The 143,874-nt window shown below is 33.5% G+C and overlaps 16 protein-coding genes and 4 pseudogenes across 18 annotated transcripts; 14 read left to right on the top strand and 6 right to left on the bottom strand.

The window, feature by feature from the left end:
* Positions 1-11,866: 11,866 nt before the first annotated feature.
* On the top strand, positions 11,867-14,629 carry LOC145560292 (putative indole-3-acetic acid-amido synthetase GH3.1). Its single transcript, XM_081621549.1, has 3 exons — positions 11,867-12,330; positions 12,666-12,767; positions 12,945-14,629. The coding sequence occupies exons 1-3, from the start codon at positions 11,903-11,905 to the stop codon at positions 14,302-14,304; spliced, it is 1,890 nt and encodes a 629-aa protein (XP_081477675.1). The 5' UTR covers positions 11,867-11,902; the 3' UTR covers positions 14,305-14,629.
* A 4,632-nt stretch (positions 14,630-19,261) lies between these two features.
* Positions 19,262-24,541, top strand: LOC145558910 (uncharacterized). The gene is made up of 6 exons (XM_081620277.1): positions 19,262-19,587; positions 21,114-21,319; positions 22,375-22,666; positions 22,956-23,063; positions 23,618-23,862; positions 24,076-24,541. Exons 1-6 carry the CDS (start codon positions 19,357-19,359, stop codon positions 24,182-24,184), a joined length of 1,191 nt encoding a protein of 396 aa, XP_081476403.1. The 5' UTR covers positions 19,262-19,356; the 3' UTR covers positions 24,185-24,541.
* Positions 24,542-32,848: 8,307 nt separating this feature from the next.
* LOC145560290 (thioredoxin domain-containing protein 9 homolog) lies at positions 32,849-36,381 on the top strand. The gene is made up of 4 exons (XM_081621548.1): positions 32,849-33,007; positions 33,090-33,365; positions 35,550-35,708; positions 35,779-36,381. Exons 1-4 carry the CDS (start codon positions 32,984-32,986, stop codon positions 35,956-35,958), a joined length of 639 nt encoding a protein of 212 aa, XP_081477674.1. The 5' UTR covers positions 32,849-32,983; the 3' UTR covers positions 35,959-36,381.
* A 1,034-nt stretch (positions 36,382-37,415) lies between these two features.
* LOC145560289 (putative disease resistance protein At1g50180) lies at positions 37,416-43,040 on the top strand. 2 transcript variants are annotated; one of them, XM_081621546.1, is made up of 4 exons: positions 37,416-37,548; positions 38,943-39,980; positions 40,792-42,636; positions 42,758-43,040. In XM_081621546.1, the coding sequence occupies exons 2-4, from the start codon at positions 38,948-38,950 to the stop codon at positions 42,787-42,789; spliced, it is 2,910 nt and encodes a 969-aa protein (XP_081477672.1). In that variant the 5' UTR covers positions 37,416-37,548; positions 38,943-38,947; the 3' UTR covers positions 42,790-43,040. The 2 variants fall into 2 exon arrangements, with proteins under 2 accessions (XP_081477672.1, XP_081477673.1); XM_081621547.1 differs by having other exon boundaries at positions 37,433-37,548; positions 38,947-39,980.
* Positions 43,041-53,671: 10,631 nt separating this feature from the next.
* Positions 53,672-57,756, top strand: LOC145558031 (putative disease resistance protein At1g50180). The gene is made up of 4 exons (XM_081619185.1): positions 53,672-54,700; positions 55,487-56,213; positions 56,286-57,295; positions 57,417-57,756. Exons 1-3 carry the CDS (start codon positions 53,743-53,745, stop codon positions 57,265-57,267), a joined length of 2,667 nt encoding a protein of 888 aa, XP_081475311.1. The 5' UTR covers positions 53,672-53,742; the 3' UTR covers positions 57,268-57,295; positions 57,417-57,756.
* A 2,079-nt stretch (positions 57,757-59,835) lies between these two features.
* On the top strand, positions 59,836-73,251 carry LOC145558909 (pentatricopeptide repeat-containing protein MRL1, chloroplastic-like). Of its 2 annotated transcripts, XM_081620276.1 has the most exons (20): positions 59,836-60,156; positions 61,337-61,979; positions 62,049-62,552; positions 62,683-62,911; positions 63,171-63,234; positions 63,372-63,516; positions 63,610-63,725; positions 64,000-64,128; positions 64,240-64,413; positions 64,530-64,694; positions 65,293-65,433; positions 66,370-66,469; positions 67,189-67,297; positions 67,500-67,591; positions 68,391-68,481; positions 69,527-69,758; positions 70,323-70,415; positions 71,215-71,263; positions 72,258-72,351; positions 72,837-73,251. In XM_081620276.1, exons 1-20 carry the CDS (start codon positions 59,836-59,838, stop codon positions 73,093-73,095), a joined length of 3,750 nt encoding a protein of 1,249 aa, XP_081476402.1. In that variant the 3' UTR covers positions 73,096-73,251. The 2 variants fall into 2 exon arrangements, with proteins under 2 accessions (XP_081476402.1, XP_081476400.1); XM_081620274.1 differs by having other exon boundaries at positions 61,337-62,552.
* Positions 73,252-73,276: 25 nt separating this feature from the next.
* On the bottom strand, positions 73,277-74,450 carry LOC145558030 (putative glucan endo-1,3-beta-glucosidase BG4 pseudogene; annotated as a pseudogene).
* A 2,957-nt stretch (positions 74,451-77,407) lies between these two features.
* On the bottom strand, positions 77,408-77,683 carry LOC145558029 (auxin-responsive protein SAUR21-like). Its single transcript, XM_081619182.1, has one exon. It carries the CDS (start codon positions 77,681-77,683, stop codon positions 77,408-77,410), a length of 276 nt encoding a protein of 91 aa, XP_081475308.1.
* A 1,475-nt stretch (positions 77,684-79,158) lies between these two features.
* LOC145558028 (auxin-induced protein 15A-like) lies at positions 79,159-79,428 on the bottom strand. The gene has a single exon (XM_081619181.1). The coding sequence runs from the start codon at positions 79,426-79,428 to the stop codon at positions 79,159-79,161; it is 270 nt and encodes an 89-aa protein (XP_081475307.1).
* A 6,334-nt stretch (positions 79,429-85,762) lies between these two features.
* On the bottom strand, positions 85,763-86,038 carry LOC145558026 (auxin-responsive protein SAUR21 pseudogene; annotated as a pseudogene).
* Positions 86,039-87,503: 1,465 nt separating this feature from the next.
* LOC145558025 (auxin-responsive protein SAUR21 pseudogene) lies at positions 87,504-87,779 on the bottom strand (annotated as a pseudogene).
* A 6,741-nt stretch (positions 87,780-94,520) lies between these two features.
* On the bottom strand, positions 94,521-97,906 carry LOC145558024 (putative disease resistance protein At1g50180). Its single transcript, XM_081619180.1, has 2 exons — positions 96,850-97,906; positions 94,521-96,362 (listed from the first exon to the last, which is right to left on the bottom strand). The coding sequence occupies exons 1-2, from the start codon at positions 97,904-97,906 to the stop codon at positions 94,780-94,782; spliced, it is 2,640 nt and encodes an 879-aa protein (XP_081475306.1). The 3' UTR covers positions 94,521-94,779.
* A 9,129-nt stretch (positions 97,907-107,035) lies between these two features.
* Positions 107,036-110,123, top strand: LOC145560288 (putative acetyltransferase At3g50280). Its single transcript, XM_081621545.1, has 2 exons — positions 107,036-107,669; positions 109,231-110,123. The coding sequence occupies exons 1-2, from the start codon at positions 107,048-107,050 to the stop codon at positions 110,031-110,033; spliced, it is 1,425 nt and encodes a 474-aa protein (XP_081477671.1). The 5' UTR covers positions 107,036-107,047; the 3' UTR covers positions 110,034-110,123.
* A 301-nt stretch (positions 110,124-110,424) lies between these two features.
* Positions 110,425-111,042, top strand: LOC145558023 (putative acetyltransferase At3g50280). The gene has a single exon (XM_081619179.1). It carries the CDS (start codon positions 110,425-110,427, stop codon positions 111,040-111,042), a length of 618 nt encoding a protein of 205 aa, XP_081475305.1.
* Positions 111,043-115,477: 4,435 nt separating this feature from the next.
* On the top strand, positions 115,478-118,165 carry LOC145558022 (putative acetyltransferase At3g50280). Its single transcript, XM_081619178.1, has 2 exons — positions 115,478-116,117; positions 117,363-118,165. Exons 1-2 carry the CDS (start codon positions 115,478-115,480, stop codon positions 118,163-118,165), a joined length of 1,443 nt encoding a protein of 480 aa, XP_081475304.1.
* Positions 118,166-118,525: 360 nt separating this feature from the next.
* Positions 118,526-121,054, top strand: LOC145560287 (putative acetyltransferase At3g50280). The gene is made up of 2 exons (XM_081621544.1): positions 118,526-119,182; positions 120,050-121,054. The coding sequence occupies exons 1-2, from the start codon at positions 118,543-118,545 to the stop codon at positions 120,841-120,843; spliced, it is 1,434 nt and encodes a 477-aa protein (XP_081477670.1). The 5' UTR covers positions 118,526-118,542; the 3' UTR covers positions 120,844-121,054.
* Positions 121,055-121,565: 511 nt separating this feature from the next.
* On the top strand, positions 121,566-123,360 carry LOC145560286 (uncharacterized). Its single transcript, XM_081621543.1, has one exon. It carries the CDS (start codon positions 121,619-121,621, stop codon positions 123,020-123,022), a length of 1,404 nt encoding a protein of 467 aa, XP_081477669.1. The 5' UTR covers positions 121,566-121,618; the 3' UTR covers positions 123,023-123,360.
* A 3,716-nt stretch (positions 123,361-127,076) lies between these two features.
* Positions 127,077-128,744, top strand: LOC145560285 (uncharacterized). Its single transcript, XM_081621542.1, has one exon. It carries the CDS (start codon positions 127,128-127,130, stop codon positions 128,517-128,519), a length of 1,392 nt encoding a protein of 463 aa, XP_081477668.1. The 5' UTR covers positions 127,077-127,127; the 3' UTR covers positions 128,520-128,744.
* A 10,088-nt stretch (positions 128,745-138,832) lies between these two features.
* On the top strand, positions 138,833-140,599 carry LOC145560284 (uncharacterized; annotated as a pseudogene).
* Positions 140,600-142,120: 1,521 nt separating this feature from the next.
* On the top strand, positions 142,121-143,620 carry LOC145560283 (putative acetyltransferase At3g50280). Its single transcript, XM_081621540.1, has one exon. It carries the CDS (start codon positions 142,145-142,147, stop codon positions 143,570-143,572), a length of 1,428 nt encoding a protein of 475 aa, XP_081477666.1. The 5' UTR covers positions 142,121-142,144; the 3' UTR covers positions 143,573-143,620.
* Positions 143,621-143,874: the final 254 nt, after the last annotated feature.

The raw sequence follows: 143,874 nt of genomic DNA, 5'->3' as shown, positions 1-143,874 counted from the left end.
ATCACTTTTAAAAATTAGATATTTAATTCTATACTTATAGTTAATCTTAAGAGATTGCGTACGTATAGATCAAAATCGCAATGAGATAATAAATGATCAAAGCTTATGATTTCACAACAAATTATGGATGTCTTTGATTTCGAAATGAGAGAGTACTAATGTACTAGTATTGACTTCAAGAAGAAAATCATAAAAATACAATAATTTGTTTATATAATTGCGTTGGTTATTTCCTCATTGTTTCCCCCTCATTGCAATACACGTTTGCTCCACTTGTGGGATTATGTTTTTTATATTTTTATAATTATTTTCATTTTAAGTGGGGATGTTGTTTTTTACCGACGAAAACCGCCAATTTTTCCATAATAATTATAATGTTTGTCTTATTTTTATCAAACATGAAAGAAGAAAAAGAGGATGACCGTGTTGAAATTTGAAAAAGACTTGGACTGTTTTGCTGTGGATTCACCAATAGTTATTGTTCCTTATTGTACACTTCATAAATGATCGGAAAAAGAAAGTGTGATTGGTATTAATTTGTGTGTGCTTAAATTCATAACTTTTATGATGATGTTCGTTGATTTTTGCTAGATAACTGGCTTTGCATGTGGATTGTGGCTAATATCCTTAGCATGTACTACTATGTGTACTGCAATATCATCTTCGATTGTATCATCATCATTTTCCTCGATCATGTCGAGTGTATCTTCTTCTTGTTAATGGACCAATTCAACCAAAAGTATAAGCTGGTGATAAATGTAGCATGGGCCCCATCATAACCAACGCTTAATATTCCACTTTAAAACAAGGGGTGGATGAGATTCGAACCCGTGACCTTTGTGTCACACACTCACGCTGGCTCAGTGGCTCTTGGTATCATGTTGAAAGACCCAACTCAACCAAAAACTTAAACTGATGGCTGAAGCCCATGATCGGTTTGCATACTCTATCACTTCTTACTCGTGATTAAGTCAATTATTCTGAAACGAAAGGAATAGCACATAATTAATTATTCACAAATAAAAAAAAAAATCTTTGCAAGTATTGCTTGCTTACATCTTGGTTTTCTTTCTCCTTTTTTGTTACTACCTTTTATTGGCCTGGGTTTTAAGGTATGTTTATAGTAGTAGTGAAATGTAAATTTGAGCTCCCTCTGTTTTTTAAACACCTTTATACTTTCCATTAAACATTTTCCTTAATTATCTCCTAATTTTATTTTACTAACAAAATTGGCAAAGAAAACGTATTCTTTCTTACTTACTCTTAGAAACCTTATAACCACACATTGGCCATTTAAGGACTATAATGTACATACGTAGTAGAACACTTATAGTACAAATTTAACTTTCTCTTCCTTGGCCACTCGATCGAATAAAAATGGACACATATTTCATTACTTCTCATCTTTTCTTGCTTTTTATTAATGTTACTGTAATTATAAAAGATTAATAGAGAGAGAAATCGAGTAGAAACACACAACGTAAGATGACATTTAATTTAATTTAATTTTGGGAACCACCCTTTTTAAATATACAAAACAACCATTTTTACATTAAAACTCATCATAAGTTTAAATTATGTATCATCTTTGACTTTTTATTGTGAAAACTTAGAATCTTAAATAAATCATAGGATGAGGGGATATAATATTGTTTTACTTGGGGACACAAAATGTAATTAATTAAGAAAAATATATAATCTAAAATGTGGAGGCTTTTTCTTTATAATAGTATTGTATGCATTTGACTAACATGAATGACATAAAATACTTGCACAACCGCGCTTACTCACAAGAAAATACAATTCTAAACATTGAAAATACAAGAAAATAAAATGCTAATTGTGGAATATACAAATTACATGTCAACATGTGCCAAAGTACTACATTAGTGTACTTAAAACCCTAAACTACTAAAATGATTAATTAGGTATAGTAACCACAATTTGAGTTGCCTAACTTCCTTTTTTTTTCTTTTCTTTTCTTTTTTTTTTTTTAATATATATATCACCATTTAAATAGTTTACAACTACTTTAAAATGTGATTAGGTTGTAAGTGTACCTTTTATATATATATATATATATATATATATATATATATATATATATATATATATATATATATTTTAATCTAATAATTCCTATGTACGTATTTTTATTAATAATATTGATCATAATACATACTGTGGCTTGAAGTATGTACTTCATATATATACATGATAAATAAAGATTTGTAATAATGGCAAAGATCGAATCACTGAAGTTGTTGACAGCCATTGAAAATTGTACGCGGTACTATTATCCGAAATAATAACAATAACTCCAACATCTTTGCAATGCCATCATCACGTACCACGGTACTAGTTAGTGCAAGCCACAATGGTTGTTATAATGTTATTCATAATTGAATGGAAATTTGGAATAATAATTAAGTTTGTTCACTGATTAGATTGAATGACTTTCTTCTAATCATAATAACTTCTGATTTAAAGAGAGATATTTGTACTTAATATATATACGAAGTGCTTCATATATATCAATCACTACATTCCCTAATGATAAATTTAATGGTGAGGTTTAAGTTATACGGAATATATATAGTTATCTAACTATCTCGGGTGCTCGGGTGGTTTATTTCAAATTTAAAAGCCTTCCACTGTTATGTCAATCTTTATAACAAACATAAGTGCAATTTTTTAATCCTTATTAGGTTGTATAATTAAAATGAAAGTTCTATATTGTGTGAAGTTTTAATAAGGGGAAAATAAACTCCATATATAATTTTAAAAAAATGGAAAAAAAAAATTATACGAAGTATAAAAGAAAGACAATTAACTTTGTGGAAGCTCATATTTGTCTCTTCGCTTTGCTAGCTATGGCCAATGGGACAACTTTTTACAGTGTTAAATTAAGTATTTATTTGTCGATAGTTTAACTTAATTATTTCTAAAAATGAATAATCTACAAATAAATCTAAACAATTAACATCATGTCAAACTAGGTACTACCTACTACGTATTTAAATTAATCTTCAAAGAAAGGATCAATATACAAATAAACAATGATGCAAAATTGCTACATGGCCGTAATAAAAAATTATATGTACAATATTGTTGATTGTATCATAATTATTAATATAATAATATAAGAAACTTTTCATAGTCTATTAATTATTCAATTAGCAAACAAACTAAGATACTTATTCTAGTCTAGATAAAAGTTGAAAAATTAAAACACAGTGTCAAGAAAGACACCAAATCTAGACAAAGAAAGTAACGTGAAGCGTGATGTATTATGGTTACGCATATATGGTAGTAATTAGCTTTAAATTGAAAATGACTTGTTGCCCATGCAACTAATCAAATGTCATCTTCATGCATCTCATTTGGACAAAAACTTCAATAAAGACACCTCTGTCCAGTCTTATACTTGGTCAAATCCAACCCAACACTCAGACACTAAGTACTATGCATCGAATAGTATAACAAACTACAATAGTATCCACGTTTGGCAATAACAGTACGTTGATCAAATATATTATTTTGTAGTGTCTGAAAAATGTCACGGTTTAATATTAGATTTTCATCAAATTAACATATTTTAATTGTACTCCGTACTACAATCAGGAGGTGAATATAGGTTAGATTAAAAAAACGCTTCAACTAATTGATTTTTAGGATAAAATTATAGTTGATTGTAAGTATTAAGCAAGTGTAATTAGGTCTAGACAATCATATGTAACTAGTACAGTGAATCTGGATGCTTGGATGGGTTTCAACTCGATTATTAGGGTAAAATTATTGTTGATTGCAAGTATTAAATAAGGGTGATTAGGTTTAGACAATTATGTAACTAGTGAATCTGGATGCTTTTAGATGGATTTAATTTCAACTTATCAATTTTTAGGGTTAAATTATAGTTTATTGTTAATTGTAAGTAAGGGTTAAGTCCAGATAATGTAATCAGTGAATCTGAACACTTAGACAGATAAAGTAAATAATATTAATATATTATAAAAAAAATAACTACCATAGTACTCAGTAGTGTTTTTTCACCGTGTATCGGGTTAGTACTTTAGTGGTCCATTAGCTGCTTAGCTTGAACGTGCAAAACTGCAAAAAAAAAAAGTACATTGTTTGTATCACTTTCTTATAATGGGGGTTGTTGCTGAGAAGTCATGATCTTAGAGGAAAATTTTCTCAAAAAATGCCAACAATGAATAAAAGTAGCAAAACATGACATTACTCTCTCAGCTCTTTTTTCCCTTCAATCTTATCTGTACAATCGTTTTCTGGTCCAAATATTTGAAGTTGATATAAATTTAAAGATCATTTTTGAAAGATCTCATCGTATATATACTACTGTGCTAGTTGTTTGCAAATTAATTTCCACCTAAAAGATCAAAGTACAGATATTCGTATTAAATGTTACTATAGTACTACTATGAACTTTAGACTTGGATTATGTGCATGTGCATGCATGATCCATCACATATAGATGACTCTTTATTTGTCATTAGTCTTATAACTTATACTCTCCAAACTAATGGAATGTTATAAGTTTTCCTATTTTTAAATGATATAAGTTCAAGAAAAATTTAAACTGCACCTCAAAATATTAAAATGTTTTTTTTTTTTTTATTTATTTTATTTATATTAATGGGATAAACCAGATATATATTTACAAATTTATTCAATGACACGCATGGTCATCTTTGTATTCTTCTTGTTTAATATGTATACTCCATTCTCCATACCAAGTTTTAAAAGTTCAATAAAGTGTCGTTAATTTCTCACTTTAATATATTTTGTGTCTATGCTACAATTTCAACTATGGGGCCATTAAGTCTATATCATCATAATTGCAAGATTGTGCAAGACTACCGGATACCTAAGTGTAAGAAATTTAAGTTACCAGAGAAGTAGAAACCAACATCATCGATAGAGAGATATAAACTTAGTACATAATTATGTACACATACTCCCCATCACACAATCACAGAATAAGATTGAAAAGTTCAATCATAAACCACTTTTGTACCACTTGTACTTACAAAACAACGAACCAAATCATATATGTAACTATATGATCATCCATCAATCAAAAAGACAGTATAAAGTGTTAGATAACAAATTTTCTTTTTCTTCAAATCTAACACAAAATAATGTGTGTGTGTAATTCCATCTCCACGCCAATCATATGAAAAGACGAGAATTATTCTCAAATGTGCAATATGCTCCTTGCAACTCATACCTTAATTGAAAGCATCAAAGGTCCTACCTTCATCATCGATCCATCCTACCAATTTAGAAATAAATACTATATATACATATATAATTACATAAATATAGGTTAATATCTACTTTCCTAAATGCATGACAGATATATAGACATATATAGTAGATAGAACTCAAAACCTTTTCTTTTATTATTGAGATTGGACATGCCAAAATTCACAAAAATGCATGTAATGTGTATTATTTTAGACCATGAACATGTACATACGTTTAACATGTAAATGCCACATATATTTATAAGATCATATACATAAAGGTGTATTTTAATCATCAAAATAATCCCATAAACTTTATATTAGTGGGTTTACATGCATATACTATATAGTTGGATATGTATATAAATAAAATTTAATAAGTGAAGCATAACACATGAGTATATAGTGGAAGAGGCCAATGATCGTCTACCATGGAGGAAGCATAAAGGACCCCTTTAATTTATTTCATAACTTTTTTCATATGATTGGGAGTATTAATTCTTTTCTACCACCTTATCTTTTAAAAAGGTGCATACAATATATTTCCACCACTAAATTATAATTGCAAGAATTCAAGATATTGAGTTTTCAAAAATGCCACGATTTGCCTCTCAACACCTCCTACATGTTTGTCCGGGTCGAGTAGTAGACTTTATAGTACTCGTATGTATGTATGTGGTTTGATGCCTAAACACAACAACAATTTCGACGTTACATAGCACATTAATAAGTATGCAACCGGTTGTTATGCTATGTCAAATCGGTCGATGCAATGATAGTTACATAATTTTTGGACTTGTTCGATATGTATATGTTGAAGATTGCATACATATATACTAGCTCGAGATGATCATGAAAAGAGTTTAACTTGAATTCTTTAACATACATAGCTATAAAAATGGTGAATATTGACTAAAATGGTGTATTTATTGAGGCACCAACTTGTTTGACTAACCTAACTAAACACTCTTTTTAGCTTGCTTGATTATCAACTATATACAAAGTATTTTAAATTGAACATCATAGCGATTTGCATACTAAATGTTCAATAACATATCTTTTAGCTTTACATGAATGGGTGGTATGGGTAAATAGCATATCTTCTAGCTCCAATTTAGTCAAAGGAATGTTGTTTTTCAATTATAGTACAATTTTTTATACTCATTTTATTCTAAAATGATCTTAGTTGACTTTACGATTTCCTAGATATATCTTTGAATCTTTGATGAACGTATTTCATAAGTCTGAACATTACAATTTCTTAGTAACCATGTCAAATAGTCTATAAAGAACGAAAATTACTAATTGTTACGTTAATACGACATGTTATAAGTTAATTGCAATCCCAATCCAACCTAGTTTATTTGTCAATACTATCTAGGATATTTTCTTCATGAAACTAAGATTAGGCAATATGGAAATTCAACAAACCATCATTTTCAATTGATGAAGATTTATAAATTAGAAAAGGGAGGTTTCGTTATTGGTCCCAATTCTCAAATTGCTATTAAAAATGAGCAATTTTGAAGAGATTCCTCTAATACTAACAACTCCGTACTATATTTAATCTCATTATCACTAGCACAATGACGTACGTACATGTATTATATGCACAAAAATAAAAATCATGTGAAGGCAATGTAAAGGAAGCTAAGATTTGTAGTAGTAACTACCCTAGATTAAGACTACTCTCAAACAAATAATATGTATGGGTAATAATGTACATGAAGTGGACTATATTCTATATTTATTAATCCGTGGTCCTTGCGTATTTATTTTTCAAATCTAAACTATATTATAAAATTTAATTAGTTAAGCTATGATTGTGACGGTTGATTAATTATATTAATCATAGTTAAGGAGTCGTTGTTTAGATTATACTAATAAAAATTAGATAATTTATGATTAAAATAAGTTAGTATCTTGGAGAATTGGAAGACGGTCAATATAACAATATGTACATGTACAACTATAATTGTGTCCTATTGTACGACCCCTAAAAGGAGGAAATGGCCATTGTTAGACAACTCATTTATATCTTTGGTGGCCTGCGAAATTGCTCTTAGATTGCCCTTGAAAGGGGTTCGAAATTCATGCTATGATGTTGGTTTGATTTTTTTATTTTAATTCCTTTTGGTGCTTATAATGCCGGTTGATTTTTATTTTTAGTGCGTAATTAGTAAAGGATTTTAGAGTACTCTACTTTTAAAATATTAATATTTTTGGGTGTAGAGAGAGCCATTCATAAGGAGAAATGATGTACACGAGATTTGATCTCAAGTATTGAGTACCACCCCTCAAGACTTTAACTAGCTAAGTTAATTGATCATTACTTTTAAAGTATTAATGTCATAGGAACTTATACATTATTCATTCTTCTTTCTTTTCTTCAATGTTGGACAATTAATCCCAACTCACATGTAACCGATTGATATAGCTAGGTTATCCTTAATGAAATTGTCCGAGAATCTTCATTATTGACGTGGACTTGAAAATTGACATTATCAATTGTCACTACAAGAATAACCTTTGGTTTGGGAATCCAAAGTATTGATACAATCAGTTTATATCTGTTTATTTGTAAGAATTATTATTATAATTACAAAAACCTACCCATATATTTATGTCCATACTATCCAACAAAAAGAAAAATCCATAGAAAAAAACATGAAAACATGCACAAATTTATAAAATAAAAATGGAATCAAATAATTGGCCCCAATCAGTGTTCAAACAAGATATTAGATATATAGATATAAATAGGGCACTTATAAATCATCAAGAAACATGATTGCATCATTTGCGTTACGACAAATGTTTATATTTTTGTCCCAAATTAAAGTCTTTCCGTATTTTTGAGGAATTAATTATATTAAATACTAAATATTTATATACTTGTCTTATCAAACATAAGAATCCTTTGTATAGCTTAGGGACAAGGGCTAACAACTTCTGATTAGAGCCAGAGAGCGACAAGCAGCTCAGACCTCTTTCTACAAGATACGGAACCAACTGTTTTTTGTTCTTCATTTTTAATTTTAACTGGTACACACCTTTATTTATACCATGGTTCTAAATTATACCTCCTCCTTCAAAATCACTAGAGTATGGAATAACTTTTGTTTGTAAGGTTTCACATAAAGATTAAGGAATCGTTTGCACGTGAAATATAGTGACGGAATCAGAAAATTAATCTAGAGTAACATAATTTAAGGGGACCAAGTAAAACATTTAACCTATTTAATTTCTAACTTATCTTCTTCGATTATATATTCAAAACATAGGGTGCAAGGTTTTTTGTCGTACGTTCATCCTCTATCTTTTGCCCTTATGTGAATAGACAAATCGAAAGCGATACATCAAAGAAAACAAATATAATTAGAAAAAAATGTTAAAATTGTGAGGGGAAAAAAAAGTTGAACTCAGTATTATAAGGTAGACAAAATAAATAGTAATCTATACGAGAAAGTAGGTCAAAAATGAAAAACAAAAGGAGATATTTTGAAATAAATTAATAAAGGGAGTAATTTATATTATTCCATACATATAAAATATGCAGTAAGTTATAAATGGTTGAAATTTGCTAGACTCAACCTTTATTTCTTGTTGTTACATCTTACATATTGAGTATTTCTTCTTGTTACAAGTATTTTGGTAGGGCGATTATTACACATTATTTCTAACAAGGCTATGAAAAGAAACATAAAAGTATTAATTAAGTATTTTTTTAGGATCCAAAAGTATTCTAGCATATTATTTTAAGAATAACACTTTTTTTTCCATTATTACTAAATAAATACTTTGACAAATTAAGGACAAAAAAAGGTGGCATGCTTTGCCTTTTAGAATTAAATAAATATACAAGTACTATTTGAAAGATATGTACTACGTATTACTCCCTCCATTCCTTAATTTTTGGCCCATTGTAAAAATATAGGTCAAATTTTTAAAACTTTGACCATGAATTCTCGTTAATCTATAAGTGATAATATATTCATGTGGGATCTAATTAGAATTGTCTCATTGTATAGTTTATTAATATCAAATTTTTATAATTTTTACGCATATAAAAAATAAAGATATATGATTTGAAAACGTGTCTTGGATACCGTGAAAAGTCAATAGGACAAAAAATAAGGGATAGAGGGAGTACATAGTAATTTCCCTGAACACTTGAAAGTGATAATATAAATATTCATTTATGTATGTACCACGTAGCATTTATTTATAAACAAAAGAAAACGTAATATGCTTATCTTTGTCTCATCTGGTTGCAGCAATCCAACAGCACTACCTCAGTCCACTACAGCACCTAATACTTCAATACCAGTACATAGTTTTCAAAGATTATAAAAGATAATTTAAAAAATTGATCATAGTATAAAACATGCTAACGTTGGATTATTAAGCTTGTTTGTCCCATCAAACTGATCAATCAATTAACTAATTATAGTTTAAGACGTGCTCCTGTTTACTAAAACTTGTACAGTATACATCAATCGTCTTGTCAGTACTTTTTATAACTTATCTTATACGAAGTATGCAGTATGTAGCTAATATTAGTTTATATGGAACTAAGGGTTAATCGTGTTGTTGTGAACTTGTGATTTACATTATCTTCATAGAAAAGGTGATATGAACTTTATGGAGTTTGTTCACGTGCATTTTAATATCTAAGTTAGTAAAAAAATTTAAGGTGCTTAATATTACGGCACATGTAATAATTATAGGTGTGTTAATTAAATTTGAATGTTACGGAGTACTATTATGATCAAGATTATCATCCATTATATATTTACTTCGATTAACTATGCTAAGTAATTAATAATGGAACAATCTAGGTAAATAATAATGCTAACACTCATCATTATGAAAATTGTATAAAAAAAATCTTTATTATGCATCAAATTCTAAATGAGTAAAAGACTTACAAAGTTCATTTTGATCTCCTACAAAGAATTTTCTTCTGTTATAAAAACACAAAATTATTTAACCCTTTTTTGGAGGGGACTAGCAAACTAACAACTTGCTATTATAATTATTATGAGTGGTGCCAAATTGTTAGGCCAGTATCTAGGCCACTAACTAGTTCTACGGAGTGCTATAAATAGTAGGTACTACGTGTATTCATATGAAAAAATTGCAATATTAGTAAAGGTTTTTTACCATGTTAGTACGAGTATTAGAAAAAAAAGTTCGTTTAAAATTAAAATAAACAAAAATTTTAGTCCTCTTAATAAGAAACCGACCAAAATTTTGAACTTTGACAACATTTTTATAAAAAAATACGGAGTAGAACTAAATTATCCTCCGTATCATTTTTCATTTCATAGAACATTTCTCTCACAATTTTTTTTTGATGTAGGAGTTTATTAGTAAGGGGGGAAAAGGTTTAGACGTAACTTGCTATACTCCCATAAAAAGATTAAAAGGTTGATTATTTAATGTAAACTATCATTATATTACACAAAATATAAATACCTTATTATAAGTTCCAAACCAATCGAAAGGCAACAAATCCTTCATAATACTACTTTAACATTTGACAAACAAATAGTGGAACCTAAGTACTAAAACGACATTATGTCCAAATGAACTTATAAAAGGACCTATTTGCTTCATATTTTAACCGATTTGCTTTGATATTTCAAATGATAAAATAATGTAAAGTTTTGGCTGATAAACTTTAAAAATTAATATTTGATCTACACTTAAAACTCAATTTTATTTTCGTTACAATTTATTAAACACATGAACTATCTAGGCCAACCAAAATCGAAACAATGACTTGAAATTAAATTTTATTTCCGAAAATCTCTCCGTCCCTTTATTAAATGCCTGTTTTCTTAATTGGATGTCTCAAAATTAAGTGTCTATTTCATATTTGTTTCATGTATAATTATCTACATAGATAACCAAAATCAAGTATAATTTAGTTACCTCATTAATCATCCAACAAAAAAAAAAAAAAAAAAAAAAAAAAAACTAAACCGATAACCCGAAACTCTCCAATAAAATTCTCCCCCCCATACCATGTTGTCTCATCAAACATGTATCACCACACGTGAGGGGTACACCAAGGGAGTTATTATTATTATTATTATTATTATTATTATTAATAATAATGATGATAATAACAACTCTTTTTCAGTTTCTCTCTTTCTTTCGTAAACTACAGTTGAATTTGCTGAGTTCTCCCGTCTTCCCGTCTTTATCTCCGTCCAACACCTGCACCCTCAAACCAGCCGTGCGCTTCGGTGACGCGTTTTATTTATTTTCATTTCTCTTTTTACTTTATTTAATAAAACAAAATTTACAGGCTGTACTATGCTGACATGGCAGTCACCTAACCCCACATGCTCACCTCCTCTTGACTACTTCCACGTGTCCGGGCCCCCACTTTGTCCCCCTTTTCACCCTACACTCTCGCTTTCCTCGACCCCTCTATTGCTCCTCTCACCTTCCTTCTCACCTCCCTTTTGTCCCTCCTTTTTTCTCTCTCCTACGTGGCATCTTACGTGTCCATATAACAATATTTTTTTCCCTATATATACCTTCATTTCTCTTCCCTCCTCTCCTCAACCAAAAATAAATTCTCCTCTTCCTTTTTTTATACTAACTAATAATAACGTATGCACAAAAATCTCTCCATTTATTTTAACTTCTCCTTTGTAAATCTTAACCTCTACAAAAACACCTTTTACAAATTCAAACAATTGCATCTTTTAGCTAATACCAAAATGGCTGTTGATTCTGTTTTGTCTTCCCCTCTCGGCCCGCCCGTCTGCGAGAAGGACGCTAAGGCTCTTCAGTTCATTGAGGATATGACTCGTAACGCCGATATCATACAAGAGAAGGTTTTGTGTGAGATCCTCTCCCGTAACGCTAACACCGAGTATCTTAAGCGTTTTAAGCTCAATGGTGCTAATGATAGGGAGACTTTTAAGGCTAAACTCCCTATGGTTACTTATGAGGATCTTCAACCTGAAATTCAACGTATCGCCAATGGCGATCGCTCCCCTATCCTTTCTGCTCACCCCATCTCCGAGTTCCTCACTAGGTATATTTTATTTCACTCCCAACATTACCATTTTATTTTTGACATAATGATGTAACCACGTACATCTTCTAAAATGTGACTCGTGCTAATGTACAAGTATATGTTACAGGCCGGTTTAGTCAATTTTGGGTTAGGTTATAGTTTGTCACATCTTAGAGGTATATAACATGTGGGTAATTCAATAAAAATTTTATTATTGTACGTGTTTAAGTCAGTAAGACACGTTAATAATAATAATTATGACTTTTTTACATTTTTCATTTGACGTAGTATATTAAAAAGTAGATGTGATTAATTGAAGAGTGAACTAAATATATTAGTAAATTATGTTGCAGTTCTGGCACATCAGCTGGAGAAAGGAAATTGATGCCAACAATCAAGGAAGAATTAGATCGCCGTCAACTACTCTACAGCCTTCTAATGCCTGTCATGAATCTGTAAGTTACCATTAATTGCTTCTCAAGATATATACGGAATACTTTTTTTTTTTTTTTTATCATAAAATTAAATTTTGACTTCAATACTTTGGTATTTGTACCTAATAATTTATGTTGCAATCATATTTATATTATTGGGATCGCAAAAACTGACTCAACTATAATTCCACGTGACAGGTACGTGCCAGGACTTGACAAAGGAAAAGGACTTTACTTCTTATTTGTGAAATCGGAGACCAAGACACCGGGCGGGCTTTTGGCCCGACCCGTTCTCACTAGCTACTACAAGAGTGAGCATTTCAAGACCCGTCCTTACGACCCGTTTAATGTGTATACTAGCCCGAATGAGGCGATTCTATGCTCGGATTCTTACCAGAGCATGTACTCTCAGATGTTGTGTGGAATGTACGAGCGCAAGTCTGTTCTACGTCTAGGGGCGGTATTTGCCTCGGGTCTACTCCGGGCCATCCGCTTCCTCCAGCTCAACTGGAGGCAGCTCGCTGAGGATATCCGGGACGGGAGCCTTAACTCTAAGGTTACCGACCCGGGTATCCGATCAGCAATGGGCCGGGTTATGAAGCCCGACCCGGAGTTGGCGGATTTTATTGTCGAAGTGTGTGAGAAGGATCAATGGGAAGGAATCATCACCCGAATATGGCCCAATACGAAGTACCTTGATGTGATAGTTACCGGGGCAATGGCCCAGTATATACCCACTTTGGATTTTTACAGTGGTGGTTTACCGTGTGCATGTACCATGTATGCGTCATCCGAATGTTACTTCGGGTTAAATTTAAACCCTATGTGTAAACCATCCGAGGTTTCCTACACCATCATGCCTAACATGGCCTACTTCGAGTTCCTCCCACTCGACTCGGCCCGTGACTCCGACCCACAGCTCGTTGACCTAGTCGATGTCGAGGTGGGAAAAGAGTACGAGCTCGTGATCACCACATACGCCGGTCTGTACCGCTACAGAGTAGGTGACATCCTCAGAGTGACCGGGTTCCACAACTCGGTCCCTCAGTTCCATTTCGTAAGACGTAAGAACGTGCTCCTGAGCATTGACTCGGACAAAACAGACGAGTCCGAGTTACAAAGAGCAGTAGAGAGTGCCACACAACTACTCAAAGACTACAACACAAGTGTAGTAGAGTACACGAGTTACGCTGACACAACAACCATCCCAGGTCACTACGTGATCTACTGGGAGTTACTAGTAAAAGACTCGGGGAACTCGCCTCCGAGTCAAGTACTAAACGAATGTTGCCTATTGATGGAGGAGTCACTTAACTCAGTGTACCGACAAGGCCGAGTTGCGGATAACTCAATAGGGGCGTTGGAAATACGGGTTGTTAAAAGTGGTACGTTTGAGGAACTTATGGACTATGCAATCTCACGTGGTGCGTCAATAAATCAGTATAAAGTGCCAAGATGTGTGAATTTTACGCCAATTATGGAGTTACTTGATTCAAGAGTTGTATCGGCGCATTTTAGCCCCAGATTACCTCATTGGACTCCAGAGCGCCGTAGGTGAATATTGCACTTTCAACCAAAAATAGATCTTTAGGAAGATTTTTTTTTTTTTTTTAACTTCTGCTTCCCTTTTGTTTTCTGGACAGTTTTTTTTACCTCTTTTTTTTGGGGTAATTAACCTTTTGGGTGGGTAATTAGTTTGGTTTAGGGAGCTGGGGAAGTTTGTGGTAAAAAAAATGTGTAAGCTTTGTTGAATTAACCTTCTCTTTTGGTAAAAAAAAAAAAAGGAGTGTTGTTGGCCTTTAGAAAAGGCTTTGTAATCTAAAGTAATTCTCTTGTTTGCCTTTTGGACAATCAGTATCTAATTGTAACTTGCTTTTATGTTCTTTTTGTTTTGCCTTTTTCCTTCTACATTGTATTAGATAGCGGTTTTGCTCTTGAGTATCATGTGATATTAAAAATTTACCATAAAAGCTTATCCTCAAAAAAAAAAAAAAAAAAAAAAACCATAAAAGCTTAGTGGAAGTGGTGGAAAATCCGCAAACTCAGCCTTTATCATCTAGCTACTTGTGCTTAAGATCGAATGGCTAGGAGTTTTACTTTCAAGCGTTTACCTGTGTAATTATAATGATTAACTTGTGAGATCTACTGATATTTAAAATTATTATCCTTACAAAATAATAAGAGAGAAAAAAAAAAAAAAATACACCGTATTATTGATTTATTGAGGGGTGAAGTGCTGGTGAAGATGTGCATTTGTTATATTTTCAAGCATGTAAAAAGGTTAGGAAAAAACTTTGTTTTCTAGGAGGGAATCTCAGATCTGATAAGTCAAACAAATTGTCCCTAACAATAATGTTTTTTTCCCCCTAACCTCCATACATTGATACACGAGCTGGGGAGAATCTAGCTCAAATGAAAATGACAACAAATATTTAAAAAGTTGAATATAACAAATAGGAAAAATTCATATCGCTGATATGAGATTAAAGTGGATATAACATATACGTATATACTCCGTAACAAATAGGAAAAGTCCTTTTTCTTTAACATACACACAACTACTCTCAACTCATATGTGTTTATTTTCTCAACACGCATACTATGTGTAGATAGAAAATGATTATTTTCTTTATAAAAAATAAAGACTAAGGAGCTTAATTAATAACTACCATTAGATGGAGTACATGATTACGAGTCTTACGACATGATTTGATGGTTTAATAAACTAAAGTAGTTTTTACTAAAGTATGTTGCCATTTCTGCTCACCTTCAACGACAAATAGTCAAAATTAATGCTACTATTACTCTTAATATGATAAAACTTTAACATGACATTATTATGTAACACACTAAAAAAATTGTATGGCGGCTAAATTGTAAAATTAGTGCACAACGTCGGCCATATTTGAATTGGAAATTTTAAAAAAATAATAATTATGAAATATTGATGAGAAATATGGATCAGATCATACTTGCATAATTGATCTTTTGGCTTTCCATAAAAACATTTATTCAGTTTTGTGGCTTGTCATTCACAATCAAATCTGTTCCCTTTACTTTCATTAAGTAATGATAATAATGTACCTAATTGCTATAATGAATGGATTAAAAATTTATGTTTGATTTGATCAACATATTAAAGGTATGCTGGTAGTTTAGTTGATGTGATTGACTCATATCGATAACTTACAAAAGCCTTTGCGTTCATATCGACAAGACTACAACCAACTATGGAGACTAGTGCTTTTAAGAAAAACAAAGGATGGAAAATATAGATGTAATCGTTTGACTTATCGATTGCCAGGTACACATAAATATTTTCAATTTCTACATTATTAATTTATTATATATAATATAGATACTTATTCATTATTAGTGTTGATAGGTTGTGGATCAACAAATTTATCAACTAACCCTAAATTTGGTCTTGAGTGTATATTTGTGCTTTAAAACTTGATAAATAAAAGAGTGGGTCAGTGGATGATCCATTGTGTCAACTACTTTTGTTGTTTGGTATATTAATTAGTTGATTATTATTATTATTGAAAGCGGCTAAAACTAATTAATAAGTATACCATACCTTATTATTATTAAAAGCAACTAAAATTAATTAATTCGTATATCATACCTTATTATTTGAAAATCAAAAGAAACATATCACGGTCAATTATATAAATAGGAATAAATTTTAAAGACAAAGTGGGTATAATATAATTTAAAATTTTTTATTCAAATCTGACTAAACCAGACCTATTTGACATGTTCAAGTATCACCATCTAATATATCACCAAGAACATGGGAAGATGGGATTGTACCGTTATCTTATCCTTAAGATGATCAACCATGAGGAGTCTGGTAGTTGAGAACTTCCTTACTTAGGCGTTAACTTACTCAAATCAATATTCTCAAGATAATTAGCGAATAAACAATAATCAATATTAATGTGATTAGGAAGTAAGCCAAAACTAGCTAGACATAGGCATAGAATTAATTAACCCGAGTTCCTTTTTTCTATTTTTTAAAGCAAAAGATCGATAAGTACTATTGAAAGTAAATCAAGGTCAGCCAAAACGATAAAACCTAACCCAAGTTCCTTTTAATGGCCAAAACAACAATGAATTGTAGTTAATTTTTGCGTGTTCTTGTTATAGCATTGTCTACACTAATATTGAGTAGTCAGTCCTAGAGATGGCAATGGATCGGAGGTGGGTCGGGTGATGCTTCATCCGCCTCCATCCACCAACGATCCATCCATCACCCGACCCATCCATTACCTAATTTTTTTTCATCCACATTCGATCCATCCATCATCCATGGATGAATCGGGTGGATCGGGTGATAATTCGGGTGAAATAAATATATAAATAATACTTTTCATTTTCATAATTAAAATCAAGATTTGAAAAAAAAAAAAGTGATCAATTTTATTAAAACTTTGATACATCTTTCTAATACTTGTTCCTTTTTTACTAAATTAAAACAAATGTCAATTCCTAACACTACAATAGACATTAAATTATTAAAAAGGTATTTATTTTTATTTTTTTATATATAAATTTAACGGGTGGATGGATGGATCGGGTGATGGGTTGGATGTATCATCATCCGTATCCGACCCGATCCGTCACTCGATCCATCCATCATCCATCCGTCATCCGCTTAAGTTCGGGTTTTCATCCATATATTTAGATCGGGTGGATGGTTATCCATCGGGTTTGGATGATATTGCCACCCCTAGTCAGTCCATCACATGCAAATGCTTCAACAAACTATTATGAGTACTTTTCACGCCTCTTTTTCATCGTATGAGGCCAAATCCCACATTTTCCTGCCTAATTGCTCTTTCAAGCTACTACATGAAAACATAAATTTAGGATTTTAGTTGCTATTGTAATGTTACTTTGCAAATGGTTAGGCATAGGGAACGGTATTATGACATGAATTATGCATATACATTAATCATAGTTAATGGTGGAGTACTAATTAATCGTACTTTAAAGTTCTAAATGAACATTACGAGACGACCTTACAATGTGAATTCACATGGTTAGTTCTCATACGAAATTTTTGAGAGCTGATACACATACAACCATTGTATGTTGTCCCTACATACAACACCATTAGAATTTGGACACATCAACACAAAATATAGTATCTTTACAATATAGTACTCCGCACATCTTGTCTTAGGGAAAAAAAATAGTTAATTTATTCATATGTAATTAGTTAATTATGAGTATAAAAAGTAAACTAAGTAAATTAAAATTAGGTATTATAATGGCGAATTCAAGGTTTGAAAGTTGAATTATAAATAGAAAAATGTAATAACAATACACTAACTATACAAATTTCATGATTAGATGGGCTGAAAGTTGTACTAGTGGCCTAATATAGGCTCTCATAGTCTCATGCCATGTTGAAATGTTAAATGGACTGACAAAAACAAGTGGACGAGGGGATTATAATATGCTTCCTCAAAATTTTATTTTATTAATATTGTTATATATTTTTTTTGAATTGCAGCATTATGATTATTATGTTGGTAATGTACAGCCTTAATCACTGATCCAATAGCATTTTACATATTAATCCTACATTTACATAATAATCATTAAAAAATGTAGTCAAAGCTTAAAAATATTGTTGTTGAAAAATGGAGAAAATGCACACACAAAAAGGGACTCCAATGAATTAAACGTGTAGGCGTAGTATTGGTAAATGATAAGGCATATTTTAGTCACTAACTCACTACTAGTTTTTTTCGATTCAACTCACTACTAGTTTAATTTTCCTATGTTCCTAATTTTCCTTTCAAAAAAAAAAAAAAAAAAAAAAAAAAAAAAAAAATTTCCTATGTAAAACGTTTAGATAATAGTTTTCATTATATAGGGCCTATATTCAGTATATTGTTCACATTATTCCAAGATTTTGTTTTATTGAGAAGTTCATTAGTATAATGGCTATTCAAATTGAGCGTTTTTTTTTTCTTTCAAAAAAAATAAAAATAAAAATTAAGCGTTTTTTCATAGATAATGCTAAAACGAAAACTTATTCTTTGTATGCTAGAATTTGTTAAATACACCCGAATGTACCGTACACTCGGGTAATTTACTCATTTAATAAATGAGCAATTTTTTTTTTTTTTTTGCTCATTTATAAAATGAGTAAAATTTAATTATTAAATAACCCAGGTGTACAGAAACAGAACAAGCTCTCCTTATATGCCTAGGTAACAGGTATCAAAACTAATTTCTGCTCCTATACTTTGCCTCAGTTCACAAAATGGTGAACTTTTTCTCGTAAGTAATTGGCACTAAGAGTACAAAATTAAATGGGCCAAAACCCAATAACCTACTGGGCCATAAAAACATAAAACCCAAATCAAAACATAAAAAACGATCCAACCCAAAATGGTTATCCATATCCAGTCAGCAAATAAAAAAAAAAAAAAGACGTAATAAAATTGTCTTTTACTAAATCTATCACTAGAACAAAGCTGTACCTCAAAATTTAACAGCTAACATAACAACTCAGCCAAAGAGGAGAGAGAAAGTTGAGTTGGAAGGAAGAAAGAAAGAAGACGTCGGTTGAGATTTTGTGCTCATTTTAATGGCAACCTTCGCTTCTTCTCCCGCCACTTTCTCTCTCCTCCCTTCATCGTCGCCGTCTTCACAACCACCGTCTCGTCTCTCTCTTCCTTTCTCTATCCTCAAACTCACCTCTTCTTCTTCCGTAGTTTCTAGAAGATGTCGGAGATTTGTTGTTGTTGCTGCTGCTTCGTCTTCTCCGTCTTCGTCTTCGTTCGAGGAGTTTGATTCTGGTTATAGTGCTAGTTCTAAGGTTAGATTTCTCTGATTTTGATTTTATAGTTTTAGCTGTTTTGGTTTGTATTTTGTTTGTTTTGGTTGATTGTTGAGAATTTTGGAGCTTGATTAATTGTTGAGTTTGTGATTTACTGAATACTTAGGGTTCTGATTTTAGTTTTGGATTGGTAATTGCGGTTATGAATTGTGAGATATAGAAAGGTTAGGTGTTTTTGGTTAGGAGTTTGTTTGTTTTGATTGATTGTTGAGAATTTAGGTGCTTGATTAGTTATTGAATTCGTGATTTGTGGAATACTTAGGGTTATGATTATAGTTTTGGATTGGTAATTGTGTTTATGAATTGTTAGGTATAATAATTTTAGGTGATTTTTGTTAGAATATGTTTGTTTTGATTGATTATTTAGAATTTTGGAAAATAATTAGTTAATTTATTGTTGAATTCATGATTACTCGAATACTTAGGATGCTTATTTTTGTTTAGGATTAATAATTGTGTTAGGTGTTTTTTGTTCAGAATTTGTTCATTTTGATTGATTGTTGAGAATTTTAGAGTTTTATTCATTAATTGTTAAATTCGTGATTGCTGGAATACTTAGGGTGCTGATTTTAGTTTTAGATGAAAATTTTAGGTGAATTTGTTAGGAACTTAATTAGTTTATTAATTGTTGAATTCGTGATTGCTCGAATACTTAGGATGCTTATTTTTGTTTAGGATTGGTAATTGTGTGTATGAATTGTGAGATGTAAGGATTCATGCTAGGAGTTTGTCCTTTGATTGAATTATCAAATATCTGGAATTTTTTAGGGTAAATTTTGATTTTGATTTCAAAAGATGGTGATATGCAACATACAAAGTAGGAATTAAATATGTAAAGCCTGTGAATTATTAAAAAAAAAAAAAAAAAACAATGTAGACGTTTGTTAAATCTACTACCTAAGTCTGCTCCTTGATTGAGCTGTATGTCTCGTCAAGATGCTAATTGAATTTCAGTAAATTAGCTTAATATTTTGATTTTGTGAAGAAGAAGTTGAGTAATTAATAGGTTTAGCTATCTCAAAAAAAAGGTTTAGCTATTAGTTTTAGGTGGATCCACTTGGCAAATATGAAAATTTTGGGATCTGCTGGTGTAGATTGTGGAAGTATTTTGTTGGAGCCTAAAAGGGAGCGACTAATGATGTTGATTCTCTTAACGGAACGAGGTTATGGTAACAATTTACGTCGATGATGTTTATTGAATGAAATGGTTCGAGTCTGACTGGAGTCTAAGTTGAGATATGTATATAATAATAAGTTTAGGGTGAATAAGTGAAAACCAAATTCTGAATGGAATGCACTATTTGAATTGAACAATATTTTGATGGTGCTTAATCAGAGGTCTGATCTCCAAGACAGAAAAACATGAATCATAATAATGTGGAGGAAGAAGTTGAAATATTGATCTAATAGCGAATATGAAGTAAGGCATAGATGTTTAATTAAGAATAAATTAATAAATTGATGCTCAGTGTCCACTTTCTGACTTTCATATGCTGATCTTTCAGTCTCCAAAACTCTTGGATCTGATCCAAGACATCGAACCACTAGATATCAGCCTCATCCAGAAAGATGTTCCTCCTACTACCATTGATGCTATGAAAAGGACTATTTCAGGCATGCTAGGATTGCTTCCTTCGAATCAATTTCAAATTCTTGTTGAGGCTTTGTGGGAACCTCTCTCCAGATTGCTGGTGTCTTCAATGATGACTGGGTATGTTGAATTTGCTGTATTGTAGAAACTTTTACCAGTTACTGAGTATTGCAATATATAAATGTGAACTGCTGTAGATTATTGTTTTCTGCTGTAAATTAAGTCTAATGATAGTTGAAAAATATAGTGGTACCTGGCATTAATTTGAAATTGGCTTCCATCATTAGAATATTGAAAGCCTTCTTGCTTAAATTCTGCTTCCAGATGTGCCATTTTAATTCTGGATGAATTCCCGAGTTATGGATCTAGATATACATTATCATCAGATGTATATGACTAGACTACTAGGGGCTATGTCCAGAATCTTCTTAAAAACCCTTTAGAATGACCCTAGGTTGTGAGTCTTTTGATTTAAGATAATGTTAATCATAATTACTGATATGGTGTGGCTATTACCTTCTCAAAAGAGTTAAAACTAGTAGCGCTTCATTTAATTGGTGCTTCATTCTTAAGTCCTGCATCTACTTGAAATACAAGGCCTGCTCTCATAGAGTCATTAGCTGTTGTTGCTAAGCAATTTACTGTCTTCTTCTTCTGTTACTTGTTTTATTGTAGATTTTTCCTTTCTCTTAATCTCTGCATTTCTGCACTTGCTTTTTAGCTGTGGTACTGTCCCACTGCCCGATGAGAATCAATGTTTTTATTAGTGGTGATATTTGTGTTTGCTCTGTTTCTTCCATTCTCTGAACTTTTTTTTTATTCATGGCGATATAAAATAGTTCATAGTGGAGAGCTTTCCTTGAATCTATAGCTTAATTGTTGGGTGTTAGAACTCTATGATTTGTAAGGATAAAATAATTGAGTAGAGTAAATAGGTCTCTACGTTATGGTTATTGATTTGTATGTTTGAAATGGTTTTGGGCCTTTTGGCTGTGATTGTTGCGGTTTCATGTGTCATAGTTGTTGCTTGTGTCTACTAGCAAAGAATTCTGTTCTTATGACACTTCCAAAAGATGTTTTTATCTTGATATGCTGGAGAGCATGGCTGTTATGACTTTTAAATTCTTGTTTTAAACTGTATGCTAAATTCCCCAACTTTTGTTTACTTGTTGCAGATATACTTTAAGAAATGCTGAGTATAGGCTTTGTTTGGAGAAAAACCTTGATATTCATGATGAAAATAATGAGAGTCAAATATCAGAGGCCCTCAATCTTGGTTTGCAGGAACTATTACTTGACAGTGTTAGAAGAGTCCAAGTTGCCGATGAAAGTGTGGTTTCTTCTAGTGGTGAGGAAATTGCTGAAAATCCATCTGAAGATTTCAGTAGCGAAGACATTGGTGAAATAACTCCTGAAATGCAGTCCTACATTCGTCACTTGCGTTCTCGGTTATCTGCTACTAAGAAGGTATTTATTATGTTACATTGACGAAATAGCTTCTCAGTCTGCCATTTGAAGCTTACGTGTAATGTGATTTTCTTCAATATTTGCCTCGCCCAGAAAATTTCTTTAGTAAATTAATACCATCAATAGAGGTCAAAGTAGTGTTTAAAATATTTCAAAATTATGAGCAAGATTATTATGAAATACTGAAATGTTTATGTTATTTACTCAATCTTGGTTGAGAAAATGCTGATTACTTGTTGATGAATGGTAAGACACCTTCTCATAATCTTACTTGATATTGATTAAAAAGGAGCTTAGAGAAGTCAAGAGGAAGAATGCTGCACTTCAGATGCAACAATTTGTGGGAGAGGAAAAGAATGAGTTGTTGGATTATCTGCGCTCATTGCAGCCTGAGAAGGTTAGAAAACAATCTCTGCCTCTTAAACGTAATTTGCACTAGTCATTCTTTGCTATGGCTATGATCAATATGACTCTTGCTATTACATCGTGATTTGTGATGATTTTTTCCTATATATATTCATTATATCAAGAATACAACTTGACCATATTACTTAATTGATAAGGGGAGGGGGTTCGATGGGTTTGTTGAGAGACTTTAGACATACGTCTATCCACATCCAGACTTTTCCAAAATTGAACCAGTTAAATATAAAGACTAGAATCACGTGAATTTTGTGGATTGCAGAGCAAACTAGGAAAGTTAGATTTGGAGAGTACCAGTCCATTTTTAGATCAGATTCAGACTGGATTTGCCACTTTTCACATTTTCTTTGAGAGCAAATCATAACAGGTTGATTTATAGAAATTGTGATGTAGGATGGCTTGGTGAGATAGAACTTCTATGAAATATGACGTGGTACAATTGACTTTACCCTTGCTATAAATGTTATTGTTGATCAACATGCTTACACTAAACTTTCCTTCTCATTACCATTTGACTCGTTGGTATAGGTGGCAGAGTTGTCAGAACCAACCTCTGCTGAAGTCAAAGAAACAATTCATTCTGTTGTCCATGGTCTCCTTGCAACATTATCTCCAAAGATGCACTCAAAGGCCCCTCCTCTGTCTGAGAAGAATGCTGCTGGAGCTTTAAATGTTGAAAATGAAGATTGTGCGGAACTTATTGAAAACACTTCGCTTAATTTTCAGCCCATAATTTCACTGACCAGAGATTATCTTGCACGTCTTATATTCTGGTTAGTCTTCTGAGCTCATCTTCTCTCTTGCCTTCTGACCTTTTTGCTTTTATTGCGTGCGTTCATGTGTTAGAGAGAGAGTTTTTCAGTCTTGGAGTTAGGTTTCTCATTTGTAGAGATTGGTATCATCCTATTATGCTAGAGTGCTAGTAGCACCTTGCATGTAAAGAAGATGGTTAATTGATGCTTCATTTGTTTATTTTGTTTGTTAAGGTGCATGCTGTTGGGACACTACGTTAGAGGTCTTGAATACCGAACACAACTGACGGAACTACTTTCACTTTCACCAAACAATGAAGATAATCGCCTTGATAGGGAGTAAATTACCTGAAAGCCTGGAAGGTCTTTCTATTTTTGCTGTCAGTCATCCCAATGACGATGAGGGAGAGCATGCCTTGATGAAATGCACTGTCTATATATATTTCGGAAAATGTACAGTGTGCAATAAGGCACTATTAATGTTTCCTCAATGAGGGTTGTATCTTGTTTATTAGTGTATCATGTAGTTGCTAATGTGCCTCTTCGTTTGGCTTCTCTCGAGGCAAAGTATTATTATGAATACCAGCTTCACAGAAACATCAGCAGGCAGTGTTTTACACTTGATGAGAAATTTTGTACTGAATATTATACCGGTAATGTAGCAGCTTACTGCTTGCACTTGTGATTCAGTTGATGATTACAGGTTTTGCGTCATTAATTTGCTATATATACTGTGCTGCTCAAGTAAGCAGAGCTTAATGTACTGTGCTGCTCCAGGGATCGTATATTGCTGTATGAACTAGAGAACTAATTCAGATCGTTTTTAGTTGACACTTTTATATTGGCATAGAATTTATACTTTTTTTTTTTAAAAAAAAAAAAAAAAAAAAAAAAAAAAGATAAGATAGAGATATTATTACTGAGTATTAAATTAAGTCAAGTCTGTTTTTAATTGACATATTAAACCTGGCATTTAATTTAGACAATTATATTGACTTAATTTTTGTACGAGTACTAGTTTGTGTCCTTGTCAATGAGTGGGTTAAAAAAACGAAGAAATTGCTCAAAAATAATTCTTAAACAAATTACTCGTATAAGAATTTTCACACTAATCAATAACTATATCTAATCTACCATATTAATAATAAATTTCTTGCATATAAAGCAAATTATGTATTAAATTATTTTGAATTTGAAGGCTAGAATTCAATTTGTAATTTTGGGATGTTAAGATATTCTACTTGCTAGTTAGGAAAGAAATAATGTTTCTTAGCGTATCAGACTTGATTGTATTGATCTCTATTTCCCTAAATAAGTTATTCAATATATGTAATGCAAATAAGCAATTTTAGTAAAAATCATATGGTATCTCTATGTTTGGGACAGTAATTAGTCTCTCACTCTCTCATATATTTCCAACAACAATCTACTAATCATTACATTAATGAAAATATACTTCTTGTAAAAAAAAATAAAAAAAAAAAACTAATTGCATGCAAATGGTCACAAACACAAAGGGGACTACATGATCTAGGTTATTCAAAGTTGAATGTATAGCTTCCCCTCAAAAAAAAAAAAAAAAGGAAAAAAGTTGAATGTATAGCTAAAATTTAGATTGTAAATTGTTTGGTTTTATAAAAATGTCTTTGTACAATAGCATTTAGGGTTTACATAGTTACGTAAATAAGTATTAAACGAAGTTTCCAATATTATACTTTGGAAATTTACGGCAAAATCACAAACAGATTGATGTACGTAATAATGTCTATTTAGGGGCTGTTCACATTTACTTAATTTCAGTTCAGTTCAGTTCAGCTCCAATCAGTCCAGTTCAGTTTAGTTCAGCTCCAATCAGTTCAGTTTAGTTCACCTCCTAATTTTCCTCTCTCATAAAATATTCATTTTAGCTCAGTCAGTTAAGCTTCAATCAGTTCAGCTTAGTTTAGTTCAACTCAGCTCAATTCAGTAAATGTGAACATGCCCTTACTCTTAATAAATTAATCCAGACCTTATAACTACTTTTATTTTCCTTCTTTTTTTTTTTAATTTTTTTTATTGTATGGAGAACGAAAAATTTGCCAAATCATGTATTTTATTTATTTATTTATTTTGACAAGATATCATGTATTAATATATATAAGATTATTTTATCCACAATTTTTGCTACGAGTAAAAGGTATATAGTCACTTAGCATCTCAATATAATTTGAAACTTGGTAAGCTAAGTATTTGAAACATGGTTAGCATATATAGCTAAGTATAATTTGAAACATGGTTAGCATAGGTAAGTATTTATTTTTCTATATAAATACACATAGCTAAGAGTAAAAGGTTCACTTAGCTACGAGTAGTTATTTATCTTCGTTTTACGAGTATTTATTTTTCAAATAGTCTTTGAGAATACAAATTTTTGTCCAATAGACTTTTGGTTATATCATTTTAATTTGCTGATCATTTGCGGAATAAATGGTAGCCTAAACTCATCATGGGTTAATGGTTATAATGAGAAATTGAGAACATTTGTTTCTTCTGTATCCACTAATCACATAAATACGGGATAATTTACACTTTAAATGATGTTCTCCTCGTCAATTTTGTAAAAATATGCTTTACAAGAATCTACTGTAGATTTATAGATGGATTCAATTCGTGTTATTGGTGATTTGTATAAATTGTATATAAAAATAGAATTACTACGTATTTTTTTCATAATGAGTACCATTAATTGGTTGATTGGTTTAACATATGATGAAGTGTTATTTGTTTCCTCTAGGAGGCTAGGAATCTAGGATACTTGTTTACCAATAAATTACCAATACTAGCCTACAAACCTTTTTCTTTTAGGGCACTATATCGATCATGGTAAATCGAATTCTGTGAAGTTCTACCGGGCCAATGACTTCTCATGCTTTCATTTTATGAATTTTTTTACTAAAATTCCCCATCCAAAAAAGTTTAGTTAATTCCCGTCAAAAAAAAAAAAAAAAAAGTTAATTACATCTATCGTTTAAATTATGTGTAACTGTGTAAGTCCACATACTAATATAACCTTTACCGACCAACCGTTTTTAAGGTTGATTTACAAAAATACAGCTTTTTAAAAACTTATTTACGATTTTGCGTTGGAATGAAACTTATTTACGTAAATACAGTCCCTCGAGAATACATTTGGAATAAATTTTAATTTAGAAACAAACCACTACTTTAAGTAGGCTAGTATAGATACAGAATTACAGATAAGGTGTAATCTCAACAAAATTAATTAAAATAACTTTTTTTCTAAATAACATACAAATACTACGCATATCATTATAGAATTAAAAAATAATACTCCGTAATAATTAAGTGATTAGATAAATATAAACTCCATAACAAATCAAAGTAGTTAATCAAATAGTACAAACAAAAGTCATAATACTAATAAAATAATAATAAAAATACAATCTACCAAAAAGATAGGTCTATAAAACAAATCAATTTGTTATCAAATACTAGTAGGAAACAATCATCAACAAATAATCAACCAATATATGTCAATTCAAAAAATAACCACATTATTCGTATATAAAGATTCTAGTAAATCTTTTTGTTATCTTTTTCAACAAAAAAAACAATTTTTTTTTTTTTTTTTTTTGGTTTTGTTTTTTACCCCCCTTGATACTCTTTCTAAAACCCTAATCACTCGGATCTTCTTTAAACCCTCTATAAATATTTCTCCCCCTTTCTTCTCTTCCTTCTATTTCTCTCTCTGACAAATAATTTTTTCTTTGAGTTTTCTCTCTCAATCAATTCAATGGACCGTCAATGGCGTCCTTCTTTCTCTTCCAACCCTCCATCTCCCCCTTCTCCCTCACACCACCTCCCTTCACCATCCTTGCAAGATCAATTCTCTCGGCTTTCGCTATCAGGTTCCGATTCCGCTTCCCAATTCCCGAACCTCCCTCGCCCTAACAACAATGATTCTTATCATCATGATCTCGAGTATCAGTTGAATAGAATGCGACAACTTATTTTCGCTGCTGCTAATCAAGAAGTCGTCCCTGCTCCGTACTACCCGAACCTCATCAACAACACTGTCACCGATACTTTGTCAGGTTCGGGTTCAGGTTCAGGTTCGGGTTTAGGTTCGGGTTACGTTCCTCCTTTTGATTATTTCGCAATGATGCCACAAAATGAGATTCAGCCCGTCCTTGGTAACAATTATAGTAATAACAATAATTACTATAATAATCCTGACTTTTTGACGCTTTTTTTGTACAACGCTTTCCAACAAAATAATAATAATAATAATAGTTATCATCATCGTCGTAACAATGTTAATTACAACAATAATTATTATCCAAAGAGGAACTCGAGGGCGACAACGACAGCAACAACGATAACAGTCCCTCGAACACGAGGGTTTGTTCCGTCGATGATGTCATGGGAAGAAATCAAGGGAAACGTTCTGAAATACGCGACTGAAAAAGAATATAGTCTGATGATGATTAATAAGTTCGAGTTAGGGCATATGGAAGGATTAAAGATGGTAATTTCCGAGATTAAAGAGGGTTTATCTTTAATCTTGATGAATTCTTGTGGTAATGAATTCTTTCATAAGCTATTGGATATACTTGATCATCAAGACTTCGTCGATATTCTTAAGGCTCTTGTTGCTAATCAACACGAATTTCTTCGCATTTGCCTTGATAATATTGGGTACGTTACATTATTATATTATGAGTACAATTTTATTTTATTTTTATAAAAATTGAATTATGACTAATTATGATGATTAATTTGATTTATGTTTAATTGTGTTATAGGACTAGGGGAGTCCAGAAACTACTGAGTTGCTTGGATTCGGATAGTCTGGAAGAGAAGGCGGTCGTTATGAATGCAATTAGGGGAGGTGTGGTGGCTCTAGCAAAGAATATGAATGGGTTTCATGTCTTGAAAGCTTTGACAAAAGTTTATGAAATCACTGGGGTAATTAATTTCTTCTTTATTCTCATTATTATTGTTATTAAATTTGCATTAGTGTTACCAAAAAAAGTGTATAATTGCATTAATTTCACTAGCATATTTGTTTTTCGCAACAATTGGAATTTTATTAAAGTTAGTTAAGTTACGGAGTACTCATATTTAGTTCAATGCCTCCAATTTTAGTGTGTTACATTCTTTTTGCAAATAAGTCTTATTGTTATTCGCATTGACATAAAGATTCAATCGTTATATGTGATTTCGTGTACTACGTATATGATTTGTTTGTATCTCCGGAGTAATTTTTAATTTTTTTTCTCAAATGGGTGTATGATCTAAATGTTGGCTTAATGTATCTGATTCATGCGTGAAATTTTTTTAATAACTTTAAAATTAAAGTGTATTTGATTATATGTTCAATGGTTTTTATATTATTCATATATATATGATTTATATAAACTTCTCATACGTAAAAATATAATTAATCGACAGTTTGTTTTTGTATTTTTGGCTAATTATTTGCTACTGTTCGTTTAAGTTTATGTTACAATGCAAATTAAATTACTATGTTACTAATTGATTTTTCAATTTGGATGCAAACAGCCTATTCTGAGTGAAGTAGCCGATCACTGTGTGGAGATAGCAATGGATAGAAGTGGATGTTGTGTATTGCAAAACTGTATACAGGTTCTATCACCCGAACGTGATCGTATCATTCGTGAAATTATACATCATGCCTTGGAGCTATCTGAAAGCGATTATGGGTTTGTTTTCTTAAATAATTTCAACTTCAATATAATTTCAATTTTAGTCTATATATAGTTTAGTCTAATCTTAATTCGTTTTTGTTTAATTATTGGCAGAAACTATGTTGTACAATATGTCATTGGATTGAAAGATTTCCACATTACGCAAGAAGTTCTAATGGCATTACATGGCTATCTTATTCGTCTAACTAAGAACAAGTTTGGTAGTCATGTTGTTGAGAAATTTTTTAAAGAAGGTCATGATGAATTCGTCGAACCTATCATCAGTGAGGTTTTTAATGAAAATGATGATACAAATTTTCTTGAAATTCTTCAACATCCTACCGGGAACTTTGTTGCTCAATCTGCTCTACGTAGAACCAAGGTAAGCTTGATGATTTTTACTTAGTCACGCGATATCTTAGCTTAATTTAATTGCTTCTTGTACATAATAATAATAATACTTGATGGATTATTGTTACAGATGATGCACCTTAATCACGGAGTGTGTATGGGGTTGTGTATGTACCAAAGGCTGGTGGAGCGTATCGACGCTAACTACGCGTTTTTGCACAGCCATATCCATGGCAAGAGGGTGTTGTCCCTGATCAGAAACAACAGGTTCCGTTGATAGCATCGTTGAGCTTGGACCGTGTTTGATTTTGTGTCATGTTGTTTGTCATTGTTTCGAGTATGTTATAAATCTTATAATAATTCTTGTGTTGTTTAGGGTGTGCTTGTTGTTTGTTTTATTTGTAGTAGTATTTTGATTTGAGTAAATTCTTATATTAGAACCATATACATGTATTGATATATGGTTTATGTGTCGTTGTCTATTGATTATTGTGTCGTTGTTTAGGGATTATTGTCGTCATTTGGTGTCGTTGTTTAGGTATTATTGTCATATGGTGTCGTTGTGACTATTAAAGTGCTAATAAATCATCATCATTGTTGATGAATTTGTGTTCTATTTAATAAGAGTATTGGTTTATGAAGTGTTAAAATTTTCTTTGTTACATTTCCTATATATAGTTTCAAGTTTTTTTTTGTATTTCAATTCGTTTTTATAATGCTCCGTAACATGAATAATATGTATATCAACATATGATTCCAGGATATGGTTATGTGGAATGGAGAATCGAATGTGTATACAAAAATAATACATGAATTATTGTTATGTAACTTTGGATATAAGCTAACACGTCGAGTAATAAGATAATTCCTTGTGCCATAAGGAAAAGAGAGAGATGAAACCTTCATAATGAGGGTACGACCTAATAATTTTCCTTGCAATCACTTTTATTTTGCTTAGTTTGACTTTTATTACGCATGTAATAAATACATTATTGCCCTCATTCCAATCATGCCTTAAGATTAATGCCTTAATGTAACCTTATTATTATAAGGAATAATGAATGACTTTAATATTTATACTAATTTAACTCGCTTATATCCCACGTGTTTTTAAGGTTTATTATATGATACTCCCTCTGTCCCAGTATATTTGCAACATTTTGACTGGACACGTTTGACAATGCACATGTTTGACCGTTAATATCTTTTATTATATATTTATATAAGTTATAAAAATTTTATATTAAGAAACTATACATTAAAATTTGGGACAGAGGTAGTATATTCATAGACTATTATACGATTACTAAATTAAATTTGGATAAAATCAATTTAACATGTCTGTGATTATATCTCGCATTTAAAAATTAATAATAATAGCTATTTATGTCGTATTAAATTTAATAGTATGATTGTGCATGAAATAAAAAAAAAAAAACAATACTCGCATTATTATGAATTAATAATATTTTATATTTGTTCATTATTAAATCTATACAATATATTGAAAGGCGTTTTTAAACAAAGTTTACGTGTGCAATGTGGCACAGCGCTCTCATCCATATGTTTTCCATTACATGTCAAATGTCTTCAATTTATAATAAAACCCACGAGTTAAGTGTCTTATGACTCATAAATTAAAACGTACTTTAAGGCAATCCCATGTAATGACCTGGGCCATTGGCCCAAATACTAGTTATGTTTTAAAATGATACTCTTTTCTTACTTTATAAATTCAAGAAAGCTATATCACTTTTCTCTCAAAAAATTATCATAGTGTTTCAAAAAGGGTGAGCCTCAATTCCTCATTTTGAGTAACAACAAATTGTGGTTTAAAAAAAAAAAATTGACATAAATTGTTATTAATTGTAAATTTAACAATATTTTATTATTTTTGTTGCTGACTCATCCTTCTTCCTTCTACCTTTCAATCACCACAGCTACCACCATAATCACAACCACTATCTTTCTTCCGCCATCGTCCTTTCTCATAGCCACCGATCTCCACCATCGTCCTTTCTCACATCCACCATCTTCTTCATCCTTTCTCACAACCGATCTCCACCATCTTCGTCCTTTCTCAAGCCAATCTCCACAATCGTCCTTTCTCACAACCACCATCTTCTTTGTCCTTTCTTCACCTTTTCCGATCTCCACCCACATCGGAGCAAAATGAAACCCTATGAATGAAGGGTGAAATTAACGACATGGTCAACCCCAAAGGGAAAAGGTGACCATGTCCTCCATTGAAACTCTTTCAATTGAGCTTAATTTTCGTAGATGGGTCAAGTTCAGCCGCGACGAAAGTGATGATGGTGGTGGTTCAGGTAAAAGAGGAGTGAGGAGAGAGAAAGTTGAATGGTAGATATGAAAAGACAAGAGTACCTCTTGAGTACGAGTAACATATTTTGTTACTCATATTGGGTAACATGGATTTATAAAACGAAAAACAAAAAAAATATTATCATAGGTCATTTAAAGAAAAAAAAAATAATTTAAAGAAAAAAAATCCTGGCCTACCAAGTCAGAATTTCGACTTGTCGAGAAGGTGTTCTCCTCTTTATGTGGAGGTGTCTACTTAGATTATTGAGTCGGGTTTAGTTGGATCTAGTTAGGGCCTGTTCTCATACGTTGAAATTCAGTTCAGTTTAGTTCAGTTCAATTCAGTTCAGTTCACCTTAGTTCAGTTCAGTTCACCTTAGTTCAGTTCAGTCAATGAGAACAGACCCTTAAATCAAGTCTAATTCAAGTTATAATCATATAAAATTAATATGCTCATACAAGTTATGTTATAAATCAAGTAACTTTTCAATTATGGAGTAAGTCAAATCGAATTGGTTTTTAACGCCTCTAAAACTGGGTAAAAAAAAAAAAAAACCGCCTCTAAAACGAATTCAAAAGGGCTTTAGCGCCGAGTCAATTGAGAGTGAGCAAGTGAGAAATCTATCTTCTAGACTTCTACTACCGCACCTAATTTTTCTCTCTCTTCATTTCTCCCAATTTCCAGAAACAAAAAAACCTTCCTTCTACAATTCCCGGCATAATCCCAATTTTCCAGACAAATCGATCGAAAAATCAAAATGGAAAACCCTAATGTTCAACAGGTACGTCAAATTCATCCTCAATTTCTCAAATCTATGAATCAAATTCATCACTATTCAAAGAAAATTAATCAAATATCTGCAGATTTTGGAGAAGCAAGTTCTAACAGTGGCGAAAGCAATGGAGGACAAGATTGATGATGAAATCGCAGCCTTAGATCGCCTTGAAAGCGACGATATCGAAGTGTTGAGAGAGAAGAGGATTCAACAGATGAAGAAAATGGCGGAGAAGCGTAGCCGTTGGATCTCTCTTGGCCATGGCGAGTATTCTGAGATTCCTTCTGAAAAGGATTTCTTCTCTGTTGTTAAAGCCAGTGAACGCGTTGTTTGCCATTTCTATCGCGAGAATTGGCCTTGTAAGGTAAACTATTATCATTTCATTTTTATTGATTTTTTTTTTTTTTTTTTAATTTTTTTATTAAATTATTAGGATGCTGTGTTTATGGAAGTATATTAGATCTAATATTTGTTTGATGTAGAGGAAAATTAACCTAGAAAATTGAGATTGAGGGTTTAATTAAGGGTGAAATTTTCTGTTTGATGAGGTTATTATGCACAATTTTTGAATTAAATTGACTATTTGAGTATGGTGATGTAGAAGGAAAATTGTAACCTTTGATTGTATTGAGCTGAAGAATTGCGGTTGTTTGGAATTTTGGATGTCATGGAAGAAGGAAGTAGATCTGGTTTTCATAATATATAGTGGAAAACAGCTTGACGGGTGGTGTTTATATTGATTTCTTGGAAAATCACTTAAATGTACCATAATTATAGCTTGGTTATTCCTGCATTTCTATGGGGGATTAGTCGAATATTTGAGTCGGGGAAAATTATTGGAGTTGTAGATGATGAGGTCTAAATCTAAAAAGGCTTGGTTGATCCGCTGCTATTTGTTAACATTGAGGGAAGAGTAGAGCAACTTATCTCTTTGCTTGGTCATTAAAGTGGGGAGACAACTGAACAGTCATCTATTTTTGGGAACTAGAGTATTAAATTTAGAAATCTCAAAGAAGACACTGAGAAGATTATTCTGATGTAGTTTTACAAGAGCTTAAATTTCGGCATTACATTGGTGAAAATCTGTTGGAAGTTTCACTTCATCGATATAGAAATCAGGGGGTCTGATCTTATCTCTGCCTATGATTGTGGAAATTAAATAGCAATTGGTACTCTACATTTCTGGATTGATGAAGTTTGTAATTTTTTTTTGAGGAAAATGAAGTTTGTAAATAGATAGCTCTAATATTATTGATTTTTTCTCGAGTCTCTGAGTCCGTGCTTACTAACTTAGGTCTTTCATGGTATTAGCATGGCTATTTCCTATTGGTATGGATTTCTTGCCTAGGCTGATTAGGGGAATTTTTTTAAAAATATGATTTTCTTATTAACAAGGCCATTTTTTAGGAGTAGTCATATCTAACCTGTTAGTGCATACTCTTTTAAGTCTTTTTTCCATGTCAAATGCAGTAGTAGTTTACAAATTAGGTATGTGAAGCAGTGAATATTGAATAAACTGAATATGGGGCACAGATTTTTAATTTGTTGTTGGCAAAGTTGGTAAGAAGCTTGAAACTGTTAACAGTTGCAATGTTTTATGAACTCGGCCAAGTTTTCTAAAATTTAGTGGAATTTAGGATGTTGAGGAATTAATGAGAAATTTGCATGTTTATGCTGTTAAGGTTAGTAGTGTAGCTACATGGTAATTGTGGTTGGATAATGGTAGCAGCCCGTAAGTTGACCATGGTATATAAGGCCAAGTTTTAGTTTGTTATTTTTGATTTTTGGAGGGAATGAATAGACTACCTCGAAAGTGGCTAAATTCTCAAACTTAGGGTCAACTTCTGAAAGTTCTATATTCTGGTTCATCTGTTTGTTCTTTGTGGCTTGTGTAGTTATTTTTAATTTGAATTTTGCGGAAACCCAGCATACAATTTGTTTAGATCTCTTCCAGTGGGCGTATGTTTTGAGCTTCTCTCAGGCATGGTACATGTGAAAGAGTTCCTGATTTATTTTGTCTTTTGATGAAGTTAGGAGGGATTGAAAACAGAACAGTCTTTGATAATAGATTTGCTGCTGTCTGAATCTTAGGTCAGACTGTCAGAGGCTTGACTGTAGATATTATGGTTTTTCCTTAAGTTAATTAAATAAGGTACACACTGTACATCACTCGAAGACAGGCATATGATTCTTTTGAGGGAGTTAGACTTTCTTCCAACAGCTGTAGTGCTGTACACTTTCAAACATCACTTTGGGTTCCTTGTGCCTTTGTGAGCTTGTAATCTCTCATTTGATTCGACGTTTAGGAACTGGGGGAGAAAAGATCCTAGTAATTTATTGTTATTGATGCATTTAGGACTAATGGAGTCAAAGATGCAAGGTGATGTGAGCTATTATTAGAATCCTTTAAAAGAATTCTTTGATTTGAGGATGTCATGAATTGCAGAAGAGATACTGAGAAGGATATACTTCGTACTATCAGGGAAAGAATTTTGGAGTTGCATAGTAGTGGGAGTACTTCACTGATATATGTCTATGTCATGTGCAGGTAGTGGACAAGCACTTGAGTATTTTGGCAAAGCAGCATATTGAGACTCGCTTTGTAAAAATTCAGGCTGAGAAAAGTCCATTCTTAGCCGAAAAGCTGAAGATTGTTGTCCTTCCAACCCTTGCTATTATTAAGAATGCCAAAGTTGAAAACTATATGGTATTTATCTGAATCCTACCATCCCTTGCAACAACTCTTGCAAGTTTATAATATTTTTTGTTAATTTTAGGTTGGTTTCGATGAGCTTGGTGGCAAGGATGATTTTAGCACAGACGAATTGGAGGAGAGATTGGCTAAGTATCAGGCTATCATCTTTGAGGGTGAATCATCTGTAAAGTCTTCTCGGTCTCAGGGGCATACCAGAAGTGTGCGACAAAGTGAAACCCATGATTCATCAGATTCTGACTAGAAATATCTGAGCTGCCAGCCCTTTGGAGGCCTAGGTCACTTAGTTTGTCTTCTTGATTTCTTGGCAATTTTGAATTTGGTAGTGAATGCGGGGAAGAGAAAGGGAAAGATGGATAAAGCAGAGCGCATGGGGTTGGGAAGGAGAAAGAGGCTTCATATTTGGGATGTAGTTCTTTCAGATTTTGTCTTGATCAAGTGGAGTTAGTATTATATATTGTTCTTTTAAGTACAACACCGAGCTGCCTAGAGCCTCGCCCCTATGTTAGCTATATAAATATATCGAAGTACTTCGTAGTAAGTAGTCCACTCATTTATATCAATAGGCTACTTGCTAAGTTGCTAGTACTGATATGTAAGCATTTGATATCTCCTTCATTTTTATCATCGAAGTACCTATTAATCCAAGTTGAAGAGTTTACGACAATTTTGACTGTTTGGTTTGTAAATTACTAAATTTAGTACTATAGTGATTATTTTACTTATAAATTTTCTGATATGCTTTGAATGCTTATATGTAAGTTAACAATGACCAACTGAAAATGTTTGTCGTGTTAATAGAAAAATCTCAGTGTGTTTTGAGCCTTGATTTTTGGATTGTGCTTTAATTTCTTCGATTTTCTTAGCTAGTTAACTGAATGGATTAGGCATTAGTTTCTGTACAATAATACTTCATATAAAATTAACGTTCAAGGAGTATGGAGTATTTCAGTACTTTGGGTGAAATGTTTAGAAAATGTGATCCAAGATGACACTAATTTATCTAAATATATATCATCCTTCTCTAATACTTGTACTTTACAAAATAAAGAATATTTACTCCTTTTCCAAACTTTTGTTTGCGGAAATCAGTTTGAATGACTTTGAAAACACGTTTACATCGGCAAAGAAGTTAACTGGGGTAAGGTATAAGGTCCTGCTGGTATCATATCCTTGGTATTTACTCTGTTTACTGATTTTAAATGCTTAACTTTACTAATAAGCCGGTAACTGTGAAAATGATACGAAGTATGTATTCTCAAATAAGAAATCTGTAATTACCTTTGTATCTGTATCTAATTGTATGAGTAGTTTTAACAATATTAGGGTATGTTTAGACAAAAGAATTTCAATTAAGTTCATATATTTTTTTATCCATACAAATAAGATAGATGAGCCAAATAGAGCCTTGGTTCAAATCATACTATCAAGCGCGATTATGCTATGGACGTCCAGTATACTGGATGGTGTGGAGTTGCGGACAGTGTGTTTTCTTACATAGTAGTACTGTATTTAATTCTTTGCTTAGCTTAGTATTATTTAAAAAGAAAAAAGAAGAGAGAACATTACTTTTTGGTGTTTTGGCATCATGGGTTTCTTACTATGAGAGGAAAGGAAGGTTCTGTTTTTCTCCAATATATAAATCTGGTACAATATTGGTGTTTTTAATTCCAAGTTAATACTTTTTTTTTTGTTCTACTATATATAACTCCAAAAGATTAAAAAACAACATTACTGCGAGCTTACTGTTCTTCGTGTATTGTAAAAATGACCCAGCAGCAAAGGATCTAAGCTACTTCAACATCTGAACTAGTCATTCCAAGATTAGTGCCGGGTAAGATTGCACATCCATATGAATATATGATTAGAATCTATAGTATGAAGCTTTTATTTGCTTTCGTTTCATGTCAGCCTTAATTACTACCTTAATTTTTGCATGATAATAGGAAATATCCACTGAATTTATGAATAGGAATATGCAAGTGTGTATAGAGATAGAAAAAGAAAAGTCAATCGAAAGAAGATTAATATGAGATGTAGTCTTGGAAGGAGTATATTATTTTGTGAAATTAGTAGTGGGGTAATATATTTTAATATTGGTGTTAGTGGGTGTGGGTTGTGGATTTATGTCAAATGATTTTTTTTATGCTTCATTACTTTTCTGACGATTCTTTATTTTCTGACGATTCTTTATGACGATTTATGTTAGCTGATCCCAAATTATTAAAGTATTTGATGATAATGTTTTATTGTTGATGTTAGTGGGTTGTGGAGATCGTTACTTTTGTTGGCGGGGGTGTAACTTTTAAAACTGTTTTCATAGAAATACGAAAAAAAAGGTGAGATCTATAATATGCGAGAAAAATAATAAAATGTGATGAGTCCTTTTCTTTTCAACTAAATGAAAAAAAGTCAAAACTGTTGCACTTAAAAAACGAGAATAGTCCAAGCTAATTAGTCTTTTTATTTACATGTATATAGATAGGTAGGCTAGGGGCGATCACACGAAGAAAAGGTTGTCTAATAAGTAGTAAGTAATAATGTACTTTTAAGTAATGGCAAATTTATACAGAGGCAAATATGATATGATGCACTATATGAAGTATGTGCTGTAACTAAGAATACAAAATAATAAATGAAAAAAAATAATAGCAGCTCTAAATATGTTTATCTCATTAGCATGAATTATAATGCTCAAAAGGAATTATGCTTCTTCTACTTCTTTTTTTTTTTTTTTTTTTTTTTTTTTTTTTTTTTTTTTGGTGTTTAGAGAGCCCCAAGGGTGGGGTGAGATTTGATCCCAAGATCTCCTAGAATTATGCACCTTTATGATAACAAGATCTTTTTTCCATCAATTAATTGCTTTCCTAATATGTTTCCAAAAAAAAAAAAAAAAAAGGCTTTCCTAATGGCTAATATACCATTGGTACCTACTTTTATGAATTCATGTATATTGGAGATATTAAATGACTTTCTAACCTCTGAACAATCCATTTTACTGATTTTCATGGAGAACTTCATGTTATTATTGAATTAAACACAACCAGCTAAGTTCTACAATCGCGTAATAGATGGTGTTTTGTTCCTCTGTTTTTCTATTGATCACTAGTTCACTACTTTTATTAGGACTGCCAAACACCTTTAGAATTATAGTACTGCGTATTAGTTTATTTTATTTATTTTTTGAATAAGTAGCACTTATAAAACTCTGATGTGACCAACTTAAAGCTAGGATGGCTGATATCCAATCAGCTGCACAGTGGCTTGGAAAATTGGTTATTGAGGAAGCAACATACTTATCCAAGGTGGAATCCAAGGTGAAAGAGCTACGAGATGAACTTGATTGGATGCATTGCTTTCTGAGTGAGGCAGATGCAACCAAATATGACAATGCCATGGCCCGGAGGTGGGTTTCTCGGATCAGAGAATTTGCCTATGAAGCTGAAGACACAATCGAGAAATTTCTCATCGACGTCAATTTTCAGAGCACAAGGAGAAGAGACATTGTGGGCCGCATGAAAAAACATACAGCTTTTTTGTGGAAATGTATATCACTTCATCAGATCGGATCTAAAATTGACTCTTTGACGCAGCAGATCTCTTCCCTGACCACTAAGCTGCAAACTTATGGTATCAATCTTAAGACGGGAGAAAGCTCATCCTCTTGGATATCGAGACACAGGACTAATTTCACCAGTCGTACTGAAGAGAAATTCATTGACCGGGAAAATTATTTGGATAAAGTGGTAAATGAGTTGGTAAGCGAGACAAAGAAAGAATGCAGAGTTGTGTCTATATGTGGAGTTGCTGGTGTTGGAAAGACCTTTTTGGCTAAGAAAATTTTTCAAGACGAAAGAATCAGGAGACACTTTGAGGCCTTTGCCTGGGCTTATGTTCCTTATCCATGCCAGAGCTCAGCTGTTCAGCAAGACCTTCTAAGCACCCTTACCTTCAAATCAAAGGAACAGATATCTCAGATGACTGATACTGAGCTAGAGGTTGAGCTCTGCAAGGTTCTGCGTAAATACAAATGTTTTGTTGTGCTAGATGGCCTTTGGGGAAGTGAGGTCTGGGATAGTTTGAAGAAATCCTTTCCATCTGCAAGCCCTGATTTTCAATGCAAGTTATTAATCACAAATCAGCTAGAAGAAGTGGCAAGACATGTACATCCAGGTGCCAATATTTATTACTTGAAATGCTTGGGTGAGACTAAGAGAAAGGAGCTCCTAAAAGAGATACTCAAAGACAATTTATGTGGTATATCTGGTATGAACCTCAATCTCCTTGTTTCTATGACTTTTTGACAGGCTATTTTATGTGGTATAAACTCAAAATATGTTTGGAAAATGATTTTTTGAGTTGCTTTGAATAACTTTGTTCGACTTTTCGGACAATGTGCAAAACAAGACTGGAGCAACATTTTATCACTTGCTTTGTGGCTGCTTTACCAAATGTTGGTTATTTTTTTTTTTTTTTTTTTGTTTTTTACATGGAGCCTACAATTAATATTTAATACTGTCAAACATCCTTTTAATCAGTCATTACAAACAAAAGACTCAAACAAGCAGATGACCTATACAAACAACTAACATTTCCTGTCATAATTTAATTTGCTCACTTTCCTTTTTCATTTTTCCCAATTAAGTTTGTCCGTTCAATTGAGTTTATCTACTTATGAGCTTCAAGCCTCCAACCATGTTTCACCTATATTATTTCCGTGTGTGTCTTTTTTTTGGGTTCACTTTTAAGTTTCCTGGTTTAGGTGATTGAATTGGAATCCTCGGGATGAATTCTTTACCCTGTTTGTCAATTACATTTGAAATTAAAACTAGATGATGAGAGAATAGGTACCAGAAGTTCATTTTGTAGAACTAGAACTGTAATGCTTTCTAGAATTTGTAGGATATGTAGAATTTTTAAATTGTATAAATTATGAACTTTTCTTGGAGTATAGGGTTTTGGTGCACCCACAGCCATCCTAGACTGATTTCATATTTCTGTTAGTTATAAATTGTTAACGTTTTAGCTTCTGCTGCCTGAACCTTACTATTTCTTCAACTGTTTGATTTCTCGTCAGGACAAAAAGATCTTGAGATACAGAAGGATTCCTCGTCAGAACAAAAAATTCCCGACAAAGACAGCATTATGGAAAAACTTCTCAAATTCTGCGATGGCCTTCCGTTGTTAATTTCTATGCTCGGAGGAGTATTAGCAACAAAGAAGTCACTGAAGAATTGGACAGACGTGGAACAGCATATCAGCTCCTACGCCGAGATTCACCACCAGGTACCAAGGTGGAAACTAATACAAGAATTGAGCTACTATGACCTTCCATTTCAGCTCAAACCGAGCTTCCTATATTTGGGTTATTTTCCGACAAATCTGGAGATACCGGCAAAGAAAATTATTCGGCTGTGGGAGGCAGAAGGTCTTGTTTCCTCTAGCAATGATGAAATTTCAGAAGACACACTCGAAGATGTTGCTGAAAAATGCTTGGCTGAGTTGGTAGAAAGGTCGCTTGTGCAGGTTGGCTCCAGGGGCTTAACTGGAAAGGTAAAAACAGTTTTAGTCCATGATATTATGCGTGAATTATGCATTGAGAAAGCAACACAAGGAAATTTGCTTAGTATAGTTAAAGTCGGCTCTGAAGAGAATCAAGCCGAAGGTAAATCTTCCAAGTCCCGTGAAGCTTCAAAATTGGAGAAGAAAAAATTTCGTCGCCTGGCCATTTACTATAGTGGCAAGTCTTCTGAGAAACTTCCCGATGATTACGAAAAAGCTAAGCACATAAGGTCTTTGTTATTCTTCAATACACTATCAAGTGATGATGTACTGATACAGTTAAATGAGTCAGTTCTGAGAAAAGCATTTAAGCATTACAGATTGTTGAGAGTCCTTGATATCGAAAATATTGAAATGCACAGCTTACCAGATGAAGTTGGATTCTTGATTCACCTTAGGTACTTGAGCTTAAGAGGTAGTTTGGTTTCCAAGTTGCCTTCAACAATCAAGAATTTAAGGTGTTTACAAACCCTTGATTTGCGTGTTCTTTCATTTGTTCATGTGAAAATACCGGATGTGTTGTGTAAGTTGGAGCGGCTGCTTCATCTGTACTTGCCTTCAAAATTATTCAACCTCCGCCACAAAGCAGCTTATCTCCAACTTGAGGGTTTAAAAAGCTTAGAGACACTCTCAAACTTCAGCAACAACTGTAGAGCAAAAGATGTCGAAAAGCTTTCCAACCTACGAAGATTTGCCTCCTGTGCTTTTCTTTCTAATGATGACAGCATCAAGCCCCTCCTATCTCCGGTCTCCAACTTAAAACACCTTGAACGTGTGTCACTCAAGCTTGAAGGTCAAATATTGAAAGGATATTCTGAAACACTTGCAAGCTGTAGGCTCCGTAAATTATGGGTGAAAGGGGAGGTAGAGCAACCAATTACAGGTATTAAATTTCCTGAAAAATTAACCCGGTTATCTCTCCACAATACCAAATTCCAGTCTGATCCTATGGAAGTCCTTGAGAAATTGTGTTCATTGAAGAAGCTTAGTTTAAAGCATGCTTCTTACGTGGGGAAAACTATGAAATGCTCTAAGGGGAATTTTTCAAAGCTCGAGTACCTCACTTTAAAAGGCCTGGGGAGCTTAGAAGATTGGACAGTAGAAAAAGAAGCTATGCTTAATCTGTCTCTCTTGAAGATCAATTGTTGTCTGAAACTAAAGAAGCTACCAGATGGCTTGGAACACGTTGAAAACCTCAAAAAATTGGCGATTTCATACATGCCATATTCATTCTTCGGCTGGAACAGTCCCAAGGACTTGACAAAATGGGCTCAATACCGAAAAGTAGAACATGTTCCATGCATCAATGTTTCTTATGTCCTGTATCTCGAGGATGTGATTGAACTGCCGGGCTGTCAAGGTAATATTACTTGCATTATTATTTTAGCAAAACTCGATTATAATGTAATTAATAATGACCCTTTGTGCAGTGGTGATACTTAATTACTGAAGAGATTTGTTGTTGCTTGTGTTATGATCAGGTTCAACAAGTCAAGTTTCGGAGATGCAGTAAAGTGAATGCTGTAGCAGGGAGTCAATCTAATGAATATTGAAGTGATTCAGAAGATCTGTATTTTAGTATAATAAAAAATATGTCTATATAAGACCTTTGCTTAGATAAAGGTAAGAGACATTTTATGGAGATGTATATGAATAATGTGGTGTGATTATGGGGCGTATTTTGGTAGACATTACTTATTTACCTGTATATTGTAATGTGTGTAATAAGAAAGGATTTGTTTGAATTTTATCTTGTTTTGTGAATCAGAGATTGAAATATAACACAAACAGTTATTTTGTTACTATGTAATTAAATTTACTTAATTTGCAATTTTCCCAAAATCTATCTATCTATATATTATACTAAAAGACAAGCGCCTCAATGTGAGGATGACAAATGTCACTCTCTCATTGGCTTATCTTAAGTATAAAATATATCTATACTTTCCAATACTACAAATAATCCATAAATTCTTTCCAATCATTATTTATAGTCAAGTTAAAGAATAATAACTAATTTGAAGCAATATGATTAAAGTGACATAATTAAGGAAACAAATATTTCGTATTTTGAAAGGCTAATATTGTTTTTTTTTTATGAAAATTAAATAAAATCGATAGAATTTAGTTTGACGTTAATTATGAAATCAATACAAACATTTAAAAAAAATCAGATGTACAATAAAATATTGTGCACCTATTATAAAAGCTACCCTGTAATGAATGAAAATTATTTATGCTTTATTGATAAAAGTTACCCAAAATAGTCTACAAGTTATCCTAAATTCAATTCAAGTAATCGGTTGAATACAAAAGTTTTTGATAAAGATACAAAGTGGTGTAAAAATTACTTTTATCGTTTGTTGTACTCCTTGACAAATACTGAATGTTGAGCCGAAATGTTGTCTTGGAAAAAAATACATAATCTTGAACAAAAATTTAATTTTAATCGTCCTTTCATTTTCTATACAATGTCTTTTACGACCTTTTGTTTTTCTTGCATTTAAAACAAAAAAAAAAACCAATAACCAATCTAAACAAGAAGAATAAAAGTTAAATTGAATTAGACATTTGACGGAAAAAGGATAGATATAGAATGTATTATAACTATTACTCGTGTTTTAAATTGTAATATTCGTATTAACAATGCTATTACTTATGAATTTTTTTAGAAAAACTAACATTTTGATTTAAAAATCGTGCATTGCTCATGTACTATACTAGATATACAACAATCATGTGCAATAATTTATGTTGTTTTATACATAATAATATAATACTTTTAACTATAATAATAGTATGTGTATATAATATAATATTTTTCATAATATAAAAAAGTATATGTATATAATATAATATTTTATAACACGTGTCCTCCATACCAAACGTTTGCTTGTTGGTGTAGTGGTGATTGAGACTACACTTGGTAGAGAGGACCTGTGTTCGCTCTCCTGCAACAACAATCGGAAGGAGAGTGGAACCTAATAGCCTAGAACAGATCCTCAAATCTGGATTAGCCCAAAGGGTGAACCGGATAGAACACCCAAAACTCAATGCATATATGACGGGAATTAACTTATCCTTTATCTATCTTATACAAAACTCCAAAGTCTAAATTTTTTTTCAAAATATAATAATAACATTTGTAAATTTTTGTTAATATGAAAGATATAAACCTATCAAAATGCATATATAGTTAAATTGTTTAATAACTTATATCGAATGCGTAGTTTTATTAAAATTATTTGCATGTAATCATTAATTGTGTTGGATGTGTGTGTAGCTATGCAATGTCCTAAACTTTAGTTGAGCGACTTTGATTTAGTGATTGTACGGTAAAAAAATATTGACTTTGATCTTGAAACCTAATAGTCTAATAAATTCTAAATAGAAAAATTAAAATAAAAGGAAATGAAATAGTAAATGGCTTTAAATATTGAAATAAACATAACCTTTTAAATTAATTTAGCGAATTCAAGAGACAATTTTAAGGCTTTTAAAATTAAATGGGGGGAAATATATGTAAAAAGAACATTTTTAGATATATAAATGTCCATGCACTATTATAAGAGTTTTGTTAACCATTTTATAATTAAGGTAGGGATAAATCTTAGTAATATATACTCCGTATATTTTATTTATATAAAATTATCAGTATCCATACCTATATACGAAGTATTTGTGTTGTATACTATATTTAATCAACTGTTGGTTATATATATGAATATTATATAATATATAGTTTTTGCACAATGCTTAACTTAGGAAAATATATGTTCTGGTAGGTCAAATATAAGGTTATTATTGTGTCTATAGCTTTAATGAGTGCGACGGGTAAATAAAACATGTATATATTAGATTGATTGTAGCTACTGATACGGATGATATGATAAGAAAATTTTAGTTTTTTCTCAACGGGAGATATAAATAAATTAGCCCACTTCTTATATAGCTATGTGGAGTATTATTCAATTATTTTTCAATTAATAAAATAACATTATAAAAAATTAAAAGAAATTCAAATAACATAAAATACTATTCAAATAACGTTTTTTTTTTTGTTTTTTTTTTTATTTTTTTGTAATTGACCATTAGTAACCAAGGGCCTGTTCATATTTACTTATTTTCAGTTCAGTTCAGTTCAATTCAGTTCAGGTTCAGTTCAGCTCTAATCAGTTCAGTTCAGTTCAGTTCAATTCAGTTCAGTTCAGTTTTATGCATTTTAATTTTTCACTTCACTTCAGTTCAGTGCATTTCAGCTCCAATTAGTTCAGCTCAGTTCAGTTCAGCTCAGCTCCAATCAGTTCAGTTCAGTTTAGTTCAGCTCAGTTCAGTAAATATGAACAGGCCCCAAGTCCTTTAACAGTAAATAAATTACTTTTTTTTTTTTTTTTTAATTTTCCTACGGGTTTAATAATTTGATTTATATGCTAGTTGTTACAAAAACACAAAATACCAAGTATCTACTCAGTTAATCTCATGTATTTGGGCAACCATTTTTTTGGTTTTTTTTAACCCAAGTATTTTGTAGCTTCATAAAAAAAAGCTTGTATTAGTTCTCGTATTTGTTAAGAGATTGTATATTTATCTAATTTATGTAAAATTTTTGTAAATTCTTCACATATTAAATTTTTATACCCAAGTGTTCCATGGGGGATTTTGGCATCATTCACTCAACATATTTTGACCAATGTTTGTGAATTCTACATAAGAAAAAATATAGTGTTGTGTGTACTTGTTATAATCATCTCAATGTTCAGCTTAGTAAATTAGAATAGGCCCCAAATAATTTTCAGTTCAACTCAGGCCCCAAATATAGTCTGGTGTACTTGTTATACTCGTCTCAATGTTCAGTTCAGCTCAGTAAATTAGAATAGGCTCCAAATAATTTTTGCTCAAATAAAAATGGAAATACTTCTTTCGTTTTTTTAATTGCTATACTTAAGAGGAGAGAGATAGAGAGAAAAATTAAATGGATTCATGAGTGTTAATTTTTGGATTTTAGCAGAGTATTCAGCAAGAATTTCAGACGAAAAATCAGGAAGAAAACTAGGATCTAAATAGAATGAGAGGATTTTTATTGATTGTAAGAATGAGGATTTTTGTGAATACATAATTCTGACATCATAATCAACTATATATAGAGAAAAGAAAGGAATCTAGAAGATTCTAATCATAACAGAATTCTGTTATGATCACTAACAAACTTTGCTGACTAGGACTAAGCTTCATAACAGAATAAAAATTATGTTAGCTATAGTAAGGTTGAGCTGTCAGCAGGCAATACGCAACTATCTTCAACACCCCCCCTCAAGATGGAGGTGGGTGATCTTCAAGATCAACTAACCCCAGCTTGGATAAAAGCTCCTTAGACTGATAGGCTGGCAAAACCTTAGTAAAAACATCAGCCAGCTGAGATTTTGTAGGCAAATAAGTCAATTGAATCAAGCCTTCAAGCACTTTCTCTCTAGTAAAATGACAATCTATCTCGATGTGTTTGGTCCTCTCGTGAAACACAGGATTTTTAGCAATGTACAATGCAGATTGATTGTCACAATGAAGAGTGACATGACTCAAACCTGTAACACCCATTTCCTCAAGTAATCTGACAACCCAAACAACTTCTGAAGAAGCAGCTGCCATTGATCTATATTCTGATTCACTTGAGGACTTTGAAACAATCCCTTGTTTCTTAGATTTCCATCTTATAGGAGAATTCCAAAAGAGCAAAATGTAACCAGTGACAGATTTTCTGGAATCAGAACAGGCACCCCAATCTGAGTCAGAGAATGCCTGAAGAGTCAAAGAATCAGAAGCTTTTAACAAAATTCCCTGACTCTGAGTACTTGCCAAATATCTCAAAGTATGATGTAAAACAGCCAAGTGAGAAGACCTAGGAAGCTGCAAAAATTGACTGAGACACTGAACTGTAAAAGTAGATCAGGTCTTGTGTTGGTAAGATAATTCAACTTACCAACCAGAGATCTGTAAAGCTCAGGATCAGAAATAGGATCACCAAGATCTGCTGACAGCTTGAGATGTTGAGGCAAAGGTGTTGTTGCCTTTCTTGACAAATCAAAGGGAATATCAGCAAGTAACTCCCTCACAAACTTGAGTTGACTTAAGACTATGCCTTCAGCAACATACCCAACTTCAATACCCAGAAAGAAAGTAAGCAAACCCAAGTCTTTGATGCAAAACTTAGCATCAAGATGCTGCTTGAACATCTCAATAGTGCCCTGATCACTGCTAGTGATGATGATATCATCAACATATACTGCTGCAAGAGTAATATGATCCCCAACTCTCTTAATGAACAAACTCTGATCATTATCAGCTTGTGTAAAACCCAAGAGAGTAAGTTCATGAACTAACTTGGCAAACCATTGCCTGGAAGCCTGTTTTAGGCCATATAAAGCCTTTTTGAGTCTGCAAACTTTGTTATCTGGGTTGGGGATGCCATCTGGGACTTTCATGAACACCTCTTCTTTCAAATCTCCATGTAAGAATGCATTATTAACATCCATTTGAAAGATACACCACTGTCTACTTGCAGCAAGAGCAATTAAACACCTTATAGTTGCCATCTTCACCACTAGGGAAAAAGTTTCCTCATAATCAATCAAATACTTCTGATTATAGCCCTTAGCAACAAGCCTTGCCTTGTATCTCTCAATAGACCCATCTTTGTTCAGTTTTATCTTATAAACCCATTTGAAACCTATGGCTTTCTTCCCTTTAGGCAAATAAACCAAATCCCAAGTATCATTCTTCTGTAAAGCTGCAATCTCTTTTTCCATTGCTTCAACCCAACAGCTATCAGAAACAACCTTAGAATAGGAAGTTGGCTCTTGAATATGAGTAATATGAGAGAGCAGAGCCAAATGAGCAGAAGAATAATCTGTGTAACTGACTAAATTGCACCAGTGATCTGAAATACTGGTGTTACAAACATAATCATTATGCCAAAAAGGTTTCTTATGAGGTCTGGATGTCTGTCTTGGTGGTTGCTGGTCAGGGATAGGATCAGAATGTGGAATAGAGGAAGAAACAGGAGTGAAAGAAAGATCTTCACCAGAAATATGTGTATGAGAAGAAGAATTTGAAGAATGAGGTGAAGAATTTGATGAGTGGGGGGAAGAGAGAAGAGGAGTTGCAGGGAGAGAGTCATCTGATTGAATTTGGGTAGATAGAAACTGCTCTAAATGAGAAGTGTAATCATCATGAAAATGATCAAGAGTCTGAGAAGGAAGAAAGATTTCAGGAAAGAGTTGTGGATTTGATGTTTGTGTTTTGTTATAAATGTGAAAGGGAAAATGCCTTTCATGGAATGTGACATTTCTTGAGATGATGACTTTATTACTCTCAAGAATCTACACCTTATATCCTTTTTGACTGACAGAATAACCAAGAAAGACACCAGAAGCTGCCCTGGGATCAAGCTTTCCCCTGTGAACTTTAGAAGTGTTCACATAACACAAACAACCAAACACTCTCAAGTGTTCTAATGAAGCAGGCTTCTTAAACAATTTCTCATAGGGTATCTCATTTTGAATAGCTTGTAAGGGCATTCTATTGATGAGATAAGCAGCACAGATAACACAATCACCCCAGAATTTGGCTGGAATGTGAGATTGGAACAAAAGTGCTCTAGCAGTTTCTAAAAGGTGTTTGTGCTTCCTTTCCACAACACCATTTTGTTGTGGTGTATCAGAGCAACTAGTATAATGAAAGATCCCTTTGGACAGGAAAAACTGCTTCATTTCACCTTCTTTAACTCTAAGGCATTATCAGATCTTACAAACAAAATCTTGGTGTCAAACTGAGTCTTAACATAAGTGCAAAAATCAGAAAAATTTTTAACTGAATCTGATTTACTTCTAAGCAAATGCACCCAAGTAAATCTGGTAAAATCATCAACTATAGTGAGAAATTGATTACAACCAGAATAAGTGGTGATACTATATGGTCCCCAAACATCAAGATGAATCAACTCAAAGGGAGCTACAGACTTTATTTGACTAGTAGGAAAGGGTAACCTAGATTGCTTGGCTGCAGGACAAATCTGACAGATTGTGTCACTCAAGCATTTATTGTAAGCACTACTAGGATTAACAAACTTCATTTGAGAAAAAGATATATGACCTAATCTTAAATGCCACAACTTAGCATCATCAATGGCAGTAAAACACTTAGGACTAGACTGAACTTCAGAATGTTTGTCTTCAATGTTGTATAAACCACTCTCCAATTTACCAAGAAGCATCGAGGTCTCTCCTTGTGTATGACCCTGAATGAAGCATTCATTATGAGTAAAATAGACTCTACAGTTCATATCCTTGCATAATTTGTGTACAGAAATCAAGTTGAACTTGAATTCTGGTACATGAAGAACATTATGTAGGACAATGTTATTGTTCAGTCTCACTGAACCAATATGTTTAACAACCACTTTTCTACCATCAGGAACTGTTATAGTGAAATTAGGGTTGTTTATCAGTTTAAAATCTTTAAACCAGCTCAAATCAGAACATATATGATTAGTTGCTCCAGAATCTAGTAACCAACTAGCATTAAAACAGGAAATAAGGCATATATTACCTGTCATTAAAGCTGTATGGCTAGTGTCAACCTTCTTTGTATCATTATTCTTGCCAATGAAGTTCAGAAAAGCCTTGTATTCTTCTGCTGAAAGAGACTCAGTACTGATCCTTTGCTGATCATTAGGAATATCAGCAGCATCACCAAAACCAACTGCAGCTACTTTCCTGTCCTTGAAACCAATGAAGCCTGGTGAATATCCATTCAGCTCAAAACATCTTTCAACACTATGTCCAGGAATTTGACAATGTGTGCAAAAGAATTTTGATCCTGGTTTGTCAAATCTCTTTGTACCAGATTGTTGCCTGAAATTACTGTTGGAATAATTGTTATTCCCAGCCATTCCTTGTTTCTGAAAGTGATTGTTACCAGTTGACCTATAGTTCCTGGTCTGGTAATCATTGTATCTCCTACCAGTCACAAATGCCAATGATTCTGTCTGAGTAGTCTGCTGTGTAAGCTCTTTATGCCTTTCTTCTTGAGCAAAAATTCTATTAGCTTCAGAAACCTTAGGTAGAGGTGACATCATTAAAACATTGCCTCTGATAGTAGAGAATTGTTCTGCAAGTTTCAACATAAACTGCAGTAGATTCTTCTCCTTCTCTCTGGAAAATCTTTTGTGTCAGGTTGCATGTGCACTTATTACAAGTACAATAAGGAATAGGATATGCATCACTAATTCTATCCCACAATGTCTTGATTTCAGTGTAAAATTCAGACACTGATTGAGTGCCTTGAGAAATATGAGCAAGTTTCTGTTCTAGAGAGAAAACTTGAGCCATAGAAGCAAAACCAAAACGTTCTTCTAAATCCTTCCAAACATCTTCAGCTGATTTGAAGAACAAAACACTTTTGGCAATAACAGGATCTAGATTAACCAAAATCCAGGAAATAACTAGATCATTACACCTCTCCCAAGCAACATACTGCTCAGGTTCAGATTCAGCATTAGGTTTAGGAATTGTTCCAGTAACAAAACCTAATTTGTTTTTAGCTGAAAAATTAATCATCATTGACCTCTTCCAGTCATGATAATTGTCACCTTTGAATTTGAATGATACTAACTGAGCAGAATTAGCATCAGATGGATGAATATAGAACTTGCTAGTAGGATCTTGATTCAAAGGTAAAGAAATTCTTTCAGGATTTCCAGCCATATTTAGAGAAAATATGAGAGAATTTCAAGGAAAAAACAAGCAACAACAATCAATCTCAAGAAATGAACTTTGATAAAAAACGAACCACAAATTTCACAATCAGCTAGATCAAACAGTAATCAACCAAATAGTTCAACAGGAAAAGTGTCTCAGCAATCAGGAAACCAGCAAAATCAGCAGAAACTCAGCAGAATAAAAAATAATTGCAGAACAACAAAGAAAATTCCAGATCACACCTGAAGATCTGTATCTGAATCAAAGTAGAATGAAGACCAGAAAACTTCTTCAGCAAGCCAGAATTGAATGCAGAAACTCTAATACCATGTTAATTTCTGGATTTTAGCAGAGTATTCAACAAGAATTTCAGACGAAAAATCAGGAAGAAAACTAGGAGCTAAATAGAATGAGAGGATTTTTATTGATTGTAAGAATGAGGATTTTTGTGAATACATAATTCTGACATCATAATCAACTATATATAGAGAAAAGAAAGGAATCTAGAAGATTCTAATCATAACAGAATTCTGTTATGATCACTAACAAACTTTGCTGACTAGGACTAAGCTTCTATAGTAAGGCTGAGCTGTCAGCAGGCAATATGCAGCTATCTTCAACAATAAGAGTAGGAGAGAGATAGAGAGAAAAAAAAAAAATCATAAATAAAAAGTATTGCAACTTATTAAAAATTTTCAAAATAGAAAAGTGTACAAGGAAGTATAAATGTTTTGGAAGGAAGAGTAATTGACTTTTGGGAAAAGCTCAGTGATGTGAGTAATTGTTTTTTAGAGTGCAAAAGAAAGAGTGAAAAACAGAGGGTTTCAAGAGCGGCCACCGAAAACACCCCCGATCGAAGGCCTTTTGTGGTCTGATTTTGTTGAAACTTTGGCACCATGTTGAACAGAATCCGGTGATATTCTTCAATTTTTATCTCCATTTTTGTTAGCTCTTTGTGATTGTTGTTTTTGGGTAAATTGAGTATCTATTCTGAGACTTGGAATTGTGCTTGTGTAATATTCTTTTATCTTAATAAGAACAATTGGGCGGACTCTCTCATCGTTTCGTTGTTTTTACAACATTTTTTTTTTAATCTTAATAACATTTTTTTTTATCTTAATAAAGAGGGTTTCCAGGTAAATATTGTGTCCTTTGCTTGATTGTTCGTGCTTGTTCATTGCTATATTTGCTGCTTTTTTGATGGGGGATGGTTGAACATATCGTATTGCTTGTGTTGGTTTGACATTGAACAAACTAGTAGTGAGAGCTTGCTTGTGATTTATTTTACCAATTGATGATTTCGCAAGAAGTGTGTTTGCCTTACACTATGAAATAAACTGATATGTTATAGAAGAAATAAAAATAGCAACAACAATTGCATAATTAAAGGTCTTTTTTTTTGTTCATTTTGATAAGTTTGAGAAAAATAAAGGTTATTGATTACATTCTTTACGACTAAAAGAAGTTTTAACAAGATCTATTAGTTCAAGCTAAGTTCTCCACAAGCTTGCTTGGTAATTAGTTTTGTGAGTTTTGGTTGGGATAACTTTGATCAATTACAACTTTCGAGTCAACCATGGGGAAGGTATAAATTCCTGACGTATGTTGTATGGATTGTATCCTTGCCTTTTACCCTGGTTACTGATTCCAAATTTTTATCCTTTGCTAAGAAGTCAATTGACTCTGATAAGCTTGCTTCATCTCATCTGAAATGTCATATAGGAAATCCTGTAATTTTGCTTCGGAATCTCTGTTACTTTACAATATTTATTTCAGCCTTTCAGGGATAGAATCAGTTAAGAGTGAAGTCATTCTTTGCTTAATTTTTAATTCAAAACAAAGAGAGTTCGCCTATGGCGGGATTGGAATTTGGAACCATGATTTTCAACTATATATATAGTTGTTTTAAACATGTAGTATGAATCATATACAAGATTGATATTTTTTGTTGCAAGTGAATACCTCTTCTTCCCTTGTGTATATTATCCTACATCTTTACAAATATTTTTATTGCCTGCCAGGTATTGTTTGCAATTGACCTAACTATTCCAAGATCAGTGCCAGGTAAAAGTGTACATTAAGAATTTTATCTACAATTTCTATCCAAGTTTTTTCTGGTTCATTTGATTTTGTCTGAAATATTATGTAATCTCATTGAAATTACTCTCTCTGTTTTTTTTAAAGGGTCATTTTGGATACATACCCGGTATGTATAATATTTTGTGTACCATAATATACTTATATTAGTACCATTGGAGTCTCAATGATACTTTAGATACCACATTTGCACCATTGGAATTTGCTTAGTCTATAAAACTATATCTGTACTTTAGATACCAGTGTACTATTTAATGTTCTATTAAGATGAAACAAACAAATCTTAACTCATTAATTTTGAGACGATGGTCTTGCCTGAAACATATTTTTTAACGGGATGCTGGTTAACTTGTTACTGATTTTATAATTATGTGGTTTTGTTTAATGTTCCATAATGTTGGATAATAATTGCTGTCAAAAAAAAAAAAAAAAGTTGGATAATAATCAGTGCTATTAAGTACAGTATGTTCTAGCATTCAGATCTATAGTTTGTGGTATTAATCTAATTCTGATATAGTCCTTGACTTAAAAGTAGGATGTCTGAAATCCAATCAGCCGTGCAGCGGCTTGGAAGATTGGTTGTTGATGAAGCAAAATACTTGCATAAGGTGGAAGGTATGGTGAAGGAGCTACGAGATGAATTTATCTGGATGCAGTGCTATCTGAGAGATATTGATGAAAACCATAGCAATAATATCTTGGCTCGGAGGTGGATTGCTCAGTTCAGAGAATTTTCCAATGAAATTGAGGACACAATTGAGACTATCCGCATAGTTAAAGATGTTATTAAGAAAAGAAGGCAAGGAAATTTTATAGACAGGGTTAAAAAATATTCAAAGTTTGTGTTGTATTGTAGATTACTTCATCGGATTGGTTCTGATATTAAAGCTTTGAAGCGTAAGATCTCTCTTCTGACCTCCAAGATCAATATGTATGGCATCGAGCTTAAGAAGGCAGAAAGCTCATCATCTTGGCTATTGAGAAAAAAGACTAGTTTCGACAACCATGTGGAAGAGAATTTGATTGGGCGGGATGGTGATTTGTCTGAAGTGGTAAATAAATTGACAAGTAGTAAAGAGTACAGAGTTGTTTCTATATGTGGAGTTGCTGGCGTTGGAAAGACCTTTTTGGCTAAGAAAATTTTTCAAGACGAAAGAATCAGGATACACTTTGAGGCCTTTGCCTGGGCTTATGTTTCCCAACCATGCCGGAATACAACAATTTACTCAGACCTTCTAAGCTGCCTTTCTACCAAATCAAAGGAGTATATAATTCAGTTGACGGATTCTGAACTCAAAAGTGAGCTCCACAAGGCTTTGTCCATTCAAAGATGTCTTGTTGTGCTAGATGGCCTTTGGGGAAAGGAGGTTTGGGATAGTTTGCAGAAATCCTTCCCAATGTTACGTTCTGATATTGGGAGTAAGTTATTGATCACAAATCAGCTAAAAGAAGTGGCAGAACATGTACATAACAATGTCTATATTCATCCGTTGCCACCCTTAGATGAGAAACAGTGCATGCAGGTCCTAATGGAGAAACTCGAAAATGTTCTTCAATCACTAAAATTTCCAGAAGGTAACAACATAGTTATGTTCTGGTTTTGAATATCACATATTTATATCATTTTCTTGATTCCTGAAATACCTCTCTTTAATTCTTGTTAACTTCCAATTAAGTTTCTTCTTGTTCAGTAAGCTGAATTAAATTTTTGAGGTCCTTGTGGGGATTGCTTAGTCTCCTCTTTATTACTTATACGAAGTATATAGGATTGGATAATGTGACTATCAGAACTAGAAGTCTTGTTTTGTTAGTGGTAATGGTAATGATTTTATATTGTGATGTTGTGAAGAAACTCTTATCTCATGCCACTATCCAAAATAATTCCAGTTTGTCGTCCCTAATCATTATCAAACAATAGAACTATTGTAAAATTGTAATGAGAATCTACGAACAAAACACGAGTAAGGATAGAATTTCATTAGCATAGTAATGAACATGAACTTTCTTTACAATATTTAATACAAATTTAATACACCCACAATTTATAACCGCAAACTAAATAGGTTGAAAAAAATATTTTTGTTAGAACTGTTATGTCTTTCATAATATGGATAACATGCATAATATAATGTATATATGATGCACAATTATTAGTTGTTGTGTTGCTATTTTATGAAGCTGTTTCAGTATTACAATATTAAATGGCACTAGATGTAAACTTAAAAGTAGTAATCCTATATACTCTCGATCTGCTGGCATCCTCAGCTGACTTGAAGACTGTGCTTCATGATTTTGTATTCTTCTGCATCTGCTATTGCAAAATCTTACTGTATTCTTCTTCTACATGTTAATCCTGTGTAGATGAAGCTGAAAAACTAATGAAGGATATGCTCGTCTACTGTAAAGGCCTTCCATTAGCAGTATCTGTGCTTGGAGGAGTTTTAGCAACCAAAAAGAAAAAGGAGGAGTGGCAAAAAGTGTTAGATTATATCAAGTCCTTGATTGATGATGACGAGCATATACTAAGTCCAGTACTAGAATTGAGCTATTATGATCTCCCTTATCAGCTCAAACCATGCTTCCTATATTTGGGATATTTCTTGAGAAACCTGCAGATACCTGCTAAGAAAATTATTCTGCTCTGGGAAGCAGAAGATCTTGTTTCTTCTGTAGCTAATGAAATTTCAAAAGGTGTTGCTGAAAAATGCTTGGGTGAATTGGTAGAGAGGTCGTTGGTGCAGGTGGTAACTAGGGACGGATTAGGAAAGCCGAAATCATGTATACTCCATGGTCTAATCAGTAGCCTATGCGTGGCCAAAGCATCACAAGATAATTGGCTTAGTATAGTTCCACTTGGTGGCGACGATCAAGAAGATCAATACCATGGTATGTTTACCAACTATCAACGTGTAGGTACTTCTTCCAAGCATTTTGAATCTCCAACACTAGAAGAGAACAGAATTCGTCGATTGGCAATTTACTACATTAAGAATGATTCAGGCAAACTTCCCCGACACTTGAGATATATTCGCTCATTGTTGTTCTTCAACACACTGTCAAATAAAGAAATATTGGCGCCTTTAAAGAGGTATCTGAAAACAGCATTCAATGATTGGACATAGTTGAGAGTCCTCCATGTCGAAAATATTGAAGTTCATAGTTTTCCAAACGAAGTTGGAAATTTGATCTACTTGAGGTACTTGAGCTTAAGAGGTAGCTTGATTTCCAAGTTGCCTTCAACAATGCAGCATTTAAGGAGTTTACAAACCCTTGATTTACGTGTTCTTTCATTTGTTGCTGTGAGAATACCGGATGTGTTGTGGAGGATGGAGTGCCTGATTCATCTTTACTTGCCTTCAAAAGCATTCATTCTCCGTCACAAAGCGAAAAATCTCCAACTCAAGGGTTTACAAAACTTAGAGACACTCTCAAACTTCTGCAACATATGCAGAGCAGAAGATGTTAAATGGCTTTCCAACCTCAAAAGATTTTCTTCATGTGAATTTCTGGATAAAGATGAAAGCATCATACCCCTCCTTGGATCTTCAACCTCAAACTTAAAACGCCTTGAGCATGTGTCACTCAAGCTTTATGGTAAAGTATTAAAAGAAAAGCCTCAAAAACTTGAAAGCTGCACTAACCTCCTTAAATTATGGGTGAGAAGGGAGGTAGAGCGATCAATTACTTCTATAAAACTTCCTGAAAAATTAACCCGGTTATCTTTGGACGATACCAAATTCCAGTCTGATCCTATGGAAGTCCTTGAGAAACTGTCTTCATTGAAGAAGCTTAGTTTAAAGCATGCTTCTTACGTGGGGAAAACTATGAGATGCTCTAAGGAGAAATTTCCAAAGCTCGAGTACCTCACTTTAAAAGGCCTGGAGAACTTAGAAGTTTGGATAGTAGAAGATGGAGCTATGCCTCAACTATTTCACTTGAAGATCAATGGTTGTCTGAAACTCAAGATGCTACCACATGGCTTGGAACACATTGAAAGCCTCAAAGAATTGGCGATTTCATACATGCCATATTCATTCTTCGATAGGAAAAGCCCCAAGGACTTGACAGAATGGTCTCAATACCCTAAAGTAAAAGACGTTCTGTGTATCAATGTTTCTTATGTCCTGGATCTCGAGAATTAGGTGCCCATTGAAATGCTGGGCTGTCAAGGTAATATTACTTGCATTATTATTATAGAAAAACTCGATAGGAATGAAATTAATAATGACCCTTTGTGCAGTGATGAAACTTAATTACTGAAGAGATTTGTTGTTGCTTATGCTATGATCAGGTTCAACAAGTCAAGTTCCAGAGATGCAGGAAAGTGTATGCTGTTGCAGGTAGTCAAACTAATGAATATTGAAGTGATTCAGAAGATCTGTATTTTAGTAGAATACTACGTTTATGTCTAAGACCCTGTTTAATAAAGGTAAGAGATATTTTATGGTGTTGTATATGAATAATGTAGTGTGATTATGTGTGGTGTATTGGTAACATATGATTATTTTATGTTACCCTATGTATATTGCAATGTGTGTAATAAGAAAGGAACTGTGTTAAGTAAAGGATATGTAATATGTGTGTAATAATTTATGATATGATGTTCCCTGCATATTGTAATGTGTGTTATAACAGAAGTTTCTAGTTTGTTTGCTTATATCTACCATATTGTCACTAGAGCTGTCAGTTTTTGACCCGAACCGTTAAACCCGACTGTTTCGAATCGATCCGAAAAGGAACTGAACTGTTTAAAGCCCGTTTTTTGGAAACCGAAAACTGACCCGACTCAATTTTTTCCAACCCGAAATTGAACTGAACCGAATTTGTGCGAACCGTTACTAACCCGACCCGTTATCAAGCCAAACTGTTACAACCCGAAACTGAAAGCAACCCAAACCGATTACGTTTAAACCCGGTAGTAACCCGACCCGTTTTAAACCGAAAACCGTTAAGACCCGATAAAAATCCGATAAACCTAAATCGTTCCAACCCGTAACCCGTTGTGACCGAACCGTTTATGACCCGTAACCCGTTGTGATCAAACCGTTTAAAACCCGTAACCCGTTATGACTGAGTCATTTACAACCTGTTACCTAATATGTTTATGATCTAATCTGTTTCAACCCACTACTCGATAGACCCAACTTATTTATGACTTGACTTGATTATAACATGACTCGTTCCTATCCGTTGTCTGACTAATTCGACTCGATAATCATCCGACTCAATTTTAACCCGATATGATTTGATTAGAAACCCGCTTCAAATTGGGTAAACTCGTTTTCAAACCAACCAAGTTCAATCTAAACCGCGTATAACCTGAAACGATAATGATTGGACCCGATTTCACCCGATCTGTTTTGAACCGAAACCCATTTTCGAACCGACCCAGTTAAACCCAAACTGATTATGACTCGAACCAATTACGACCCGTCCTAATTACGACTCGAACTGTTTTTAACCGAAACCCACATTAAACGGGCTAAACCCGTTTTCAAACCGACCCGGGTCAACCCAAATTGATTATGACCCGAACCGACTAGAACCCGACCCGATAAGGACCCGGTCCGAATAGAAACTGCAATTAAAAAAACCAAGCCGAACTGACCCCGATAATTTTCAAAACCGACCCAAACCGACCCGCTTATTATTTCAACCCGTTATAAATCAATCCGTTATAACCCGAAACTGATAAATCCAACCCAAACCCAAACCGTTAAACCGAATTGACACCCCTAATTGTCACTAATGAATAGCTGATGTTATTCTGGATTTTTTTTTCTACATTTTGAATTATATTTCTCTTTTCACATTGTCCTCAATTCTACATTTTTATATAACTATTATTTTTCGAGAGCTGATACACATACAATCATTGTATGTTGTCCCTACATACAACACCACTAGAAATTTGACACATCATTAAAAAGGGGGAGAAAATTTGACATATCGTTAAAAAGGGGGAGAAAATTAGAATTCTAATATAAATTGAATTCTAATGGAACGTGGGCCCAATATTGTAGTCAATAAAAACATGACAAAGTAAGGTTGTAGGTAGGGACCACATACAACAGTATGTGTAGCCTTTACCATGTTTCTTCTCTTGCATTCCTAATATTTTAAGTTTTTAAATAAACTATTACTCTAGTGTATTTTAAATTTTTAAGTAATATTTTACTTATACAACTACCAATTTTACAAACAAATTAACGAAAAAAAAAAAACACCAAGGAAGTATAAATAATCAAAATTGTGCATTGATATGCATTTTAGTCAATGTGATGCACATATTTTCACCAAAGGTTGTTATATATATTCAGGTGTACAGTCTACCAAATGATTGCTGCTTATTTAATTATCAAATGTGAGAATATATTTTCTCACATATTTTGGTAGAGAGATTAATAGGGGTATTAATTTACTCCGTAATACAGTTGTAGAAGTTTGGCGCCACAAAGGATTCCCAAAAAGTTCTAATACTTCTAAAACATCAACTAAACTAACTACCATTTTGGGGATTAGTCCTAAAATCATTAACAATGCCACGTCAGCAAACCACAATAACCCAAAAAATAAAATAAAAATAAAAATAAAAAAAAGTTCCTTCATTCATCATCATCCAAAACTAGTCTACTACCTCACTCTCAACCTCCATTTCATCTTCATCATCTTCATCCTCATCTCTCCAATTTTCTCTCTCCTCATCTTTCATGGATGCTCTCTATTCTCCTACCACGCAAACCCTAGCCCTAATTCCTCGATTTTCTTCGTCTTCTTCATCATCTTCATCTTCTTCGTCTGTTTGTTTATGTATCTCCAGAATTCAATCAATTCGCAGTGATTTCTTCGGAATTTCCCCAAAATTGAGGCTCAATTCTCGTCGGAAATGCAAGCGTCTTCGCTTTCATACCACTCAAGTTCCCGTCGCTTCGTTGAATTCGGTTCCGATTGTTGCTGTTATCGTCGCTGCGATGACGGTTTCTGCCGTCGCTGTGGTTTTCTCCAATTTTTACTATTCCAAAAGGAAAAAGGTTTGATTTCAGTCTTTCTCTCTCTTCAATTTTTTTTTTGCTGTAAGATTTTGTAATTTTTGGATGAGAATTGATGTGATTGTTGAAGAGATGATTATTTTGTGTATTACTCAACTTGTATCTGGTAATTGTCTTAATTTGTCTGAGCATATATAGAAAAAACAATCATTTTAAAGTAAATTGTGGTATTAGTGGATAAGATTCTTGGAATTGTAGCCATTGAAGTATGTTTTTATGCCGCAATTTTGAAAGTAGTAGTTTATGGATGGCATTTTGAGTTAGTAATTTGTTGGAAGGAGGTTGTGCAATTCTCGATTTTCGGCATAAGATTGCCTGCGTTCAAGTGATTTGCCTGTGTAAATTTAGAAGGGTTTCATCTGAAAAAAAAGGACGAAGTATTGAATGATCGACTTTAAGAGGCAATATGGTTATACTCATTAATAATTTTTTTTTCTACATACTTCCTGTTATTTTACTTTTTAAATCAATTTATAGCTAATAAGTAGCTAAAATCTTAGTTGCACCTTTTGCATACTATGCATAAGATATGTCCAAAATCTGATACAAAAGCAAAAATGGATGAGTACTAGATTTTTATTGGTCAAACTCTACAAAATTTGACTCTTCTCATTTGAGATGGACAAATTTTGGACAGGAAAGAAGAACATTGATGAACAAAAGGCCGGGAGTCACTGTAAGAGCCGAGTGGGAGGGTTATTTAGGTAGGAACAATTACAAGAGGAAGAAGGAAAATTGTTGATTGTACGGGTGCAAAAGCCACTGAAATAATTGGAAGATGTATGACGATGAAGAAAATATATTTTATATTATTTTTTTTGTTAGTAAACATGACTCTAGGGTTTTCCTTTTTCACCTGTTGTCATTTCAGTTATTTTCTGGTGCACAATAGAAATAGATGATAGATAAGTAGAATTTGAATTTGTAATTGATGACCTTTTTGGTAAACATCCTAAGGCATCAGAAAACAAATTTCATTTACAGAGTATCTATTTCTTTCCTAATCCGCGGTATAGTATTTTAGTGGTTTTTGGTAATCCCTCATAGTATCCCCCCCCCCCCCCCCTCTTTTTTTTTATTAATTTTTTTTCCATTAAAATATACCCTGTATTGGAGTAGGGATGATTACTTCTGATATTTCCCTCTCATTGCCGCTCTATAGGTTCCATCTTCTGAGTATAACCAAAAAGAAAAAGGTACAAGAAAAGTGGGGTTTTATAGTCCAAAAGATGCTGCACATCTTCAGATGGGAAGTTTGAAGGAGATAAATTTTCCATCACCAGGAGAAAGCATCTCTGAGGATAATGTGGGCAGGGTCAATTTGTCATGGAAAGGTTCTTCATCAATACCAGAAGATACAACTGCAATCGGACAAACAGATTTTGCTGATTCAAAATTTCAAGAAATAGGGGCTGTTGCTTCTGCGCTTATGGAGAAGAGAGAAATAGACCTGCCTCTTCCACATACATCTTCTCAACATCTTCAGATAGAAAGTGTCAAGGAGCCAAGTTACTCTTTATCAGAAGTCAAAGAAACCAATATTAATGATAATGAGGGTGGCACTGAATTGTCAAATCAGGATCATGTTGCAACACCTAAAGATATACCAGATGCTGAGTCTGCAGATTTTCTTGATTCTAGTTTTCATGATTTAGGGGCTATTGCTTCTGCACTTTCAGTGAAGAGTGAGGAAATTGGTCTCTCTCTTATAGAGGAATCTTCCGAATACTTTGACGTGGAAAGTTTTGAGGATAAAAATTCTTCACTATCAGAAGTTGTAGAAACCACCTTAAAGGAAAATGAAGGTAGGATCAATTTGTCTTATGAAGATCCCTCTTTGACACCTTTGAAAACATCTGATGTGGAATCAGCAGATTTTCTTGATTCTAATTTTCAGAATGTAGGGGCCATAGCTTCTGTACTTTCGGAGAAGATTGTAGAAATAGGGCTATCTGTTCCAGAGGCATCTCCTGAATCTCTGCAACCACCTGTCAACTTAACTGAAGAATCAGACTCTGTAAGTTGTGGAGTGGAGACTGATTTGAATCTTAATTCACCTGTTAATGTTGATGAGATGAAGGATACCGTGATTGCACTTGTGGATACCACATTCACAAAAGATAGTAATCTTATAGAACAAAATCGCGATCAGGATGATTTCAAACTTCAAAAATCTAGCAATCAAGAAAGAACAAGATCTGTTAGAGATGAGCTGTACATGTTTTATGAGAATTCAGTTGCATCAGACAACCCAAAGCATTTGCTGGGAATAAATGGATCATCCACTCAAGCATCTCATTTGGTGAAAAACAACTTCCCTGTGACTACGAGGAATTCTGCCCCTAACATGTTGCAAGAAGATTTTTTCCAAGCTACAGGTTATGCTGAATATATCTCTGGAACATGATTAATTATCAGCAATCAGTTGTGTATCATTACTATATGGCTTGGAGTGTCATGATTGTGCATCAAGTATCTGACTTGTTTTTTAGGCTTTGATTTTTCCAGGCATCAGAGGACACGGGCCTGTCGCATCCCATGCAGGAGGCTCTTTTAATGAGGGAAAAGGCTTGCGGAAATTAAAAAGAAGTCTAAGAAAAGAAACAAGGGCCCGTTCTTTGCTATATGACCACCGAAGTGTTTCTGATTCTCCTGATGCGACTTCACCTGAAGCTAATAGCCAACACACTATACCTAAGCATATGAGATCTTACAACCGCTTGCTGAAAAGTGGCAGGTATTGATTTTAAGAAGCTTTGTTTCCAAGTTTTGAGATTTCACGTATAGCTGGATGTTGAGGCAAATAATTTGCTTACTTTGAAATTCATTAATTTTGTGACATACTGGTTTTAACAGATAGAATTATGCATAGGTTTTGGTGAGGCTATTAACATTTAATGCCTCCACCTCACTTTTCTGTTGGATTCTTCTGTAGCCTACCTTATATACTTCTCTCTATCTCCATCTTTTCCTGGATAACATATTCTATTTATCAGGTTAAGAGAATGTGTAGAGTTGCTTGAAGATATGGATAGCAAAGATATATTGGATATGAGTAAAGTAAAGTCACATTTTCTTTTACTTATGCTCAGAAAGATTCTATTCTACAATTTTAGATTAGTAAATAATAAAAAAAAAATCCTTTTTTTTTTTTTTTTTTTTCTTTGTGGTTCTGATCTTTTATGCTTTGGTTTCAGATTTACCATGCTAAGTTTTTTGATTTTTGTCGAAGACAAAAGGCTGTTAAAGAAGCTTTCCGTTTTACCATGCTGATTCCAAATCCTACTCTTAGTACTTTCAATATGCTTATGTCTGTTTGTGCTGCTTCACAAGATTCCGAGGGTAAGCTCTAGCTTAAAATGGCAACTTATTTAGGTTTTTTCTTGATTTTATTTGATCCACTTTATTGTGATCCAATTATGATTGTGTGTGTAGGAGCTTTTGATGCTTGGCTTCTGGTTCAGAAGGCTGGATATAAAGCTGATTGTAGACTTTACACTACTCTGATATCAACCTGTGCTAAAAGTGGAAAAGTTGACACTATGTTTGAAGTGAGTCTGCTTCATCATTATTCTTTTTAAGTTGCTTTTTAGGATTAAAATGAGTTGTACCTTGTATTTTGAGCAGCTTTACTCTTCTTTAGTATAATTAGTCTGTCAGATCTTTCTTCCTTTTCTTGTGGGTAATTTGTTTTTCTTTACAGTTGGTTGTCCAAATTATTATTCTTTTGTGCAATGTGTGTGTGTGTGTGTGTGTGTGTGCAGTGTTATCTTTTCTTTTCTCATATTGAGTATATTAAAATTCACTCTGGAAATTCTTCATCAGGTCTTTCATGAAATGGTGAATGCTGGTGTGGAACCAAATCTTCATACGTATGGAGCTCTTATTGATGGTTGTGCAAGAGCTGGTCAAGTAGCTAAAGCCTTTGGTGTGTATGGGATTTTAAGGTCTAAGGTGTGTAGTTATTGAATGTTTGGAGATGAATTTGATTATTTTTTGGACTGTCTGTGCATTGCTTCCTCAGTACCTCTAAAAGCCAATTGATAGCATACCTATATGCAGTAGAATGTGAAGCCAGATCGAGTTGTATTCAATGCACTTATCACTGCGTGTGGCCAGTCTAAAGCAGTGGAACGTGCTTTTGATGTGCTGGCAGAAATGAGATCTGAACTACAGCCTATTGACCCTGATCACTTTACTATTGGCGCTCTGATAAGAGCCTGTACCAGCGCTGGTCAGGTAAAGAGTCTCTTAACCGTGTTACATTCAAGTTATCGGCCTGCTGTGATTGTCCTTATTTACTGCTATGCAAATCAATCATTTTAAAACCCTCAATAACAATCTGCATTTTCTAGGTTGATCGAGTGAAAGAAGTATATGCTATGATGGAGCAATTCGACATTAAAGGCTCTCCAGAGCTTTACACAATTGCTGCTAATAGTTGCAGTCAGACTGGTGATTGGGATTTTGCATGCAACATATATGCTGACATGAAAAGGAAGGGTGTGGTCCCTGATGAGGTAATGCTTGGCAATCTAATGTCTATTTTTTTTTTAATGGATCTAATGTCTAATTTAGATGTAGCAGTTGCCCCCCCCCCCCCCCCCCCCCCCCCCCCCCCCCCCCCTTTTTTTTATTTTTATTTATTTATCTATTTTTACTAGGAAATTCATAATCCTTCCCCAAATAAAAGTCCTTTTTCACCCTACAACCTTATCCTTAAATAAAACTCTCATTTTACCTTAATCTCTTACATTATTAACTTTTAATCAATTAAACCTCACTATCACTCTTTTTTTAATCAACCAAACCCTCAACTCTTTTTTTTTTCTTCTTCCCACTTTAAATCAACCAAACTCTGCTATTTTTTTTTGGTCGTTTTTCTTTTTTACCTACTTGAAAATGTGTGCAAGAACAAATAATACTTTTATTCGGGGATGCAGGGAGTACTATAATTCTTTTCAGTGAGCTGTCATAGGGTGATTAGTGTGTCATTCATAGTATTCATCTTTGTTAGTAGTCAATTATAGAAAATTCATCTTTTCGTGCTGTTAGTAATCCTTTCGTCTTTGTTGATGTATTTGCTTAATACACTCAAGCTTCTCATGTTTCATGCAGATGTTTTTTAGTGCCTTAATAGATGTTGCTGGGCATGCTGGTAACCTTGATGCTGCTTTTGAGGTTCTGCAAGATGCAAGAACTGAAGGGATGAATCCAGGAATTATTGCATACAGCTCGTTGATGGGGGCCTGTAGCAATGTATGTATCTCTTACTTTTTTTTTATTCTGGTCATTTCAAGCTTGTTGATGGGGGCATGTAGCAATGTATGTATCATACGGCATTGCAAAGTTTGTGAGTGGTCTTTGAGCATTAGAAATTTAGAACACTAAGGCTTTGTTGCTGTTGTTGTTGTTGTTGTTGTTGTTGTTGTTGTTGTTGTTGATGATGATGATGATGATTAGTGTGTTGGATCATAGCCTTTAATTGATTATTATTTTTTTTAGTTTTTTAAATATAATGTTCAGGTTTACCAAAGTATCTCTATTTGATATGCCTAACTGCCCCCTGCCCAGAGCTGTAAGTTAAACCAAAATTACTCGCAGATAGATATAGTAAAATATTGAACCGACTAACCACGAATAGACTTGAAATCTTGAAGCCCATGAATAGTAAGTTTTAAATGCACTTCAAACCCATAAATATGTGATTTGACTGAACCATTGACTTGACCTACTAATAGTAGCATAGAATTGCATTTTACACGGGAAGCTGACCGTGCCCAAGAAGAAACTGACAAATTTTTATTTTAAATCCTAAAAACACACTAGTTATTGTTACGAAAAAATTTAACCGAAAAATTTAAATTAAGTAATCCAAGCCCTATTCACTCACATATTATTTAAAAACTTTACATTGCACGCTGCCTATAGCTTGTAGGATTTGGTTCAGTGATTTTAGTATCCTTCCCAATTTAATGGAATGAGTGGGAAAAAAAAAAAAATCCTATCATGGCTCCGGCCAGATGGCTAAATGAGTTTCTTGAAATTTGACTTTGCCATGTTACTTGTTCCCTTTGTTTTTATATTCTAGGTCTATGTTCCCATTCCAAAAAAAAAAAATTAAAAAAAAGGGTCTATGCTATATGATGCAAAATTTGTCATGATAATGACCATAATGTCTAATACTGATTTCAGACCCAAAATTGGGAGAAGGCACTCGAGCTTTTTGAGCAAATCAAAGCTATGAATATGAAACCCACAGTTTCAACTGTAAATGCCTTAATTACTGCACTCTGTAAGTTACTCTGTCTATATACTGTTTTTGATGTATCTAAATTTATTGTTAAAGGGTAATAAATATATAAAATGCTGAGGCCTTAGGGTTGTGAATTCAAGTTCAATATGGTACATTTCCTAATGTTCTCTTGTTTTGAGTATTCACATTTGCCAATGTATATCTTTGACATTAGTATCTCTAGCAGAAAAATGGGAGCAATTGTAAGATGTATCATTTATTTTAATCATTGCTCATCAGTTTTGTTGAAAAGCTTTAGCAAAACATTTAATGTTCTTCCAGTTTCTGATTTCCATGAACTATGAAACCAAGATTGCAAATTTCATATGGAACTCTAGTGTTAAACTGATAACAACAGATTGACAATAACAACAAAGAATTAGTGTATCAAAATGGTTTATGCAAATATAGGAAACATAATCTCCATAGATTGCTCATGTTTGTTTACTACAAAGCAAAAAGAATTTCTTGCAAGTAGTTAGTGTATAAAATTGGCTTATGGAAAATTCAAAATGGGATTAGTATGATTGTTATTCTATAATTCCAGTAAAGATTAAGGAAACAATTAGAAGGTGAACCCAGCAAATTTATGAACTCTTAACATGAAACACCGTCAATGTGGAAGGATAAAAAGCCATATTACTGAAACTTGTTCCTGACAAATTATCAGGCTTGTGGAGGCTTTTGCAATAAAATTGACCCTGGAATTGTCCACGCAGGTGATGCTGACCAAATGCAGAAGGCTCTGGATGTTCTGACAGAAATGCAGAAACTCAACTTGAGGCCAAATAATATCACTTACTCCATTCTAATAGCGGCAAGTGAAAAGTAATTTCTCTTTTCTTATGTCCAATGAATTACTATATTTTTTGGTGGAACCTTTGTTTAAGGCCCTAGACACAGAAAGTTACTGCTTTGATGAACTCTGAAAATTTGTCTTCAGATCTTATGCATTTGTTCTTTATTCTAGCTCCTGAGAGGCTTCTAGATTCTTGAAAGAAGGGTTTATGATGGTTCTTGTGCTTTGCAGAATGGATAATTTAGAAGTAGGCCTTGCACTATTTTCTCAAGCAAAAGCTGACGGTGTTTCCTTCAGCCATATCATGTGTAAATGTCTTATAAGTAAGTTCAAAAGATTTATTGATTAACTCATTTAAAATTTCTTTGATCAAGCACCTTGGTCCATTCTAATGTATTATTCATGCTTTATATAAGTGAAATGCATACAAGTGTTTTCTCTTTTAACAGTGTATTTGGATTGAGGGAGATGGAGGGAAAGAAAATGGAGGGGTGGAGTATCTTTCATTTGGATACCAAATCAGGAAGGAGAGAAATGGAGGGATTAAATTGTAAGAAATTGATCTCTCCAACAATGGAGAGACTTGGAAGGGAAACTCGTCATTCTCCCCCCCCCCCCCCCCCCCCCCCCCCCTTCCCTTTCCCTTTCTCCTCCTCCTCCCTTACCTCCCCTTCTTTTCCTCCCCTTTTCTTCATCAAAACACACTGTAAATGTTCTGGCAAATCAATACTCTATCTTGAGTATCTTAAGTGGTTTCTTGTAAAAGGTTTGAGTTTCTTGCAATATTAAGGATATGTACTTTGAAGCATTTGATTATCATTTTTTGTGCTCCCCAAGTTCTGAGTGAATGACTGTGTTGTTTAAGAACCTCACTATGCTCTTGGCAATGATGCAGTTTCTGGTTCGAAAAACATTATCAAACCTTCATCTAGTCATTTTTATAGGCCTTGCTTGTTACCCTTCTTGTTTTATGGGTTTATATGTCTTTATATATTATAAAGCTTTTTGCAACAGAGTGTTTCTTTTTTATATTTTTCCTAATATCTTTTTAAATATATTAATTTATTTTTAACATAAAAATATTTTTGTAATTGATTTCTGTTGCTGCAATGCATCTTACAGAAATGTGCTACCGGAGATATGAGAGGGCTTCTACAATTGGTGAGCCTGTTTTATCTTTTAAGTCTGGACGTCCGCAAATTGACAGCAAATGGTATTCCATCTGCCCTCTATATGTTGATGGATTGATTTATTTTGTGTGCTTATTGTCATCACTTTTCTTCATTTTGACATAACAAAGTGACATATGGCTGAAACAAGTTCCTTTGCCGACTTTTCTTCACTGGAGCTATGTGGCTAAAATTTGTGGGGGGTGGGGGAAATCCTACACTGGATACTCTAATGGAACTACTTCAGTTATTTTTTTTAATTTTTTTTTTTAACCAACCAATGGTGAAAAGTTCCAGTTCACATCTGTTTAAGAAATCTTAATAATTTTTTTTCCATTAAAAGGACTTAACCTGCATTGGTTCTTCTAATGGACACTTGACACTTCAGGATGTTTTTTTACTAACCATTGGTAAAAGTTCCAGGGCACATTTGGTTTAAGATTTGCTTCTTTTTCATTAAGAGGACTAACCTTCTTTTGTATATATCTCATGGTATAAGGTCACTTGGATGATTGAACTGAAAAATTAGTTAAGTTTTGGTACACATTCTCCCACATATTGAAAGAGAAGCAGTCTTACAGCAACTGAAAGACCCCCCCCCCCCCTTTCCCCCTAAAAGCTAAAGTATTCGAATAAGAGGGATGGTTGGGATATGAGTGTTAGGCATGCGATTAGGGCTACTAGCTCTTAATTAGTAGTGAAGATGGAGGGTCTACCTTGGTTGGTCGGTCCACTGTACCCTGGATGGAGGCTCTAAGAAACTTAAAAAGCCCACTTAAATAATTTCCTCAAATGACACTAGATTATCAAACTTGACGATGTAAAAGGAATTCACACTTCAATATCAATATACATACTCTAGCTCCTTTGATTTCTTCTAAATCAGAATTGGCACGGTCTTGAGCACATATTAGTAAAGAGGAAATCTAGGCTGTTCTCATTTAATCGTTTGGCTAAGATTACTTAGTTATATTTCATACGCTCACATATGTGTGGCTTTTTTAATGTATGCTCGTTGAAATGTTGTACGCAGTATTACAAATATTATGTCTAAGACGTTTTCCCCTTTTTCTCTTCTGTTGTCTTCAGGGCATCCTTGGCTTTAATGATTTACCGTGAAATGATAGGATCTGGTTTGGTCCCTTCTATGGATATTCTTTCTCAAGTTTTGGGATGTTTACAGCTACCAAAAGATGTATCCTTGAAGAAGAGGCTTATTGAGACTTTGGGAATCAATGCTGAAACATCAAGAAGTGCAAGCCTCTTTCCATTGATAGACGGTTTTGCAGAATATGACCCTCGTTCTTTTTCGTTGTTTGAGGTTAGCTGTATACTAACTCACCCTTCCATCTTTTCACTACTACATCATGTAGACTCATGCGGTCTTTCATGGATGATGTTTGTGTCTGAATTGATTTTGTTGATATTTTAAACATGATTAGAATTGTAGCAGCACTTCAATTTATATTTTTCCTTCAAACTATACAAGTTCAACCCCACCCCCCACCCCCCCCCCCCCCCTCCACAACAAATAAAAGGTTCAGTCTTCGACAAAGGATATACACTAGAGAAACAGGTTATTTACTAATTATAACAATTTGCTTATAAGCTCTCGTGTGATGATACACATTATTTGAATCTTTATGTATTACTGTATTAGGGTCAGTTGGTTATAATGGTCTTTTCATATGATATGATATGCATCTAACGCACGTGCCTAAGGTATTGGTTTCACTTTCTTATTGTAAAATTTTCAATTACATCAAACAAACTTAGAAGAGATTTTGTGCAGCCCGATTAATCTTATGCTAATTTCATTAATACTTCTTCTCTCATTGAAGATAATATCTGGACTTTTTTTTTTTTTTTTTTCTTTTTCTTTTAGGAAGCTGCTTCACTTGGCATAGTACCTGGTGCTTCCTTTAAAGAAAGTCCCATTGTAATTGATGCAACAGATTTGAACATTCACGTAGCAGAGGTGAGTCCGCCACCCACCTCCCCTCCCCTCCCCCTCCTCTGCCTTCTTAGCATTGGTTACATTTTGGACAACTGGGATCTGTAATTTTTTTTTGAGGGAACCTTTATCATGTTTCAAGACCAGCATGATCACAAAATGAACTCGGCTAAGTACACACAATGTCCATATATATTTATTCATTGCTCTTTGAATCCAAGTAGTGATATGATCTGTTGCCACCTGTTATTTTGGTGGTAGACCCAGTTTAAGAGTATGATGATTAATCACCCATGTTCTGCATTTGAACATGTCTTTGATTATTATTTTCCCAAATTTTCGTTAACCATAATACTTCATCCTTTGATAAATTCCAAATCAACCGAAACATTCATCCATTATTTTTGTCTTGGTATGAAACTGCAGTGTTTAAGGTATTTATATCATGCATGGGGCTTTAATTTTCATTGAATAGTATGGTATCCAACCTGTCCTTTCCTCTCTCTTCAGGGGTGCTCATTAATTGCACCATCTCTTTGCTAGCTCCAGACATGTTCATATATGCTGCTTCTGTTGTTGTCTTGTTCCCAAGTAGACACATTTCTACAGTATAGATATCTAGCACATTGTTTAATAGTAGAGATATAAACTAAAGTACTTTTCAGTCTAGATTACTAATATCAGAATCATGGAATCCTTTTAGCTGCCTGACATAATTGAAATAGGGAATACTTTAGGATTGCTGCTCAATTCTGTTTACTTTTTGCATATTATTCATTCGATGCTGACTGCTAATCAATTCTTGTTCATCATATTCTCTCAGGTATATATCCTAACAGTTTTAAAAGGACTCAAGCATCGTCTTGCTGCTGGTATGATTAAGCTTATCTTTTCTTATTAATGTATTATTGATGCATGCACTCTATTTTCATCAAGTTGAATTGTCCTCTTTATCTTTTACATGAAACCCTGCTGTGTCTATTATCTTGGTGATCTTAGAATTTTTTTTTTTTTGGTCTGCATGTCCTAGTAGATTCTGAATTATTATATACTTTGTATAGTTTTTCTATCTTCAGTCGAACTTGGTCTATTGCTCTGAGCAGCCATCTAATGATGGTCCTTTTCATCCCAATTCTCTCTCACCCGTGTTTCATCAATCTTTTGTAATTTGCTTGGACCGCAATGTTTTGCATATAATTTGTGGTCATGTTGGGATATAGCTATTTGATGGATGTATGTTGCAGGGATTTTAGGTCTCTTTTTCCCCTAGTATTCTATCTTCTGAAGTTGCTTTCTGTATACACGAGTTTATGGCTCAGTTGGAGTTAGAACAGTGACAAATGGAAACAAATTGTGTGAATATTTGAATAGAATTTCCCATGTATTGTCATGGTAATGCAATTTTAATTCTCAGCTTGTTGTATTTATTGATAATTCTCAACATCCCTTGTTACTTCCTGATATAGTGGGTATGAGTGGCACAGGAATTATTGCATGTACACATTCTTGGCAGTGTACATATATTAAAAATTTAACATGGACATTCATATCGCAGATTTTCCACCTATTATTAGACAAAAACTCATTTTTGTCAATTGCCCAAAATTGACTTCTACCAATATGAGCCATTGGGGTCCTTGCTTTTTCTAGAAGCTGCTATCTTGGCATTGCCTTGCCAAAATTGCAGAAGTGAGCCTGATCAATAAATGTTGAAATTTCTTCCGCAGAGAGATTACCATATTAGTTTGTCCACTCCACAGCTCTCTGAAAAGTTGCTATTCTATGGCATTAATGTCCGAGTCAAAATATGTTGTAATTGCCGAATGCATAAAAGACCTTGATCGCTTAATTTGAATAATTATGCAGGTGCAAAGGTGCCCAGTATAACTATTTCACTGCCTGTGGAGACAACAGACATTGCACGTCCTAAAGGAGAAAAAACAATCAATCTCTCTGCAAGGTTAGTCATGCTATAAGCACTTAAATGGGTTTTCTGAATATAGATTGAGATTGCGTTTGATTGTTTGAGCTATCTCGAGAACTACTTATATGGTGGCCTCAAGGTTTATGGTATGCACTGTAGTTTGTACTTTGTAGATTATTTATTGCAAGGAAAGCATTTGCATTGTTTAGGAAAAATACAAATTTCTGCTGGAGGAAAGTGTGAAGATGCACCAAATGCAATTTTATATAAAGGATCTTTTTTTTTTTTTTTTTTTTTTTTTTTTTTTTTTTTTTTTTTTTTTCCGTTGCCATATTCTTTGCACTTACTTTATCCTAGCAAGCTTCAGGATCCTCTAAAGGCTCTAAAAAAATGTTTAGATTTTAATTCTCAATCGTTAATACTCTAATGCAATTTTAATTGTGTAGATTTGGCACAACTTAGCTAAAAAAAACCCAGCAAACATGCCTAATAGCAATTTATTGTGTCATTTCTTATTGCAGGCTTAGTCAAGCAATTGGAGCTTTATTTAGGAGATTACGGCTACCATATCAAGGATCTGAATCGAGTGGAAAAATCAAAATCAATGGATTTGCTGTAAAAAAATGGCTTCAGCCAAAACTTGTTCCTTCATTTACTGGGAATCAGGCACAAACACAAGGACAAGCACAAGCACAAATGGGATTATCTCAATTAAGATTAGCCAAAGAAATCACGCATCAGCAGCGCAAAATTCGTACTGGGAATCTTTCCCTGGACTGATGAAAATCTGTAAGTAGAAAGCCCTATATTTATGAGTTGTATATGAAAATTTTCCGTATAGTTTAATCAGGTTATAATGTTATATCCACCAAATTTTGCTCTCCTAACTGCCTTTATATGATTAAATAGAAAAGTTAAAGGCCATATTCTTTTGCATAGTCTCTCTTACAAAATTTTTAATTCAACCAAATATATTGTAATTTGGTTGCATGTTGGGGCTGAAAAGTCCCCAATGTTGCTCAACACCAGGATCCTTCAAATCTTCATCGAACATAGCAAAAATGAATCCTTCTAGTAATGCCGCTGGCCTCTTTGGAGTCCCTTCAAAGTCATTAACATGATGTATGAAATTTCGGTTGTAAGTAGCCGCAAGACCTGGAGTTGTGATATTGCCATTCCCATCATGGGGCCAACCGGTCTCAGATATTATGATGTTAACATCATTGACACCCTCTTTCTCCATTGCCGAGAAGAAACCATCAAGCATGGCATCAAGGAGGTTGGAGTACCTCAGAGCTCCATCCTTGATCAGTGGTTCAGTTGTCCTGAATTGTGCATAGTCTAGTCTTATGTTTTCCGGGTCTGCAGCATAGGGAAAATAAGGATAGAGATTAACCAACAGTGGGGACTTTTGTGATGATAGAAATTGTATAATTCCGCTGATAAAGGGGCGAGCGCTATCTGAAAATGTGGCTGCTGAGGGTGGGAAAGAAGTTCCTAGCACTGCTGAATGCACCACTGTGGTTGTCCTCGTTCCTAGTTCCAGCAGGAAATAATATAAATTAAAAGTGTATTATAGCAATAATAAACAAGAACCGACTCGTAAGATTAATGGAAGTCATAGTTCTGATTTAGGGTTGATTTAAGCTCAATGCAATCTCCTCTTGGAGGTTGATCTGTAATCACATACCGAGATTATTGCTCCTGAGGACATTCTGCAGATTCTGCATGGCAGGCAAAATAGAATCGCTAAATTCTCCTGGTATAACCTCATTACCAACACTGATGTATGTTATCCGGATGTCATTGACATAAGGATGAACATTGCTAATGAACCACGAATTAGCTGCATCTTCACTCGATGCAAGAGTTGGTATATCAGTATTCTTAACACCCAATGTGAGTTCGATATTGCTCCCTCTTAGAGCTTCAAGCACTTCTGGATATGGCTCAAATATCCTCATCTTCCGGATGTTGTGTCGTTTATAGAGACTGACCACATCCTTTGGAGAGGGTAGATTGTCTCCAACGAGCCCATAGCAGACACCAACATCACCTTTAGTTCTTCTTCCGAGAACTGCAAAACTTACATTCAGAGTTAAGGCCAGAAGTAGTAGTGCCCTGAAACCTGCCATTTTCAATCTGCTCTGTTTAAAATGACAAGAAGCAAACACTGTGCTGCTAATTTATGAGCTTTTAGATCCTACTTTTATGTGTAAGCAACTTAAGAAAATTTGTATATAGAGTATTTAGGAATGAAAGTCTTTTGAGTATTTTTCTTCTTTTTTTGGACACCAAATAAGTTAAGTGCTGTTTAGACTCCTGATATTGTGGTATTACTGAGCAAGAGTATCGAAACTGCTCAGTGTTCAGGCTGCATTAACTTCAACAAATATAAGGTAAATGAGATGAAAATGTATACTAAAATTGGAGAATTGTGGTTTGAGAGTAGTTTGATGTAGAGATGGAAAATCTAAGATTTTTATACCACAATATAGTCTTGTTCTTTGGGAAGGTGTCAAGCATTTTAGCCATCTTTTCCATTTTTTTTTGTTTAAGTACTATAAATTGTTCTTTCCATGTTTTACTTAAGAATCTGGGGAAAAAAAAAATGTCTTGCTTGTGTGATTGAATCTAAAAAATACAACCAAAATACAAATTTTTTTTTTTCCCTGAAAAGCATAGAAAGGACATGAACCCTTCCTTTTTTTGTTTTCAGTACAAAAATTATGCATAATATATATATTTTCACGACCTTTAGTTAGAGGTTTTCTTTTGAGTATCTTACCTACCAATCTGCAAGTCAAGAATATTTCAATATGAGATCTATATATATTAACATTCTTTTCTGACGGATCAAAGAGACTACGAGTGGACGAAAATATATGTTTTAAGTTAAATTGGTTTTTGATACTCTAATCCAGCTTCTTTGAAAAATTAATCTTTCAGTGTTAACCACAAAATAAGCTTATAATCTCTCTCATTAGTCATTTACTCATTTTCGATCTATTAATTGATTGTGAGCATCACCAAAATGTAAAAAAAAAGTCACATTTAATTATAGAACTTGGCAAACTGGAAAACTGCAAATAAGTAAAACTGAAATCTGAAAATGGAATCAATAAATGTATAGAAAATGAATACCACCCCACTGAATGATGCAGATAGGGGGGAAAAAGTTACATCAGTCTGTACAGTTTTTTTTTTTGGGTATCAATTTGATCTAAAAAAACCCGAAAAAAATTAGAACAGCAAGTGAAACATCATGTTGTTGTTCTTATCTTCTATTATTAGCACCTAAGTTCAGAAGTAAGAGTAAAGAATGTGTCTTCAGAGCAAGGAATGGTAAGAGCACCCATGGGATGATTGAACCCATATTCTTCTTCAGCGCGCTGTAACAAGTCTTGAAATACGGGGTGGCTCAAGTAAGAAAGTGGAACCACAAATCTCTTCTTTTCAGCTTGCTCTCCTACATAAACCGGTACGTACCCCTTTGGAACTACTTGTTGATTTTTTGTACGAATTTGCTTTGTGTTAGAGAGTACAGAAGGGAAGCGAATTGCCATTTTTTGTGAGGAAATTGTGCTTAGAGAGAAAAAGAAAGGAATGCTTCAGAAGGTTGATTTAGGCTTTGCAAGAGATTGAGAAGTTTGAATGTGATGGAATTGCTAAGGCCTTTGGTGCTATTTATAATACGGAGCATATTGATTTGTGGCTGTTATGTGTAATATGAGTAGAGAAGACAGACCCACACAGAGAAGACGACCTTCACATGGCCTTGTTTATTTTTAGTTTAGAAATGCCCTGTTATTCTATCTATGTACCCATGTTTCGACCCACATGTTAACTTGAGGGGGTGCAGCTCCACCTGAAGTACATGAGGGTTCTGGCCAGACCAGTCCTACGGCTACAAGTACTGAATCTATTTCCTGGCTCGTATTATGCGCTCTGTCACAGTCAATGCTTGCAAATGATAATGTGACATGTCCATGTGAAATCGCGCACTTGGTAGATGCAATGTAAGGACTCAGATGCTCAGGTTTAAGTCATATTAATTAGGTTTTTTGTGGACTCACTGGTTGCTGTTTACTGAGTCTACAAGTACTGAATCTATTTCCTGGCTCATATTATGCGCTCTGTCACAGTCAACATCCTATAAAATTATGCTGTTAATAGTACAGTTAAAAACTTGAAAAAGTTATGGAACTCAGCTTTCTGAATACTTTGTTTTCACCTTCATATTGGCCATACAATCTAATTTTTGTACCCATAAGGCCATACCAATGAATTGTTAAGTGTTGACCTAGTCATTAACATTGTGGTCTAGGATAAATTAAGTCTTAGGTTCATATGCCTCATCAATACAGTAAGTATTTTTTTTACCGACTTCTGTGCTTCTTGCTCCCTATTGACAACCCCATTAAAATTCCATCCTGTCAGTTTCTGTATTTGCCTAGGTATCGGTTTTTGCCTAGGTATTGGTTTGCCACGGAAGTTAGAATCTCTTGACCGTAATTTTAATACTCATAGTACAGAATATATGTAGATTCCATGACTCCTGATGGGAGAGTTAGCAGGAGGTACAAAGTTGACTCAGGCGTTGACTGACTGCTAGGAAGATGAAAGGGGCATCAATTTTTTGTATGTTTCTAAACTGATGGTTTTGGACTGACGGAAGCTGTGATCTAATTATATATGTTTAGGGATGATCATAACATAATGATGGTGATATAAGAGTTTTAGTGAACACTCTTAATTGCTTTCGTTATGATGCCAAGTTACAGCATACGCGTGTTATATCCTACTTTTCCATTCGTATTAATCACATTTGCATAACTCAGTTGGGGAGAATCAGAGATTGTATATGAAGAAAGATCAAATAGAAATTTGACAAGCGAAAAATGAAAAGTGAGGCTATTATGATCCCAAATTTACGTTCATTAAATAATGTATTGAGAACCACCCTTCTGAATGATGCAGATGGGGGAAAAGTATATCTGTACAATGTTAGTTTGTCTAAGATGAATGAAAAACCGCTAAGTTAGAGTAGAAAGTATGACAGATCGATCTGTTTGTTCTTCTTATCTTTCTGTTAACAATTCAGTTCAGAAGTTAGGCTGAAGAATTTTTCTTCAGAGCAAGGAATTGTGAGACCTCCCATAGGATGATTAAACCCGAACTCTTCTTCAGCACGCTGTAACAAGTCTTGGAATACAGGGTTGCTCAAGTAAGAAAGCGGCACCATATATCTCTTCTTATCAGCCTTATCCCCTACATAAACCGGGATATACCCCTTTGGTACTACTTGCTGATTTCTTGTAAGTATTTGCCTTGCATTAGAAAGTACAGAAGGGAAACGGATTGCCATCCTTGATGAAATTTGTTTGAAAGAGATCGAGAAAAACAGAATTTTCTAAAAATAATCTTTTAATTTGCAAGGAAGAGTTGAAGTTTTTGAGTGTGATGAAATAAACAAAGGCTTAGCGAGCTTTATATATACTAAGGAGAACTACTTCATAGAAAACTTATGTAGACGAACATGGCTGACCCACCTTGTTTTAGCTCTCACATGTCTTTGTTTCAAAGGAAACAACTTGCATTATTGCTAGATGAAGTGCTTTTATTGTCTGTCGTTTTTTGCCTTTTATCATTTGCAATGCTTGTAAAATATATGCATTACATACCCATGTGAACGGCGCATACCAAATATACATCAGGACCCAGATGGTGATTAAGGTACGACTCATTTTGATTAATGGTCTAATCGAGTTGTTGCCTCATCTGATCACTTTAATACTTTATCTTGTAGATGTTTTCAATCAACTTAGGCAATATGTTTCCATATATAGTTTCCGTAACTTCCTATGTGTTCGTCGCTGGCCTCAGATATTGTTCTGCATTCAATAGCTGTATTTGACTAGCTACCAGCAAGTAAGCCAAAAGACTTGTTTAATTCTTCCTATATGTTTGATTCATAATTGTGTACAACATTGCTCATGGATAAGAGTATGTAAGGTCTGTGTCTGAAAAAGGTCTCGAATACGCTGAGTTGGCACATTTTGTGTTTAGAATATGACTATACAGAGGAATAATTTTAGTCTTATATGAAAATCCTCTGTTGCAACTTTGTACTAGGAATATCAATGAATTGATGTATATATATCTGTTTGAAAAGCTATTTATTGAGAGAGTTAATTTAATTGAAAAGGTATGTTTATTTGTTATTGTGTAGAAAAACTTAATTTGCAAGATTTTTACTTCTTCATTTGTTATTGTATTTAGATTTCAAGCTTTAAGTAATACAATCAAAGTTTTTCGCAATGGAGTGTTTTGGCTGTTCATATGATGATTATATAAACACAATCAACCCAGCTCACTGCAGTACTTTTTTATGCTGTAGTTTGCCAAAAAGAAGATAGAAAGTTTTGTAAAACGAAGAAGCAGTCAATTCTTGGTTTGCCATTTGTGTTAAATAGTAAACACATATTCATTGTATTAAGAGAGTATCGAAACATAAGATTTGTTCTTTAATTTGCAGGACAATGATAAACAACAGTAAAATCTGAGACACAATAAGACTTAAAATTAAGGCAGATGTATTGAAATTGATAGAGTACATAAACCAATTCTGAGCTTCAACCATTAGCTTAAACTTTTGGTTGAGTTGGTCCTTTAACAAAAATGTATACAAGTTAATCAAAATATATTGAGAACCACCCATTTGAATGAGGCAGTTGGAGAAAAATATACATATGTACAGTGTTAATTTGCTATGGCTTAGGTCAATAAGAGCTCAAAAAGGTTAGAGATCAATGGTTCGTTATTGGTCCATCTTCTCATCGTTCAGTTTAGCTCAGAGGTTAGTTCAAAGAACGCTTCTTCTGAGCATGGAATTGTGAGACCGCCCATAGAATGATTAAACCCGAACTCTTGTTCAGCAAGCTGTAACAAGTCTTGAAATGAAGGGTGGCTTAAGTAAGAAAGCGGCACCACATATCTCTTCTTATCACCCTGATCACCTACATAAACTGGGATATACCCCTTTGGTACTTGCTGATATTTTGTAAGAACTTGCTTGTCATTAGAGAGCACTAAAGGGCAATGAATGGCCATCTTCGCGATGAAATTGCTCAAACGAGAGATTGAAATATTTTAAGTTGGGAGGAGGAGAAGTGGCTTTTAGGAAGAGATAAGTTGTTGAGTGTGATGAATAATTTTGTAAAGCCTTAAGTTGCTATTTATACTAGATGAATCGCGGTATTCCTTTAATGAATATAGACTAATTTACTGGACTCGTCGAGGGATTACACACAGCCACATAATGTCCTAGATTAAGGGAGATGAGTAGCTCCATTTGTTTCTAAGGCACCCATTAGTTTACAAGTCACTTTCTTCTTGCCTGAAGATTACTTCGTATATTCTTAACAGACCATGTGAATTTTAGGACCGCAGATGTTAACGATTCCTAATCAATAAAATTGCTTGTGACTTCTTTTATTAACTTTGCTACTTGTCTCACTTATATTGCTTTATCTTATGGTTGTGATCAGTTTAGTCGTCAGATCGTACATATACACACATAGCTTTCGTGATCACCTGTGTCTCAGTCGTTGATCCACTAAATGTGGCTTTGTGTAAGATAATATTGAGATTAATATCTTTCATTTAATCACGTTTAGTATAAATTATGAATATATATATGTTGTCACGACTTGCTTTGTAATGTCTAGTTTATATAAGTATTTGCCACCATCATCAAGTGCCCAAAAAAGGTTTAATTTGTGAATGTTAGAATGTCATCATTTAAAAGTGTTAAATCATGTATGTACGTGCTTATATTTTAAGATGTTAAATTTCTGGTTTGGGATTAGGCAAATGTTCAAATTCTTCAAATGATCATTTCATGTATGTAGCTTAGGAAGGCACGATTTTAGTATCAGGTCCATCCCAAATTCAGGAAACCCAGAATTGGAACTGCTTTAAACATTATTAGTCTGACATAAAAATCTGTATATTCCGTAGATGTAACAAATTAGCATTTAATTAAGACATGTTTACATTTACTGAATTGAACTGATTGGAGCTGAACTAAACTGAACTGAATTGAAATTAAGCTGAAGTGAACAGGCCCTTAGTTACCGTAATTATCTCTGTATTGTTGCATTGACATAATATATATTAATACCTGACCATTACTATAATTGCTCTAATATGCAGGTTCAAATTGACTAATTTGATTTAGTAAGCTAAACTATCATGGGGATGGTAGCATGTTAACTTGGTGACAAGCACTGAAATCTTGGTGTATGACGGTAAATGACTTGTATTTATACCGATCGTACAAGAATTTTTGATATTGGGATATATTGTTAAGTGTAATATAGATTTTGGGATAAAGTGTTGCATACCTCCCTCGGTTTTTTTTTTTTTTGTTTTTTTTTGTTTTTTTTTGTTTTTTTTTTCTTTCCAAGTGTTACACTTTGACTGATACATAATTTTAAGCAAATGATTTCAATATATAAAAAAAAAAAAAAAAATGTTTGGAGAGATTGTGTCTTATATACATCCTCTTATCCTATCATGGATTTTCTTTTGTGTTAGGGCATGTTCTCTTCAGCTTAATTTCAGTTCTGTCCAACTTCAATCAGTTCAGTTCCTAACTTCCTTCTCTCATAAACAATTCAGTTCAGTTTAGCTCCAATAAGTTCAATTCAGTTCAGTAAATCAGACCAGACCTTTAGTCATGTAATTGTACTAGATTGGAGAGTATTAGAAACTGGAGAACTACGGCAGGATAATTATTACAACAATAGCGACAATACAGAAATTTGATTAATTTAAGTAGAAAATGTAAATAAAAGCAAGGGCATATGATATCACAAAACTCGAATTTTTATAAGAATGTATGAAGAACCACCCCTCTGAATGATACAGTTAGGGGGGAAAAAGTACATAATTGTATTCTGTTATCTGTACATTGTAGATCGATTTCCTTGGGGTTACTAAACTATAATGAAGAACAAAAAAAACCCCGAAACAAAGTAATTTGTTCTGATCTATTTATAACCAGCACTTCAGTTCAGAAGTTAGTTTGAAGAATGTTTCTGTACTGCAAGGAATGGTTAGACCACCCATAGGATGATTGAATCCGAACTCTTCTTCAGCACGTCGTAGCAAGCTTTGGAACGTAGGGTGGCTCAAGTAGGAAACCGGCACCACGTATTTCTTCTGATCACCTTGTTGTCCTACATATACTGGGATGTACCCCTTTGGTACTACTTGCTGATTTTTGGCAAGAACTTGCTTTGCCTTAGATAACACGGAAGGGAATCGAATAGCCATGTCGTTGAAAGGAAATCGTGCAAGAACGAAAATTAATTATCGAGTTGTATAAAAGTTGGTTGAATTTGTGTTTTTTTGTTAGAGAAGGTTTTGAGTTGAGTTTGATGCAATTGCAAACACTAAGGTAGGCTATTTATACTAAGGCAAAACTGGTACATTTTCGTAGCGAATTAGTGTAAATAGACATGATTGACCCACCTCATTAAGGGCTCTCACATGGCTTTGTTTCTTAGCTTCTCAATACAAAACCTTCTCCTCCTTTAATTTCTCATTTGTCCTTCTCTCCGTCGGTTTTCATTTTCGTGGCCCGCTTGTTTCCCTCAACGGAGATACTCAATCTGATCAATACCGATATGAGTCATATCTATCTTTCCGTGGCTCTTCGTTGTTGATCTGTCGTTTGCTAAGCCTGTTAATTATAAGCTAAACAAGCCCATGTGAAGTTCACACACTTAGTATATCTCAAGACCCCAGATGCCTGTACTTGTATTCCTTTCCTATTAGGTTGTGACTCATCTTCATTAAAGTGTTGCCTCAATTTACATTTTATATATAGCTGTACTTAATAAATTAAAAACAATATGTTTATTTTTAGTATATAGTTTTCATAACCATTTGTGTGTCGACGGTGTCATTCAATCATCCATTACTTTTTTTCTAGCAGGATTGACCTTGTAGACGAACTGTCGGAATGAATGTGTAGCTGTAGCTTGGATAAACATGTTCCATTCTTTGATGTTTCCTATCATTCATCACATTATTTATAGACTAGAAAAGTGCCTGGAAGTAATAATAATCTCAATTTGACATGGCGAAAAAGATTGTTCGTTTAGAATGTCATCTCATTTAAAAATGTGACAATAGAAAATGTGGTCTATTTGTGGATGTTGATAATGTCTGAAGTTGAACTTTCTGTTTACATGGATTGTTAATTTTGTTATTACATTATATGAGGTACTTGCAATTTACTTGACTGTTAGACACACATCTCAGAAGTAAACTTCATGCATATTGTTGTTTAAAGGATTCAAATTTCAATTTCAACTTGTACAAAAATTGAAATCTATACTAATATATAGAGTAACATACATTAATTGATCATAGATGGAAATCTATACTAATATATGGGTTAAGTTGATTGTACAACATGTTGTTTTCGAGAGATATAATCCATCAGAACAGTGTCTTGCAAGTTGGAAGTCTGAATATGTCACCAGGGTCCTATTGCTCTAGAGGAAGCTCTGTCGGTCACTGCTTCAAATTGACATCCAACATTTCCATGTGATCGAATGTACATACAAGGACCTAACTAGATGCTAAGGAACTACGAGTACTATACTCTTAAACTAAGTATTGCTTCATTGTTATATAGCTTGATGATAGATGATGTATTAATGCATTATGTATGTTACTTGGAGACTCTTCCTTCTGAAACGAGGATCCTGTGTTCGCCTCACAGAATCCTGTATCTTATATGTCTTCTTAAAAGCCTCATAGAATCCTGTGTTCGCCTCACAGAATCCTGTATCTTATACTAAAACACATGGAAATTCTTAAAAGCCTATTTTAACCCTCATATATATGCTTCATTTTTTAACTGACCTTAATGAATAGGAAACACGTATATATCATTATCACTTGATATTATTTATGCTCAAATATGTAGATCGAATTAAGTTCACTCAATAAGCTCATTTTTCAAACCTATGCTTACTAACTTACAACTTTTTTTCTACTATGGTTTATTTCCCGTTTGTGTTGGTTGTATTAGGCTCAAGTTCACTCAATCAGAGGTATCGAAAAGTCAGAAACTACAGAACTGTTACAGGATCATGAGGAATGACAGTACAGAAATAAATCTGATAAACTGAAAATAATTGAGAGGTAAACAATGATAATCCAAAATTCGAGTCTTTGAAATTATATTAAGAGCCACCCCTCTGAATGATGCAGATGGGGGGAAAAGTACATTGTATTCTATACAGTGTTAATTAGTGCAGGGTTGATAGACATCTTTACAAAAAAAAAACCCATAAAAAATCTAAGTCAATGAAACATTGTTGTTTGTTCTTCACATTAGTCCATTAGCACTTCAATTCAGAAGTAAGTTTGAAGAACGTCTCTGTAGTGCAAGGAATCGTCAGACAACCCATAGGATGATCAAAGCCGAACTCTTCTTCAGCACGTTGTAGCAATTGTTGGAATGTAGGGTGGCTTAAGTATGAAAGAGGCACCACATATCTCTTCTTATCAGCCTGCTCTCCTACGTAAACTGGTACGTGTCCCTTTGGGACTACTTGCTGATTTCTTGCAAGAATTTGCTTTGCATGAGAAAGCATGGAAGGAAAACGAATAGCCATGTATGTATTGTTGGGAGTAAACCGTGCAAGAGAGGAAAATAGAGAGATCGATGTAAGAACTTGAGACCGAAGAATTGGATGTTATTTTGATTGTAAGAGATGAGTTTTGAGTGTGATGCAATTCCAAAGGCTTTGGTTGCTATTTATACTAGGTGAATTGCCAATGTTACTTAGAGATCTAGGGATTTTGTGGACAATATAATATTTTGATTTATGACCCACCTAATTAAGGCTATCACATGGCTTTGTAAACTTAGCTTCTCAACCTATTATCTATTTAATCATGACAACATACTCATGTGAATTGGTATATACTAGGGTAACATCATGACCCAAATGCTTGTCAAGGTATGATTCATTTTGATCAACTCGTAGCCTCACCTATATCGCGTTATCTTTTAGTTCTAGCTACTTAATCATATCAGACAATATCTTTAATGTAGTTTCCATAACCTGTAACCACTTATATTGACTGAACTATTGAAGGAAGGTACCTATGTGTCATTGTTGGACTACTTAAATTATACTAATTTTGACCTTGGACTCGAAAATGAAGCTTCGATTAGCTTGTGTATTGTGATTAATGTCTTTGCATTTATAGAACGAGTCAAATATGTATATGATTACTCGTCTGAGCCAGTCAACATATATTTCTTTCCATATGTCTGGTTGGTAGTTGCACATTGCATTGCTCATTAACAAGGAAAGCACCTGGGAAAAGTCCTGATGAAGATGACTTGGCGACTACTCGATTGACAGTTCTATTGACATGTGCTCATTAAAAGAATGAGCAGATGAGATGAACTAAGTGATGCTATAATATTAAGATTAGCTGTTAGATTTTGACTGGCTTGCTAATAAGTCGATCATAAAAATGACAAGTAGTGCTCTGTCGTTCGAAAATGTGATTGATCATCCTTGCCATCTTTCTGCATAAACATTAATGGACAAGTATATGGTGTGTAAAGTCAAGTAATGTATGCCTTAGAGATGGTTAAGTTCTTATTATATGTTCAAACAGCAAACATCAATATAAATATATAATTATAACATCTTTTTCTTCAAATATTTGGACTTTGGAATAACATAAATATAGTATATTTTGTAACCAGTCCTTTTGTACTTAATTGGTATATATACTAGATTACTAGGCCAATCAGAAGACTGTTTGATGTTTAGCAAGTTCCCTTAATCTCGATCTGCTTAAATAGTGGAATTATAATTGTGATAGAATGCAAGATAAGAAATTTAAGTAAAAGAGTCAAAGGTTTCCTTGCTGCATGGAATTATGGTTATTAGGCCCTCAGAACTCAAAATCTTCTGCTGCTCGACGAAGCAAATCTTGAATCGAGTTTTTGGTAAGAAGGTTGCATAAGGAAAGATAGATTGAAATCAGATATGTGACCTGAATGTACCAGTGTGATAAACATTAGTATAGTACTTGGTGTATGTTAAAATTGTATTCTTTCTATAATTGTTATTGTCATATTTTGCCATTAATTCAATGGTATCATAATTGTAATTGCTGCTGGACATTCAATTAGAACAATTAAGAAACTGTAATCAAGGCAAGAAAAATATAATCTGAAAGTTGAGTCAATGGATTAATAATTGTATACCACCCCACTGAATGATGCAGATGGGGGGAAAAAGTTACATCAATCTGTACAGTTCTATGGTTATCGAAAAATAAATTAAAAATCTATGGAGCTGTAAGTGAAACAACATCATGATCTAATCTTGTTCTAGCATCTAAGTTCGGAAGTAAGGTTGAAGAATATTTCTTCGGTGCAAGGAATAGTGAGTGCGCCCATGGGATGATTGAACCCGAACTCTTCTTCAGCACGTTGTAGCAAGTCTTGGAATAAGGGGTGGCTCAAGTAAGATAGTGGCACCACGTATCTTTTCTTATCAGCTTGCTCTCCCACATACACTGGGATGTGCCCCTTTGGAACTGCTTGCTGGTTTTTTGTTCGCATTTGCTTTGAACTAGAGAGCACAGAAGGGAAACGGATTGCCATTTTAATTTGTAATTTAAAGAATTGAAATCGTGCAAGAGAGAAATGGAAGAGATGTGGAAACTTGAGAGGATTGAATGAGGCTTTTGGAACAAGAGAAGTTTTGAGTGTGATGATGCAATTGTTAATTCTAAGTAAGGTATTTATAATAGAGGAATTACCGCGTTTTCTTGGGCTGATAAAGGAAAATTGTGATAATTAAGTCTAAGACTGACTCGCTGAATGGACTTACCGTCAGTCACATGGATTTGTTTTCTTAGCATTGCAAATTGCAAAGCCACTCTCTTGCTTGGCCTACATGTTGCATTTGAGGGGGATGCTCCACCTGAACGGCGTGAGGGGTTATGTCAGACTAGTCCTACAAGTACCGGGACTATATATTTCCTGGGTCTTATTAGAAACTGTCTTATTCAACACTAATAAAGTAGAGGGTGTGTGATATGTCCTTGCAAGTGCAAGCAATTCGTATATTTGAGGACCCTATTGCTAATAAGGTTTTACTTCAAGTTGCTGGTGTGACTATGTGATTATATTGCTTGACGATGTTGTTTGTCATATGTTACTCGGACTCCCTTTGTTATGGTTCAAGAAATACGGATTTGACACTCCATCGTGAATTTAAAAACATTTGGAAAAAAAAAAAACATATGGAGCTTTAGATGTATGAATTTAAGTTCAAATATGTAGGTTCGACTTTGATAGTGCTATTGACATATCTGATGTTAGAATGTTATTATCTAGTTAATAAGATGCTCTGACTCCTAATTCCTGACAGGCAAGAGGACATATTCTGTATTTCATCGGCAAGCTAAGGATGAGGTGATCTGAAGCTGTACAAGATTGACTCCGCGAAAATGGATTGACTGAGTACTAAGGGATGACATGTATAAAATATCTCTTTTAAGTGGTTGGTGGATCATATTCAGGTAATGTGTATAAGAATTTATTCTTTGGTCTTATGTCGAAAAAGTGCAGGATTTACTGTAAGTTGAAAGTAACATAACCAGAAGAGGGTCAATGGTTATTGGTTAATGGTTTCATAAACAGAGAACGGGCACATTCTTGTATGCTACAAATATATATAATACAGATATGTTCTCTGTTCTAGCTAGTTTGCGATTCATAATAATCGAATTCTTATATCAGTTGTACACAGCAGTACAATACTCGTAAATTTATCAGACTAGAGAATTGTTGCAGGACTATGAAGAAAGACAATGCAAATATCTGACAAGCTAAAAAATTGAACAGAAAACTAAGACAATTGTCATAAGAAATTTGTTTCCATAGAAAATATATTGAAAACCACCCTTCTGAATCATGCAGAAGGGGGAAAAAAGATACATTATATAATGTTAATATGTACAATGTTAATTTGTTATAGGTCAACACATTTTCTAAGAAAACAAGCCTAAAAAATAGAATGTAACTACATTGCTAGCTGTTGTTCATGTCATTCTGTTTATTATCAGCACTTCAATTCAGAAGTCAGTTTAAAGAATGTTTCTGGAGTGCAAGGAATTGTCAGACCGCCCATAGGATGATGGAAGCCGAACTCTTCTTCAGCACTTCGTAGCAAGTCTTGAAATGCAGGGTGGTTTAGGTAACAAACCGGCACCACATATCTCTTCTTATCAGCTTGCTTTCCTACATAAACTGGGATGTGCCCTTTTGGGACTACTTGCTGACTTTTGTTAAGAATTTGCTTCGCGTTAGAGAGTACTGAAGTAATGCGAATAGCCATCCTTGCGATGGGATTCTTGTGAAAGAAAAGCTTTGAGTGTTTAATCAGTGGATAGTATAGAGAGAGAGGTCGGAACTTGGGAGGAAATGAGATTTAGTAAACGAGAAGTTTTGAGTAATGATGCAATTTTAAAGGGTTCAACAACCATTTATATAATGGTTGAGCTAGGACTAATATTATCCGTGTTTCATTAGACATTCGGAAAATTATTACTATTGATGGATGGAAATGGATGAGGATGACCTACCTAATGAAGGTTCTCACATGGTTTTGTTCTCTAGGCTTATTAAGGCCTTAACTTGGAGAGTGCTGATGTCTTCTTATCTACTAGTTCCGTGACTCCTACATAATCCGGTCAATTCCAAGGCTTGTAAATTGCTGATGTACTCTTATCTATATGTTCCGTGACTCCTATTAGTTGCTGTATTATTGGCCAATGCTTGCAACTTGTACGTTAACCTTGAGAGTACTGATGTACTCTTATTATCTGATCTATTTGTTCCGTGACATGTACTCTTATTTGTTGCTATTTATTGATTATGCTTGCAACTTGTATGTTAGGCAACATACTTATGTGAATGGCTTATACTAATGGTAGTAAACATCAGGACCCGGATGCTGTTTAAGGTATGAATCATTTCAATTGACTAACTAGTTGCCTCACCTATAATGCGCCTTTATCTTACAGTTGTACTTAATAACAAGTTCAGACAATTTTGTTGATTACAGCTTCCATGTATTACCTATCTGTCCGTGTTGGTCTCCTACTGTTATACTACCTCAGTCTCGTATATTGAATGTGTAGCATCAGCTTGGCTGTATAATGGATATATGTTCTTCACATTACATAATGTTAATGTGAGTCAACATAAACTTGATGTGAATCACATTTTCTTATTGATAATCAGGAAAGTTCCTAGAAATGGTTCGATTAATTTAAGTTGTCTAGTGTTATCAGGCCGGTGTGACTTATTGACTTAAGTGTAAGTTAAAGAATTTGATTGAGAATTCTTAGCCCCTCTGATTTGAACCTGACCACAGTCATGGACATACTCGATAACCATATCACTGATTGCGAAAGGAATCAGCATTTCGAGTTAATCCTAAGTCCAGCAAATTTAGTGACACACTTGGTTAGAAGACTAGCTAGGTGGATTTGATGTGTTATGAGCTTCAGTGAATCATGATCAGTTAAAACAAGGCGTTAGTTAAGGAAATTTACTTGTAATTATAATCACTGCAATTGCTTTAATTTACTTATCTAACAGAGTAATAAGTTTGCAAAAAATAGCATAGACAGCTTCATATATTGAGAAAATCTCCTTTCTTTCTTACCTATAAAAAAAATAATTTTATCCTAGTTTGGCATTGGTCTTGTTCAAAGTACATTTTCGCGATCAGTTTGAAATCAAGTATCAGAAACGGGTGAACTGTGTGCAGTAGCTAGGCCGGAATATGAATATGAACATCAAATAAATCTGACAAACTAATAAAAAACAGAAAAGCAAGGCAATTGTAATCTAAAAAATGATTCCATTAAAAAATATTGTGAACCACCCTTCTGAATCATGCAGATGGGGGAAAATGTACATCAGTACTATACAGTGTTAGTTTGTCATAGGGTCAATAAACATCTTTACAGAATAAAAACCCGAAAAATTAATGTTGCAAGTAATCTGAAACGTTGCTAGCTGTTCTTAGCATCGTTCTGCTAACACTACTTTAGTTCTGAAGTTAGCTCAAAGAATGTTTCTTCAGAGCAAGGAATCGTCAGACCACCCATAGGATGATTAAACCCGAACTCTTGCTCAGCACAGTGTAGCATACATTGGAATGCAGGGTGACTTAAGTAAGAAAGCGGCACCACATATCTCTTCTTGTTAACTTGATCACCTACATAAACTGGGATGTACCCTTTTGGTACTACTGATTGCTGATTTCTACTAAGAATTTGCTTTGCACTAGCGAGCATAGAAGGGAATCGAATAGCCATCTTTGTAATAAAATCGTTCGAAACAGAGAAAAAAGCTTATTAGCTAAGAGATGTATATTTGCTTAGTGTTTGTAAGAATTGGAATTCAAGTTTGATGAAAATGCTAAGGCTAAGGGGAGCTATATATACTAACTTACTAAGGTGAATCGCGGCGAATTCTTAGTGTGTTGGATAAAGATTTTGTAGATGTAATGGATGACCCATCTAATTAAGGCTTTCACATGGTTTTGCCTTGTTAGCTTCTTAATACCACAATCTTGAAAATGCTTGTGAATTATAAGCGAAACAAGGCCATGTGAAGACATGCATATACCAAATAAACATAAGGCCCCAAATGTTAACAAATGGATCACTTATTTTAGTTTAATTTGATGTCTCATCTACCATTCTATCTTAATGGTGTATATTTGATCATTTTAATATGTACGTTTAGTATATTATCTTGTTGTCGATTCGTCGGCGCCTCGTCGGTCCACTAATGTTATACGGACAATTAGATAAATCATAAATGTTTTGTATAACTTCTGCCAAAACAAGTCATATATATGTATGAATATATGAATATTATCCTTTCATATGTGTAGTTAACTAGTTAATATATAGTTGCTTATCAAATTGCTTATTGACAAGGAAAATGTCTGTAAAAGGTTTCGTTTTATTTGAATTGACGACAAATTTATTGTCTGAATAATAAGATTATAAGAATGTCAATATTTAGAGAAGAAAGGGATAGTCAAAGAAGACGATAGATCATATAAGTGTGGTGGGGTGTTGTTTAATCTAATTTAGTATTTTTATAGCAGCCTTGCAGGACAGCCAATAGTATAATTGACTAGAGTAATTGATGATTTTGGATTTACTAGCAAATATCTAGTTAGAGTGACATCGTCTAAAAAGATGGCTAGCTAATAGATCGTTCAAATTGTGTTTAGTTCAAGTCTTGTAGGCTGTGAACTCATTTTTAGTCTTAGATCGATAATATACTACGTAGGTCGAAAATGGCATAATTGAACTCCTCGGAGCTTAACTAATTGAAGTCCATAATCTATTACTCTCTTCACAATTTTCCTTTCAATAATTTCGGTAGATTTTGAGTTTTTAGTTAATTGTGGGGGATATATGAACAACGTTTAGGTACGTTCTAAGTACATCATGTTAGTTATTAAGAATATGTGGTTATCTTTCGTAGACAACAATTAAACACATCAGGCGATTTTTAAAACACGAGAATACATAGTAAAGTACTCCGGAGTAATACATGGTACAAAATCACCACTAAAAAAGGTAACATGGAAAATAAACTTTTCTGTACTTGTTTGATAGGAGTTGTACTTGTCATCTTGTAAGGTAAACGTGATTGGATTTGGATGTAACATGTAAAAGAGAGGACAAGAGTAGTGTACCTCGGATTGTACTGCTATTTAGCATATCTAAGTGCTTTCGTCATGTGAATTAACGCTAATAATCACTCGCATGTTAAGTTCATGTGGTACTCCCTGACGCTCTGATTCCAACCACAAATTCCAACCAATTAAATGAAAAGTCACGCTTTTGAATACTCCCTCCGTTCTTGAAGTAACTGCAAATACGTTGGTGAAGTCAAAGAGATAATGCTTGAATATGAAAAAGAGATTAAAATAAAATTAGAAAAAAATCGTTAAAGCCTTCGAGTTTAATTTATATCACGCCCTTTCATACGAGAGTCTATTAAATACAAAGTATGGATGGGTCTCCTCATATGTAGCACTAAATACTCTACTTTAGATTGGTGAGGTTTTAGATTGTGACCTTCTTATTACGCTAGCTCTTAATGCTTGTTGTTCGTTGAGAAGCTCCTTTTGGCTTTCTAGATTTTAAATGTCCTACATCTTCGAGACTTAGAGGCGGGGCAGGTGGCTGATGCTCGCAAAACAGGTCAATTAGTATTCGCTCAGATTATCTTAGGAATGATAACATGTTAAAGGACGAACTAATTAAGCAAAATTAAAATTTAAGTGTATGGTTGAAACCTTATGTTTGACTTTATATACCATCATGTTACCAAAAATAAGTACATACTACGGAATACATAGTAACTACAAAAATTACGCTAGTTGACTTCACAAAGGGTAACTTTTATGTGATTTGAAGTAATCACAACATTAAAATTTACAATCACTATTATCTTATTATAGACGTGTGGTACGGATAGGAATATATACTTCTTAAAAAATGTTATCAATCCTATGCAATATTCGGTTACACACTTAAACTTTGACTATGTTGCTAAAATTGCTGACTTCTCTTAATGAAAATATAGTTGTCTAATTTTATACATCATACACAGTTAATGTTACTTAGTCAATTAACAATCCATCACCTGTAAATCATCAATTTAATGTCATAATATATTGCTCTATTGTTCATCTCTTTATAACTGAAAAACTTTGAAAGACAACCTTTGGCTTAAAAGTATAAAATGAAATCAACCAAAAGATTATATTAGCACTTCATTAATCAATAATAATCATCAACCCACTCAATGCATGAAGTGGGGTAAAAAATATACACAAGAAGTTTGTTTCTTGTTGTGCTACTACTTGAGCACACAAGAAGCAGAATTAACCAAGAAGTGTAAAAAAAACACCAGAAAACATAAAAGGGTCACTTCAGCATAAGTTCACAGTTGAATCTGTGAATATATCTCTTATATTTCGTAAATAGTTTCATGTAATTTTTCATTCATTCGACTACTAGCTCAATCGTGCAGTGAGATCGTTGAAGATTTGCTCACTGCACGGAATGGTAAGGCCGCCCATCGGATGATTGTACTCGAACTCTTCTTCAGCTCGACGAAGCAAGTCTAGGAAAGAAGGGTGTCTAAGGAAAGACAAGGGCACTACATGCCTCTTCATTTCTTCGTCGCCAACGTAAACTGCAATGTGGCCTTTTGGAACTGATTTTTGTTGGTTTCTATTCAAGGATGAATGAATCTTAAGGATTTGCTTTGTGTTTGAGATCATATTATGGAATCTAAAACCCATGTTTGTTTTGTGTAATATAAAACTTTTTTTTTTTTTGTTTTTTGAGGAAATAAGTTTGATAAATGAGTGTTTTATGAATGGCTATATATAAACAATATATAAAAGTATAACAATACCATTGGTCATTTTGTCTAGCCAACAGAAAACTGATTTTTTTTACTCATTTATGTTATAAAAAACCATATAAACCAAAGTTCACATGGCTTTTAGTGCAATTGACAACCATATAAGCAAAAGTGGCCTACATTGTATTTTTTGCAAAATTAATGATTGTTCAAATTTATGAAATGCCGAGTTTTTTCATCAATCATGTGTAGTTTGTTGTCAGTTAAAAGCTTAAAACAATAAAATACTTAGCTTTTAACATAAAATATGTACAGTACGGACCCATTTGTTGGGCAAGTTGAATAGGACTAGCACTGATCTCATCTAAAATAAGAAATGAATCTACTTCTCATGGTCGGTGATCACTGTCTTTTTATGGTTAATTATCGTATTTGAAAATGAGAATATATCGCCTTGGTTTATCCAAAATCTAGATAAAATCTTATCTTAAAATAATAAAATGTCAATTAGTTAAGTCGTTTACAACTTACTCCTCTCTTCTTAATTCAAGGCCACCAAGGAATTTTATATGACCAACTATATATCATTCTACAATACAGTATTCATCATCCTACAAACTCGAGATTTGTCGATATCAGGTCCCAAAATCTCTAAAATTGGTCCGATTTTGTGTATATTAGCCTACAAATTTAGACAATTTCATACTTTTTCAAACCTCGAAAGAAAAGTGGTTTAAGTTCTTCCCGTGGACCTCACGACACCTCAGGAGACCATTTGGGTAGTTAAAACCATCCACTTTGCTTTTAAACAATATATTTTGCCATTTTAATACATGCGTCCCTTAATTAACTCAAGGCTACCACAAACCTTTATATGACCAAGCAGTGGTCATATCCTCATTAACTCATATATACTTCCAAACATCATTATATATTCCTAGGATGTACACTATGATCCCAAGAATTTTTTTGATACTGAGTCTTAAAATTTTCAAAATTGGACCAAATTAAAAGCGTAGATTATATTACCTTTAGTTTAAACAATTTTTGAATTTTTGGATTTAAAAGGAAAGTTTCTAATAAATCCCACAACACGCTATTTGAATGAATAGAAAAGTCTACTTTTCTTTTTAACAGGTTCCGCGTATATAGAATATAGTACTCTTAAGGAGTATATAATTCAGAAAGATGTACGGTAGCACAGATAATTTTTAGGAAAAGTACAATGTACTCTGGCTGTCCTATCACACTATATTACAGGGTTGCCGCATTCTCAACTAAAATATGGTATAGTATACTCTGTAGTAGTGGAGACTGGAGATTCATAACTAATTATCAAGCTGAGTCTTCAAACTAGTTTTACATTAAATTGCCCATTGTTTTATTTGTGCATGTAGAGTGGTCCGTGTTTGAAGTAATATCTGGTTCTTTATTTAGTAATTTTGCAATAAAATCCCCAGCAATTCAACTAATGATACTTTCACATGTATTTTGCAGTAAATGGCGGTCTTGAAGTTAGAATAATACTTGAAGTATGTTTGACAATTTATTCTGCAATTGAAATTTTAATAATATCTAATGAGGGCCATTATTCCCCCCGTTTCACAATGATATTTCTAGGGAGCAAGAACGTCCATATATGTGATAAGTATCACGGAGTAAATCATATAGAGTAGAAGCTCAGATGTTTTGTAAAAGCCTTGGAGCTGCTCTAGATCGAATCTAGACAGTCACATAACTCTTCCAAAACTCCTTTTTGATACAAGTAGTAAAAATATCAAAGACATCATGATTTCAATCAAGTGTGTACAAACACAAAAACACCCAACAGGAGGGAAAAAACAGCAGGAAAATTATACAACCAAAAATGTGTCATAAAGTACCAAACAATATTATTTGCAAAACTCACCAAAATGCTGTCAAATATGTGTAATTTGAACCTGATGAGAAAGCTCTTCAGGAATTTTTGTCAATCGTTCACAAATTCGTACCTCCAAGTACTTGAGATTCGGCATGGAACCATGTTCAACGTTCAGCTCGCGTAAACTTTTAAGGCCATGAAGCCTCAAGTAAGTAAGCTGAGGGAAACCCGAAGCAGAGCAAATCATCTTTTGGCCTACATAAGCTTGGTGATCAAGGCATAGGCTTGTTAAATTAGGAAGCTTTGCTAGGACCGACATTGGGTCTTGCATAATCCCACAAAAATCTAAGACCAACTTCTTCAAATTAGGAGGAAATTTGAGCTCATGTATTGGTACTGAGACCTCTCCTTTTAACTCGAGTTTGATCAAGTTAGCAAAACTTATTAACGCGTTTACATGCTCTTTGCCAATTATAGCTCTGAAGATAGTAAGGCTAAACACAACCTTAGGAGATTTCTGAATGAATTCAATGTGCTCGTTTTCAAGCATGTATCGCACTGAAGCTTTTCTTAGTTTTTTCATCGAAAGCACATCTTCGAGTAGGAAATGGTTCACATTCTTCAGTGTTAGTAAGTTCTTCAAGTTATCCAGTCTTAACTTTTCAGAATCTTTGATGGTGAAATAGCAAGGAAGGTATAAATTTCTTAGCCTTTCGAGACACCATAATACATTAGGTATCTCGAGCCTTACCTTAGCTCTTAAATCAAGTGTTTCGAGCCACCTTAGACAGCCTATTGTTGGTGGTATTTTTGTAAGAAGCATGTCCCTTAAGCTTAAGTACCTCAAAAAAATAAAGTCCCCAATTTCCTTAGGCAAAGTCTTAGAACTTACAACAACTCCTTCAAGATCTAGGACGCGAATCAACTGAGACTCTCGACAAAGGACTTTAACCGATGCATGATTTACTTCCGGTCTCTCTTTTTGAGAAGGGAACAACAAAAGAGACCTAAGAACAGGATTTTTCAGGGGAAGTACAATCTGATCTTTACCTTCTTCTCCCAAGTATATAGCCAATCGGCGTGTTTTTCCATTTAGCACTACTTCCTTAGAATCAAAGTCCATTATGCTTAGGAAATTTTCATCTTTGAACACTCTTAAGCATAAATCTCTCATAATGGCATGTAATTTACAAGATTTTACACTACCATTTGATGTCTTCCTTTTCCATACTTGAACCAAACCTCTTTGCACCAACTCACTTAAGCAATTTTCAGCAAAATCATCCAATGATTCTCCCCTAGAAACTTCACCATTTGCTAATATCGCGATACCTTCAGCTACCCACATGTTGCACAATTTCTTAGTAGGTACCTCAAAATCTTCTGGAAAGCCACCTAAATGGAGCAAGCAATTCTTGAGGTAATATGGTAAAGCATAGTAGCATATTTCCATAACCTTTTCATACGATTGTTGTTGATTATTCTTCCCATTTTCGTGAGAACTCATGAAACCGAGAAGGGTTTCCCACTCTTCTGGCGTTTTCTTGGTCACCAAAAGACCTCCAAGTGCAATAATTGCCAGTGGAATTCCTTGGCAGAATTTCAACATTTTCTTCGCCAGTTCCATCCCCTTTGGAGAACCTACATTGCAATGCAAGATTTATTGATATATAAAATATATTAAGAAATCTAAATAAGGAATGAAACCAAATTCAGCCAACTATAAGAGATGAGACTATGTTACAATGCATGAATATATAAACTCAAAAAATGCATAATAGTTAAGAGGAATCCCTTGTTTCCTATGTACATGTATGGGAGGTTGAGGATTGATAGGTTAATCCTAGAGATCGATAAATTAACATTATGAAACTTGTACACATCAACCTATTAGGCTTTTAGTTCTTATTAATCATATCGGATAAGCTATAAGTCTATAAGATCTTGATAACCTTATACGTACAACGTACTAATAAATGCCCAAAAAAATCAATATAGACATACAAGATGAAGGGTCTAAGACCAATTACCATACATCTATACTCGATGTGTTGGGGATTAGGAGAAAGTAAAGAAACTAAAATTGAAATATAAATGAATGTATAAATGTGAAGTAAACATATTGTACCATTGTTTCCAAAGATTTGTGGTGGAATACGACCCAATTTTGATTGAAGAAGCTCCCAGCTTTCATCATAACTTAAACATTTGATCTCATGAACTACTGCTTTCTCATGTATTTGTTCAGCCACCAGCCTATTTTCTGTTGTGAACAAAAACTTGCTTTCGGAATCTTTGTCTTCGTCTCCAGGAAATGCTGCCTTTATACAATCCCAAATATCACAACTCCTTAAATTATCTAATACCACCAAACACTTTTTTTCAAGCAAAATTTCATAGAGCTCCTTTATCAAAACTTGATCAGTCATCAATCCAATCTCATCACTCGAATTCGTTGCAAGAGAGGTTAAAATCCCTCTTAGAACACCAGAAATTGTGCAATTCAGAGGCACATAAACCCAAGAAAACCTGTTAAAATGTTTCTTAATCACATGATCAAAGAAAACTTTCCTAGCCAAAGTAGTCTTTCCTACACCACTTTTTCCAAGTATGCCAAAAACTCTGTTTTCCCCTGCTTTGCCAACCAAATCACCCACAATTTTCTTCACTTGATCATCCAAAACAATAAATTTTTCTTCCTTTACAACATCTAGTGAATACCCTCTAGACGTCGATACCTCAGTGTCCGATCTTGTGATCTTGATACCATATGCTTGAAGCCTTGAAGTTAACGTAGCGATTTTGACTCTCAAGGCCTCGATAGCATTACTAGCATCATGAATTGCCTTAGCCTCCCCAAGAACCCATAAATACCTTTCAAGCCTATTCTTGATCACAAATGTTTTTCCTGCATACTCTTGCTTTTTATGACTTATGAGTTTAAAAAGAAAACTCTCGACAGCTTCCTCAGCCTCAAGCGCGATTTCTTGTATTTGTACAACCCACCTACTAACCCTTGGATCAACATATCGACATGCATCAGCTTCCCTCAAGAAGCAATGCATCCAATCGAGCTCGTCCCTAAGCTGCTCCACCTTTTCTTTTATCGATACTAGATTTTCTTCTTCCTCGACGAGGAGATTTCCTAGCCGTTGCACGGCTGATTGAACAGAAGACTCTGCCATTGATGCAGGGGAAATCTTATTCTTCTGTTACATATTTTGTTTGAAATTTTTGTAAACATTTTTTCTAAAGAATTTGTGATTAAGTCATGATGAATTTTCATCTTTCATGTTTGAAACATTCAATTAGTTCTAAGCTGGCAGACGTCCTTCGTTGAATTATTTACTCCAACTTGTAATTTAATTAGTAAGCTGATTAATTTTCTTGGTTAACGTGCAATGAACTCAATGTCAAATTACAAGTAAAACTTTGCATCAAAAAAAAAAAATTACAAGTAAAACTGATCTAATTTGTAACGTAACACCATTGAATGATGCAAATGGACTAACTAGTTTATTTTATTGATTAAGTAGATGCTTAACTCATAGGCCATTAGCCTATATAGAAGCCCAATCAAATTGACAAGCCCAAATAATGGCCCATGTACAAATCTTTGTATTGAAATTTACACTTATATTTAGACACCTACAGAATTACATATGCTACGATCAAACAATTTCAAATTAATTTTTTATTTTTTATGTACTATATTTCCATCTTGCTTCAATCATCGCAAAAAAATTTCACATCCATTGGTATATTTAGGATATAACTAAACCAAGTACTACAACAACAACAACAAAAATCAACAAAGTTAAATGTTAGTCAATTAAATAATTAAAATCGTGCAATAATGAAGATTGTTGAAAGAAACATGGTTCCTTTATGTGATTTGTATTATTAACCATCTTTTGTGATTTATGTGTTAGAATTAGAGATGTCAATTCGGATAAACGGGTTGAATTTGGGTCAAGTAAGAGTGGGTCGGGTCAATTCAGATTAATTCCATACCATATGGGGGTTGGGTTTGGATTGGGTCATGCTTGAGTCGGGTCACGTCGGGTCATACTTCTTATCGGATTTGGGTCGGGCTTAGGTTGGGGTAATAACATGTCAAGTTACATTCAGGTCGGGTGAACAATAGGTCGGGTTTAATTTGGGTATTCACATGTTAAAACGGGTTAGGGTAATTCTCGGGTTTAGTTCAAGTCAATAATTTGCGGGTTAGAATCAGGTCGGGTTTGAGTCGGGTTCGGTTCAAGTCAATATTCTGAGGATTATAATTAGGTCGGGTCATTTTCAAGTTGGGTCATTCTCGGGTTCAAGTCGGGTTCGGTTCAAGTCAATAATTTACGGGTTATAATCAGGTTGGTTCATTTCCAAATCGGGTCATTCTCGGATTCAAGTCGGGTTATGTTCAAGTCAACAATTTGCATGTTACAATCAGGTTGGGTCATTTCCAAGTTAGGTCATAATCGGGTTCACTAATTATAAATAGATAATTATCATTTTTATCAAACTAATTATTTCCTTTGACTATAATATATATGACAATATACTAGGGAATTATAGTCTATAATTTAGGAAGATAATTATCTCCTTTGACCATACAACAAATATATATTATATTTAACTCTTAAATTAGAGGATGTTGATCCTTTCTTTTGCTGGCCTGGACCGACTTGGTCTCCCAAGAAAAAATCCTTTGATCAACAATAATAAGGTGGTATAAATTGCATTTAAGGTGATTTGAAATCGGGTCATCAGGAACAATTTGGGTTGAATTTAGGTTGGGTCAATAACAAGTCGTGTTAATTTTGAGTCAGGTTAGTAACAGATCATGTTGAATTTTTGGGTTGGGTAAATAATATGGTGTATGGTAAAATTCAGGTCGGGTCAATAACAAGTCAGGTTGAATTTGGGTCAGGTCATTAACAGGTCGGGTTGATTTCGGGTCGGTTTGTAAGAGGTTGGGTTAAATTCAAGTCGGGTTAGGAACAGGTCGGGTTGAATTCAGGTCAAGTTAGTAACAAATCGGATTAATTCGGGTTTTGACGGGTTAAAACGGGTTTGGGTCAATTTTGGTTCAAGTCGGGTTCTGTGCAAATTAATTATATTGGCCGTTATAAACCGCCAAATCGGTGCAAGTTATAAACTGGTAAATTGGTCGTTTAAAGGAAAATTGGATGGTTCCACCCACCCAATTGGACTCCTGAAGGGTATTAGGGACCATGATAAACATTTCTGGAATTATTATTTCCAGGAGAAAAAAAAAATCAAAAATATTCAAAATTGAAGTCTTAATATCCACGCTTTTTGAGAAATTTTGAAGGTTTCGGGGCCCGGTGTAGAAAAGTATTAATATTTTAGGGGATACATCTCGGGGTCATATAATGCTGTTTGGAACCATATATGATCATTATATGTAGTCATAAATGTTCGTGGTAGTCTTGAGTTAATGAAATCGGTGTAAGTTGTAAACCAGTAAATTCACCACTTAAAGGCAAATTGGATTGTTCCACCCACCTAATTGGACTCCCGGAGGGTATTAGGGATCATGGTTAAAATTTCGGCAATTTTTATTTACATGCAAAAAAAAAGTCAAAAAATTCCAAAAATTAAGGCTAATATCCACGCTTTTTGAGAAATTTTGGAGGTTTCGTGGCCCGGTGTCGAAAATTCTTAAGATTTTAGGGGATGCATCTCGCGGTCATATAATGAAGTTTGGAACCATAAATGATCATTATTTGTTGTCATAAATGTTCAAGGTAGGCTTGAGTTAATGAAATCGGTGCAAGTTGTAAACCAGTAAATTCGCCATTTAAAGGCAAATTCGATGGTTCCACCCACCTAATTGGACTCCCGGATTGTATTAGGGACCATAGTAAACATTTCGACAATTTTTATTTACAAGCGAAAAAAGTCAAAAAAATTCTAAAATTAAAGGCTAATATCCACGCTTTTTAAGAAATTTTGGAGGTTTCGAGGCCCAGTACCGAAAATCCTTGAGGTTTTAGGGGATACATCTCGGGGTCATATAATGTCGTTTGGAACCATATATGATCAATGTATGTTGTCATAAATGTTTGTGGTAGGTTTGAGTTAATGAAATCGGGGCAAGTTGTAAACTGGTAAATTGGTCGTTTAAAGTCAAATTAGATGGTTCCACCGAACCAATTGGACTCCCGGTGGCTATTAGGGACCATGGTAAACATTTTGGCAATTTTTAATTCTGAGCGAAAAAAGTCAAAAAATACAAAAAAAAATAAAGACTAATATCCACGCATTTTGCGAAATTTTGAAGGATTCGAGACTCGGTGTCGAAAAGTCTTGAAATTCCAGGTAACACATCTTGAGGTCATATAATTCCATTCGGAACCATATATGATAATTATATGTAGTCATAAATGTTCGAGGTAGGCTTGAAATAATGAAATCGGTGCAAGTTGTAAATCGGTAAATTTGTCGTTTAAAGGCAAATTGGATGGTTCCACCCATCCAATAGGACTCTCGGAGGGTATTAGGGACCAAGGAAAATATTTCGTCAATTTTTATTTCCAGGCGAAAAAAAGTAAAAAATTTCCAAAATTTAAGGCTAATATCCACGCTTTAGAGAAATTTTGGAGGTTTAAGGACCCGTTGTCGAAAAGCCTTAATATTTTAAGCGATACATCTCGGGGTCATATAATGCCGTTTGAAACCATATATGATCATTAAATGTTGTCATAAATGTTTGTGATAGGCTTGAATTAATGAAATCGGTGCAAGTTGTAAATCGGTAAATGGGTCGTCTAAAGACAAAAATGATGGTTCCACCTACCTTATTGGACCCCGGAAGGGTATTATGGACCATGATAAACATTGCGGAAAATTTTATTTTCAGGCGAAAAAAAAGTCAAAAAGTTCAAAAATTTAAGGCGAATATCCATGCTTTTTAAGAAATTTGGAGTCTTCGAGGCCCGGTGTCTAAAAGTCTTGAAATTATAGGGAATAAATCTCGGGGTCATATAATGTCGTTCGGAACCATATTTGATTATTATTTGTTTCAAAAATGTTCGTGGTAGGCTTGAGATAATGTAATCGGTGCAAGTTGTAAACCGGTAAATTGGTCGTTTAAAGGCAAATTGAATGGTTTCACCCACCCAATTGGACTCCCGGGGGGTATTAGGGACCATAGTAAACATTTCGGAAACTTTTATTTTCGGGTGAAAAAAAGACAAAAAATTCCAAAACTGAAGGCTAATATTCGTGCTTCTTTTAGAAATTTTGAAGGTTTCGGGACCCTGTGTCGAAAAGAAATGAGATTTTTGGGGATACATCTCAAGGTCATACAATGCCATTTGGAACCATAAATGAACATTATATGTTGTCGTAAATGTTCGTGGTAGGCTTGAGTTAATAAAATCGGTGCAAGTTGTACACAATTATTCGTTTAAAGGCAAAATTGGATGGTTCCACCCACCCAATTGGACTCTCGGAGGGTATTAGGGACCATGGTAAACATTTCGGCAATTTTTATTTTCGTAAAAAAAAAAGGTCAAAAAATTCTGAAATTGAAGACTAATATGCACGCTTTTTGAGAAATTTTGGAGCTTTCGGGATCCGGTGTCAAAAAGGCTTGAGATTTTGTGAGATACATCTCGGGGTCATATAATGCCGTTTTAAACTATATATGATCATTATATGTTGTCTTAATTCTTAAATGTTCGTGGTAGGCTTGAATTAATGAAATCGGTGCAAGTTGTATATCGATAAATTGCCCGTTTTAAGGCAAATTGGATGATTCCAACAACCCAATAGGACGTACTCCAAGAGGGTAGTAGACTAGTAGGGACCATGCATGGTAAAAAATTCGGCAGTTTTTATCTCCGGTCGATAAAAAGTCAAAAAATTCAAAAATTGAAAGCTAATATCCATGTTTTATGAGAAATTTAGAGGTCTTGGGGACCGGTATTGAAAAGGCTTGAGATTTTAGGGGATACATCTCGGAGTCATATAATGTCGTTTGAAACCATGTATGATCATTATATGTTGTTATAAATGTTCGTGGTAGGCTTGAATTTAATAAAACCGGTGCAAGTTGTAAATCGGTAAATTGACCGTTTAAAGTTAAATTGGATGGTTCCACACAACCAATTGGAATCCCAGAGGGTATTAGGGACCATGGTAAGCATTTCGGAAATTTTTATTTCTGGGCAAAAAAAAGTTTAAAAATTCCAAAATTGAAGGCTAATATCCACACTTTTTGAGAAATTTTGGATGTTTTGGGATCCGGTGTCGAAAATACTAGGATTGAGATTTTAGGACATACATCTCGAGGTCATGTAATGCCGTTTGGAACCATATATGATCATTATATGTTGTCATAAATGTTCGTTGTAGGCTTGAATTAATGAAATCGGTGTAAGTTGTAAACCGGTAAATTGGTCATTAAAGGATAATTAGATGGTTCCGCCCACCCAATTGGACTCTCGAAAGGTATTAGGGACCATGGTAAACATTTCAGAAATTTTTATTTTCGGGGGAAAAAAACGTCAAAAAATTCTAAAATTGAAGGATCCATGCTTTTTGAGAAATTTTTGAGGTTTTAGGGCCCGGTGTCGAAAAGGCTTGAGATTTTAGGAAACATATCTCGGGGTCATATAATTCCGTTTGGAACCATATATGATCATTATATGTTGTCATAAATGTTCGTGGTAGGCTTGAATTATTGAAATCGGTAAAAGTTGTAATTCGGTAAATTGGTCGTTTAAAGGCAAATTGGATGGTTCCACCCACCCAATTGGACACCCAGAGGGTATTAGGGACCATGGTAAATATTTCGGCAATTTTTATTTTCGGGCGATAAAAAGTTAAAAAATTCAAAATTGAAGGCTAATATCCACGCTTTTTGAGAAATTTTAGAGGTTTTGGGGCCCGGTGTCGAAAAGGCTTGAGATTTTACGGGATAGATCTTGGAGTCATATAATGCCATTTGGAATCATATATGATCATTATATATTGTCATAAATGTTCGTGGTAGGCTTTAATTAATGAAATCGGTGCAAGTTGTAAATCGGTAAATTGACCGTTTAAAGGGAAATTGGATGGTTCCAACCTACCAATTGGAATCCCACCTGGTACTAGGGATCATGGTAAACATTTTGGCAATTTTTATTTCTGGGCAAAAAAAGTCAAAAAAATCTAAAATTGAAGGCTTATATCCACACTTTTTTAGAAATTTTGGAAGTTTCAGGGCCCAGTGTCGAAAAGTCTTGAAATTCTATGGGATATGTTTCAGGGTCATATAATGCCGATTGGGAGCATATATAATCGTTACATGTTGTCATAAGTGTTCGTTGTAGGCTTAAATTAATGAAATCGGTGCAAGTTGTATATCGGTAAATTGACCGTTTAAAGGCAAATTGGATGGTTTCACCTACCCAATAGGACTCCCAAAAGGTATTAGGGACCATAGTAAACATTTCGGCAATTTTAATTTCCGGGCGAAAAAGTCAAAAAATTCAAAATTGAAGGCTAATATCCACGCTTTTCGAGAAATTTTGAAGGTTTCGGGATCCGGTGTCAAAAAGGCTTGAGATTTTAGGGAATATATCTAGGACTCATATAATGCCGATTGGAACCATATATGATCAAAATATGTTTTCATAAATGTTCGTGGTAGGCTTGAATTAATGAAATCGATAAAAGTTGTAAATTGGTAAATTGACCGTTTAAAGGGAAATTGGATGGTTCCACCCACCTAATTATACACCCAGAGGGTATTAGAGGCCATGGTAAACATTTTGGCAATTTTTATTTCCGGGCGATAAAAAGTCAAAAAAATTCAAAAATTGAAGGCTAATATCCACGTTTTTAGAGAAATTTTAGAGGTTTGGGGTAGAGCTGTCAATTCGGGTAAAAGGGTCGGGTTTGGGTCGGTAAGAGTGGGTTGGGTCAACTCGGGTCAAGTCAATTCGGATTAATTCCATAACATATGCAGTCCGGGTTTGGGTTGGGTCTTGCTTTAGTTGGGTCACGTCAGATCATACTTCTTATCGGGTTTTGGTCGGGTTTTGGTCGAGTCAATAACTTGTCGGGTTACATTCGAGTCGGGTGAACAATAGGTCGAGTTTAATTCGGGTTTTCACGAGTTAAAACGGGTTAGGGTAATTCTCGGGTTCGGTTCAAGTCATTAATTTGCGGGATAGAATCAGGTCGGGTCATTCTCGGGTTTGAGTCGGGTTCGGTTCAAATCAATAATTTCCAGGTCATAATCAGATCGGGTCATTTATAAGTAGGGTCATTCTCGGGTTCAAGTCGGGTCCGGTTCAAGCCAACAATTTGAGGGTTATAATCAGGTTAGGTCATTTTCAAATCGAGTCATTCTCAGAGTCAAGTCGGATTACGTTCAAGTCAATAATTTGCAGGTTACAATCAAGTCGGGTCATTTCCAAGTTAGGTCATATTCGGGTTCAACTAAATATAAATAGATAGTTATCATTTTTATCAAGCTAATTATTTTCTTTTGACTATAATATGTATGGCAATATGATAGGGAACAATAGTTTATAATTCAGGAAGATAATTATCTCCTTTGACCATACAACAAATATATACTATATTTAACTCTTAATTTGAGGATGATGCTCCGTTGTTTTGCTGGCCTGGATCGACTTGGTCTCCCTAGATAAAATGCTTTGATCAACAATAATAAGGTGGTCTAAATTGCATTTAAGGTGATTTGAAATCGGGTCGGTAATAATTTGGGTTGAATTTAGGTCGGGTCAATAACAAGTTTTGTTGATTTTGAGTCGGGTTAGTAACAGATCGGACTGAATTTTTAGGTCGGGTTAGTAATAGGTCTGGTACAATTTGGGTCAGGTCAATAACAAGTCGGGTTGATTTCGGGTCGTGTTTGTAATAGGTTGGGTTAAATTTAGGTCGGGTTAGGAACAGGTCGTGTTGAATTCAAGTCAAGTTAAATTCGGGTTTTTACGGGTTAAAATGGGTTTGGATCAATTTCGGTTCAAGTCGGGTTCAGGTCAATAATTTACGGGTTACATTCGGATCAGGTCGGGTCATCTCCAGGTCATTTTATGTTCGGGTTCGGGTCTCACATACTCGGGTTAACTCGGGTCTAGGGTTGGTTTCAGATTGGGTTTGGGTCACCATTTTTTCGGGTTCAGATGGGTCGGTTAATAATCGGGTTTGAGTCGGTATTTCGGGCCGGCTCTATTTTGACAGCTCTAATTAGAATATGAGTAATACATTTTGTCTTGTGAGATTACTCTGTTCAGTAGATTCCTCGCTCTAGAGTAATTTTTAATAAATTAACAATTTTTGGTAAATACTAATTAAACATTAGTGATTAAAATACTTTGATATAAGCATATATTTAAGGCAAAATTGGTTAGAATGGCACAAAGTATTGCTTAGGTACTGACTGATCAGGCTCAGTCAACAAAGTGCCATCCTCTGAACAAATAGAGGCCATCCTGTTCCTAGTATACCTCTGCTTCATAGCTGCAAAAAAGAAATGAGTATTGGAATCACCAACTCTAAGCCAATCAACCCTGGACTTTTGCTGGTAGAACAAGCATCTAGCACGAACTTTAAATAAAGCTATAAACAACACGGACTTTGGAGGTTGAGTGCAGTAAATAACATTAAATGATTTCTGATGTCGGATATTCCAACGGATTCCATCTATATAATTTAAACCCCCCCCCCCCCACCACCTCCCATCCCACTCATGCAACTACTATAATCTTTGTAATTAAGATTTGTCTATGGAGCAGAGGTGAGAATCGATCCCGGGAACTCTTAGAATCGGGAGAAAAACTCTAACCACTTCAGCTATCCCTCACTCTCAATATATTACATTATGTAACTTATGTAATTTGTTACGCGTATATATGTAAGTCATTATTACTTCACTAATTTGTGCCATAAACCACACCCAACCCTTAAATTTAGTACTTTTTATTACTTCACTCAAAATTCATGCTATTGAGTGCACCCAAACAATAATTTGTGCTATTCTACCAAATTTTACCTCCAATTAATTGTTGGCACATACTTGTACTACGTGTAATAAATCATTTTCTCTTTTCTCAATGAATGACGTTGCCGCTTTATAGTGGAAGAGAAAAGTGTTTGTAATATGTCATATGTAAACATAGTATTCAGAAGAAAATTGAGGACAATTCTAGAAATAAAAGTAGTGATAATAATTCAATTATTAATAATGTGGAAATTTCTTTCTTACAAGCACCATATTATAAAGAAAATTGACCTCTACTCTATTCATTTGATCTTAGCTCTAGCAAAAAAAATCAAATATGGAGGAAACAAATCATCAACAAATAAAAATTCTTTCGGAATGTTATATCAAACCCAAATATGAAGTTGAAGCTTCAAAACAACCCCATTACTTAGCCTCAATTGATCTTATGTTCTTATCATTAGACCATATGCAAAAGGGTCTACAATTCCATGCTAAACCACAAAACATACAATCTCAACTTTTGGACAAACTCAAAATTTCATTATCTTACGCTCTTGTCTATTTCTACCCTTTAGCCGGTCAACTTGCTACCCAAAAGTTCCCTGATGAACATGCCATTTGGGTCTATGTCGATTGCACCGCTGGTCCTGGAGCTCGCCTCATCCATGCTGTCGTCGATTTTTCAGTATCCGACCTCTTATCCTCCTGCGACATACATCCGGTTGTACCTTCCTTGTTTGATCTTGGTGAGAAGGCCGTAAACTATGATGGTCACACAAGGCCTTTGTTGTCGGTCCAAGTGACCGAGTTAATTGACGGGGTTTTCATCGGTTTTACCATGAATCATTGTTTAGCGGACGGGACTTCCTTGTGGCATTTTATCTCGACCTTGTCCGAGATTTTTGTACAGTTGAAGGATGAAAATCACAACGATAATAATCTCACTAAAACTGAAGGTACAAATTTCCAATATCACCACCTTTTTTTTTCTTTTTTTTTTTAATCATAAAACGAAGCATATATTAATTAATTTAGAACTTCATTAAATTGATAATTTTTATTAATTGTTACTACTACTTGACTAGGACATGTATGTTAATATATATTTTTTTTTTAACATAAAATGAAGCATAGATTACTTGGGCGTGGCTCAAAATATATTTAAGCCTAATATCCAATGATTTGATTAAACCCAAAATGCAAATCATGGACAGTTGTAGTCTTGTACAATAGCAACAGCCTAGCTAATATCACCATCAGTTGTGACTTTTGAGCATTTTGTTTTGTTGAAGTGATTTTTTTAATGTTTCTGCGCGAAACCATATAATTAGTGGAACTTAACACTTGTAATCTTGTATGTAGCCACAACAACAAATACAACAACCAAAAAATTAATAAAATAAATAAATAAAGAACTCAATCCATACCTTTATAGTCATATATTTTGACATTTGTGTTCAACTTTTGAGAAATATGATTATAAAAATTCACAATCATGAATATTAAAATAATATCAATTACTTAGGTGCAATCTTATTAGTTTTGGCTTGATTTATTTTCTAAATATAAATTTTTTAAAAAATTTAATTTACTCATTATCATATTAAATTATGTGGTCAAATATGTTCATCATTATGGATTGTAAATTAAAAAAACGTTTTAAAGAATAATAAAAATGGAGAGATCAAAATAGCTACTACAATTGAGTGAATCTTGACCCTTAAGACTCATCATCCTATCTATTCATTTAGCTAATTAGCTTTATACATATACGCGTAGAAAAACCAAATATTAAAAAGGAAAAAAAATTGAATTTATTAATCTAACTATATATCCATTTTTTTTTTTATAATCTGAACATTGAGGGAAATTAGATTTTTTTGGTCCTTAAAATATAAAGGTTCAAGATTTACAATGGATACAATTTATTATTGTAATTTTTTTATTTTATTTTTTGTGATTAGTTCTTAATGTCATATAGTAGAAGGTTTTGGGAAACTTCTTAGGAAATTTTGATTTTTTTTTTATATATTTATTATTTTTTAAATATAGTTGGTATTAAAATCACAATAAATAAATAAACTATATAATCATTGAAACATTAGAGTAATCATATTTTAAAAGACTATTGTGAAATTTTCAAAAAGGTTTTATGTGTAATTCCTAAAACAATAACAATATCAGTTGGTTATTGTCAAATTTTCCCACATGTAAAATAAGTTTTAAATGGGAAATTCCCTGTTTCTCATGGTGAGAAACGAAATTTGTTTCTCATGGGGGCATTTTTGTGAATAAATCAACAATTTTTCATTATTCTGGGCTTCACAGTTAAATAAAGTTGAATAAAGTTGTTAATTTATTTACGAAAATGTCATGTGAAAGACAAAATTTGTTTCTCACCATGAGAAAATGGGGCACCTTCGTTTTAAATTATGTTATCTAGGCATTTCACTTATTTGATATATACTCTAATAAGACGAACCTATGCCAAATTATTGACATGGTTGAAAAATGCAGACTCTTTCATGGATATCACAATCTCTCGTAAACCAATATACAAGCCTTATTTTCCTGAAGGATATGGTCCGATCATCAAGCTACCATACCTCGAACCAGACGAGTTCGTATATAGGTTTGATCCAGGCGTATTAAGAGAAAGAATTTTCCATTTCTCGTCTAAGGCAATGTCGATGTTGAAAGCTAAGGCTAACGAAGAATGTGACAATAATATTAACGATCACAATGTTATATCCACATTTCAAGCCTTGTCCGCATTTATATGGACGTCTATTACCCGTGTTAGAAATTTGAAACCAAGTACAAAGATTATTTGTTCGTTTGCTTTAAGTTGGCGGACTCGAATTACGCCTCCAATCTCCCAAGAGTGTTTCGGGAATTACATTGAAGGAGTGCAATGTGCATCGAAGGTGGGCGACTTACTTGGGCTTGGTTTGGGCTCGACTGCGTTGTTAATTCGACAAAGTGCGGAGTCTATAGACGATACTGAAATTCGAAAACGGCTTCATAATTATGCTAAGGCTCCTTATGTGGCGCAAACAGGGTCAAGATCTGCGTATTATGAGCCTAATGGAGTGTTGATTGCCGGGTCAGCAAAATTTGATATGTATGGGCCTGAATTTGGACTTGGTAAAGCAGTGGCTGTTTTAGCTGGGTATGCTAATAAGGATGATGGGAAGGTAATACTGAACCCGGGTCGCGAAGGGGGAGGAAGTGTTGATGCAGAGATATGTCTTAAACCTGAGACAATGAATGCTCTTGAATCCGATGAGGAGTTTATGAGTTTTGTCTCGGTAAAATGATGTAGAAGGGATTGATTCGGTCTCATGTTCTATTTTATTATCTATGTTCCAATACTTTAACCAATAAGTTGGCATTTATAAAGTAACGATAATAAGAACAAAATATCACGAATACTACTGTACATTATATGGAGTATTAACTTAAAAATATCATTATGATGCTACCCTTATGTAAAATACGGATGATAATAATAATGGGCCTATAGAAAATGTCATCGAGTCCATCTCTAACAAGCCCATTTTCAAGCCCTTTTTTCCTAACGGATACGACCGAATTCTCAAGTTGCCTTTTCTTGAGCCCAATGAGTTCATAACTCCAAATATCGACATTGGTCCATTAAGAGAGAAAAAATTCCACTTCTCAACCACTTCAATTTCAAAGATCAATATCATGGCTAACCAAGAATGTGGACTAGACCACCATACTATCTCTTCCTTCCAAGCCTTTGTGTGCATTTCTATGGAAATCCGTCACACGTGCTCGGAACTTGGAACACGATCAAGAGACCCCCTTCGAACTTTCGAAGTGGCCATAAATTTTCGACCCAAAATCAACCCATCATTGACCGGTGACTACTTTGGGGGGTTCATTTATAGAGCCCACGGTACTTGCAAAGTAGGAGAGCTTTTGGGCAAAGGCTTGAATTGGGCTGCACCATTTATCCATGAGCTTGTTATGGGCCTAGATGATAAAGCGATACGTGATTTTCATAAAAGGCTTATTGAAGCAGCTTTTGTGGTTCAGCCCAATATGACTACTGTGTACTATCAGCCCAGTAGCTTGTTGATAGGCGGATCGACGAAATTCGATATGTATGGGCCTGAATTTGGGCTTGGTAAAGCAGTGGTCGTTTTAGCCGGGTATGGTAACAAAGAGGCTTGGAAGGTGACTGCGAATCCAGGACGTGAAGGAGGCGGAAGTGTTGATTTAGAAGTGTGTCTTAGGCCAGAGGAAATGAATGCTCTTGTATTAGATGAGGAATTCATGAGTTTTGTCTCGTATAATTGAATTCAAATATTTATTGTTGTGCTCTGTTAGTAGGACTAGTGGACTACTACTCTCCGATCTGAATCATTATTTAATTATTGTAGTGTAGAAGGTGTGGAGTACCTTTCATGTATTTAAGTCCTGTTCTTTTGAGCTTTTGGACAGAGCATAGTAGGGATAAGCAGAGCATAGCAGATTAGATTTCAACAGAGCAGAGCAGATTTTGGCATTATTATTATTATTATTATTATTATTATTATTATTATTATTATTATTATTATTATTATTATTATTATTATTATTATTATTATTATTATTATTATTATTATTATTATCATTATTATTATTATTATTATCATTATTATTATTATTATATCTCAAAAACAGACAAAGTCATACAACCTATAAGAAGTTAGTGGGTAGCCGAGATACAATCTGGGCCCCCACTCCTCTAGCAATAGCAAATCCAATTTTAGTAAATATATGAGCAGCAGCACGTGCCCCAATGTCTTGCGTCGTCGAGAATTTTTGAACCCGCTTCAGCAATGCAACAACCTCTTTTTCTAATTCCCCAAGTGAAGAAAAGGAGAAGGGAATGAAACCATATCCAATTGCCTGACATCGAGCTTCATACTTAACCCGCTTTCGATGAGCTGCATCAGCCACAACCCGCCCAGGAATGAAGTCAGATAGCCCTGACTGTGTCAAAGGAGAAGACCCTGTGAAATCAACACAGACATCGCGACCACGATCCCATGAATAAAGTAACACATCCGCAAGTCTAAGGGTCTCGTCGTTCCCTCTAGCCAACATAAACGTTAAACTCTTTTCTCGCTGAAATCCCAGAACGATAGCAAACATCAATAAGGGTATCCCGAACAACATTATGCCAATGTTTAATATCCACAATACCAGCACAAGACACCGCGTGATCACCGAAAATATCTCCAGCTAAAACCCTCGAACAAGCAGAGCACGACGTCGACATAAAGAACAATGGAACACCCAACCGATAGGACAACACACAGCGATAAGTCTTGGCGTTCATCGTCTGACCCAACCCCGAAATAGGAACCGCGCCGAAGCCAAGCAGAGGTGTGGTCACCCTATTATTATTATTATTATTATTATTATTATTATTATTATTATTATTATTATTATTATTATTATTATTATTATTATTATTATTATTATTATTATTATTATTATTATTAAGTGCAAACCATTGACACTACAAGAAAAGGGCCGTTTTGCGACGGAAATAATTCGTCGCAAACTGGCAAAATTCCGTCGCAAAATGACTTTGCGACGGATTTCCGTCACAGGCATGGCGTCGCTCGAACTTTCGTAGCAAACAGTCCTTTTGTGACGGAATATCCGTCGCAAAACGAATTGCGACGGATTTTGCGACGGAAAGGTAGTTGTAGCTGAAAACAACATTTGCGACGAAAATTCCGTAGCAAGAGGAGTCATTTTGCGACGGAATATTCCGTCACAAATTTTGCGACGGAATGTATTTCCGTCGCAAAATGGATTCTTTTGCGACGGAATAGTCCGTCACAAATTATATGATTCATCCACACATGATTCATCCACACATGATAGTTAGGTAAGAACCCCTTCTTATACAAATGAACTTGAACATCATCCGAAGATAGAATTTTCTTATTCTTGCATTTCACACAAGGACACCTAATCTCCTCGGGGTCACTACTCTCAGGATGATCTTTGCAATACTGAATGAATTCCTTAACCCCTTTCACGAATCTAGGATCAATAGAATTCCGCCCACACAACCTCTCATACATCCAGCTACGCTCTGTTCGTTTCATTGTCACAACTTCTACACAACTCACGCATATAATCATATCAGTCACAAACAATAGTAGCAAAGTATCAAGCTAAGTTCTTTTCTTCATAAAATCAAACCTACATGAGGTTTTAGATGACATATATCCAGGGGTCCTTATCACTCCAACCTAACCCATCCTTGGACATCTTATCTCACTAGTGAATGTATGCCTAGTGATGAAACACATATAATTAACACACAATTACCCACATTCAAATAAACATACATACACTAACATGTATTTTTAAATTAACATATATTTTAAACTAATCTAACATATATTTTAAACTAATCTAACATATATTTTAAACTAAACTAACATACATTATAAACTAACTAACATATATTTTAAACTAAAATAACATACATTATAAACTAATCTAACATGTATTTTAAACTAAACTAACATACATTAAACTAATTCTAACATTGCAATATATCTTAAAAATTAAACTAATTCTAACATTGCAATATAAATTAAACTACACTACACTAAACACAAGTAATTAAATAATAAAATTTAGTTACAAATTAAATTAAAAAACATAATTAGAAAAAGTTAGGGTTTACATTAAAATTAAATTGAAAACAAAAACAAAGGGGGATAGTGGAATACTCACCGGGATTTGAGGGTGTTGTGGCGGAAATCCGGCTGCCGGAAGGAGGGTGGTGTGGTGGCTGCACACCGCCGGCGAACGGAGGGGCGTGAGTGGGCTTGAACGGAGGGGGTGGCGTGGGTGGGCGTGAGTGCGCGTGAGTGGGAGTGAACGGAAGGGGTGGGCGTTAGTAGGTGTGAGTGGCCGGATTCCGGTCGTTCCGGTGGCGACAGCGGCGGTGAAGTGGCCGGATTTTCTTTCTCTCTCTACGCTTTCCTCTATCTCTCTCTACGCTTTCCTCTTTCTGTTCTTCGTTTTCTTTTTCTCTCTCCTTCAGCGAAACTTCAGTTTTTTTTAAAAAAATTTAAAAACTTTTTGCGACGGAATTTCCGTCGCAGAATCCGTCGCAAAATGTTTTTTTTTTATTTTTTTTTTAATATTGTTTTGCGACGATTATTTCCGTCGCAAACAAACTTTTGCGAGGGAATAAATTCCGTCGCAAACTTTGCGACGGAATTTCCGTCGCAAAAGTTTGTTTCCGTCGCAAAGTTGCGACGGAATTTATTCCCTCGCAAATTAACCCTTTTTGCGACGGAATTGTAGTCCGTTGCAAGGTTTTCGTCGCAAAATGACCTATTTCTTGTAGTGTGATTTAGGTGAGTGTAAACATAAATAATTGGGTAGCATATTTAATATATGTTAAGCGTAGTAAGATAAAAGACAATAGTTTAACATCTTCAAATTATTACAAGATTTAATTTACAACCGCATATCAAAATAGGGATATAATTAGATGTGTTATTCCGAGTTGTTAATTTGAATATATTATTGTATGTGTTACTCCCTCCGTTTTTTTGAAGAAAACCGAGCACGATAATATTAAATATCAAGGTCTGCCAAAGCTTGGTACTCCCTCCGTTTTTTTTAAATGCATCGCTTTGATTTTTGCACTATTCACATTCCATAGTTGACTTAATTTTTTCACATCTATAAAATAAATAAATGTTATTATATAATTTTGTTACAATTTTTACTAATACGCAATTAAAGATATTAATGGTCAAAATTAGGTGTCGACAAATGTACTGGTCAAACTGATGCATATAAAAAAACACAGAGAGAGTACAATTTTTCATATATTAAATAGGTTTTTTTTTTATTTTTATTTTTACTATGCACATACCGCATAATAAATCAACATAACAATCATCTTAATATATTTATTAATTTTAGTCGGGATTAAAATATATTTTGTTTTCTAGTCATTATTTAATATTTATTATTTCTAAATCAACATAACACGTCTCTTTAGTCACATTTATCAATACACAAATTCAACCGTTAACATTTTTAATTATCGATAACCAAATATTATAAAAAAAATTGATATTTTGAAAATATATAGGGTGACGAATTTAACAAGACTCCACATTACTATATCTTTCATAATGTATAGATCACAAAAGACGGTCATAGGAAAGAGTGAATAGTAGTGTTAAAGTTAAAATGTGTCAAATAAAAAAAATAGGGAGGTAGTATAATTTAGAAATTGTTATATACCACCAGGTGAACAGTGCACCCAAGGCTATTGTTTGCTCATTTCGATGATTATTGCTCATTTTATCATCCAATGAGCAAACAAATACCCTTAGGTGTACTGTGCCATGCACTCGGGTGTATGTAACACTCGATCTCTCAGTATAATTTACACCGACATACCGTAACAAACAACAGTTAATAAATGGAAAAAAAAAAAATTGGAATATTGAATGATGTGGCAACTTCATGTGGAAGAGAATGGTGTTTGTTATTTGAGTAATTTGACATATCGTAGACACAATTTTCATCATAAGAAAATTGAAGATGATTCTATATGTATGTGGGGATCTCTTTCTTTACAATCACAATACTACCAAAAAAATAATAATAATAAAATAAAATAAAATAAAATAAAATTGATCTCTCTATCTAGTTTATTTGATCTTATTGCAAGCAAAAAAAAAAAATGATGGGAACAAATCATCAACAAATAAAAATTCTTTCAGAATGTTTTATCAAACCCAAATATGAAGTTGAAGCTTCAAAAAGACCCCATTACTTAGCCTCAATTGATCTTATGTTCTTATCTTTAGACCATATGCAAAAGGGTCTACTATTCCATGCTAAACCACAAAACATACAATCTCAACTTTTGGACAAGCTCAAAATTTCATTATCTCATGCTCTTGTCTATTTCTACCCTTTAGCAGGTCAACTTGCTACCCAAAAGTTCCCTGATGAACATGCCATTTGGGTCTATGTGGATTGCACTGCCGGTCCTGGAGCTCGCCTCATCCATGCTGTCGTCGATTTTTCAGTATCCGATCTCTTGTCCTCCAGCGACATACATCCGGTTGTACCTTCCTTGTTTGATCTTGGTGAGAAAGCCGTAAATTATGATGGTCACACGAGGCCTTTGTTATCGATCCAGGTAACCGAGTTACTTGACGGGGTTTTCATCGGTTTTACCATGAATCATTCTTTAGCAGATGGTACTTCCTTGTGGCATTTTATCTCGACCTTGTCCGAGGTTTTTGCACAGTTGAAGGATAATGAAAATCACAACGATAATAATCTCAATAAAACTGAAGGTACAAATTTTCAATTAGGTAGATCTTCATTCAACTCATTGTCCTTAGCTTTCTTTAATTAAATTAGAACTTGCTTGAATTGACTGTTTTATTAATTAATACTACTTGACTAAGACATGCATGTAGTATCACTGTTAGAATATAATGATAATTATATTCTGTTATATTGTACATATCTATACTTGCCATATATTTCTCTTGTGCATATTAATAGGTAGTAATCTGTAAATTAGCTCCCTAATCTAAGGCTTAATTGTAGGCCTAACTCTGACTTGTAATCGTGTATATATCCTGCCAATTTCTAATGAAAGGCAAGCATTCAAATTCCATTATCCTTCATGGTATCAGATACGTATGGCAAGTATAGATATGTACAATATAACAGAATATAATTATCATTATATTCTAACAATCACCATCAGTTTCATGCAGAAACTTTCAGATATGATGGTGATACTACATGCATGTCATTCAATTTTTCAATTTTTTTACAAATATTTGGTTAAAAAAAAATATTAAAAAAAAAAAAAAAAAAAAAAAAAAAAAAAAACTTTTTACAAATATGATTATAAAAAATAACAATTATAAACATTAAATTAATAATAGGTGGAATCTTGTTAGCTTTGGCTTGATATATTTTTCAAATACAATTTTTTTTAGAATTTTAAATTACTCATTATCATATTAAATTATATGGTGTAACTAAAAACAAGCGGAGGGATCGGAGTAGCTACTACAATTGAGTGAATCTTAACGCTTAAGACTCATCATCATATTCATTCATTTAACTGACTTAGCTTAATGCATAAACGCGTAGAAAAAACAAATATTATAAAGGAAAAAAATATGAGTATATTAATCTAACTATACATCCGGTTTTTTTAATAATCTGAACATTGAGGGAAATTGGTTTTTTTGGTCCTTAAAAGATAAAGGTTTGAAATTTACAAAGGATACAATTGTTGTATTGTAAATTTTTTTTTTTTTTTTTGGTTCTTAATGTCATATTGAAGGTCTAACAATTTGGTATTTACTAGTTAATGTAGTTGGTAGTGAAATCAAAATAAATAAATAAAATATTGTATGGGTAATTCCTAAAACAATAACAATATTAGGTGGTTATTGTCAAATCTTCCCGAATGTAAACAAAGTTTTAAATTACTCCGTAGTATTTATATAGACATTTCACTTATTTGGTATATACTGATTATACTCTAATAAGACAAACCTATGCCAAATTATTGACATTGTTGAATAATGCAGATTCTTCCATGGATATCACAGTATCTAGAAAACCAATATACAAGCCTTATTTTCCTGAAGGATATGGTCCAATCATAAAGCTACCATACCTCGAACCAGACGAGTTCGTATACAGGTTTGATCCAGGCGTATTAAGAGAAAGAATTTTCCATTTCTCGTCTAAGGCAATGTCGATGTTGAAAGCTAAGGCTAACGAAGAATGTGACAATAATATTAACGATCACAATGTTATATCCACATTTCAGGCCTTGTCCGCATTTATATGGACGTCTATTACCCGTGTTAGAAATTTGAAACCAAGTACAAAGACTATTTGTTCGTTTGCTTTAAGTTGGCGGACTCGAATTACGCCTCCGTTCTCCCAAGAGTGTTTCGGGAGTTACATTGAAGGAGTACAATGTGCATCGAAGGTGGGCGACTTACTTGGGCTTGGTTTGGGCTCGACTGCGTTGTTAATTCGACAAAGTGTGGAGTCAATAGACGACACTGAAATTCGAAAACGGCTTCATAATTATGCTAAGGCTCCTTATGTGGCGCAAACAGGCTCAAAATCTGCGTATTATGAGACTAATGGAGTGTTGATAGCCGGGTCTGCAAAATTTGATATGTATGGGCCTGAATTTGGACTTGGTAAAGCAGTCGCTGTTTTAGCCGGGTATGCTAATAAGGATGATGGGAAGGTGACCCTGAACCCGGGTCACGAAGGGGGAGGAAGTGTTGATGCAGAGATATGTCTTAAACCTGAGACAATGAATGCTCTTGAATCCGATGAGGAGTTTATGCGTTTTATCTTGATAAAATGATGTAGAAGGGATCAATTCGATCTCATGTTTTATTTGATTATCTATCTTTCAATACTTTAACCATTTCAGTAAGTTGGCATCACGAATACTACGGTATATTATATGAAGTATTAATAATAAAAATAAATATTTTTTTTTTTGTCTACATGTGCCTAATAAATAGTGACAAATTGAGAGGTTTGGACCTACAACGTATCGTACGTACTCCTCAAACTCTTAGTGTTAATAACAAAGTCAAGATCTTGTTGATGTTTTTTACTTCCCTTTTTAATACAATGGAAATTGGTCATTCTCTCACCTACCACAACTTTTGATCTTTTTAACAAATCAAATAATAATTGACCTTAAAACTAGCTTAATTGCTGCTAAAACCAAATATGGTGGACTCAAATGATCAACAAATAAAAGTAGTTTCAGAATGTTTCATCAAACCCAAATATGAAGTTGAAGCTTCAAAACAACCACATTACTTAGCCCCAGATGATCTAATATTCTTACCATTAGACCATATGCAAAAAGGTCTACTTTTCCATGGTAAACCACAAAACATACAAACCAATCTTTTGGACAAGCTCAAAATTTCATTATCTTACGCTCTTGTCTATTTCTACCCTTTAGCAGGTCAACTTGCTACCCAAAAGTTCCATGATGAACATGCCATTTGGGTCTGTGTCGACCGCACCACCGGTCTGGGAGCTCGCCTTATTCATGCTGTTGTCAACACCGACTTAACTGTATCCGATCTCCTTTCCTCCACCGACATACATCCAATTGTACCTTGCTTGTTTGATCTCGGTGAGAAGGCTGTCAACCATGATGGTCACACGAGACCGTTGTTATCGATCCAGGTAACCGAGCTACTCGACGGGGTTTTCATCGGTTTTACCATGAATCATAGTGTAGCAGATGGGAACTCTTTGTGGCATTTCATCTCGACCTTGTCCGAGATATTTTTACAATTGGGTGAAAATCACAGCGATTATGTCGCTTACAACGAAGCTACTAAGTTCCAATCAGGTATATCTTCTTCAATTCATTGTGGATCTTTAATTGTTTAGTTATTAGAACATGTTCATTTTTTGTTTATGACGGAAAATGTACCTTATTAGGAAGGACTAGGATTTGAATCTTAAACCTCCTCCCTTAAAACTACTCCATGATATACTAATTTATACATACACCATACTAGTAGTAATAATCAATGTACCCCAATAATTTAAAAGTAAAAACGAATGATATTAAGTTTAATAATTTATTAGGGAGTAATAAAAGTAATTTATACATAGGGGCCGGTCCAACCTGACCTGTTAGGTGGAAGGTCGGTCCCCCTAGGTTTTGAGACTTTCAATTTTGATATTTTGAAAGTTGCATGATAATCCATGCATGTGGCTCATATTATAAAAATAAAAATAAAATAATATAAAAAAGCCACAAATTGATTTTGATATTGAGATAAAGGTCACAAGATCGTGGCAATTTTTGAAGCACTGATTCATTCTGAAGATATTTATTTATAGGAAAAATTATCTTCTTCTTGTAATCATATGTTAAAAGAAGTGGGAACATTGTGCTAGATTAGTTCCTTCTAATGGAGTAGAGCAAACATTTTTAATCTCTTTTCCACAAAGATGTGATAATCTTGACATGCCCCCCATAATATATACATAGGGGAATTTTTACCGGGCCTATTCGGGGTCAGACCCCCCTATATTATTATAATTAATTAGTTAATGAATTTAGATAATCTATATTTACTTATAAAATATTGGAATACAGTGATTAGTTTTGAGCGAGAGGTAAAATATTTAAATCCCACTCCTCTAATATTTTCGGCCAAGATTCGCCACTGAATATATAGTCCATTAATTCTACTATTGAATGCAGATTTGTCCAATAATATCGTAATCTCTCGAAAACCAATCTTTTGCAAGCCTTTGCTCCCCGAAGGGTATGGTCCGATCATCAAGTTACCATATCTCGAATCAGATGAGTTCGTATCTAGGTTTGATCCAGGCGTACTTAGAGAAAGAATATTCCATATTTCATCTAAGGCAATGTCGATGTTGAAAGCTAAGGCTATCGAAGAATGCGAAAATATTAATGATCATAATGTTATATCCTCTTTCCAAGCCTTATGTGCATTTATATGGATATCCATTACCCGTGTTAGAAATTTGGAACCAAGTTTAATGACAATTTGTCCATTTCCTTTGAATTGGCGAGCTCGAATTACACCCCCTTTATCCCAAGAGTGCTTCGGAAACTACGTTGAAGGATTGCAATGTGCTTGCAAGGTAGGCGACCTACTCGGCCATGGGTTGGGTTCGGCTGCATTGTTGATTCAACAAAGTGTAGAGGGTGTAGATGATAGTAAAATCCGACAACGCCTTTGTAGTTATGTTAAGGCTCCTTTTTTGGCAAAAACAGGCTCTACATATTATGAGCCCAATGGCGTGTTAATAGGCGGGTCTGCTAAATTTGATATGTATGGTCCCGAATTTGGGCTTGGTAAAGCAGTGGCTGTTTTAGCTGGTTACTCTAACAAGGCTGATGGGAAGGTAACCGTGAACCCGGGTCGCGAAGGAGGAAGTGTAGATTTAGAGATATGTCTTAAACCGGAGACAATGAATGCTCTTGAATCCGATGAGGAGTTTATGAATTTTGTCTTAGCAAAATGATGTACATGGAATTCGATTTCAATTTTTGAATAACTTTAATAATTGTTTGTAACCACATTGGTTTTTTTTTTTTCCCTTGATCATATATACTACCTCTGTTAATTATTATATGAAATAAAGGGGTATTATTTGTGAAACATAAAATATTTCTTTGTTGCACATAATAATTAACGGAGATAGTATTTTATTTGGAAAGACAATTTGTTTTTACAAAATTCTCTTAGAAATTTCAATATTAGCGCTTGGCCATGAAGGTATTATAATAACAATATTTTCTTTACAAATGAAGTTTACAAACAAACTGATTGTAGTCACTTAATCAAAGTTATTAATAGTCAAATATATGCATTAAAGGTTGTACAAAATCCAAGTGTATCAATGATGCACATAGATCTAATTATTGAAATTAATTAAACGCGACAATATCATTACATTTTATATTAGTTTCTGTTGAAAGAGATAACACGTAATCACACATTACAATTTTTAAGTCGTTCTATGTGAACGGTGTCTTATTAGCTGTGTCCTTGAGTAAATGACTAGATCTAATTATTTTGTTGTATTATTATGCCGTGTTGATTAGTGTTTTCATATTATTATATTAATCGTTGTCCGTTGGCAAATTAAGAAACATATAATTTTGATAATTACTATTCGTAGTAGTATATAGAGTGAAAAATTCAGCACAATTAGAAGATGAACCCATGAAATATATCATATTTATTTCATTATTCTTCTAAATCTTATGAGCATAGTTTATTTAGCTTAGATTTACATGGAAAAAATCAAACTCATTTCAGAATGCTTTGTTAAGCCAAAATATGAGGTTGAAGCTGCTAAACAACCTTATCACTTGTCACCTAAAGATTTAGCCTTGTTATCACTTGATCCTATACAAAAAGGTCTTCTTTTTACCCTTAATATCCCTCCTTGTACTGATCATGTTAATGGTCGAATCGAAGTCGTATCTCATCTATTAGAGAGGCTTAAACACTCACTATCCATAGCCCTTGTTCATTTTTATCCGTTAGCGGGGCGTTTTGTTACATGTAAATACCCCGACGAGCACGCTTGTTCGGTCTTTATTGATTGCAACAAAAGCCCCGGAGCAAGGCTCATTCATGCTACCGTGCTAGATGTTAGTGTTTCTGATGTTATATCTTCGATTGATGTTCCAACAATTGTTTCTTCTTTCTTTGAGCTTGGTGAAAAGATGGTTAATTATGATGGTCATACAAGGGCTTTATTGTCAATTCAAGTAACGGAACTCGTTGATGGGGTGTTTATGGGGTTTACTATGAGTCATAGTGTTGTCGATGGTACTTCTTTTATTCATTTTATAAGTATTTTATCTGAAATTTTTAGATCAAATAATGAGCATATTAGCGATACCACAAAAATCTCACGTACACCCATCTTTAGTTATAATCCGTGTATAAAAAATGGTATTGATAACCAAAATGGTACGATTTTTAAGTTGCCTCATCTAGAGCCAGAGGAATTCATAGCCCATGGATATGATCCTGGCCCACTAAGAAAACGGATCTTTCACTTCTCTTATAAATCATTGACATCTCTAAAAGCCAAGGCTAATCAAGAATACAAAGCGAACAATGTAATATCCTCATTTCAAGCCTTAACTGCTCTTGTTTGGAGGTCCATCACCCGAGCTCGAAACCTAACAACAGATCAATTAACCTCTTGTATCATTATACTTAACACTAGGACTCGGTTAAAACCACTTTTATCTGATGATTACTTCGGAAATTTTGTTACCAAAGCCAAATGTGAATGTACTGTAGATGAGTTGTTGGGCCACAATTTGGGTTGGGCTGCAAAGAATTTACAGGAAGCCATTTTGGCCCAAGATGAAAAACGAATACTTGAGTTATGGAATCCTACTAAGGCCCTAGAAGTAAATCGTCGCAACCCAACTAATAATGGGCCAGAAAGTATCATTGTAGGTGGGTCAGGAAGGTTTGATATGTATGGGCCTGAGTTTGGGCTGGGCCGTGCTTTGGCTATTCGTATGGGCTGCGCAAATTGGAAAGATGCAAAGGTGACTGTAAACCCAGGGTGTGAAGGGGGAGGGAGTATGGATTGGGAAATCTCTTTAAGGCCCCATGCTATGGCTACCCTTGAATCTGATTTCGAGTTTATGAGTTTCGTATCACTTTGATGTACTACCGTTACTTTTATGCATTTAAGGTAAGGAGAACGACACTTATCCTTAGAGTAACACTTTCCACTCGAAAACTGAATGTATCCAAGTGTATCTACTTGTACTCTGTATGTCTCGGCTCACATTAGTTGCACTATTTGTTTATAGAAACATTATAATTTCTAAATTACGTGCACCACATGTGGTTGAGTTAAGACAAACTTAAAGAAATATGTCACCATTTGATTGAGACGGATGAAATACTTAATGGTGCATGCCAGAGTAATCATCCAAATAAATCCACCAAAAACAAGCCAAGTGAAGTACACTTGAACAATTTGAGCTCAACTACCATGGTCGAAATCAAACTCATCTCAGAAAGTTTTGTTAAACCAAAATATGAAGTTGAAGCTTTTAAACAACCTTTACATTTGTCACCTATTAAATCATTGTGTAGTCTTTAACACAAATAGGATACTTATATTATAGCATGATAATGCCTAAGGTGAAAAACACCCTGCCAAAAGAGGATAATAGGCTGCCAAAGGCTGTTGGCAGACCAGAAAATCGATAATTAGGGGGCAAACTAATCCTCTCCCAATTATTTGTGTAGTCGATGGTACCTCTCTCATCCATTTTGTTAGCATTTTGATAGCTCCAAAATTGATAGATCAAACTAGATTAAATCATTTTGTAGTCGATGGTACCTCTCTCATCCATTTTGTTAGCATGTTATCAGAAATTTTTAGATCATCTAGAATAACTTAGAACCGAAAGGAAAGTTTTAACCACTTGGGTTATCCTTCACTCTCAAGTCTTGACTCTAGATGATTGTTGTAATTAAGATAAGGATAGAGGAAATTCTTCTACAGACGAGTTTTGGTCAAGTGAATGGTTCGCCTTTTGTCTTTTTGTTTTGATTAGTATATCATCTTTGAAGTTTCTATTTTTAAAGACGTGTAAAGTTGTGCTACTCACTCAATTTCCTTTCATTGAATTGTTGTGTTTTACTATAGAAAAGCCTAGTGCTCATAGACTTGAAGCAAGTTTTGTTTATATATATATATATATATATATATATATATATATATATATATATATATATATATATATATGTATATATATATTTTGGTGTTTAGAGAACCGCAAAGACAGGTGTGAGAATCAATCTCAGGATTTCCTGAAATCGGGAGAAAAGCTCTAACCACTTAAACTATTCCTTACTCTGGGGCAAAAATATAGTGAATTGTCTTTTCTAATTTTCACCAAGACCCTACTACTAAAAAAATGTTTACTCAAAAAAAAAAGGATTTTTGTAGGTGGTATTTTATTATCTATTGTGTGGTAACAAAAGAAGGGGCAGATTTATCCTAAATAAAAGCAAGTGTAAAACTTTTCTTTTTTTACACTATGCATTTACTTCACTTTGACTAACATTGATGATTTATATTTTAAAAAAGTTATATAGTCATATATAATCTTGTTAGATTCGTCTCAAATTATACGTACTATTTTAATAATATTAAATGTTTATAATTTTTATATATTGATAATTAAATATATTAGTGATTGAAATATAGTGAATTGTCTTTTCTAATTTTCACCAAGACCCTACTACTAAAAAAATGTTTACTCAAAAAAAAAAGGATTTTTGTAGGTGGTATTTTATTATCTATTGTGTGGTAACAAAAGAAGGGGCAGATTTATCCTAAATAAAAGCAAGTGTAAAACTTTTCTTTTTTTACACTATGCATTTACTTCACTTTGACTAACATTGATGATTTATATTTTAAAAAAGTTATATAGTCATATATAATCTTGTTAGATTCGTCTCAAATTATACGTACTATTTTAATAATATTAAATGTTTATAATTTTTATATATTGATAATTAAATATATTAGTGATTGAAATAACGCATTGACAAGCATGATAAGAGAAGTATTGCAAGTAAAAGAAAAAAAAGAAAAAAAAAGTAATTCAAGATATTGTATTAACATATTTCACTTCAATTACATACAAGTTAAGTATAACAGATCTTATTATATACACTTTAATTACATTTACTATATACATGTGTTTACTTTGTGTTCCTACTTTCTTTTTAGTTTGCATAACTTAACTAAAGCGGAAGTTTCAGAAGAGTATTATTTGCATCACTTTCCTTTGTAGTTAATAAATTCTTTCTATTTCTATCTTATCATATCAGGCCATTTTTTTTATTAATCCCTTCTTTTTTTTTTTTTTTTTATGTATCACTTTCCTTTTAAAGGTGTTTTCTTAAAAAAATCACTTTTTTATTTGATAATTTTATACTATATTTTATCATTTCTATCTAAGTTGTGCCTTTATATTTCTTCAATTTCTCAATTGTACCCATGCTTTTACAAATTTACACACTGTACCGGTGTATCCTCAAAAGAGCAAAAAATTATACTACCTCCGTTACATATTATTTGCAACAATTTGACATAAATTAGAGAGGAAAAATGTCTAATATTAGCAAATAATGTATAACAAAGGTAGTATAGGATGGAGTGCATGGCCATCATTAGTGACGGTAGGTGAGACGACATTAAAGTCTGTCAAGTCTTCAACCCCTTTTCCCACTAAAAAGATAGTACACCCATTTTCATCTTAACTTGGCCCATCAATTATGCTCTGTCATACTTATACGAGCCCCAAAAAAAAAATCTAAAAGTTCAAAGATAAAAAAAAATTCTGGAATTGTGTTCAAGATTGAATTCGAAAGTGAAGAGTAAAAGCAAAGGAGATTGAATTACGATAGAATGTATGAGTAGATACAGAAAAAGAAGGATTTTTTTGAACAATTTGTGTTTTGCGATTTACTATCGTTGGAATTATGTAGTAGAATTGTAGGACAATTTAAAGTGAAAATACCATCAATGGCCAATACCTTGTTGAACTGATGACACTTAGAGCCTGTTCTCTTACGTTGAAGTTCAGTTCAGCTCAGCTCAGCTCAGTTCAATTCAGGTTCTAATTTCCTTCTCTTATAAAATATTCATTTCAGTTCAGCTCAGCTCAGCTCAGTTCAGCTCAATTCAATTCAGCTCAGTTCAGTTCAGTTGAGTTCAGTAAATGAGAACAGACCCTTAGTTCGTAAATTTAGTTGATTTTTTTTTTTTTTTTTTTTTACGGAAATTTAGTTGAATTTAGGGATTGTATAATTGGAAATATAGGTTGCCTAACCAAAATTAACCAGCCAAATTACAAGACAATCGTAATTAACTTAACTACCTGAATGCATCTTAACGGCAAGGATATAAATTGTTACGGTGTCAAAGGTTGAGAGTACGGTGTGTAAGTTTGTAAAAGTGTGGTACAACTGAGAGATAGATAGACTTGCATGAACCTATTATTGTAGACCCGAGATTTATACATACGTAACTAACATTATATTAAATATAGTGACTCTTATTTTCAACATATTAACCTTATTTTTAACATATTAACCTTTATTAAAACTTATATAACGGTTAATATTATTGTGAACTTAATTGAATACGACCTTATGACCCTAATTTTAACATAGTGATGACCTTTATTATTCATATTGATCAGTATATAAAATATTTCATTAAAAAAAATTAACCTCTTATGCCTATATATTTCTAAAATGACTTTTTATTTCAACATAGTGACCTTATTTTCTATTATACTGACTTTTTTTTATTAATCAAACAACCATAATTTCTCTAATATTAGTGATCTACAATAAATTAGTGTGAATCAGGTTCATTTAAGAATTTGTAACTGGGAAATTGAATAAAGATGGGGCATAGCTTAAAATTTCCTTAAATTATTTGTCATTTCTCTCTCCTCTAAGGTCCCCACTTATATAATATAAATATTGGCTCTCACTCATATATTTTATCTTTCATGGTCCTCATTTTACTTTAACTATAATAAATTATTCACTCATTCACAATATTATATTACTCTCCTAAAACTCCGCGCAACACCAAGTAATGCAAATAAAAAAAAACAAAGGGATATTATTATTAAACGAAGTGTAACGGTGCATAAGTATTAATAAGCCTAACAAACCCACCAAAAACAAGTATAAGCTGTACAGTTGAACAATTTGTTCTGAGCTTCTATGGCTGAAATAATACTCATCTCAGAAAGCTTTATCAAACCAAAATATGAAGTTAAAGCTTCAAAACATCCTTACCATTTATCACCTATTGAGATTGCCATACTATCCATTGATCCCATACAAAAAGGTCTCCTTTTTAACCTTAATAATACAACTTCTAAAGATCGAACCAAAATAGTCTCTTGCTTGCTAGAGAAGCTCAAACATTCACTCTCAATCGCCCTCGTTCATTTCTATCCGTTAGCGGGTCGTCTTGCCACGCGAAAGTTCCCTGACGACCACGCTTGTTCGATATATGTTGATTGCAACGAAGGCCCCGGAGCAAGGCTCATTCATGCAACCACCCGTTTGAAAGACGTTAAGGTTTCTGATATTATATCTTCAACTGATGTTAACAATATTGTTCATTCTTTCTTTGAACTCGGCGAAAAATTAGTTAATCATGATGGGCATACGAGGGCTTTGTTAACGATCCAGGTTACAGAACTCCTAGACGGGGTGTTTATAGGGTTTACTATGAACCATAGTGTAGTCGATGGTACATCTTTTACCCATTTTGTTAGCATGTTGTCCGAAATTTTTAGATCCGATGATCATACCACAAAAATATCTCGTGTCCCCATGTTTAATGATAAGCCTTGGATAAATAATTATGTTAGTCCGGATAATACGCTAAAGCTACCCTATCTAGAACCAGAGGAGTTTATAGAACACGGGTTTGAGAGTGGTCCATTAAGGGAGCGAATCTTTCACTTCTCATCTGCATCATTGATTGCAATCAAGGCAAAAGCTAACCAAGAATGTGAATCGCAGACCACCATATCTACATTTCAAGCCTTAAGTGCTCTTGTGTGGAGATCCATCACCCGAGCACGAAATTTGTCATTAAATCAATCAATTAGTTGTTCTATTTTAGTCAATGGGAGAAATAGATTGGACCCACCTTTATCAGATGAAAACTTTGGAAATGTTATATCGGTAGCACAACTTGTTTGTACCGTGGATGAATTATTGGGCCATGATTTGGGTTGGGCTTCTTTGAATTTGTACAAAACTATTGTGGCCCATGATGGAAAAGCAATACTAGACATGTATAAAGAATTTTCTGATAATCCAGTAGTATTTGGGCGCCAAGCGACATCGGACTTTCATGGGCCGAACAGAGTAATAATAGGAGGGTCAATGAGGTTTGATATGTTTGGGCCTGAATTTGGGTTGGGCCGGGCTGTTGCTGCTCGCATGGGCTATGCAAACAAAGAAGATGGTAAGGTGACTGCAAGCCCAGGATGTGAAGGTGGTGGAAGTGTTGATTTGGAAATTTGCGTAAGACCTAATTTTATGGCTACTCTTGAAACTGATTCAGAATTCATGAATTATGTGTCTTTGGATTGATGAAGTAATGGTCTCTGTACTTTGTAGTCAAAATCCTTTACTATAGTTCATTTAACTGTTTTAATTCAATAAAGATACAGTTAGAAGTTAAGCAGGTAGAAGTGTATGATAAATCTACTGATATTGCAATTATAAACTAATTAAGCTATGCTACAAGGTCATGTTGCAATAAGTATACCAAGAATTTTTCTAAATTTTTATTAAAAAGTATTTATATGAATATATGAGTTAGATATTAGATGAATTCAAGTTATTAGCCCTTTAATACAACAATTATTGAATTTTTTTCACTTTTCGAATTTAGATATTAATGCTTGTCAAAATCATATAATATTTATACTCGGTATAAATTATTACACATCATTTTTTTTTTTTAAGTTTTTTTTTTTTTTTTTTTTTTTTTTTTTTTTTTTTTTGGTGTGTGTTTAGAGAGTCACGATGACAGGGATGAGAATCGATCCTAATATCTCCTGAAATTGGAAGAAAAGATCTAATTACTTGAGATATTCCTTACTCTCATTTTAAGCATTATCTTGAAAGGATACTCACTAATCACTACGAAGTATTTACTATATAGTAGTAATGTACCAGACCCTTTCTTCTTTAGTTTGCTTATGTTGATGACAAATGGTGACATAAGCACAAAATCAATTACCTTGTTAACTCTTTCAAAATAAATACAAAAAAATTAATTTAAAATAAGAAAACGGGAGTTTTCAATTACCAAGCCGAAATAAATTTTGGTAAGTATCAAGAATCCAGATGTTATAGTCGACAATATCTTTGAAATCAAGTGGAACCATGGAAAGTTAACAATGTCGACACTATTGACAGGTTAATTATGACATTAGACATTGATTTGGGTGTTGTTTGGTTGATATGATATTTCCCCGCAATTGCATTTCATTGGAATTAAATTCCCACATTTAATTTTCTAGGAATTGTATAAAGTTGTTTGGTAGCTATAAAGGAATTGAAATTCATGGGAATTTTGAGTTACCAAGGGGGGCTTGGTAATTTATTTCCCACATTTGGTAGGAATTGGAAATTCTCATGAATTTGCAATTCCTACATATTTCACTTTTTATAGCCAACCAAACAAATTCCTAATTTCTAAATTTCCATGATTTTTCAATTCCCCCATTTTTTTTTCAACCAAACAAGGTCTTGGTACTCTCCTCGTTTTAAAATAATTGGTTATTTTCACTTTTTATTGTTAAATTTAACTTCTGTTGCCCCATAATATATGACACAGTTAACATTGCTAATAAAGTATATTAATTTTACTTTATTTTATATTATTAAATATTGATGAATATTATATATTATAAAACCCTATATTAATACCTATCGAACAATATATTTTTTTATGTTAGTAAAAAAATTATAGTCAAAATTAATACATAAATGGTGAAAAAAGTCTTATGTCTCATATATTTTGGAGTTAAGCTAACAATTAGGGACTAAACTTTTTTACTTTTCACCTTTTGGGACCTGGACTTTTTTCTTTCACCATTTGGGACCTATGGTTAATTCTCAAACAATTTAACCCATCTAACTAACCAACTTAAGCATTAATTAGAGTAAAAAAAAAGTATTTCCAAATAAAACAAAAGTAGATTGTGAATATCAACTTTAAAACTTTTTTTTAAAAAAAAAAAACAAAATAACAAACAACAATACAGAAATCCAAAACAAACACAACAGCATTCGTCATCCAAAAGCAACAATATCCAACATCCAAACATTGAATCAAGCCTTATTCGATCATACTGTCTCCCTTCAATAGTTCAATTTATTTTAAGTTTTTTTTTTTTTTTCTCTTCAACAATAAAGTTTTTCGGCCTACAATCATATGTATGAATTGGTGAAGTCGTAAATGTAGTTAAAAATATTCAAATAGATTTTTTTTTTCAAATATTTATTGTAAGGGCATTAATTTGATGTTGATAATTGAATTAAAAAGATGGTTTTCTTACCTTGCATTTAAAGAAATTAGAATAATGTTGTTGGTCCAGGCCACTATACAATTGCATAAACACAATATATATTTCTAAATTGACCACAAATTGAAGTTCAAAATTCTAAAATACAATTGGAACAAACACATAAATTCAACACTATAACAACACTAAGTAGTAGTTTCAGCATCATTATTCATGAATACCCATAAAATTCTACTACGTCTAAAAAATAAGCCCTAAACCTAGCAATAAATTATGAGAAAAAACCAAAATTGAAGTAAACTAGTTGTACAAGATTCATAGAGAACTTAGTTTGTTTTTTTTTTTTTTAATAATAAAAAAAAATCATAGATAACTTACTTGTGCTAAGATGCTTGAAAAACCGTTAATAATCTACACCAAAATCGCCTTCAGAGTTTTTTTTTTTTTTTTTTTTTTTTTGAAAAGGGGAACAAACAGGGGAGTCGAGGTTGATGATGAAGAGTGGAGTTGAAAAGACACCTTATTTTTTGCAGTAATTTTTTTGGAGTAAAAAACTAAAAACACCTAACACAATTTTATAAAAAATAAATTCTCTTTTGTAAATAATTAAATCAGAACCTAAAATAATTAATGGGCCCCACCACTTAACCATAGTTAATTTTTTCAACTACAATTCTTTTTTAGGTGTCAAAGGGTGAAAGAAAAAAGTTTAGTTCCCAAAAGGTGAAAAATAAAAAACTTTAGTCCCTAAATATTACCTTAACTATATATTTTGGAATAGAGGGAGTAATAACTTTTACTTCTATTTTTAGTTTACCCCATATCTTATTTTTAGACGTAAGATAATCAATATTTATAAGATTACAATGAGAAACTTAATCATATTAGGTAACATAAAATATGTACACATATCAAAGATAATCTTATACAAAATATATCCTTAACCTAAAATAAGAATATTCTATGAATATTCTCTATCACACATGCAATGAGTAACTTTGAACTTTGAACCACATTACTCATCAGTACTTTAATTTAGAAGTATTAAAGTACTAATGAATACTTTAATTCACATCATGCTCCATTTGTATTTAAATTAATCTTTATCAATCAATTATTCAGTACATTCATTCCTTTCTTAATTGGTTAACCAAAAATGTGAATGATTATAAAACGTATCGCATTAAAATAAACCTAAGTGTAGTGCATGTACCCTTTTTTTTTTTTTTTTTTTTTTTTTTTTTTTTTTTTTTTGACAAAGTAGTGCATGGACTTGTGTACATAATTTGCCTTTCTCCTAGATATCACACCACTACGCGTCACGTTGTGACTACTTTAATTTCGTTTGGTTTTATTAGGTGGATGACATGAGCGCAAACACAACCCAAACCAAAACGTTGAATTGTTGAAATATTCCTCCGTATTTTATTACGGAGTACTTAGGACCTATTTTGATTAACTGAATTGAGCTGTACTAAATTTATTGAAGTTGAACTGAACTAAATTGAATATTTTATATGAGAACAAAATTAAGATAAGAACGGAACTGAATTGGACTTATTGGAGCTGAAATAAACTTAACTAAACTGAACTAAAAATAAGCTAAAAAGAACAGTTCTCACTTTATTTTTCAGACATGAAGCTTGAGAGTTGAGGAGGAATAATAGAAAGTATATCGTATTTTATGATAGAAGTGGAGTAGGTTAAAGAATTTTAAAAAAAAACAAAAAAATTGAGAAAGGAAAAGTGAATACAAGTAGAGAGGATAGAGAAGATATAATATACTCTATACGATAAAAAAAATTCAGTTCAACAAATATAATTTCAATTTAGTAAAAATAATTTCAATTCAATTAAAAATATATTAGTAATTTTAAAGACAAAATATAATAGAAAATCAATTAAAATAATTTCAGTTCAACAATAGTAATTTAAGCTTAGTAAAACTTATTTCATTTCAGTTAAAATAATTTAAATTTAACAAAAATAAGGGTTTGTTCTCACTGATTGAACTCAGCTGAACTGAACTGAAGGAAATTAGGAGTTAAACTGAACTTAACTTAACTGAACTGCACTGAACTGAACTGAATTTCAACGTAAGAGAACAGACCCTAGTTTCAGTTTAATAAAAAAAAATCAACAAAAATAAGGGGAAATAATATGAAATAGAGGTGGAAAATAATTAAATATTATTTAATCCAAAAAAGAAGGCATACAATATATTAAAAAAATAAAAATAAAAAAGAATATACGGAGTAAAAAATAAAATATGGAGGGAATAATTTTTTATAGCCTCATATCATCGAGACCAGTAAAACGAACCTAGTCTGATTTGCTGCCTATCTTAACACCCATTAATACAATATTCATTTGATTAATTTAATTTAGACAGTCCAAAATTGTTGAGATTTTATTAATGGTCCAAAATGGTTGAGATTTTATTAATGGTCCAAAATTGTTGAGATTTGGCCGTCTGAAAGTTATTAGCCATTTTTTACCATTCAATCAATACAGTGCTTTTCACAGGCTTGGGGTTTTGGATTTGGCAGGAACCTTGTTTTGTTTTAACGTTATGGAGAATTTATTTGAGGCTAGTCAAGTGGTTAAAATTACGATTCCAGGTGGTTTTGGGATCGATTCTCATCACCTGCCCTTATGACTTAAAAAAAAAAAAAAAAAAAAATTAGAAGCTCTTCTAGAAGAAGCTTGATATACATAGTATCCATGTTTATTTACAACTCTCACATCTTTGGCTTCCTATAATAATGGAGTATAATATACTCTACTCGGTAGTGTTTGTTTTATTTTACACGGTTTTATTTTACCCGCCCTTGTGACTCTCAAGATGTTATAATAATGGAGTATAATATACAACTCTCACATCTTTGGGGTTTTGGAGTAGTTGTCTATGTATATCTTTAAACGAACATTAGAACATGTAATTATTAAAATTATTTTAAATACTGGTTTTAAAATTTAAAATATTTGGGATGAATTTTATAACATTTTGACAACTTTTTATTGACTCGTGATGCATTTTCCATTGTTAAATTACTTGATATTTTTAACGAGCCTCGGAAAATCTTCAAAAATTGTCCAATTTTATGTATTCTAAATAGAGCTAGTTATTGGATAGGGTACCCCAATGATAATAGGGTCAGAGCCAAGCTTAAAGGGCTTTTAATGGACAGGGTCTTTAATGGATAGGATCCTTACTGGACAGGGTCAATATATGACCAAAATGTTTTTCTAATTTAATTGATAAAGAAAATGATAATATAAAAATAATTACATAAATAAATTTATATTCATATATACTTTCTCTGCTTTTATTTATATGATATTTTTTTGATTAGTTAGTCAAGTAAACGAACAATCATAATTTAATACTACTAAATACTAGTGGTCCACATTCAAAGTGTTTTTTTTTTTAGAGAGCCACAAGAGCGAGGGTGAGAATCGATCCTATGATCTCTTGGAATCGGAAAGGAAGTTCTAACAACTTGAGCTATCTCCCTCACTCTTATATTTAAAGATAATATTAGCTATTCATATAAAATTATAATAGCAATAGTAAAAGTGTCCTATAATTATAAACAGCTGTCAAAGTGAGTCTTGCAAAAAAGATTTGGCATACAATTAAAATTAAAGTGACCAAATGATTATTCAAGAGATAAAAAACGTTCTATACTGTAGTTTTAGACTTTAATGCTAGATTGCTAGCACTTTAAGAAAAATAATGTGTACGGCTCTCTTAGTTATTGTTCATATACTACCTCCGTTTTTTAAAGTTTGACTCACTTACTATTCATAGGATTAATATAAAATAACTTTGACCAAACTCTATGACAATATAAATAAATTAGCATATGCGATCTTATTAGATTCCCCTTATTATAAATTTTTCAAATATCAATTTTTTTTATTTTACAATTTTCACTTATATTTAGCCGAAAATATTTACGGTCAAAGATATTCCTTGGTGACCGTGCAAATGCAAAATGAGTCAAATTTTCAGGAACAAAGAGAGTATATAGAGTATTTATTTTAGTTCACTTTCACTATTGAGATGTCCCACTCATTTTCATGCCTTTTATTTAGATCTCATGTCTAAAATTACTACAGTAGTATAATTATATCTACCCGTATTATTTGCAAAAAAAAAAAAAAAAAAAAAAAAAAAATAGAAATTAAATAAAAATAAAAAATAAAAAATTACCCGTTTAATAATTACTAGCAGTCTAGCACAACGTTTAAATTTGAATTTAATACATGTATACATCATCTGATTTTATGATGAATTTATGATGTTGTTTGGTTAGCTAGTCAAGTTAATGAGTGGTCTTAATAATTTGATAAGCTCCACTAAATAATAGTGGCCCCCGTTTAAAGATTATACGGAGTATTAGATATTTCATATACTCCATATAACTATTGTAGTCATAGTAAAATTGTCCTAAAACTATCATCCATAAAAATCTAACTTATATGTTGCGTAAAGCGTAATAACTATTACATGTGTCCGTCAAACAAAAAAAAAAAAAAAAAGTGTTTATTTCACTAGGCATCACTCAAGTTTGGCATTACATACAAAATCAAACACAACAGTATATTACTCATCAAATAACGCAATATATTGTTTCCCAAAAAAAGAAAACAACAATCCATTATATTTTCTTTCCTTTCTTTTTCATCCTAAAAATCTTTTATGAGTATTTATGTTTGGAATCTTTATTTTCTAAATTTATAGTACTACATTCGTTTCATATTATTTGCAACTATTTGAAATAAAATAAAGAGAAAAATCATTTAATCGTTGTAATTAATATGAAACAGATATATTATTTTAAAATCCTTTTTCATTCTTTTAATTTTTTTTGTCAATTCCTCATTTTTACAATTATGACATTTAGTATTTTTTTTGTCACAAAGTATGACCTTTAGCAATTTCGTCTCATAGAGACATAGAGTACCCCTCTAAAACAATGTTTTATCCAACTTCTAGAAGCAAATGAATGAATAGAAATGGCCCAGGGCAGAATCGTCAGAAAATTCTTACAATTACGTGAATCTGTTTACTCTATGTACTTTGACAAATTGAAAACTAACACCATATACACACCCACGAATAGAAAAGTAGGCTACCTTATCTCAATTCAATCCTTGTGTACTCTAATTTTCGACATAAATATAGCACCAATTTATTCAACCTCAATCATTTAAAACCTAAAGTTATCATTCATTCTACCTTTTCTATCCCATTTTTCTTCAATGGCACAACAAAAACAACCATCAATTAAACTCAGTTCAGAATGTTTTGTCAAACCAAAATATGAAGTTGAAGCTTCTAAACAACTTTACCATTTATCACCTCTTGAAATAGGCATGATTTCCATTGACCCTATTCAAAAAGGTCTTCCTTTTACCCTTAATAATGCTTGACCTGTTCCTTTACTTAACTTGACTTGTTTCTTTTACCACACTTGCCAATGTAAAACTTTAACGGTTAATAAATTTAATTCTTTCTGGGTAAAAATTATAAAAGTTATATTTTACGATAATATTTATTGAGACGAATTTAAAAAGATCCTATATAAATATGTTTCACAGTAATTATTATTTCGTATAAAAGACGATCAAAAGAAGAATATTGAATAATATAAAAGTCAAAAGGAGTCAAGTAAAAAAAACCGAAAGAAGTACAATGTAAAAAAAGTTTGGCATAAAATTAAAGTGACAAAATGACTATTCCAAAGATTAAAAAAAAAGGTTCTATATAGTAGTTTTAGACTTTGAACAATGCTAGATTGCTACATTTGCTAGCACTTTAAGAAACATTAATGTGTACGGCAGCTATCGCTACCTTTAGGGCCTGTTCTTATTGACTGAACTCAACTGATGAACTGAACTGAATATTTTATAAGAGAAGGAAATTAGGAGCTGAACTGAACTAAACTGAACTGAATTTCAATGTATGATAACAATCCCTTAATCTTTTTTCATTTTTGCTTTTGAGATGTCACACCTCATTATCATGCCTTTTATTTAGATCTCATGAATCTACCTAACTATCTTTAATCTTTTTTCAAACATAAAAAAATGTTTTACTGTATACTATAATATTCCCTCTATCCCATAATGCATGACACAATATATGATATAGTCAAACATTATATGCATGCCAATGCATTAGTTTGACTTTATTTTTATATTTTTTTAAGCTTTATTTTTATATAATTAAATATTAATGAAAATTATTTTAAAATTATATTATGAAACTTTATATTAATACTTGTCTAATAATATATTTTATGAAGATAAAGAATACTTCCTCCGTCCCTAAATTACATTCCTGTTTGTAAAATTACACGGGAATTAAGGAGGAAAGAATAAGACTCCAAATAACAATAATGAAATATTTCAATGGAAATACAAAACATTAAATGATGTCTTTGAGTAAAACAAAGATAGATTAATGATTAATGTTGTCATGTCATCAACCCTTTGTAAAAAAAAAAAGGACCAATAACATTTTTCTAATTAAAAATTAAGAACCAATCATATTCATTTAAATTAGGCACAAGGATCTTGAGTGAGATTTTGACAGAAAGAGTGAAAAAACATTAAATATACAACAGAATAAGAAAGTTGATTTGAGATATTTGGAAAAAAAAAAAAAAAAACTTACTAAAAATGAAAAGGAGGAATATAATTTTGAAATACCCAAAATAGAAACCAAGAATGTCATTTAGGGACGGAAGGAGTATATATTTTTTATTATGTTAGTAAAATATTATGGTCAAACCTAATGCATGAATAATGAAAAAAATTTCGACTTCTCATGTATTATGGGACGGAGAGTAACAAAGTAACCCTTATAACCTTTATATGCGTGTGGTCAGCCACATATAAGAATGTGTGCTTACTATATGATTTTTTTTTTTTTACTTTGATCACAAAAAAAAAAAAAAAAAAAAAAAAAGTTTTTTTACCACCTACCGTAAAAAAAATAAAAATAAAAAAACTGGTAAGCCTAACGGATTTTTTTTAAATGCTTCGATTTTCTTGCAAAACACATGGTTTTTAAGAATTTTGGATGACATTTTGGCCTTATGGATCCAATTAATGGCCAAAATTGACAAAAAGTATCGTATGTAAATGACTATTTCCTACTAAAAAAATATCTCGATTTGTGTGAAATACGTAAAATGAGGCATTTCTGATTAATTCTTGTCAATTTTGGCCTCAACTTGGTCGAACCTATGAAGAACATATTTTGTGCACAAAAATCAAAGATTTATTTTTCAAACCTTTAAATCTAACAGGTTTTCTTGACAGTAGGTGTAAATAACAATTTTTAGAATTTTTTGTAGTAAAATATAATTTTTAGAAGTTTTGGAAGTAAAAAGCAATGTTTTATTTATTATTATTATTATTATTATTTTTTTGTGATAAGAGTAAAGCCTTATTATATTTCCAAAAAAAAAATAAAATAAAAAATTATAGGATACACTCATATAGTCATATACTTACCTTTCTTTTTCATTCTAAAAATCTTTTATTTATGTGTAGAATCTTTAGTTTCTAAATTTATATTATTTCTTACCTTTCTTTTTCATTCTAAAAATCTTTTATTTGTTTAGAATATTTAATTTCTGAATTTATATTATTTCTTACCTTTCTTTTTCATTCTAAATTTTTTTTATTTATGTTTAGAATCTTTAATTTCTAAATTTATATTATTTCTTACCTTTCTTTTTCATTCTAAAAATCTTTTATTTATGTTTAAAATCTTTAATTTCTAAATTTATCATTCTTCCGTTTTTTTTATTATTGCATTATAGGGGTTGGGTATAAATATTTTGATAGTGGAAAAAAGTAAGAGAGAGAAAGGTAAAAATACAAAATTGTCCATGTGACATATTAATAATTAAAAAGTAAGTGTGAAAAGGCAAGGGTATGTTGGGTATTTGTAGTGTGAACACGAATAAATTTTTTTTGTTAAAGAGAAAATGGTGCAATATTTATGAAACTTCCTGAAAAGGCAAGTTAGGCAATAATAAAAGAACGGAGAAAGTATTATTGTTTAAAAACTCTTTTCCATTCTCTTAGCTAACAATTCATCATTTTTACAACTTCACCCAACACATCATCACAAATTATGACCTTTAGGAGTACCCCTTCAAAACCAGTGTCTATCAGACTTCTAGAAGCAAATGTATGAATGGAATGGTCCAGGCCAGGGCAGATTCGTCAGAAAAATCTTACAATTACGTGAATTTTTTTACTCTATGTACTTTGACAAATTGACAACTAACACCATATATACACACCCACGAATAATAAAGTAGGCTACCTTATCTCTGTTCAACCCTTGTGTACTCTAATTTTCTACCTAAATCTAGCACCAAAGTAATCAACCTCAATCATTTATAAACCTAAAGTTTTCATTCATTCTTTCATTCATTCTGCCTTTTCCATCCCATTTTTCTTCAATGGCTCAACAAAAACAACCATCAATTAAACTCATTTCAGAATGTTTTGTCAAACCAAAACATCAAGTTGAAGCTTCTAAACAACCTTACCATTTATCACCTCCTGAAATAGGCATGATGTCCATTGACCCTATTCAAAAAGGTCTTCTTTTTGCCATTAATAATAATGATCGAGTCAATGTTATTTCTAGTCTTTTAGACAAGCTTAAACACTCTCTTTCTATCGCCCTCGTTCATTTCTATCCGTTAGCCGGTCGATTCATTACCGAGAAATACCCAGAAGAGCACGCTTGTACAATCTACATTGATTGTAACAAGGGTCCTGGTGCAAGGCTAATTCATGTTACGGCCCTAGAAGTTACGGTTTCCGATATCGTGTCATCCACCGATGTTCCGCCCATTGTTCGATCATTTTTCGAGCTCGGTGATATAATGGTTAACCATGATGGTCATACGAGGGCTTTGTTATCGATCCAGGTAACGGAACTCCTAGACGGGGTGTTCATAGGTTTTACTATGAACCATAGTGTGGTAGATGGTACGTCTTTTTTACATTTTATTAGCGTGTTATCTGATATTTTTGGGTCCCAGGAATATATTGGTCAAAAAAATACTTTGAAAATTTCACGTCCGCCAATTTTTAATTTAAAGCCTTGGGTAAGTCATGATCCCGAAAATATGGTTCCTGAGGTGATTAAATTGCCCCATTTAGAGCCCAAGGAATTCGTAGTTTATGTGGATCAAGGTCCGTTAAGGGAGCGAATTTTTCACTTCTCACCCACGTCGTTGGCTAACCTGAAAGCCAAGGCTAACCAAGAATGTGAAACCAACAATGTTATATCGTCGTTCAAGCCTTAAGTGCACTTGTGTGGAGATCCATAACTCGAGCTCGAAACCTACCTTTGGATCAACCAACCACTTGTTCCGTGTTAATTGGTGCAAGGAGTAGGTTTGAGCCACCTTTATCTGATGAGTATTTTGGAAATTACATAAGCGGAACTCAATGGATATGCATTGTAGAGGAGTTATTGGGCCATAATTTGGGCTGGGTTGCAATGAATTTGCGAAAGGAAATTATGGCCCAAGATGAAAAAACTATACTTGGTATGTATAAGTTTTTTACTAAATCCCCAGTAGTGTTTACGCCTGGTGATGGTGGAAAAGAATTTCATGGACCAAACAAAGTGGTCATAGGAGGATCAGCGAGGTTCGATATGTATGGGCCTGAATTTGGGCTGGGCCGTGCTTTGGCTGTTCGCATGGGCTATGCGAATAAGGTTGATGGGAAGGTGACTGCAAACCCGGGGCGTGAGGGGAAAGGGAGTGTGGATTTGGAGATTTGCTTGAGACCTCAATTTATGTCTGCCCTTGAAGCTGATATGGATTTCATGAGCTACGTGTCGTGAACTTCGTACACTAAAAAGCTAGAACGACCTAACGAAAAATTATTGTAATGTGGATGTCGACTAGCTTGTTAGAGTTTTTTAAGGTAATATCGAGATTAATGTTTTTACATTGAATATATCAAGTAAAATACATGTTGGTTTGAATTACTTTTCATCGTCATGTGTGATGTCATGGGCTCATGCCTCATGGGATGCAAGTATGTATCAATAAAGATTGAATTTTGTCCTGGTGATGTATGTTTGTTTTTCTATTTAAAAAAAGGTATGACTCACATGAGCACAAACGCAATTCAAGATATGCGTGCCACATTGCCTGCTCTGAAAAAGATAGTGTTTGACTGTGGGAATTGGACATTCATTGAGGTGCTCATCTGCTGATTGGCCCAGAAATATTAAATATACTGCGTAGGCTCTAAAATTGCGACCAAACAAAATAAAAAAGAAAAATAAAATAAAATAAAAAATGGTGGAAAAATGTAGGAAGTTGAGCCCTTTTTTAAGCTTCTGAGCAGAACACGTGTTATCAAAGTAGAGCAAATATCGACAAAGTAAAGCAAATTATTAATATTTAAGTGGCAGCAGAATAGAGCTGGTGTCAACAGAGTTGAGCAGATTATTAAAACTAAGTAGAGCTGGAAATAAGAGGATTTCAATAATAGAGCAGAACAGATCACGACACTCAAAGAAACAAGGCCTAACTTTAGAGGACAGGAGGAACATCCAGTAAATTAGATTGACATTGATTTACAAAAAATGTAAAACAACCACCTTTTAAGGGGAAAAATCAATGGATAAAATGAAAAGGGTATCCTTCATTTATTAAGTGAAATAATAATGTACACCTTATTTATTTGCTCAAATGACCATGTAATCCCTTGATATACAATTTTTTGTACTTCAGACTTATAAATTTAATTTTTCTCGTAGCTATGATCACGTACTACAACACATTATATCAATACGGAGTATAAAGTAGCTTTTATTACCTCATCCGTTCTTTAAATATTACATCATAAAGGAGAAAAAAATAATTTAATTTTACATTTTTTTTTTGCAAAAATATTTGTTTTTCTAAGTTGGATATAGTGAAATTTTTGTTGTGAAACTTTTTTAAAAAGATAACTGGTGTAATACAAATTATTTCTATAATGGAGGAAATGTAAGATATCTATTCATACAAACCAAAAATTAAAGGCTGGTTAAGTATCACAGTATATTTTAATTTTTTACGTAATTTTTTTGTATGAAAAATTTATCAATTACAGTCATTTGAAATTTATATTTTACAAATTGTAGTCATTTTTTTATAAAAAAGTTGCAAATCACAGCCTAAAATATACTGATATCTTGATAATTCCCCCCCCCCCCAAACCAAAATTTTCACTTAATTTGCATGTCAAAAAATATTCTACGGGACCAAATTGAGCTTGGAATCGGTAAAAAATTAATGTAAGTGCCTCTAATCGTTGATAGTTAGACTCGGATCCCTTACAAAGATTTTTGGTCAAACATTTTTTTTCATTTCAAGGGAAATAAATAAAAAAGGGATAAACGAATCCATATCCAGGTATTATTATGGTTAGATCAAATCCATATCTTTTTTTCAAAGGACCCGAATCCATTGAACCTAAATTTCAAATACCCATATTTGTATTAATGAATCCGGATCCACTGTCTTGGGTTGGGTCCATATCCATCCCATCTTTATCCACCTAATCAATTAAAATCCAACAAAGAGCTATAAATGAACAACCAAACATTACCATCCATTCATAAAAATGGCCAATCCTCAACAAGATAAAAAAGCACCCATCAACTTAATTTCCGAATGCTTTGTAAAACCAAAATATGAACCCGCAAAACAGCCTTACCACTTAGGACCGGTTGATTTACTTTTCTTAACTATTGATCCCATACAAAAAGGTCTTCTTTTTACACTAAATAATTCCCCAAGTTTTTCATCCTATGAATCCCAAAATATTGAAAATGTTCGTACCAAAATTGTGTGTAATTTGCTAGAGAAGCTCAAACGTTCGCTTTCTATTGCCCTCGTACAATTTTACCCGTTAGCGGGTCGTTACACTATACAAAAGTACCCCGATGATAACGCTTGTTCGATATATGTTGATTGTAACAAAGGCCCTGGCGCGAGGTTCATCTATGCTACCGCCCTCGGCCTAGCCGTTTCAGATGTTCAATCCCCCGTTGATGTTTCCATCGTTCATCCTTTCTTTGATCTTGGTGAAAAATACGTAAACTACGATTGTCATACTAAGGCTTTGCTATCGATCCAGGTAACGGAACTTTTAGATGGGGTGTTTATTGGGTTTAGTATGAGTCATAGTGTTGTCGATGGTACCTCTTTTGTTCATTTTATGAACGTGTTGTCTGAAATATTTAGATCATTAGATAATCATAATAGTGAGAATGATGTCACAAATATTTCTAGTAGTGTACCAATTTTTAATTATAGGCCTTGGGATGTTCCGGTCCTTAAATTACCTTTTATTGATGTAGAGGAGTTTATCTATCGTGGGTATGATCCAGGCCCGTTAAGAGAGAGAATCTTTCACTTTTCACCGAGTTCGATGGCTAAGCTCAAGGCCGAGGCTAACCAAGAATGTGATACCAATAATGTTATATCGTCTTTTCAAGCCTTAACCGCGCTTGTGTGGAGGTCCATCACCCGGATCCGAAACTTACCTCAAGATCAACAAACCACTTGCTTTTTAGCTATGGGGGCCCGAAGCCGGCTTAACCCGCCCATATCAGACGACTACTTTGGGAATTTTATTAGTAGGGCCCAATGGGCTTGCAAGGTGGAGGAGTTATTGGGTAATAGTTTGGGCTGGGTAGCAATGAATTTGAATAAAATCATTAAGGCTAATGATGGGAAAGAAATACTTGATTACTACAAAATGCTTGTTAATCCACCAATTGTGGTTCCAAGAGGAATCGAACCTGATGTTCATGGTATGAATAGCGTGATTATGGGTGGATCTGCAAGGTTTGATATATATGGGCCTGAATTCGGGTTGGGTCGGGCTTTGGCTGCTCGAATGGGCTATGGGAACAAGGAGGATGGGAAGATCACTGCAAATCCTGGATGTGAAGGTGGTGGAAGTGTTGATTTGGAGATTTGCCTTGGGCCTCATATTATGGCTGCTCTTGAAGATAATCAAGAGTTTATGAGTTTTGTATCTTGAGTTGATTACCACTCTTCAATGGCTCATTTGATAAGCGATTATCAATCATGGCAATGGTAAATTGGTAATGAATATGTGTGTGAATTTGTGAAGCAAAGGATACCACTTACCACCCATATCATATCCCAAGTAGGTGGGATGCGTCCTAAATAGAGACATAAGAGTAAATGATGTAAAACGGAATTTAAATTTGGGTTTTGAGTATCACTCCTCTAGATTTTAATTAATTAAGTAAAGTAGTTGATCATCCACTTAAATATACTGCGTAATATGTTACGAAGAGTGGACACTAGATTTTATAA

Source organism: Chenopodium album, chromosome 9 (genome assembly GCF_948465745.1).
Source record: "Chenopodium album chromosome 9, dcCheAlbu1.1, whole genome shotgun sequence".
Taxonomy (NCBI): domain Eukaryota; kingdom Viridiplantae; phylum Streptophyta; class Magnoliopsida; order Caryophyllales; family Amaranthaceae; genus Chenopodium; species Chenopodium album.
This window is presented reverse-complemented; position numbering and strand designations above follow the sequence as displayed.

Bases quoted from the DNA above. Each gene is read 5' to 3' on its own strand.
- LOC145558024 (XM_081619180.1), bottom strand. From the start codon at position 97,906: ATGGCAGAGTCTTCTGTTCAATCAGCCGTGCAACGGCTAGGAAATCTC. The intron at 96,363-96,849 runs GTACAATATGTT...ATTGCAATGTAG, and splicing joins ACAAATCTTTGGAAACAATG to GTTCTCCAAAGGGGATGGAA.
- LOC145560289 (XM_081621546.1), top strand. From the start codon at position 38,948: ATGGCTGATATCCAATCAGCTGCACAGTGGCTTGGAAAATTGGTTATT. The intron at 39,981-40,791 runs GTATGAACCTCA...ATTTCTCGTCAG, and splicing joins CAATTTATGTGGTATATCTG to GACAAAAAGATCTTGAGATA. The intron at 42,637-42,757 runs GTAATATTACTT...TGTTATGATCAG, and splicing joins TGAACTGCCGGGCTGTCAAG to GTTCAACAAGTCAAGTTTCG.
- LOC145558909 (XM_081620274.1), top strand. From the start codon at position 59,836: ATGGATGCTCTCTATTCTCCTACCACGCAAACCCTAGCCCTAATTCCT. The intron at 67,592-68,390 runs GTAAGTTCAAAA...TGCATCTTACAG, and splicing joins CATGTGTAAATGTCTTATAA to AAATGTGCTACCGGAGATAT. The intron at 72,352-72,836 runs GTTAGTCATGCT...TTCTTATTGCAG, and splicing joins ACAATCAATCTCTCTGCAAG to GCTTAGTCAAGCAATTGGAG.
- LOC145558031 (XM_081619185.1), top strand. From the start codon at position 53,743: ATGGTGAAGGAGCTACGAGATGAATTTATCTGGATGCAGTGCTATCTG. The intron at 54,701-55,486 runs GTAACAACATAG...AATCCTGTGTAG, and splicing joins ATCACTAAAATTTCCAGAAG to ATGAAGCTGAAAAACTAATG. The intron at 56,214-56,285 runs GTATCTGAAAAC...TGAAGTTCATAG, and splicing joins ATATTGGCGCCTTTAAAGAG to TTTTCCAAACGAAGTTGGAA.
- LOC145560285 (XM_081621542.1), top strand. From the start codon at position 127,128: ATGGCTGAAATAATACTCATCTCAGAAAGCTTTATCAAACCAAAATAT.
- LOC145558028 (XM_081619181.1), bottom strand. From the start codon at position 79,428: ATGGCCATTCATTGCCCTTTAGTGCTCTCTAATGACAAGCAAGTTCTT.
- LOC145560283 (XM_081621540.1), top strand. From the start codon at position 142,145: ATGGCCAATCCTCAACAAGATAAAAAAGCACCCATCAACTTAATTTCC.
- LOC145560287 (XM_081621544.1), top strand. From the start codon at position 118,543: ATGGTGGACTCAAATGATCAACAAATAAAAGTAGTTTCAGAATGTTTC. The intron at 119,183-120,049 runs GTATATCTTCTT...TATTGAATGCAG, and splicing joins AGCTACTAAGTTCCAATCAG to ATTTGTCCAATAATATCGTA.
- LOC145560286 (XM_081621543.1), top strand. From the start codon at position 121,619: ATGGAAAAAATCAAACTCATTTCAGAATGCTTTGTTAAGCCAAAATAT.
- LOC145558029 (XM_081619182.1), bottom strand. From the start codon at position 77,683: ATGGCAATCCGTTTCCCTTCTGTACTTTCTAATGCAAGGCAAATACTT.
- LOC145560288 (XM_081621545.1), top strand. From the start codon at position 107,048: ATGGAGGAAACAAATCATCAACAAATAAAAATTCTTTCGGAATGTTAT. The intron at 107,670-109,230 runs GTACAAATTTCC...TGAAAAATGCAG, and splicing joins TAATCTCACTAAAACTGAAG to ACTCTTTCATGGATATCACA.
- LOC145560292 (XM_081621549.1), top strand. From the start codon at position 11,903: ATGCACAAAAATCTCTCCATTTATTTTAACTTCTCCTTTGTAAATCTT. The intron at 12,331-12,665 runs GTATATTTTATT...ATTATGTTGCAG, and splicing joins ATCTCCGAGTTCCTCACTAG to TTCTGGCACATCAGCTGGAG. The intron at 12,768-12,944 runs GTAAGTTACCAT...TCCACGTGACAG, and splicing joins CTAATGCCTGTCATGAATCT to GTACGTGCCAGGACTTGACA.
- LOC145558023 (XM_081619179.1), top strand. From the start codon at position 110,425: ATGGCTAACCAAGAATGTGGACTAGACCACCATACTATCTCTTCCTTC.
- LOC145560290 (XM_081621548.1), top strand. From the start codon at position 32,984: ATGGAAAACCCTAATGTTCAACAG. The intron at 33,008-33,089 runs GTACGTCAAATT...AAATATCTGCAG, and splicing joins AAAACCCTAATGTTCAACAG to ATTTTGGAGAAGCAAGTTCT. The intron at 35,709-35,778 runs GTATTTATCTGA...TGTTAATTTTAG, and splicing joins CCAAAGTTGAAAACTATATG to GTTGGTTTCGATGAGCTTGG.
- LOC145558910 (XM_081620277.1), top strand. From the start codon at position 19,357: ATGGCAACCTTCGCTTCTTCTCCCGCCACTTTCTCTCTCCTCCCTTCA. The intron at 21,320-22,374 runs GTATGTTGAATT...TACTTGTTGCAG, and splicing joins GTGTCTTCAATGATGACTGG to ATATACTTTAAGAAATGCTG. The intron at 22,667-22,955 runs GTATTTATTATG...TTGATTAAAAAG, and splicing joins GGTTATCTGCTACTAAGAAG to GAGCTTAGAGAAGTCAAGAG.
- LOC145558022 (XM_081619178.1), top strand. From the start codon at position 115,478: ATGGGAACAAATCATCAACAAATAAAAATTCTTTCAGAATGTTTTATC. The intron at 116,118-117,362 runs GTAGATCTTCAT...TGAATAATGCAG, and splicing joins AGGTACAAATTTTCAATTAG to ATTCTTCCATGGATATCACA.